This window comes from Falco biarmicus, chromosome 7, assembly GCF_023638135.1.
Source record: "Falco biarmicus isolate bFalBia1 chromosome 7, bFalBia1.pri, whole genome shotgun sequence".
In the NCBI taxonomy this organism is placed as follows: domain Eukaryota; kingdom Metazoa; phylum Chordata; class Aves; order Falconiformes; family Falconidae; genus Falco; species Falco biarmicus.
This window is the reverse complement of record NC_079294.1, coordinates 59,541,618-59,685,077: the sequence shown is the minus strand read 5'-3', so window position 1 is coordinate 59,685,077 and position 143,460 is coordinate 59,541,618. Positions and strand designations below refer to the sequence as shown.

Here is a 143,460-nt window from a genome sequence, read left to right as displayed (position 1 = left end):
GCACCATTTCTCTTCATTTGCAGTTTTGCAGCGTGCAGCACATTCCTTAGATTTTGAGGCTGAAAAATTGGAGTTTGTCTTTCATGCCGCCTGAATACTTTGGCCTTGGAGAGAGCTCTAGACAAGGACAGGAGGAAACAAAGTAGAGATTTGCTTCAGAAATAGAATTCTGCTGCCCTTGTTGCCATTTGCCCATGAAACTGCTTCCTGCCAACTCTGTGTCTGACGCACAATTTCTATCGGAAGCAGAATTGGTTGGGGCAAGTTTGTGATTGTAGCTGGCATTTCTGTCATGCCTCATGCTGAATGCGCAGCCTCTCCCTGCGTCCTGGGTGTCTGAACACATTAGGAACACTGCGGGGAGGAGGGCCTTGGAAGTGAATGCCAGAGGAGGAGAGCCACAGGGCAGACGACTGCACAGACAGTGAACAGAGTTCACTGCCACTGTTCTTGGGTGATCAGAAAAGGTGGAGGACAGTCTGAGACACCATTTACTAATATGATCTGTGAACAAAATCTAGCTACTAATGTGAGATTTCTGTAAAGCTAGGAAAGGCTTTTTTTCTAAATTGTTCTGGCATGCTACATGCAAATGTATCATTAAAAACACCCATCAAACTTAACAGAGGAAACTGAAATCACTGGGTTAATTTGCAGTGGGGGGACTATATTAATTGTTCAAATAACATTTAACTGAATAATTACCCTGTTAGTAGTGCTGTGTTTTGTTTCTTAATCTAATCACTTTATGACTGTACTTTAAGCCTTCTTTCTTCTCTATGCTTAACATGCAATTAAAGTGAAACTTCCCTGCATTATTACTGCAAACAACATGAAAGTAAGCAAAGCACATGCTTTTCAAATGTCAATGCTTTGCTCACTCCTATCAATTAAACTGTATTGGTCTGATAATTTAGTTGGCTACATTTGACTTATGCGGGCCCATAACTTGTCCCCTTACTAGTAGAATAAGTAATGTTCAGTAATGACTAGGTACAATTTTGTCTCTGATGTAAAGGTGGGGTTCGCTCTTGATTTAAATAGCTGTGCAGATCTCTTACTGCATCCACTGAAGAAGACACAAATGGGCATGTGGAAGCTGCTAAGCTACAAAAATCTGTCCTTTTGGAAGATCTCTGCTTTCTTCCACATTTATTTCTCAATATTAAACATAATGTGTAATATAAAAGTCCAAATGAATTGGACAAAAGAAATACACTTTCAAACCAAGATATTTCATCACTTAATTTGAATTAAGTGATTAATTCCAACTTTTCACTGAAACTTTCTAATATCATGCTACCAAAACATTCAGTTTTGACTTAAGTTTCACTAAAACTTCCGATTCATAAAGGTTTTGATACTTCTCTGAGCTACTTTAGAAACTTATTAAAAACTCTGACTGGATTCTGTTGCTCCTGAAGTTTGAACAAATAACAGTAGCTGGATCCTAGGCAGGCCGTACTACCAAAGCGTATATATTTCTTCTCAGCCCGATAAGCCATGACTTGGACCTCAGTGGGCTTTGAATCAGACTTTTATGTGTGTTAATTCAGTGCAGCAATGCCTTTGTTAAGCTATGAGTGGGATTCTTTAAAGATAATTGTTACACTCTGAACTTGTTACACAGCCAGATGCTGTGATTTTTGTGATGAAGGTAAATACCCAGTAGAAATTAAGGTGAATTAGTCAAACAACCTTTATACACTTGCCAAGCTCTCAAACGTAAAAGACGGCCACTAAGCCAACAAGACCCTTACCACAAGCAGCACCATGCTACTGACTGCAGTGGGAGGTGTCTCTTAATAACTATATTACCAGTGCAGAGTTGCTTAATGACTTCATAGGCAAATAGATAATTAAACCATTAAATACTATAGAACTGAAAATCGTGTCCCCAGCGAACTTGAAAGTTGTCGGTCTCCTTAATGGACTGTGAAACCCAAGCCTGGGTCTGAATTACTGATGATGTGAAGCAGAAAGGAGCATAGGAGAATATGGATTTAGATTTGCAGCTTGTGCCATTCTTCTGATCAGTTTTTCTGAGTTATCTACTTTGTAAACATACATGTAGATGTTTACACGAGAACAACAAAGTTCTAACAAGTCTTGAACTATAAGGGGTTTCTGTGTATACAGTGATTTTTTTAATCTTGTCTCATGGGAGAATAATATGGAGCTCAATAGGAAGGTGCTATGAGAGATGTAATTCTAGTAGAGTTCTATCTTTGGATTTATGTGCACAAGATTTCTAATACTGCAGATTTTTTGCAGCATTTATGTTAGGTGCGTTTGTATCCTGAGATAAGACAGAAACTATATTCTGAAACTGGCCCATTTCCTCACTGGAAGGGAAGAGGGGGATGTCTGTGTGTGTGTAATGCTTTAGGCTAAAATTAAGAGGTTTGGTGCTTTAGTGAGGTCTCCAGTACTCCATGGAACTTCAGGCATACATCTTACTTTTTCATCTTGAAAATTTAAAGAACACAAATAGCAAAAAGAATGGCAAATACCTTAGATCTCAGATGGCAAGATCTGCAGTAGTAGGGGTTTTTTAAGAAGACAAGAAGCCACAGATTTTGTCAGTAAATGCTATGCCATAGGAACATGTATAATTTAATGTATATTTCTGTTCTAGTATATGCATGCATCTTTTTTTTTTAGGCTAAAATTAAGCATTTGATACAGAGCTAAAGCAGACTGAACTGTTTGTAAGAAGAGGTCATCAGGCCACAGGGCGTCTTCAGTTTCACCTTCTGAAAATAGGTGAACATATTAAAAAGCTATGGTAGAGTTTTTGAAAGTGAGTAAATCTGATTTCCATAACAAGACTTCTATTTCTTGTCACCAGTCTGTTTTTATTAGATTTTTCAGTTTTCAAATAACATTAAAAAAAAAAAAATAAAGTAAGCCCTCTGAAGAGGACCCTTGCCTGTAGCAGGAAGCATAATCTCCCTGCTTCTCTCTTTCTCTCTCTTCTTCTCTCTCTCTCTCATTATATGCTGGCATGAACACTCTGACATTGCTAATTGCCTCCACATTACACTGGCTGAATTCCAACAGTAGTGGCATAAAAATTAATGAACAAGACAGAGCTCACACATAAGGAACATATGGTGCAATAGCGGTCAATTGCATTCTAGTTTAAAATAATGTCTTGAGAGAGTCATGATCAAAGCAGTTTCACAAAATGAAAAGGGCCAGATTCTACTTGCAGTATATATCTATACTACCTCACTGTCCTCAGTGAGAGTGCGTATGTGAACAAGGATATTCCTCAAATTGTAAATAGAGAATGCCAAAAAGTTGTTTTCTTTTTCAAATATAATAGGAATTTCCTCCATCGTCCTTACTGTGAAAAATACTGTTAGTTTTCCTCTGTAAAACAAGGCTAGGGAAGAAATGTTCTCAGAAATCAAGAGAATTCTTCAAAGATTTTTATCATTTTCTGTTAACAGTCCCTTCATAGGGCAAGCTATGCAGTTTACAGAAGAGTGACACATGATTATTTCCCATTATCCTAAAATGTACGATTTGAAGTTAACATGGGTTGGTTTTATCTGTGTATATGCTTCATGCAAAATCCAGATTTCAGAGCAATTAAGATAGTGTTAATAGAAGGTACTCTCAAGATTATTTCAAGTTGAAAGCTTGCTTAAGATTAATGTTAAAATTCAGGTTTTATTCTCTTTCCAAAGTACATTCTAGGTAACCTCTTGTTAACATTAATGGGTGTTAAATATTTACACTCGGAGGAAAATAGACCCTAGTCATGATACAAACTATGGTTATATTATGTAATATAAATAAACATTGCTTCTTGAATAACTTTTACTGCTTCATTATGGAACAAACTGTTACAATAGTGTTGCAAGGACTTATGATATGAAGTATTGATTTTTATTTTGCTGGTGATTTCCTATCATTAAGAATGTATAAATGAGGTGTTCTTTACCTCATGAGATTTGAACACTAACTTTAACTTATAGGGATCAAGTCCCTCAGCAGTTTAATGAACAACCCAGATAAATCACTGAATCAGTACAATACTTCATATACAAGGAAGGGTGCTTCATATCACTTCGGTATCTGTAGCCTCAGCCAGATGAGGTACTTCAGTCCATACACCAGGTTAGAGCAGCCTGGGTGTTGCCCAAACTGAAATGTGGCTGCAAATGACCCCACTAGGTCATTACAGCCACTGGAGAAAGTTGGAATGCAGAAATGCTGAAGCCACATCCCCAGCATGCTTCCTGCTTCTCTGCAGGAGTTTCCTTGGGGCTAACTCACACTGGCTCACAGCCTTTTCTGCTTTAACTCCTAGCAGGATGAAGCGTAGGTAGGACAGCTTATTGGGGCAGTGGGAATGAATGGTAGATGGTTCTTTACCTATTTGGATAAGAGTCTTATTTATATTTAAATTTTTTGTATCTACTTGAAGTAAGGTTTTCTCAAAGCATTACTGAAAGGATGTTTCAGTAGTAGTAATCCTGAATTAGTAAATTCTGAAGTAGTAAATGTTTCTTATCTGGATTTTCTGTATATGATAAAATATTGACTTCAGTTGAGCTTTTTATGTACTTACTTTAAAGTTAAATAAAATACTTGATTTTTAGTTTTGGACAGTTTTGATTTTTGCATAAGCCATTACAAATGTATGATTTTTCCTTTAAAATATAAACAGCTGCGAGCTGAGGTCAATGCAGTACAGTGGCTTCCGCATAACCCTTTCCATTTACAGTGCAATTAGATGCTATTCTCCTGCAATTAATGGGCTAAATGACATTCCCAGTTACTATAATAGGCTTCCTGATATAAATCTGAGATAACTCTGATACTGGGACACATGGAAATGACTGTGTTCTACAGAGATGCAACTGGGAGAGGAAAGCCAGCAGCTGAGTTGCTGTTTCTGCTACTTTTACCAAGTGCTGGTCTTGGCCCACTGTGTCTTGGTCTATATATGAGGAAGCAGCCTCTCTCTCTTTTCTCCCTTTTCATAAAAAGAAGGCAAAGGGTACCAGATGGCATGCGTTACTGAGCTTTTCCTTCTAGCATAGAATTTATTTCCAAGATGTAGAATTGTGAGGATTCCTTCAGTCATCCCCCCAGAGTCACAGGTTTGGTATCTCGCCAATGGCATGTAATACACTTCCTGGCATGCTGTAAGAGAAGTAAAATTAGTTCAGAACTTCACTTTACGGTTGAGGCTTTTTTTTTTTTTTTTACTGTGTTATTTGAACATGCCTGGAAAAGGATCAGTGTTTAAGATTTATTAACCATTTCATTTCCAAGTTAGCCATAGCCTCCCACTGTGGTTGTAGGTTTGGACAATTGTCAAAATATGTGAACGCTTTGAGTCTTCTTGCTTAATGCTAAATGCAAGTATCATTCATGCTTTGTTCTGTTTCCTTGGTATGGAATAAAGCATTGGGAGGGAACTAGAAGAGTTATTAAGAAAAATATTTCATCTGTGTAGCTCTTCTTACAAAAAAGTATTACTGGTAAAATTTATTTTTCAGGAGTTGGGGCTTCCAAGTGTAGTTTCACAGTTGCTTTTGCAGACAGAAAAGAAAGAAAACAAACTAGAAAATTCAAGTGAGTAGTAATTGTAGGCTGTTTCCCTTAGTAAGGTTTTTCAAGTAAATTTAAATCCATGTGAAAAAAATCCTCATGAAACAGTTACTACAACCCGGTGATAAATACATAAAAATAGATATTTATCTGGTTTGCAGATTTGGGTGCAACAAGTTGAGTGTCAAAAGAAGGTTTATCTCAAGGGGCTTCAGCAAAAACTTTGTTTAGCTACTAAGACATGACAATGAAATTCTTTTATAGCATTTGCCTCTTAAAGGCATACTTTTTTTTTTTATCCTAAACAAGAACTCTTAGTGGTATTACATGGGTGTAAGTATTTGTTTAGTATTACGAGGAAAAACTTCCTGGTTTGGGTTTTTTGGGGGGGTTGGTTGGGGGTTTTTTCCTATATCTTTCATACATTCCCTTGCCATTTTATGGGGTGCTGCACTGTTATCTAAAGAACAATACAGATCACACTGTATGCATGTAGTTGAGTGCATGTTTATATGAAAAAGGAGGTTGTTTCTGTCTTGCTATAATCCATGTTTGTACAATTCTTTCAATGTCTTTAATTGTTTTGAACTCTAAAATGAAATGACTTCTAGATAAAATGAGCTTTCAGCTCTCTCCTTTTGTGACAGATTCCAGAGCATCTCTACCTCAAGGCACGTTTGGTCACCATTTTGCCTTTGTGACCCTTCCTAACCTGTACCACTCAGCAGGCTAGCACTAATGTCAGTACTGTTTACTTGGGCAAGACTGATAGCATCCAGGTGGAGTTTCCAGTCCTCTTTTTTTCTTTTTCTTTTTTTTTTTTTTTTTCTCCTTCTCTTTATGCAGCCATGGAATGCATACCCTAACCGAAAAGTCAAGCAGCAGACCATTTTGCAGATCTGCTAGGTCTTTTTCCCAAACTAGTTAACATTGTCATTTTCTTTTACATAAACACAGGACAAAACCTCAAGTCGGTGGGAAATGGCACAGTTTAACTGACCTCAGTGGTCTTATGCACTGTGATGTATACTAAGGATGTGGCTTGCAAATTTTATTTTTTTCCCCTTTATTTGACCTTTTCCAAATACAGTTTCCTTACACTTTGTGGTAAGCTTGTAGTCCTCACTTCTCGCCAAAATACTAACAGCAGCACATCTTTATTTCATTGATTTAATCACTTGTATGCTGGTTTAGGGATACCAACTTACTGAAAAGCCCTTCCCCTGTTTTTCTTTCATTATTTACAGATTTCACCTAGATGAACAGGGTTGTGCAAATTAGTATAAATCAGCCCACTTACAACTTCTGACGCTTATGATTTAAGTACTGAATTACTGTTCTTGACAGCTGAAAGCTGCACAGTTTCTCTGCCTTCTGAATTTAAGACTGGAATGTAATTCTTAGCAATTAATAATAGATCATTATAAATACTGTGGAAGGATCCACAATTGAACTGTAAAAGCAGTGTGACTCCTCAGAATCCTACAGAGTACTGCAGCAGCGCCTAACAGAGAAAGAATATTTAACAGCAAGTGCTTGCCTGCCTCTGCTGCACCGGCTCCTCCAGCCAGTGTAAAAGCAAGGTAGGACAAGTCCCCAGTCATGTCTTTGGGGACAACCTTTGCAAAGAGCTTAAATACCACATTAGCGTGGCAGACTGTGCTGGGTACTTCTCATAGTCAAGTACAGGAAGTCCAGTATAACCCCACTGCTCAGCTGAGGTTACATTTATTTAATGCATAGAGAGCAGGAGTCTGCCACTGAAATGCAGTATGAGTCTCCATCCTTTGGCTCCAGTTGTAGAGCTCATGCTCTTACCTCATTTCCAGATAACAGCTAATGCGATAGCTGTTTTCCAAACCTTTAACCGTAGCTTAATGCTGATACCTGTGTAGGTTCCTTGAGCAAATGAACAGATGCAGTCCGCTGAATTTTAGAGACATAGCTGAATAAATTATTTGCCCATTCAGAAAAGATGTGTTTTGTCAGCAGGTGAAAATATCTAGGGATGAGGGATTTAAATCATATTTTGCCTCCTCCCATTGGTGAGTGCGTGATTTCACATTGAAAGTGGTGATTTCTTTTTTCCCGATTGTGGTGTGAAGGACTCCATTATTCTGTGCTCACCTAGTTAGCACTGCAGCATCTTTGTAACTGCCACTGAGGATTTGTGCACTGATGACCTAATGCCAAGATGATAAAACTAAACTATCTACCCCAAAAATAATTATTTCCCTTAAGTTTAAAGCTGGAAAACAGTAAAATGTCAGTGTCTTTGTTTCTGATTAGAATTACAGAGCTGTTTTAAACATAAGCAAGTCCTTCATTGTCTGTTATATATTAGTTTGGTGTTCTGTCTGTTTGGAAGCTGAAGTTCCCTGCAATAAGATGAAAACCTGTTTATTGTGCCTTTTTTTTTTTTTCTTTTTTTTTTTTGGTGAAAACCAGTCACAGATGGTTTTGTTATATTTATGGAAGGTGATGGAAATATTGAGCAAGAACTTATCTTTGAGAAGGTTTATAGATCGCATTTGTGGCCTTGTTATAAAATGCACATCCAAGAAAACAGTCAAGATATTTAAGTCTCAAACTAAAATTCATTTACTATAGAATATCAAAGTGTCTTGTTAATATTTACTGTATCTTTGTGTGGGAATACAGTCACTGTTGCTGCTTTTAACACTGATAACATACTGGGATCTAATTTTAAGTATGCTTTAAAGGGAATTTAAACTAAGAAATCTGTAGTTTTATGACATTACCTTGATTTGGTAGTTTTCTTCAATATGTTTGGAGGCAAGAGAGAGGGAAGGGAGGAAAGATGATGCCTAGTGAATCTAATCTTCCTAGGCTCCAGGTATCAACATTTCTGCAGAGGACTGTGCAGAGCTATGCAGAATATCTGCATTAGGCTCCTGTTTTGAAACACCCACAGAAGGAGCCTTTCCCTCTGCGCTGAAGATAAAGGAAGCCTGGAGAGAATAATCTTTTAGAATAACCTCTACTGACACATCCTAATTATCAGAGAAGCCAGGAAACTGTTGTGCTAAAAGTCAGTTTACTCAAGTTTCATTCTTTTGAACATAGAGTTTTCAAAGATTTACAAGAGGTTAATTAATGGAACAAAGCACTGGACTATCTGGTTCTGAAACAGCCCTTAGCAGTGCAGCCCAAGGTACTCTACTGACAGGGCAAACACCGTTGCACAGGCAATAGGGAGGAGAGAGAAATGGAATCACCTGCCTGTAGTTGCACAGTCATCTAGCAGAAGGTTGGAAATACAGTCCAGGTCTCTCAAGTCCAAAGTCAGCATTTAGCCCATGGTGCCAAATTCCCTGGAAAACTGTATAATACATGTATATAAGCCCAAAGGTATTTGAGCTTAAACCTGCATCGTAAAGTCTTGCTTTGTTATATAAAGAACAATTTAAAAACTTTTGTTGTTGAATGCTGCTGAGTGAATAACCTTTTTTACACGTAAGATTGATTCAGACAGTGTTTCTGCAAAAGTTACATGGTTACTTGCAAAGCTAAAATGGACACTTTCTCCAAAGACAAGAAATGTCTGGCTTCGTTGCTACCTCAGGAATTAAAAAAAAAAATACACCAATAAAAAGGTCTTGCATCATGCCTAAGGTCATTAGCATCTGGCTTTGGGAAGCTGCCAAAGGGAATGCATTTCAAAGGCTGAGACTATTAGTTGAGAGCCTGCCAGTCCCAGGAGATCTTACCTCAGTTTTAGAGCAAGCGCTTCCTGGCAGATCTAAATAGCTGTGACAGTACTTTCAGTGTGAGGATATCACTTATGATTGAGTCTAGAACTACACAGGACTTGAAAGAAAATTTTCTAGCACAGTGAATGGCTCCAGGAAGTCACCTGAACCCAGTGAACGGCCTGCGTGCAGGTGTTGCCTGCTCACAGAGGTTCTCTCTGCTCTGGGGGAAAACAGATGCTTTTCTGCACCTGCTCAACTTTCAGCCCAGCTAAGAAGAATGCACTGCATTAATCTTGTACAGAGGTGACCAAGGCAAGGTGAATCTGCATGGTCTCTTCCCCAGCCATAAAGAGGCAGCTCTCTAGACGAGCACTGTTGTATATAAACCTTGTAAGCCAAGAATAGTCAGTGCATATGCAGAGCAGGCAGTGCTTTTTACTCAGTCCTCCAAATACTTCTCCAGCCAAAAAAACCCATCTCTTCCAGATAATCTGAAATGAGTCACAGTCAGATTGTTTCATAAAGTCCCCTGTCTGTCAAGCACTGAGAAACAGATCTATGGTTGAATGTTATCTACCTGTTAATGTGACACTGCCGATTGAAATAGGTGCCCGTGCCTTTTAGCAGCCTTTACAGTCACAGTAGTGAGGACAGAAGAATGCAGAATTTTCTGGGGTACAAACAGCTGCCCAGGAGTATGCTTTGGAGCACATCCATTCGTTTTTAAAGGAGAAGTGGGGTGGGTGGAGAGAGGGAGAGTGTTTTAGCACGTAAGTAAAACCAAAGAACTTTGGCTAAGAAGCATGCAGGAAGTGAACTTCCAAAACAAACCTAATAAATAAAGCAAACCTGCAAGTCAAATACATCACTGGTGTAATTCTTTTTCTTCAGTGCTTTGTGTCCCTCTTCCAGTGTATTTTTTGTAGTTACTGTCAGTTATTGTCTGCAGATATCAAAAAGCTGGTGTCCTTGCCTTATTACTGATGGAAATGTGAAATGCAGTGATTACAGAGGATAGAGGTCCTTGGTTTCTTTTACAGATGGTAAAATAAGTGAGCATAAGCACAAAGGTATTTAATGGTTCACCAAAACCTGCCTTGCTTCACTTTCAAGTTCACCCTCCTGTTGTTCTCACCTGTTCTTAATAGATCATTGGTAATCCAGGTGTAATTGAAAAAAGTGCCTAAAGTCACTTGCACAGCTATGCAAGTGGACAAGGAAAAGTGTGATATTTCTTCCAATAGTGTATCGGTGTTGCTATGCATAAAGAGATGAAATATATCATCTACAAATAAAAAACATCATTGTCCCACAGAGATAAAATGTTGGCATTTAAGACTCAACCTGTGGCTCATCACTCTTCTGCATGAGATCATTGCACAGCAGACTGAATTTCACAAAACATAGTACAGATAGCTTTAAAACTGGGTGGATTACTTCTTGCTTTAACCTCAATAATGATGACTGGAAACTGTTCCACCATGTAGAAGTGAAAGTTGATAAGTCTCAGTTCGGTTCCCATATGGATTCAGTTTAGCTCTCACATGGGAAGGTGTATGCATTGCTGAAACTACCATCTTTTCTTCTGTTCTTCCCCTGCCTCCCCCATCCCCCGGTAAATGAGATCATATTCAGCAGGATCAGGGAAAGCAAGGATTTGAGTGAGCTGTGAAAAATGATGATGTTTTTCTGGAGCTGGTCTCTCCAGAGCTAGATTTGGGTGGTATGTGGGACAGGACAGGAGTGTTTACACACCTAGTTGCTCTCTGCAGGCCCTCAAATGTCTATTTGATGCCTTTCCTCAACAGCTAAAATAAGGCATAATTTCAAATATCTGCTTGCACTATCGTGAGGCCTGTAAATTTTGTTGTCTGAGGAGCCACAGAATTTTTTGCAAGAGTACAGAAAACCTTTCTCTCATGTGGTTGAAGTTAGTTCATTTGGTTTTTAATTGCAGGTTCAGTGACATCCTTTGGGCAGTTTCATTTGTAGGATGGAAATTTAAAAGTAACACACAAGTCAGTTAGGATTGTTAATGTTTTGAAAATAATTATTATGCTTAAATTTAACCTTAAAAAAAAACCCATTTGAATCTGAAATAAAATATTTTTTACATAGTTTAAGCGATTTGACCCAAATAAAATTATGAAGAGCTGCCAAACTATTTTTTTCCAAGTTGGAAAATAACTTGACAATCTTTTTACTATTAGTATTAAGCAAAATTCAAGTTCATTGTTTTTAAAAATGCAATTATTATAAATTAAGAAAAATCATAAATACTTATAGGAAAGTTAAAAGGAGATCAGTACAGATGTCATTCCTGCTAAGCAGCCCTGCTTGGTGTGAGGTACTGGGATTGGTAATTGGGTGTATTTTTGCCTAAAACATCACAGCAGGGTGCTGGACCTGGTGTTCCCTCTGTGTTCCCTAGGTGTATGCTTGAGTGATACTTGTGCTTCCTGGTAACGAACTGTATAATTTTAGGGAGGAGGAGCAAATGCTCTTTACTATGAATGTCTGTCTTTTCAACCAAGATTACTGTTATTTTATCCGCTCATTTACTTGTCAGCTACATTTCAAAGTTAGCTGAGTGTTCAGAGCTCAGTAGAGATGGTAAGAGCCCAGTCGATAATTTCCAGTCCTGGATAGAGTTGTTAGTCAGCTGAGGTTTGCAAACTGCAGGTCTTTGATAAACACTCGTTGTTTCAAACTGCGCTTATTTACTAGAGAGATAATAAAGTAGGTATCTGCTGTGCTTCTGATCACAACTGTTGTTTACTTATGCTCATTGTGCCAGTTTTTCTAATTATGACTGCTAGGTGAGATGCAACACTTTAATTGGTAAGTAAAATAAGCAGTGTGTTCCACTGCTAATGGCTGAGCTCTGTAGAGCAGTTTCTAATTAGACTAAAGAAGCACCAAATACTGGCATTGTCACAAACTGGCTTTCCAACAGCTTATTTACATGACAAAATCTGTATATAGAAGTAGCTTGCATCCCTCCTCCCCTGTAAACACATGTTTCACATTCTGTGAGGGTGATGCTTCACAATGAATGCCATCGAGATAATGTAGTTTGGAGTATGGAGAAAGCATCTTGATAAACAGAATACACAATTTCTATGGCTAGAAATGAGTTTTTAGAGCTTTCTAAAGAAGCCAATTTTTTTTAATAGATGTATTGCAAAGGCTCTGCTATTTCTCTTTACTAGCCAGTATAATATGATGGTTCTGCACAAAGAAGTCTTTTTCTAAGTCTATAGAAGAAGAGTTTGTAAAGACAGGGATTGTACCTATACTCTGCTATTTTTATAAACAGCAATTGTCACTCACTTGCTAAAATGAAGGTCAGGAGAAAGTGCTATTCTTCAGAGGAGGATGAAGCCACAGAACTACCTGAATGACAGACTGGCTCTGTCACAGGTTTATTATATAACTGGGTAAATCACAAATTTACCCGTTTGTAAAAGGGAGATAATGCTAAGCTTACAGTCAGGGTTGTGATGTTTTATTGGTGTTTTTTTAATAAAATGCATTGAAATTACTTGGAAAGAATGGCCTCAGAGGTATATGGAATTTATTACAGATCTCGTATAAATTGCATTTCTTGGAACTAAACTGATTTATACCAACGAGGATTTGAATATATTCAGAGTACAAAAAGGCATTTCCTTCTTAGTAGTCCCTCTTTACTATGGGGAAAATTAAAGATCACACCAAGTATTTAATTTCTATTTAAAATTGCAACAGTTTTTTTAATAAAGATTGTGCCAACAATATCATGGCCTCGTTTTAGTGTGAATGTTTCGAAAGAAGATAGCACTAAACGCTTATGTTGAGTTTAGTGCTTTGTCCCTGTTCAGGTTTTTGTCTGATCAATGTAGAGGTTTAGTGCTCCTTTACTAGAGAGTCATAGAGGTTTGGATGCCCGCTGCATCTCCTGCTTGTAGAAGAGACAGTTCAAAACCAATATTCTCTTGATAATCTGTTGGACAAGCTGCATATGGTAGAGCCATATCTGGGTGAAGAGTTTAATGCAGAAAAAATTTATGGCAAGCCAGGGGCTTTGGAACAAGGCATGTGGACGGACTAATAAAAATGTCTCACAGTTACTGCTAGAGGGCTTGATCCTACTTCCCTTGAAGCGAGCAGCACAAGTCACATTGGCTGTGCAAAGGAAGGATAAAGTCCTTTAGCTTGTGGAGACCCTCAGCAGGAGGGGACACCTGTCCAAGCCATTGAAAAAGGCATCAAAAGTAATCCTGAACTCCTATTAACCTCATGCTGCTCCAATATAGTCTGTTGCAGTATAGTCGTCTTTACATCCTATAGGGCAACAACCATTCAGCTCTTCTCTACAGGAGCCTCAGGCTCCTTCTTACCACCACTATATGGTTTATTTTAACATTAGGACAACATAAAAGAGAAAAGGGGGTTTGTGAAAAGTCACACAAACCGTGTGTGTGTTTAGTATACCTGAAGGCTCGTTACTTCCTTGTGGTAATCCTGCCAGGCCTCCTCCTTCAATCACTTCTGTGTCGGTCTGGCAGTCAGCTTCCTGCAGATATTATACCCCAAACCACTGCTCCATAAGAGACTTCTGTTTTACACCTGCCATCCTTCTTTTAATTGTATGATTTCGCACCGTGTTCTAGGCCTGGCACACCTCCAAGCAATTCCCAAGCATCCACTAAAAAGTGGTTGGTCTTGAAGCACTTTTCTTTTTCCACTTTTCACGCTATGCATATTCCCCTATTATTTTAAACCAGGGTATAAATGGAGGGAAAGCCCTGGTAACCAGTACAGTGCTTCAAAATTATTGATGGGGCAGTTCTGGTCTCACCCTAGAATAGGCTCATGCTTGTTCAAGTGCATTTCAAGCAGCACGGATGCTAAAATTTAAGGGACTCAGTAGCCAACACAACACTTATTCATAGCAACTTTGTGTTGCTTGTTGCAACATTCAAACATTCCCACAAGTTATTTAGTTCCCAAAGTTGGTAGCTGTCTAAATAAGCATCCTAGCCACTTTACCCAAGTCTAGTGTCCAGATCACCCAGTTAGATACAGCTTGATCTGACAAGGAAATTTAGTTCCAGTCTGAGCACACTGAAGCTAATAATTTCCAGTATAAAAGTCTGTTATTAATGCTGCCCAAAAAATACCAGGTAGCAGAAAGATTCTGATTTTTCTGTATAAGCAGTCTCCTGTCAGAAAACTCAGTGGGACAGGGATTGGCAGATGGAGGAAAAGGGCTGGAAAGCCTGGGTGTCTAAAAGGGGAGAAAGGCTCTGTGCTCGAAGGCTGCTCTGTATCCTGGGTTCAGGGGAAGGCAAAGTGGTGAGAGGATGAGGGGAGGGGAACTGTGGAGACCACCTGGGCAATGGGGCAAGGCAGCATTCGAAAATAAATGAGAGCTCATGGCAGATGCTGATTCCTCAGCCAGCTATTCTTGGCAATGAATAAAAAGGTTAAAGCAAGGAAGAGTTATATTTATTTATATATGTGTGTGTATGTATATGTACATATGTATTTTATTTTTAAAAGGTTGCTTTTATTTCCAGGTTTTCAATTATTTCAAAGGTTGCCTGTATTGGAGGTGCCACAATAACTCAAAGCTTCACAGAGACAAATCTATTATTGCTTATATCACAGGAATGCCCAGAGGCCTCTTGTAGGGACAAAGCCCCATTGTGTCAGATGTTATGGAAACATCATGTAAATCTTTGATTCATAGCACATTTTGAATCACCCTTAATAGTTTAATACTTTTTTCCCCATCAGTTAATTTCAGTTTTCAAGCTCTGAAAGGGGCTTTTACACAGCATTTGTAGGTTCTGGCAAAAATTTCTACAGATCACTACAGCCACCTCTGCATACCATTTCTATACACCACCATTGGCAAATACCAACAGCAGGCAATAAAACTAGATATAAGTGATTCTGAGAATGTATCACAGTAGTAGATTCAAACATTAAGTGAAAAAAAGTGTAGGAAAACCAGAGTTCGTTTTGGGTTTTTGTGAAGTAATCTTAGAATTGAAACATCCCTTTACTAACAAAGTATTTAAACATCCTGTGACCGAAATGAGAGAGAGAGTAAGGTAATGAAAACAATGAAGGATCATTTGGGAAAATTCAGTATAATATTTTTAGTAAAGTATTGTTAGTTTTAGTTTTTTCCCCAAGAACTGTAAGATCTGTCCTAGCTACAGATAGACTGCTTTTTTTGGATAAGACAATAGAACAGCCTCTAGGTTCACTCTACAGTGTAAAGTTGTCCTATTGAGCAGACAAATAGTGGGATAGTTGCTCACACCATTTAGCAGCACACTCTGCAAATAATCTTTGGAAGCCACTGAGACTATTAATGTATTTTAAACAAGTGCTTCTGTAAAGTTCCGGCTTTGCTCAGGAATGATAAATTTATTCATTATGTGAATGTGGCAACTTTGAATTTGTTCAGCTTAATAAAATAGCATCCGTTATGCACAAATGTTGGAAGACATTTGGACTATGGCTGCACAAATTCCAGAACTCCCAACACTTTTGTTAATGCTGCTCACATCATCAAGGTATATCCAAAGCCTACCACCAACCAGTCAGACAGCTTTTACTGCAAGTTTTTCACATATTATCCTTCTGCAGTCCATTTCTAAAGTCTTACTTCCTTTGTCCATAGCCAAAAGCTACTAACTTGGAACAAAGTTCAATCAAGACCCAAACATAATGAAGAAGGAGAAATCACAAAAGATGGAGTTAATGGCTGCAGCTACCACTGTGGATCCTTTTGCCACAGGCTCTGAAAGTCTGGAAAATTAATCAAAGTTCAATCAAGGATGTATGATATTGCGGCTGCTGCAGCAGCAGTGTCTGGTGTCACCTGGGAGCTGTCCATTAAAAACAGCTCACTGCAAACCATCCTGGTATCGATGTGCTATCCCAGTTGAAGGGGGTAGTCAGATGCTACTCCAGGACATTGCTATACATTTGGTTTTCACTCCTGGGTAAACTTCAAAAGTTCAACATGTATTTTTAGACATTAAAAAAAACCCAGGCACGTGCCTGGGGTAAGTTCATAAAAGAGGCAGTTTTAAAGGAATCTACCTACTAAGTAGAGGACGGGTGACCCTTTCAAGGAAGTTTTCTTGGAATGTCACTGTAAAATAGGAATTGGAATTTCTTCCTCCCAATCAATAAGAAGGGGCTGTAGACAGGAAAAGGCAACGGTGAAGAGAAGTTTTGGCTAAAGCATAAAGTTGTAAAAAAGCCTTCAGCAGAGTGGGAGAACCGGTAAATAAGCCTCCATAATAAACATTGATTGTCCTAGTAGTAACAGTACTATAGGCATGGTTGTTAAACTCAACCATTGGGTGAGAAATTTGTAGCTTATGAGCTTGGAAAAAAAAATCTTCCGCAGATACTATGGTAATTTTTTAGCAATAATCCTTCATACAAGAATTCCTTAACAACATATAGAACATTTGCTTTTATTTCACTGCCTGGGAAAAAGTGTCCTTTAGCCTGTGTGATGTTTATGATTAAAACTTGACAACACTTGTAGGCAGGGAAAATTCATCTTTCATTTTATCAGTCTGCCATTGAGACATGTCCTAGTCATCCCTCTAATACTCCAACACTCCCATGAAACAAAGCAAAATTGCCACCACTGGTATTACTGCTACGTTACTCATCAGTTATTATATGCCATAGTTTAAACGTTTGAAAACCACTACTTGGTATTAAAGAACAAGAAGGACAGGGAGAAAGAAAGAAAGAAAAAAAAAAACCAACCAAAAGGAAGGAAAATGCTGGAGGCTGTGAAAATAAACATGAAGCTCCATACTGTAGGTGAAGTGTCTCCTGTATTGGTGTAGGACTTGATTGTCTTTGGGGGGGGGGAAAAAACCCAACAGCATTACTGGTTTAGGTATCATATTGCCAACTCTCCTTTTCTTTAACCATGTGAATATGAGTGGCTACCAGTTTTATGGCAGGCATTTTATTCTGACTTTGACACACCTCTGGCCCAATGTCACACCCTTTGGCCCTGGGGGCACAAACGTGGTTCCTGACTATTACGCTTATGACAACACAAAGTCTCTGGAATTCTGTCTCAGCCCTTTCAATCAGATATCGTAAACATGCCTGTCTCCCCATTGTATTTCTGCCTGGTTCATCAGTATATCTTAACTGAAATTACTGGTATTCTTTTGATAAGCCATTAGTGTTAGGAAGGGGGTTGAATTTTTTTGTTAATTACTAAATCTTGGTGACAGACAGAATCTGCCTGTTAAAACTTGTGTTGTAATTTGAGGATTAAATGCTGCACCTCTGAGAAACATCAGTATCAAAACTCATTTGCTCTAAGAGACTTAACGTTGTTAGGAGTTGCAGTTTGACAAAGTAGATTCCTTAATAATAGTTAGCAATTAAATGTTTTAAACTCTTCACAGGACTTGCAAGATGAGGGGCCAGATGGTAGAATTGTTCAGAAAGGGAAATGTGTAGCCAATACAGCTCCCCTCTTAATCCCTGACAGCAAAAGACTTCAGCTGCCATTATTGTTTGGTTATTAGACAATATTTGAGAATTGCATTTCACTTGATAAGACCTTTATTGTCTAGCCCAAAGGTTTGCAGGTTCATATTCTCTGCTAGCATACTCATGCAAGCCCACCCCAAACTAGACAGACCATGGAAAGAAAGATGGGCAGAGCTGCCAAGAACACTCGGGTACCCCATCCTTGCTGCAGCATTCCCATCTCCCTCTTCAGAGTGGTATCTCTAGTTGGGTAGTTATCTTGTACATATGACATTCATGTATGACCAACTGATGCAGTCTTTTGCCATCCATTTAGATGGAAGCTGCATACTTCATTGTAGTTTAAAAAAAAAAATTAGAAAGGTAGAGAACAGCGCCAATGAGTAAGCCAGTTTTCTTTCTCACAGCCCAGGGTGAGGGGGAGTAGGAGGAGGAAGCAAAGAAAGTCCTTCAGTATATGTCTAAAACTGTTTTGATTCAGCAAGTCACTTTAAATATGCTTACTTTGGATAGCGATGTATTGTGATTCATATTTTTGTAACAACTTTTCCAATCTTGATATTCACTGCATATATATATATATACACAAAACATTTCTATTTCTGTGGGTTTAAGTAAATATATTTTTAGGGGTTAGACAACTTCAAAGTGCTTTTTTGGCCTATTTGCAAGCTTTAGTTACGAATACAGGGTTGGATTGTGAAGCCCTTTTCTCCTTGAAATTTGGATTTTTGTGCAGGTTGATCTGCTTTACAAAACATTTTAAAAATTATAATGTGTACTATGTAAGCTCTCTATAATTTCTTGTATTCTTTGGTTGTGCATATTGAAATTCAAGCATAAAAAGCTACTAAGCAAGAAGGTTAAAGGTAATTTATTTACTTTAACATTATAAACTGGCAAAAAGACAGAGAACAAACAATAGGAAAAACCAACAAGTTTGTAAATGGCTAATAGTTTAGCTGGGTGCTCCAGGCTCCACATTGGGTCAGATGGTGTTTATTAAAAACTGGGGAGGGTGGAGAGAGCACAGAAGGAATGCTGCTTGCAGAAAAGATACGTGTTTTAGACTCATTAAGACTGAATTGTAAGGTGCTTTGAAAGGATCTAATAAACCTACCTAAAGAACAGATAAAACTGTTGAAAAATGCAAAGTAGAGCATGCTAGAAAGAAGTAATTTGAAGTTTTTGTAAATGCTGTCAGGTCCTGGAATGAAATTGTAAGCATTCAACAGAAAGGCCCAGTTATCACAAAACTGGATGAACTCACCAGTATGGCATATATGAACAATGGATTAACTCTATTGCTTTCATTAGGAGAGAGAAAATGCTGTATTTATCTGTTTATCATCAAGTATATGCTAAAAGTTGTGTGTCTCTTTTGCTTAGTACAAAACAGCATTAAAGGGAGGAAACTAAAATGCTAGAAAGTAAGAGTGGAATAGAGTAATATTTAAAGTACATTAATGCTGTCAAAAAGTCAAGTGGGGCAGTGTATCTCTTCTGGTGACACTAAGAAATCTCAAAAAAGATTTAAGCAAAGAATGAAGAATGAAATTTAGAGAATCTAAATACACAATTATAGAAATCATTGGAAGCAGGGAAGGCTTTGGTAGGAGGATCACCAACAGGACCGCTTAAATTAGCAAAGAGATTAATAGATATGACATGAACAAATGTAGGGATTAGCACAGAGAGGTCAAACCAAGTCCTTTGCTTTATTCTGTTTCACATTTTAAAGCAACATGTTTTAAACCAGTATATTAAAAAGCTTTAACTTTGCAGTGCATAATTAAGCTATGTTGTATAAATATAGTACCATTCCTGATGAGAAATTGGCCTTGAAAAAGGATGTAACTTAAAAAACCAAATTATATTAGATGGCAAACTGTTATGGAATCAATTTTTTCAAAGATGAATACATTTTAGCATAAACAACAATTAAAAACTGGTAAAAAGAAATTTACTATTCAGTCAGGTCTTTTCAATAACTGTTAATTGCAGGGTTTCTTGATCGTAGTGACTGTTTCAGTGGAGAGGCACTGTTTCACAGGGATGGATCAGCAGTACGATCTGGTATTGGTGATGCCTTTCTGGGTCTGCCATAAGCACGACTTTAAAAATTGGCATTTTGTAATGCCAAATACTCACTTAACTTCACTGCTGTTTTGAGCTGCAGAAGAAACGTAATGCAGTGAACAGTGAGGTGAAGATCAGTGCTGAAGCAGGGGTGTGAATGCCGGTAGTATTAAATATACTTTGTATTCTTGTTGGGTTCTTTTTGTCGAATTTCACTAAAGAGGATGTAAATAGCAAGACAGGGATCAACACTTGAACTCTGGTTAAACTGTTAGTGGAAAACAGTTTTGGACAGCTTAGTATTATCTCCTTGGGCCACCTTACAAAATCAGCCTACCTGGAAATACTGAACAAGAGATTTGGGTTTCTCTGTTGCTTAGATGAGAACTGGCGTGCCCTACCTGACCTTCCACAGATCTTAAGAAATTTTATCAAGTACTTTATGGCTTTAGCAGGCCTATTTTTAGTTTGACTAGTGCTCAAAACCTATGCTGCAGCACACTAAGTTTAAAACTATTTTCATCTTCATGTGCACAGGTTTGTTAAATTAAAAAAAAAACATTGGCCTTGGAAGTTGTTTGAAATCCACAGCTGCCTTTATCTTTTGCTGACAGGACTTCAGTTCTCCTCATTTTTCAAGGTCTGTTTCCTCTTTCCCCTCCTACCTCCCCAAAATCTTGTGTTCCTTCAGTCCTGGACAGCAGTTCCTGCTCCTGTTGGCTTTTCTCCCTGAAAGGTGACCCGGTGCCCATCTGCATGATCATGGGCCTGACCATTGCTTCACATGTCTTCTGAGAGGTGAAATGTTTAATCCACACATACCTCCAAGGCGATAAGCGAGCAGAGCATTAAATTAGTGCTAAGATCTTTGCCAGCACTGATTTAAGTAAGAGGGACATAGTGTATTATGTGTTTGGAATTTAGGCCAAGCAGGCAGGACACGAAGGTTAATACCGTTTCGCAGCTAACTCTGGTAGCAACAGTGTGAAGCAGGCAGCGTGTGGCTGGGGAAGTTATGTGTCTGTTTGCCTACAGAATGCAGCAGCAGAGACCAAACCTACTCCTAACATTTAGTCGGTGCTTGATTAGTTTCTTAATATTCTTTTTAGAATTATTACTTTTTTCTTTTTTGCAATCAAACACCAAAATTTAAATCATGATTGAAATTTAAAAGTCAGGTGAAATCTTTTCTTGGGGATTGTATTGTGCTTTTGTGCTGTATCACACTGGCTCCCCTGCAGTGATTCCCTAGGATTAATATCCATTTTTTAAGTATCCTAGACAATAAAATCAGGTAAGAGCAGCAGCTTTTTGTTTATAGGCATTTCCATGTGTTGGAGCTCTTCTCAAAACTATGAATACTCTTGTATTTGGTTAAGTAGGTTTAGCACTTCACATTCTGCCCTACATCCCTTTATGTTTATGCTGCTCTGAACACACAGGCTGAGACATGGAGAAGAAGAAACAGGCTGGGGCAGGTGGGAGGAGAAAGCAGCTTTCCTTGGGCTGTGTTGTCACACCGTGATTCTAGGTATTTACATTATGACTTACATGGATTTCAGACCTGGGGACCCCTTTCCTTTGCTCTCAGCACTGTGCCTGAGAACACAGTAAGATGCTATGGTTTCCTCAAGGAGCTTACAATTCTAATAGTTTAAAAACAAATAATAATGCAGAAGCAAGGAAGTAAAAATCAGAATTGAAATAACTTGCCCAAGGTCAAATAGCAACTCAGTGGCAGAGCCCCAGATTAAGCCCAGGACCTCTGGCTCAAGCCTGCTGCCCTGTCCTGATGTCTCTTTCTTTCCACAAGAAGCTGGTTTTCCATTACATTTTACTGCTGGAAGAGTAAACCCTCTGGTCATCCTTTGGTTTCCATTTTGGTCATTCTGCAAGAGACGTTGTGGTAACTGTTCTGTCCAAGAAAGCTTGAACTACAAATCAACTGAAATTACTGAAAACGTTGTTGATGTGCCAGTATTTCTTTAAAAGTTGACCTGTAGATACAAACTGTGCCTTGCATGTGTCATGTTATGCTAGAGATCATCAGATGTTTACTAAAAGGTGCACAGATAGTAAAACACAGAAAAATTGCTAATCAGTAATAGTGAATAGTTTAAAAAGAGCAAAGCATAAATATGTTCCCATAAAATATTCATTGAAAAAGCTTGAATAATGAAAATAATGCTTAAAATAAAAGACTGTTAGTAGATAATTAATTAAGAAAAAAATAAATTGGTTTTAAATTGTTTGCTATGGATAGTTAGCCCATTTAATCAGAATTATCATCTTCCAGGCAAATGGCAGACAGCTAGTAAACATTTTTTTCCTGGGAACTGGCTAGAGGGGAGAACAGCTCTCCACGCATCTAAGTTTTAGACACTTATCATTTTGAAGTCAATTCAGAGCTTCTGGCGGTTTATGTAATCTTAAGGCACTCTTCCCACTTTTGTTGCAGAATTCTCAATCAGGTAGAGTCCTTTTTAGTTACATTACTGCTTGTTTCATTAAGAAGGGAATATGATTTTAGTAACAAGGTGTGCCCTTGGCTATAAGTGATCATCATGAGAGAGCAGTTAGGTTTTGCCCTCATCACAGAACATACGCTTTTAAAACACGGCTGTTAAGAATCACCTCAAACAGCATGATGTTGGCTATGACTCCTCAGGCCCTTTTTCCTACAGTTTACAGGACCGCTGACAGTCTGTGTGTAACTGTCCTGGGTCCCCAAGAGAGAAGTGCCCAGGCATGTTTCAGGGGGCAGAGGTGGCACTGGAGCCCCGTGTAGAGTTCTGCTGGGGAAGAACCAAGCCACCACCTGTGGTTGGCTCTTCTCATACGTCAGTGTTTTTTGATAGAAGTATCTGGTAGCCCATACTATGAAACTAAATCTCCCTCTCTGTTTTTCCATCTTGTTCAATAGCTCAAGGGGAGAAATAAGGTATAGGATGGAGAAAACCAGGGATTTAGGGAAAGCATCTGCTTCATGTCGTGCTCTATGGGACCAGATTCTGGTATCACATTGGCTTTATTCTGGCCTGGTTCCAGCTACTGCCCTGGAGTTAACATTAACTGTAGTCCAGTATTTAGTAAACTATAAATTAGGTTGTCTCCTTAAGCATTGTGCATATATCTAGCAAACAGTAAATAGGATTAGAAGAAGACAACAAATTAACCAACAATAATAATATGTTAGCTGTCTTCTCCCTACAGCCATCTTATTTCCTGCTGTCTTTCCTATGGGATTACAGGTATTCATGTGGTCCAGTATTGTCCTGGTATGTTCCTACAAGGATTCCCACTGAGTTCAATGTGACTATCTCTGAGTATAGTACGGTGTATTCCTGGGTTAGAGGAGTGTCAAGAAATTATCTACAAGAATCAAGAGTAGAGAGGAGGCGAGAAGCATTCTGTTTGGGATTTTATTTTGTGTTTTTTTTTAAACAGGTGAGAAATGACTATGACAAAAATCCTGCTCTAACTCATGAATGCAACCCAACACCTGAATAACTGAAACCAGATTTTGGCCCAATTACTAGAAAGTAATTCTTCTCCTGTCTTTATGACCTGTACTTCTGTTAATAGGAAGCTTCAACTTCATAAAAAAAAATAAAACTCAACCCTAACTCAAAAGTAAGTTGATAGGGGGGAATGTTTTAAGTTTAAAAAACACACGCCCCACTCAGTGAACCTCTGAAACCTGCAAATGTTTAAAAAGAAGAAAGAAAAAAAAACACCACAGCAGCTGCAATTTGAAAAACAACACTCTGACGCTCAAAATAAGTAATTTTAATAAGTACCTCATAGCTTATTTGCAGATAGTTGTACAGTCTGAGAAGAAGAAAAAAAAAAAAACTGTAATAGGCCTTAGGTCAGCTGCATTGATTTAATGCATTACTTAGGCTGCCAGAGCAGAGGTAGAATCTCCTCGCACTGCATTAGGAGCGCCTCAAGCCTCCGTGACTCCTTTTGATCAAATCTCTGTGAAAGATGAGTGTCATGCCCTCTTCAAGCCAGCTGTGAGGGGACTGCCCTGCGACTGGAGGAGCACGCTGGAGCACACCACTCCGGGGCAGCGAGGTGAGAGCTGGCTGCAGAGGTGAGAGGCAGACACAACTTCGTACTGTAGGTCTGGAGAACACCAAGGGGGAGGATCTTATTTCACTCCCCTGTGCACAGCCTGAGCATACATCAGACCTTGAGGTGCTCAGAGTCAGACAAGAGTAAAGAGGCGTGTGATGGTTCTGCCTTAGTACTTGTACAGGCAGGAGTGTTTCCAGTACTTCTTTGTACAACTCACTGAGGGAATGGGAAACTGTTTTATAGCTCTGGAAACATAAGCACAGTAAGAATGTCTGAGGTAAGGAAAGTTCTTTGCAGTTCTATATGAATGTGTATTTTTACTGTGCAACTTTTATTTGTGGTTATGCACTGTGGAGATATAAAAAATCTTGCGATGGTGTTGTTTTGGGTAATGAACAATGGAGATGAGAGCTGTAGGGAGCTGTACTCTCCTTTTCTTAATCACAAAAAGATACTCTGAAAGTAGAAAACTAGTTTATGTAAAAAATCCTGTTTTTCTTTCTGCTGTGCACTAACAACTGAATGACTTTTCTGTTCTACAGTAAGTAATGCAGAATTGCAGGCTGATTATAATAAGCAGAGCCATCACTTGTGTAATTGTTTTCCAATCGAAGTAGTAGCATGCAAATCATAAATACTTGACAATGTTTAATTGTACAAGTCCTCAATATACATTAATAGCAATAAATTCTATGATTTGTGACTCAGATGTGTTCTGAGTCAAGTGCTTTAAGCAGATACATTATCATTATCGTGACGTATAAATGCACTGGAGAGCAGACAACAATGTAATTTCACTACGAAGTTCTTTAGAAATTACCACTAAAGTGGAGTCTAATGTTTGTCCTTTATATACAATTTATTGTTGACTATTTAGCTTCCAGAAAATAAGGCCGGTAATTCTTTTCTTAGGATCAGTCTGTTCGTATTTGGGGGGGGGGGTAGGGGGTAGGGGGTGGAGCAGGGGGGAGAGAATGAGTCTGTCTGTCTGTGTATGGGGAGAGTCAGTCAGTTTCTTAAAATATATTGCGCTAATTAAGAGGTTAAATGCATCAGAATAAAAGACACTTTGATTTATTTTGATTGTTTTTTTCAACACATAGCAAAAAATAAACATGGTTTAATTGTCAGCTCATACATAATGAGGTTTTGTTAGTTGTGTTTAAGACAGAGCATTTTACTTTCTGATTTATTAATTAGCCAAATACTTCTAGTCCTCTGTGTAACGAATCCTGAGTTTAAAAATGAGGAGAGGGCAGATCGCTAACCCAGGGGAGGACTACTGATATACACAGGCTGTGGTTTATCCTTCTGTAAAATCCTATGGATAAAAAGTGACACTACTTATTTTTTTTCCCTCTCTTTTTTTTTTCTTCCCCCCATCTCTTTTTTTTTTGAATATTTTTCAGTTGAATAACCTGTGAGGCAGGCAACAGTTTGATATTTTGGGGATGTGGGAGAGAAAAAATGAAATAAACTGGTTATGTTTTAATTTAAAACAAACCATTGTTTGAAAGGCATTTAGCAGTCAATTTCCACAGCTGATCTGAAGTTGGAGTTTATTGTGCTCATTTAGTTGAGATTGTTGTTCAAGCGATTTCTATATAATTTTTTGTAATTCATGTAACTACTTGGCTTCTTGAACCTAGGAGCTGATTGTTTGTCTTATCTTTTGGTGAGCTAACTCTGCGTTATGTTGCAAAACCTTGAGGCATGTTGTGTTTCTTCGTGTTCCTGCAGTCTGCAAGTGAAGTCAGCTTCATTAGTTTCATGATGGCACATCAGTGCATGGCTGGTGTTGCCGTTTCCTTCAAGCTACTCCCGGAGCATGATCTGGGCTGCCTTGGTTTGGATAAGCTTGTAAGGATTTGTCAGCCAGATGTGACAAGATTGTCAAGAGGCAAGTAAAGAAGGAGATCTGATATTAATCAGTGCATAGCTTGGAGCCAAACTTTCTCAAATGCAGTGTAGTAACATGTTCTTCTCATTTACTGCTGCTCTTTGTGGCTATAGAACTGCCACTGTCTGAGTTTGACGGTTAAAAGGGATGCCAGCTAATAGTCTTTAATTGTAAGGATACAATTCTAGGTGGGAAAAGATCATATGCTTCTATTTTTAACATCCTTTTGGAAAATACAGTTCTGTTTGCTGCAGTTTGCTGAAAAAATATGCAAGCGTTATGTTAGACAAGTCTCTGTTTCTGTACTTTGGTTTTAAAATACTGAAATTGTGGCTTAGCTCTTAGTGCTGGAGGAGTGGGAGGTGGGGAGCCTCACTCCACTTCAGGTCATGGTGCAAAGTAGGACTAGCATTATTTTTAACTACTAACAACAGTGGCCGTTGGTTTTCTTTGTTCTAGTGATTAGAACAATATACATTGAAGAATACCTTTCTAATTGCTTCTTTTACAGAAAAGGGAAAAAATATGGACTTTCAAAGAAAGTATCGTGTTATCCCTTAGATTTATTTATCATTATGTTTATAATGCCAGTAAGTTTTCCTTATAATCAGTATAATTGTGCATTTCTGTTTGAAATAAACTCAAGTTTTTAGTAGTTTGCAGCTTAATCAGCTTTTATTTTAATAATAAGTGAACATTTAAAAAGTAACTAATCTTATGTTATGGAAAATATATTTTTGTTCCTCTTAATATATATGGATTTTTGCTTGATTGATTTTTAAAAAGTAATTGTTCTGTTTATTCTTTGAACTACCAAACCATCTACAACCTATTCAGAACTGTAAAACTTACAGTATCTGCAAATATATCCAAACCTGAAGGAGAGCTAAGTAGTCCCAGAAACAGGAAAAATTATTACAAGTGTTGGGCCATTTCATGGGCTTTTACTATAGCCAAGATGAAATTCTGCCTACTTAGGCTGCAGTAAGGTTTGGCCTTTTGATACCGAGTTTCTTGACTTCCAGCTTCTGTGTCTGTTCATGATATTGTTAAAAAATCTGTTCATACAACATTAAGCATGTCATTCCATTTCCAATCAAACAAGCCAGCGATTTATTTTGTTTTCAGTAATAAAGACTTCATTACAATAATATTAAATAGACCTCTGATAAGAACAGAAAAGTTCTCGTTTTATCTTAGATTACAAGTCTTGCTACATATGCATGTTTTAAGAGCACTTTTTGTATGATTTGGCATTTATTAAAACATTTTTCATGCAGATTTAAGCTAAAATTCAGGTATGGATCTTGAATTCATTATTTCAGCAAAACATCCACCAAATGCAGGGAAGAAAAAAGTTTTGGCCCTCTGGGTCATCCCCTGCCCTTCCTGGCTTCAGTGGTGCAGGAACTCTTACAGTTCCTATGTGCTGGGCAGCCAGCCGTTTTGATCCTAGCAGATGCTACAGCTGAAGTTTTACAGCAATTGTCATCACCTTTCTTCTTTTTAGTTTTTATTTCTTATTATTTTGTTGCTAGTTGCTATCTAAAAGTTCTGCTTAGGGACTGAAATTTCAATATTCAGGCTAAAAAATAAAATTATTAAGGGAATGAGGAAAAGTGACAATTTCAGACTTCAGTCATTTTAGAATAAAGAATAATGATATTTTCATTCCACACTTTAAAACCATGGTAAAATAGTTTCTTTAAACAAATAGCAAAAAAAAAAAAAAAAAAAGAGCAAACTTTTGAATTCAAATTTCAAACATAGCTGATTATCAGTGAGAAATGCATATTTTTTTTCATTTGAAAATAGCCAATTTCTGTCTGAAAGCCACTTAAAAATTTCCTCACCTGTGTTCAATAAAAAGGAATTCTAAGTTTTAAATTGTGAAATAACCAATGGAGCTACACTGTTGCATAAAATATTGCATAACTGTAGCACCATAGATAGTATCATGTGTATATGTACAAATACTGTTTGGGTTTAAAACTTATGAAGTTGCATTAAATGAAATTGTGTAACATTAAATATTTCAGAGAACTTTTATTTTTTCTTTTATCCTTTAATCTATGTCTTCGCTCTGTGACATGAAAAAAGAAAAAAATTTAGGCATGCATATTTTATGGCTTTGAGACTTAAGCAGTGGTATGAGGACCTGAAAAAGTTAGGATTGTCTGAAACATTAACTCACCCACATTGCGCCCATATAATATTTTATAAACTAGGTAAAGAGTTAAAGACATATTTTAAAGGGCTTGCAGTTGATTTATACTAATATTCTTCATTTCTCTGATACTTGTGATTTTGTGTTTATAACATTTATTTCTTGCTAATGTAGGGCTTGGAATTAAATATTTAATTAAACTTTGGTTCATGGATAGGTCTGTAAGTTTCAGCATTTAATATGATATGCATACATGTCAATATGGGTAAATAGTACATGTGCAATTTATTTGCTGGATTAAATAGCATCTAGTGCTTTATCATAAGAAATTTCATGCCATTTCTATTCGGTGACTTACCTTTACCCCTAAAGCCTGACCAATTTTTCTCACAGTATGGAGCAATATGTTACTCATTTTTGAAATGCACTAATAAGAGAGATTTTTCCTGTAAATTTATTAAAAAGGGAATTTACTTCAATATCTTGTGGTAGGCACTACTTAATACTCAGCGAAGTGCTCCTGACCCATGCAGGCTAGGGAAGGTATGCCATGGGAACTGTAGCATTGTAGTCTGTTTCAGAATCAAAAGTAAACAACAACTGTAAGATAATAATATTATGTGACATTTTTCATTCCTCAGTTTGTATTTCTTGTTTATTTGCTTTTCCAAACCAAACAATAAAAGAGGATCTAAATATGTTCCTGGGCTTGACCAAGCTGTCTGTCAGCACACACCTGTTGTTAACAAGTAAGATAAATTGCAGCATAAGCCAATGTATCTACAAGCACGTTGCTGAACAGCAAAATTAAGTTTTACTGTCCAGTGCTTTTTGTTTGAAGAGTAGCAGTCTGAGTGTGTGTGCTCACACGCACACGCACATTCTTTTCTCTTTATAATTATTTTGACAGTGCCATTAATAAGAGCTGCCCTAAGGGGCCCTTTAGGGTAAGTGACATGCATGAGGAGTGATTTTCATCCCACAAGTTACGCTGTGATTAAAGTTTGGCCTTATAGCATGCTGCCTTTCTCAGAAATGGCTGCCTTTGGCTTCCTCGCCCAGCTGCGTTGCCCGAGACTGCCCAGAGCTCCTCTCTGTTAGCCGTGAAAGCTGCCGCTGAGCCCAAATTGGCTGTAGGGTTGTGAGTCTGTATTTAGCTTAGTCTCTTATCTCCGCTCCTCGCTCTTAGAACTGTTCACAGTTCAAAAAACTTGTTAACAAAGTGGTGACGAGGACCTTGTGGCCCGCAATTCAGTAGCCAGCTAAAACTGTCTTTTAAATCCACAACTATGGTTGATTTGATGCGGTGTTGCTGTTGTGTGAAGGTATTACCTAATTTCAAATCTTACCGAGCTTTTTTACTTCCCTCCTTCATTTTTTTGGCTATTTTGCGGGGTGCTTTAGTCAGTTATTGCAAGGAAAAATAAGCATTTTCAGCTCAAGATGCTCGACTGCACCCACAAGAGGGAGATCCAGTCAAATCCCAGGCCAAAACTGGCTTTGTTCAGCCCCACTGAGGGAGAGGATAATGGGGCAATGCAACATGCTGCAGGATCTGGGTTGTAAATACTCTGTTTACGTGTATTCTTAGGCTGTGGCTGTTTAAAAGGAGGTCAGGTTTTGGTATCTGAGCCCAAATAAACAATATGAATATATACATAAGGATCCAGATAATTAATGGGATGTATTCTGTGGTCTTATCTAGAAAATGTATTCAACTTGTGGCCTTTGTGTTCTTTTAGGAGTAAAAATCACAACATATTTTCCCCACAGAGAAGGGGTAAGTGGGAGTTGAGTGGTATCAGCACCAGCCAAAATTTTCAGCACAGTAGGTGTTAAGTTCAACTCCTAAATTCATGTTTGGCCTCTGAAACAAAAGCTTTGTGTCTGAGTTTTTCAAAGGTTCTTGCACCTCCTCAGCTTGGTAGGTGTGTACACGATCAATGTGTATGAAAACCAGCCTAGTTACTGAGGAGCAGTTGTGGATTTAGGAACTGAGTTGTGAGTGTAACTTTGTGTTCAGTGGCACTGTAAAAGGCAAGTTGTGGCTCATCTCCATCTTTCCCATCTCTCTCCTAGCTGGTCTCTTAAGCAGGAGGCAAGAATTTTGCTAAATTATTTTGTTAATAAGCAGTTTGTCAAATGAATCATCTAGGGCGCTAGCATTTTAAATATGTCTGTAATGGAGAAGGTTGGAGCTCTTGGTCAGTGCTGTTTACTCTCTCACATCCATGTGCAACTTTTCTCTATTTAATTAAAAGCTCAAAACATGGAAGATACCAGACTCTTGTCTGGATATAACAAACTGTAAGACTTGTTTGCTTCTTATGGAAGATACTTGTTACTTATTATGTTTATTAAATAACAGTATTAACAGCAACTGTTACTTTGTAAGAAACATTTTTTTGTGAGGTAACATTGGAAATGTGTGCAACATTCAGCCCGTTGCAATTAGAAATCTTATAAGGACCTTTTCCTTGTTCTAATAATTTTATGTAATTATTTTAGTCTTCAAGATTTTTAAACTTCAGTATAGAAACAGCAGAACTTGCAACAACCAAATGCCCTTGAGAAGGCATAAATGTACAGGAGTGGAAATCCCTTTGTTTCAAGGGCTGAAGCTGTTAAAGGCGGGCAGTGTATGTATACTATTGGTGACATGTAACTTACCAGTATAGCTTTAACCACAGCCATAACTGAGAACCTTAAACACATGACAGAAGAAAACACCACAATACTGAGCTGAACATGTTCGGGTTGCAGCATGGGCCAAGTCTACTTTATGCAGAGTAACTCTCAAATTGGCCCTGCCATCACACAAGACCAGTACTTGCAGTATGTTTCAGTGCATTTCAGTGCACTATTACTTGGTGAGGGTCCCCCTTTTCCCCGTTCCCTGTGTGTCCTCCCAGCTCTACTTACAGGCAGCGAAGGATTTCCATATTCTGTCCATCCTCCAGGCAACCCATTTCCTCTTTGAGGTGAGCATGTCGGGAAGAAGATGGCCCAGAGCTTTTCCCTGAAGATGCTGCAGGGGCCCTCCTAATGTTCTCTACAGGCAGGTGGGATTCATAGCCTTGCTAAACTTGGAATACGTTGAAACTTCCAAGGAACAACAGAGATGTAAGATGCTTAATCTAAACTCTAACAGATAGAATATCAACATGTAGTTTAGGCTTAATTGTTGGGCTAGGTCTTCAACAAATATTTGCACCATCTGGAGCAGCCCAACACCATTTGTGATTGTACTTGAAATACACTGGGATATATTTTAGTTCCAGTAAACCGCAGGGAGCTCAACAGAGTATCAAAACCTGAAACTGTGTTTAGGAAGAACATGCACAAGGGCTAAATATGTACTATAGAGTGGACAGAATGGATACAAAGACATGTGGGATAGATGAAACCAGATATTATTAGTTTCATACAGATAAGCACAGCTGGGTTGTGATACAGTGAAAGAAAGGTGGACAAAATGTAAATTGAAAATTTGTTTTAAAACATGAAAAAACTGACAGTTGGTATAATTTATCAGTGGAATATATCCCTAGGGGAAGCGGCAAAAGTTGCCTGACAAAAAATGGACAGAGCAAAGCTTTTCTCATTATAATATGTGGAAAAGTACAGCATTGAAGAAGATGCTCAAGATAAGGTTTTTTAAATTTGTCTCTGCTTTCAGTGGTTGCTCGAAGGATTCAAATGCTGAACTAATCAAATGTAACTGGGTGATGAAAAGGGAAGACTTATTTAAACTTTGCAACCACAAGAAACTTGGTGGATAACAGTAAAAACAGGAAAGAAAACAAATTGGACAGGAAGGCAACTTCACACTCATGTATAGTTACTGTTTTCTTTACTAAAAGATGCATGTGGATTTGCATTTGGCCTTTGATTTAGCTGTTGACTGTACTTCTAAATTAAGAGATGGTAAATGTATCCATCCTTTTACTCCTTTTGCAAATCTTTTACAAGGTGTAAGCAAGAAAATATTTCCTAATAACCAGACATATGTACCATGCTTAATTTTGTTTCTACAATCCAAAAAGAGAGCTTAATTTCCATGGATTATTCTTAATATGTGAGAAAATTGTTACCTGTACTCTAAGAAGTAAAAAGGCTTTCATGTTTTAGCTGATTGAGAGATAAGAAAAATTCTAATGCTTTACTAATTGATCTTCTTCCCCCCTTATAAAGTTTGTCTCTTCTTCCACAAGTGTTCTCACTGTGGAGCCACTGCAAGTTTATTCTGCAGAAATGGGACCTGTCCCACTTCTTTCCTTTCTCAGAGGGTTACTTTTTCTGGGATAGGAGACATGGCCTCATGGATTGAATACCTCAGTAAAGGACATGAAAAGCGATACCTGCTGTATCTCACCTAATGAAAGTTTCTCACACACATTTCTTTCATGTAACTCCTATTTCTTCTTCAAACTTATGTTTTAAACTGATAGGAATTTGTAACCCCTGCTTTCAGAAGATGTTCCTGTAACACAACATCAACAACACCATTTTGTCAGCAATCCTTATAGCAGAGCAGCAAAGCTCTCATGCTCTTCATGTGATGGCAGCAGCTTAAAAAAAGCAGTTTCTAAGTGAGGGTAGCTTTATGCAAAGAAGACAAAGGTTTTTCTTGGATGCCAGAAACAAGCAAGGGTGCTGTCCTGTGCATTACTGACATTGAATACTACCAGGATAATCTGGGACTTGCTTTTCCATTTTACTGGAGTCTGCACTTGGAGCTCTCACTACATGCAGAGAGTCAGACTGACTTTCTAGCGTGAGCAGAGATCTCTAATTCGGTCCTGACAGGGTCTTCAGTATTTGCTGACTTTTTATTTCCCAAGCCAAAGTGCTGTCAAACCAGAACACACTTACACAGTGAATGAAATTTGGTACAGTCATACTGCCCTTCTCTTGCTGCATTTTTTTACACCTGCTGTTAGTATGTTGCGAGTGAACATAGGTCCCAAAAGACTTCAGGAGACCACAGATGATCTCAAACTTGCTTTATAAAACGAAGCCTGATTATAAACTCAGAATCAAAATGAATTTGTTCCGTTAGCTTGTATTTTTGTTTAGCTGTGAAGGCTGCAAGTGAGTTGTAAAGAAATGTTGAGTAACTTTTAAAGCATAATCGAAGCCACATCAATATCTGGCAAAAAAGATGTCAGCAGTCATGACTTTCAGGCAACAGATATTAAGATTTCTTTTTCAGTGATTAGTAGTTAAATGTTTTTCAGTAGCCAGTTTAATGGTTAATCTGTCTCTCCTCATGAGGAATCATTTGTATTAAAAATCTGATGTTCAGATTCCCACAGCCATGCTGCTAAAACCACAGAAAATTTTGATCAGAATTTTCAACTCTATTTTTTTAAAAATGAAGTGTTTCTGATAATGGATTTGGAAAGATCCATTTGTGAGGAAAAGAGTGACTGGAAAGCAGTAACAAGATCCTTGATGATAGCATAAGATTTATTTTTAAATATTTGCCTTAAGTTTCTGGAAAATGAAACTAAAAAATCGACCTGAATGAAAGTATTGCACTTAAAAGAATTTCCACTTTAATTTCCATCTGCATTTCCAATCCTTTAATTGCGATTTTTAAGCTTTACATATATGCAATCTAGAAAGTTATTCCTTTGTTCTGTAGAATGAAACTGTGTGTACATTTCACTTGTTGGGAAAATAATGCTCATTAAATGACTTGATGTAATTACAGTACCTTAGAATAGGCGTATTAAGGATAGTAGGATTAACAGGCAAAAGGCAAGTGTATTAATCTCATGAAGTTTTGCTAAATTTCTCTTCATTAAAGTGATATAAGTTAATTTGGGAGATAATCAAAGTGCCTCTTTTACAAGTGCTTTTTTAAGTCGAACAATGAATGGAGATTTAAAATTGTGAGTCACTGATGATTTAAAAGTCAATTTTGCCATGTTATATACTCTCTGTGACTATATTAACACAAATGTTGCTAGAAAAGTTTTAGGAGACAGAATCTGACAAGCACAAATGAAGGGAAATTATACCAATCTGAAAATCACGCTTCTTTCTTCTCAGGGATTCTTACAAGTAATTTTTTAAGTCAGCAACAGATCCCTGATTTGAGGGTGTACCTTTGATATGTTAGCAGTATGCAACCTAACTACATCTAAGACTGGATGTCCAGAAGCAGCAATGTATTGACTTGAGCGGGGATCAATTCCATATTTAGAATAAAAGGGGAGCTGGACTCTTTTTTTTTTTTTTTTAATAACCACTTTCATATATGTAAAACAAAATGTCTTCCTTTTACTTTTTCTGGGTTTTGCATGTGCAGTCTTCTACACATATACAGGAAAACAAAATAAAAGATGTAGCATATAGAGGAAAGATCTTACACAAAGCTATGAAATGCAAGATCTTGTGATCTTGTGCGGTATATCTTTCTTGTCTAAGTACACAAATTAAGAAGAAAAAATAGAAAAAGGGTCAGTGGTTTGTGGAACAGGTCCAAAGGAAAAGGAATGAAAAAAATTTTGAAATCTTAATTAACTTATCATCATGACAGCTTTTTTCATTGTGAATATTTCTGTTACTTCTTGCAGAAAAAGGAAGTACTCTTGTAATTTTGTCTGGAGGGACTGCAAAAGATGCATTCATGGAATGCTTACCAAACCTAGCACAGTTGCCTATGGAAGGGGCTCAGTCTGTGCAAGTTAGAAAATGTTATATATGTACAGAGGTAGAAGGCTTGAAATGTATTATTGTTTGATATCATATTATTTGCTATTGTTTGGTAGAACTGAATTAGCAGCCACCTATAACCTTTTTGTCCAACTTTTCCATAAGAAATTTGTGGCTTTTTATTGTTATATGAAAGTATTTTAGCATCTAAGTGAAAATATATCATCCATTAAAGTGAAGTAATTCAGACTGCGTAGGGTACTGATGTGTATTTTACGACTTTATGGGGAGCACAGAGCTTTTCTCAAGAATTCAGTATTTTGTAATGGCTCCTTTAAAAAACTAAAGGCAGAGTGATTCAGAGATTTCAGTAGCCTTGTTGCCGCTTGTTCTGATCCTTCAAATAACGATGAATCTCAGAATCAAGTCACTGCAGTTTGGAGATGTACATGTAAGCTAACTCCTTGGTAAGCCAGCTGCTGAGATTTTAAAATCTCAGTCCAAATCCAATCATGTAAAGCACTAGGCACCCAAATGTCCTGCATATTCTTGTTCACAGTAGACTGTTTTATGTAGTGTCCTCTTCTGCCCCAAGTCAGTCAAAATCTTCAAGCCTAAAGAAATGCCTGTTGCAAATCTAAGTTAAATTACCTTTCTCTCATGTCCTTTTCATTTAAAACATTTCCTGCATCAATCTTTCTTAGCCTGGTGGTCCAAAAACTTGCTGCTTTGTATGTTTCCCAAAAGTGCCAATGGGGGCATGCCTGAAAAGACATTACTTTTTCCTTTGAGTCTTGTCTTTCTTTTCTATGGCTGTTAATAAGTAGTGGAAGTTGCCGTTTTGCATAAGACCCTAGGAGCAGGAGTAGCAGCCCATAGTGGGCATACCTTTGCCTTACTTCATACTTGCCTCTCTGTACTTTAAAATGTGAAAAGTTTTGGTTTAAAAACAGAAAAATGCAGTCATATTACAACTTCATAATCTAACTTTTTTTTTTTTGTATTCCAGTGCAGACCTCCTACATGTTAATTTCTTCACTTTTCCTTCTTTAATAAATATTCCATTTGTGCAGGAACTATTCCTAGTATCAGATCTAAGCAATACAGAAGCTTACAAATGTTTTGCTCTATAGCAACCCCTACGGAGCTTTAACTAGGACCTCAGAGTTGTCTGCCTGCCTTCTGCAGCAGATGGGCACATACAGAAGGAAGCATATATTCCAGGAAGCAAGTTCATATCACCCTGTTGATCAGGAACATCTGAATACTAATTTGATTTGCATTATAGATGACCTTGGTGAGAGTAAAGTAATGCACAAATTGAACTGTGCAACTGGTTGCTGTCTGTTTCTGTGCTCTGTTTGGCCTATTATCTTTCAAACATTTCCCTTACAAAATGTGACTGCTATAGTCTTTGAGGCGTTGGAGTACTTTTTGGTGAGCTTTGTTACTGAGAAGTGTTAGTGAACTCCGGTATCTTTGACAGGTTACATATATTCTATGTGGATGCTGCTGTACGTAAGGGATGGCATCTATGCAGAGCTAACATATTGCTTGTTAGAACTTCCTATACTGCAGCATGGAGCTCCAGCAAAACTTGAAGAGAGCGGGACTTTCATCTGTATGTCTTTGTTTTCAAACCTTCCTGAACAAAGTGATCTTACATGAAGATCATAGCTTAGATGAATGCGAAACAACACTTCTGTATTGTTATAAATGCACTTCAACCTAAATAAATTCACAGAAGTGTTGCTTTGTATGTTATTAAATATTTTGCCTCCATAATATTCCAGTGCTCTAGCTGGTGACCGATTCTCTTTAAAGCAGAGGTGGTCTTGCAAAACTCAGGTTTTGCCTGGATGATCTATATGCATGTTGGTAGGTATGTGCTGCTATGTTAACTCTGTCCATTCATATGGATTTTATGGGTGTATTGTATATGTATAATCTGCATGCTCTAGATGGTGCTTATATATTACCTATTATCCTTTCTATTGATTTCCAGGCTATCCGATGCACTCTGGTGAACTGTAGTTGTCAGTGTTTCAAACCTGGGAAAATAAATCAGCGACAATGTGACCAATGCCGGCATGGATGGGTAGCACATGGTAATATTTGTTCTTACGATCTATATAAAACCTTTTAGGATCTTCCTCACTAAAGCATGCATTTGATGTCACCCCTCATCCCCACACACACCTCCAATATGAGTTACATTCAATCTTATCTGCCTCTTGTGACTCAAGTTTATTTATATTTTGTGATTTTATTTTCAGCTCTGAGCAAATTAAGGATTCCCAACCTCTACCCATCAAGCCAGGTAGAAATAGTTCAATCCAATGTTGTGTTTGATATCAGTAGCCTCATGTTGTATGGAACCCAAGCCATTCCCGTGCGCCTTAAAATTCTGCTAGATCGGCTTTTCAGTGTTCTGAAGCAGGAAGAGGTGATACAGATTCTGCATGCTCTGGATTGGACACTACAGGATTATATACGTGGATATGTGCTACAGGTATTTAGAGGGGCTTTTTTATATAAATATGATAGCTAAGTAGTATTTCATAATGTTTTCTAGCTCAGTCTTATCAGTGGTTCACAATGCATTAACAGTGTGGTACATCTGATAGGCAGTAATAGACTTGTACAAGCTCAGTGCCAGAAAAGAAAGTGTGGATTTTTGGTCGTTGTTTTCCTCTTAGGCAGGCTTAACTGAAATCTTCCTACTTTGCTCAAATCTATCAACAAAAGTAAGCCAAGATAAAAAGAACAAATTACTGGGAATGTATCAAAGTAAAGGCTTCAGAATTTACTCTAGTATTACTTGAACAGTGAGTTTACTTTTATACAGCAGAATAATACATTGACAAATAAACTCACCATCACTTTAAACACCAGGGACAATATCCATCTCTCGTGTAGTGCTGCTGACCTTACTGGAGCTACATCAAGGATGAATTTGGCCCTATGTGCTTACATTGATGTTAGTCTTTGCCACTGTGGAATTTACCTTTTATGTAAAGTAACATTATGATCTTACATTATGACACGAATCAATATTTAATGTTCTTGATAATCTTGCTTTTTAGTGTTAGGATTAAAAATATGGAATCAATTACCTTGAACCTCTACCACATGAAAAATTTATAATGTTACGTTCTTCATCATCTTAGAAACTCTTACATGCACTGTGAAAAATCTCAGTAGGCCATCAAATACATGTTCTGTGATAAAATATTTATTGTAGTTATTGGGAAAAGTTAGGCATAGCTAGAGTTTGAAAGAACTCCAACACTCTAGTGTAATTACAGCTGTGCTCTGTGAACACTGGCAATAGATCAATACAGGTTCATTTGTTCTCTGATCTTAGTTGCTTGGAAGATTATTAAACTTGCAATGAAAGAATACTTGACTTAAATGAGGAGCTAAATCTTGGTCTGATTGCTTCATCTCTGCTGTCTGTACTTACATGATACTAACTGTTGTTCAAATGATGCATCTTAATTTTTGTGGGAAAAAATAGTTTATTGGAAAGTATTACCGTCCGTTCAGAAAGAAATTATATCACCAATGTGGTAAAATTTGGAAGAAAGTACCACCAGATTGCATTAATCTCTCGCTAAATAGAATGATGTTATCATTTCACTAGAGAAGACTTTTTAGTCCCTAAAAAAATGTGAGATTTGGGGGGAGGGTTTTTTTGTTTGCCTTAACTAATGTCCGATTCATTTAAATATTTTTGGCTTTAGGATGCTTCGGGAAAGGTGCTGGATCACTGGAGCATAATGACCACTGAAGAAGAACTGGCTACTTTGCAGCAGTTTCTTCGTTTTGGAGAAACTAAGTCCATTGTAGAGTTAATGGCAATTCAAGAGAAAGAAGGGCAATCGATTATAATACCACCACCGACTGCCAATTTGGATATTAGGGCATTCATTGAGAGCTGCAATCAACACAGTCCTAATTTTTCTGCTTCCTTGGACAAAATGAGTCCCACCAACATTCATCCCTTTGAGAATATTGTAAATAACATGGCTTTCATGCTGCCGTTTCAGTTTTTCAGCCCAGTGCCTCCACCTTTGATAGGTTCACCACCAGAAAGACATTTGATTGAGCAAGGTCAAGACCATAGCAATGAAACTAAACAAGATGTTCAGATACCATTTTCTGAAAGCAGCTTCTTAACTTCTAGTTCTGCGCCATTTCAACTTGAAAATGAGAGGAGCATAAATGGTCCAGATATCACCACTAAAACAGAAGATGATGCCCTTTTAAGTGATTCCAGTTCACATAATACAGCAGCAAAGCTTGAAATGACAGCACTATCTCCAGAAAACAAAATTAAATCTGTGGAAAAAAATGGCGCCGGGCCAAGGAAAGGGCGTGTTTTCTGCACTGCTTGTGAAAAGACATTTTATGACAAAGGTACTTTGAAGATACATTACAATGCTGTTCATCTGAAGATAAAGCACAAATGCACAATTGAGGGCTGCAATATGGTATTTAGCTCTTTGCGTAGTCGAAATCGTCATAGTGCAAATCCTAACCCCAGACTCCATATGCCAATGAATAGAAATAACAGGGATAAAGATCTAAGAAATGGTTTGACCATTGCTGGACCTGGAGATAGTAAAAGGACAGAATTTACAATTTTAACTCCAGATAGCAGAACTATTACTAGCTATGCCAACTCTTGTACAGATTCAAAGGGTCAGGCTGGATTTCCCAGTATTGGACAGAACGGTGTCCTCTTTCCAAACCTGAAGACGGTACAGCCTGTTCTTCCTTTTTATCGAAGTCCAGTCACACCAGCTGAGCTTGCTAATACTCCAGGTACTCTTCCTTCTCTGCCTCTTGTTTCTTCCTCAATACCAGAGCAGCTTGTTTCAAATGAATTGCCATTTGACATGCTACCCAAGAAGAAATCTCGTAAATCAAGCATGCCTATTAAGATAGAGAAAGAAGCTGTTGAGGCACCTAATGAAAGCAGTGATATTGCCAGTTCTGAAGATGATACACGTCTGCAAGTGGTAAGCGATGGAGAGCTTGAGACCTGTGAGCATAAGATAGAGAAGCGGGTGACCGACAGGGTGGAAAAGCACCCCCATTCAGGTAATTCATGGAAATCTGTCTCTGGGGTAGAGGGCCCAAAGTATTTTGAATCTGTCTTTACGCCAAATAACAAATACATCAAGGATATCTCTGAGAATGAATTGCATCACTGTGAGAAAGAGGTTAAACCAGAAGAAAATCAACCACTAAAAATAGTTTCCCATGAGATTATATATGAAGATCCAAAACACCACCACAATGATGTTATAAAACCAGTGACTGAACCCCCCATGTATATTAAAGAGCAGTCAAAGCGCAGGATTCCTAAAAATGACTGCCCTGAATTGCAACACCACTTGCTGACCGGGGGCTTTTTCAGCACTTTGTCAAACAGGGGTGCTGCCATTCCTTGTTTTGAAGACTCTAAAGATATGGATCATGTCAGTCAACATGCACTAGGGATTCAGAAGGAAGAAAGCCGCTTTCATTGTGACATCTGTAAGAAGACTTTTAAAAACCCTTACAGTGTAAAAATGCATTTTAAAAATGTACATCTCAAAGAAATGCATATTTGCACAGTTGAGGGCTGTAATGCTGCTTTCCCTTCTCGTAGAAGTCGAGACAGGTAAGAAAATTATAAACAAAATTGTATTTATTTTACCATCACAATGGAGCCTAATTTGAAATTAAAATGAGTGTTTGAGGAATGGAGCCTGCAAAGATTTTCTGTGTATCCTCGTATAACAGGTACGATAACTTATCAGAACATTCATGAAATGAAAATCCATTGAAAGAAACATTTCCTTTCCACTAGACTACAAGGTATTAAATAAAGCCATGAAAATTTCATAACTGATAAAGCCTGCAATAGTTGAAAGAATACTTTAGAACGTAAAGGGAAAGCCACAAGGGTATGAATTCAGCAATGTTCCAGTAGATGCATGTGTGGACTTACATGTTTAATATGTACTTTCATGTGTATTTTAATGTATACAGTGTTCTTCAATGAAAAAGCAATGAGATCAGTTCAGGAAATCTTCACTTGCTCTTGTCCTTGCTTCACTCAAGGATTTTGACAGAACAGACTGGTGGGGAAAAGCTCATAAGAAAAGCGAGATTACTCTGTGTCAGTACAAAAGTAGCATTAGTTCAAGTAGCACTGAGTAATGTTATCTGGTGTACATCCGCATTGGTAGTGCTTTTTGGTGAGATTGTGTACTGATTCCTAAACTGTATCATGAGCTTGATTCAGTTTACTGTTAGCTGCAGTATTGTGTTGCTGTAAATCATTTTATTTCAGCCTGTTATGCGCATAGGCTGAGAAACAAGAACTGAAGCTTTATCATTGACCATCAGTTATGCATCTGAATTGATAAGTGATGGATAACAAACCTGTGAAAGCGTGACGAAGTGTTGTTAGGTTTTCTAACTCCCCTGTAACAGTGTTGCAGCAGCTTTTGGCTGCAGGAAGCGTGCCTGGATAGTAGTTCAGGGTGACACAAGGTTTAGATTGTCTGTAATCTGCTAGGAGTCCTGGAGCCAGCTGATGCAGTCCAGAGAGAGGATGAGTCTCTGAGGACTGGCTGCTGCATCTGAGATGCACAGATTCGTCTGCTGCTGGCAGGGCTTCATACCCTGATCTGCTGCCTGCGTCTTCCCAGATGTGAATTCCTCTCCACTGTAATTGTGATATGGGCCACAGGAAAGAAGGCCAGCAGTAAGATTTGCATTCACATGCCACAAATTCCTTCCCACACCAATGTATTCAGTTCAGTTTTAACATAGGTGCTTTTGGAAGATGGTTTATTTAAAAAAAAAAAAAAAGTCAACCCACAAGAAAGTTCATGAGCTTTGTGGAATACATTATTTATTTGCAACAACTTTGCAGAAGTTTCTAGACTTTAACATAGAGTGCTGTGACTGCAAGTGTAAAATATTTCTGTGCCCTTTTGAACAGTTCATGGTTTGATTAAAGCATGATGGCAAGGGGAAAAATTAATGTTTTCCCTGTCTTGAAATAAACCGAATCTTCTAGCCAGGGCCTAGAACTTCTTCCCAGTAAGCTGATTGATATTATTCAATGAGGAGCAGTGATTTTATATCTTTTGGTGGTTTTAAAATGGATCTGGAGATGCCCATTCAAAACCTGCAAGTTGCATAAAATGCAATATTCCTTTCTCCAAGGAAAAGCTCTGTACTGATACGTACAGCTGTATCCCGGCACACAGTTACAGTACTTAAGATCAATATTTTTTGCAGACTCAGGTGTCACTCCTTTCCTGTTTTGTCCATTGGGAAAGGATCTTTTTTTCTTCCCCTGCTCAGTCCATTCTCTGATCTCAGTTCAATATACAGGTTTTCAGTCTGTCCCCCAACTCTTTTAGGCCCAGCACTTGATCTAGTGGAGCAGACAGCTATCCACAATGCAGGAGAAAATCTGAAACATTGATTTCTGTAGAGTTATTTCTGGTGTATGCCAGTGCCAGCAAGTTCAGATATCCAGTCACGTGTGAATCATCCATGTGCACTCTGTGTGGCAGTGGGTCAAATTAGAAGTATACAGTGCATGCATGCTACTAAATATTGGGGTTTTTTCTTTGTTAATGATCATTATGAAACAGCTGTTAAGTGGGGCAAAACACTTTCTTGCTAAGCTTGTCTTTGTTCTTCTAGACATAGTTCAAACCTAAATCTTCATCATAAGCTTCTGACTAAAGATACACTGGAATTCAACAACCATTTCAATGCAACATACCTCTTGAAAGACATGGCTAAGGAGTTTTGCCAAGATGTGTCTTTAAAACAACATGTTGGACATACTTCTGTAATCTTCAAAGGAATGAACAGAACAGGCAGCTTCGTTTTTCCAATGAGCAAAATTAGAGAACCCTGTTCTGAGAGTTATGGATACGATCCATTGAATGATGGAGCTGTTCTGGATCTAAGCACTACTTCCAGCATTAAATCTGAGAGCAGTGCTCATTCTTCTTGGGATTCTGACGGAGGAAGTGAAATATGCACCATGCCCTTGGATGATAGTGATGAAAGCTGTGAAGGACCCAGCCTAATGCCCAATGATGAACTCTACCAAGACTGTACTTTAATTGAGAAAGCTAATCAAAACTTTACAAATTTACCTTCCAGTTTGCCAATAACTTGTCATATATGTCAAAAAACTTACAGTAATAAAGGAACTTTCAGGGCCCATTACAAAACTGTGCATCTCCGCCAGCTCCACAAATGTAAAGTCCCGGGTTGCAACACAATGTTTTCATCTGTTCGCAGTCGGAACAGGCACAGTCAAAACCCTAATCTGCACAAAAGTCTGGCTGCGTCACCAACTAGCCTACAGTAAGATCATGCTGATCTTAATTTATTTCTGCTAAGAATTAATCATTTCAATTAAGGAATGTGTTAACATTAGTTTTATTTAAACTCATTTGACTTCTAGCCCACTCAACAACCACCGTCACATTCTTTTCTCCTGTGTGTGCTCGCCAGCAGTTTCATTTAGCAAAGCTTGGTGCTGTAGTTTTTGTGCAATTGTTTGATTTGTTGTTAAATAGCTAAAGCTTCTGTAAGGAAATGAAAGCATCTTAGAAATGGGGGAAATAGGGAGACATTAACTAAAGTATTTCTGATACCTGTGAAGTATTACTTGCCAACAATAGGAGCTTCAAATGAGAACCATCATCCCTTGTGTTTACATGTTAAATGAGTTGTTGTGTCGTGTAAGAAATTAGTAAGGGTTGGGGTGAGTTTCCTCTGGTTGCATTGAGAGTTTTGGGGCTACCATTTCGTTCCTGAGGCCATAGTCTGAACACAGTCTGAAGCTGACTTGCAGTATTAGTTGAACATAATATTTGCAGTTTACTATATCCCAAAATCCAAAAGATAAAATACAAATTTTGGAAGACTTTGCATACAGTCCAAATCTTCTGAAAATCCTGCAGTCCTTACTCTTTAAATTGACATTTCACTTGAGTAAAAATTGCAGTATTTTGGCTTTCTTGGAATTTAATACCATTTGCTTTGCAAAAGGAGGGGCTCCCTAACTTGGGAGGGTTGCCTGAATAAATCTGAGACATTCTGATAAATTGTAGTGATAGAAAGAATGAATAGGTTAAGCTAAAACTTCTAAAGCACAGCAAATGCATCCATAAAATGGGGGGGGGGAAGTAAATCCTTTAATTTAATATGCACTTTCTGAGTTCCACTTTCAGGAAAATAAAAGTTTTTGTTAAAAATGGGAAAAAAGAAAAATGGGGGGAAAAAAAACCCCAACCAAATACCCAAACTGCTTAAGAGTCTGAAGGAGCAATTCTAAGCCTTTGAGAGACAGCGATAAAATGGATGCAGTAGGTATCTTTCATGATTCAGCAGTTATTGTTTCTCTTACTGGTGGGGGAAAAAACACATTGATCTTTGTAACAATAGAAGAATGCTTATTCTCATTCACACCTCTTTTTTTTTTTTTATGAGAACATTGTCCGGTATCTTAAAATGTTTAATATCTTTGTACTTGTCCCTGTAATTAACAGTATTCTGCATTATGTTCTATGCACTTAAGAAGACTGTTCTTGCATTGTATTTAAAAAACACTTTAATATTTAATTTGTAGTCACATCATACAAATGCTCTGTGTGTGCTTGTGGTGCATCTTCTTTGACTGAATCATTTCCAAAAAGAAAAAGAACTAAGAAAGCAAGTCTTACAGTACCTTTTATTTTTTACTTTAATTCACCAGTTGAAATCTGTTGATCAATTCTAGTATGCAAGCATGATATCGACAGCACAATCTGTACATATTATACCAAAGCGCTTACAGTATTTGTGGTTTCTAGAACTAGTCTAGTGTTCCAGTATAACTGGATTTTAGTCTTTTTTCATTTTTTGTGACTGAATAAAAATAGACCAAATTTCTGGATTTCATATGTATGTAGAAATAATAGTACAATGCTATTGCCATATGTCTTGATGTTTAACTTATTCTAAAAAATACTATGGTATTGTAACCATTTCATATTGTATAAAAGAAACAAAAGTGGACTGAATATTTCGCTAATTCTTTTGAAAACTGGTTTGTGTGTGAGTATGGGTTATGCAAGGAAAAAACATGACACAGTTGTAAATGTTTGTGCTCACTAGAAATGGTTTCCATGCATTGTGAAAAGTAATCTTCTATTTTTTTAATTTACAGTAGGTTTATGTGATATTTAAAATAATCCATTTGTGCTTGAAGCTGTCAGGAAAAAATATTAGCCTGAGGAAAGTTGTGCCATTGCTTTGAGTTTTTGTGTTTGGAGGAGGGTTGGTGTTCTGTGTTATTTTGGGGGGAGTTGGGTGGGGTGTGTTTGGTTGTGTTTTTTGAATGGGAACTCATATCAGTGGAAATCATGGTTTGAAAGCTAAGGACACAATCATAGGAAACACAATTGCTCCCAGCCTTTTGATAGTATAAATCAATGATTTGTTATCCAGCTATTTCAAGCTCTTTTTTATATAGGTAGATAGATTTAAAACCCTATTTGTTTAATCATAAACGGTGGTTTTTTTTGAAACAGTGTGATGTAAACGAATGCTGTAATGCCCGTTAATTCAACTTTCACTGTGTCCAAAAAGGAAACACATTTGTATACCCTAATAATTTTGTATGTGTTAATAAAAACAAATAATAATGCCTCTGGTTGATTCAGAAAAGTAGGCTTTTGTGATTGAAAAAAATACTACTCTTCATTTTTATTTTTTACAAAATAATTCTGACAACACATTCCATCTGTAGAGAGCACTGTTTTGACAATGGTGCTAACTTATTCTATAATAAGGAAGTGTCATTATTTTAACGAGCTATTAGAAATAAAGTAATAAATCTTGTCAGATATTTTATTGAAGGGTGGGTTTTTTTCTTTTCTTCGTGCAGTAGGCAAGGGTAGAGATTAGTTTAAATGCCATCAGCTAAACAGAAGGCAAATATCATTGAGAACTGTGCTACAAGACAGATATTTCGGGCCCTATTTATACTTTGTATTTTGGAAAGGGTTTTTTGTTTTTTCTCAAAAATCTGGACAGAATGGGAGATTTATCAGAATAGGCTAAGCCGTTAGTACCCCTAGTACAGCATATGTATCTCATGAAGCATTTGTGTAGCTCCCTCCTCCTAATGACCACAATGTGGCTGGACCAAGCCTCAACATCTCCTGTTAGTTTTAAATATGTGTGATGCTTATAGCAGCCTGTATCACATATTCTCCACAGATGTTGAAGGAAGCAACCTCACTTCAGAATAGTAGTACCATTATTTTTTGAGCTTTTCAGGGTCAGTCTGGAAAGCTGAAGCAGCTTCCACTGACTGAGGCTCAGTTCCAGAGATATTTACCTCTGTGATGCTGTATGTACAGTTGGAGGCTCAGATCTTTATGTGAGATTTGAGCTGGGCCTGGATGTGCCCACCCTTGCTGCTCAAGTATGTTGCTCCATTTTATTTGTTGTTTTCTTTTTTTTCCCCCATTAGAAAACAAGAGCCTCAAAAACTAGATCCTGTCATCTTTCTGTGAAGAAGGCACAGATGCACGCTGCGGGGTAGCCACTCTGTACGTTTGAGCATCCAATTTCTCAGAATAAGGTATTTTTGCATAGTTCTGGGTTGCAAGCCTATATCACTCTGGAACAATGAGTGTCCTAGTGCTTACAGCAGTATTTGCAGAAATCCATCTTGAATGGAGCGTAAAGGGATCTGTTTTTATAGCTCCAGTTTTCTAAGTATTTTGAAAAGAATTGCGGCAAAACCAGAGGTTATTGTTTCTGGTGAATCTTAGTGAAGTTTTACAGTGTATGATCCAGCAAAGTGGAGAAACAAGTTCTGAAAATACCTGTCTGATGCTCTGCATTGAATAGGGAAGCCTAAAAAACAGCTAGACTACTTGGACTTCATCCAAGGATTTTTAAATAGGGTGCCAGGTCCTCCTTGAAAAGGGTTCAAAAGCAGCTTCTGATTAATCAGCAAGCATAGGTTTAAGAAACGCAGCTAAACTAAAAATACCTTTAGAGCTTGTGATATAGCCCATAAGGATTCCATTCAGCCTGCAAGTGAGCATTCATTTCCAAACTGAAATGAGAGTTTGACTCTGAATTGGGAAGGAGACAACAATGCAATAAGAGAAGGAAGGTTGGATCAAAGAGGTTTTGTAAAGAAAGCCTGGCTACAGGTTTTGTTCAGAGCAGCATTTACTGCCAGTCCCCCCATTTGAGGGGAGGGCAAGTCAATATATAAAAGGGTAAGGGTTGAAGTTGGATTAAGTATGCATAGCATGATCAAGTCAGCTTTGAATTACTCGGAAAACTTTTGGAAAACTCTTCTCTTCTGAACAGTTTGCTGGCTGGTGAGATTTCCACGTGGCCTTAGCAAACATGTTTCTGAAGGTAGACTGGTTTTTAATTTCCCCTTGCCTTTACCCCCCACCCCCCGGCTCCCGTGTCTTTTGGCACTCTTTGGATTACATGAAGTTACTAACTTGCAAATGTACTGTTGAAACATCACCCTGTTAAGCTGTAGCCCTGATAGCTTGGTTCCCTGTGAGCACCCTTCAGCTTTCATGTCTGTACTATAAAAGGGTAAAAGAAAGGTAATGCCATGAAGTGATAGTTCCTCTCTGGTGAGCACTTCATCTGATTCTACACCAATTTAGAGCTTCATAGAAGCATTTGTAGCCCTTTCTATTGTGTCTTTGTAGCTCCTATCCTAAACTGGTAAAAATGACTGTGAATTACTTGCCATTATTGCCGTAGATGCATTTGTTTAAAAAGCAGAAAAGTTGCTTTTAACTCCCGAGTGCAGTACTAAAAGAATTTGTCAAATTTGTGCTTGCCATAGTCTAGCAAAACTCTCATAAGTTTGAACTGTAAGGAGTACCATATATCAGCATCCTTTTAAAATTTTTTGGATCTTTTTTCTTTTCAATAAATTAAGGCCAATTCAAACATGTCTTAAGTGTGAGCTGCGTCTTTGCTTCAGTCTTTTAAATCTTTGGTCACTAATCTTGTTCTATAGTTTCTGCTCATTCAGCATAGGGATTTCCATAATGTGTCCTCTTATTACTGTTATCGTTAGTTCCCACCTCTACCACTCTTTTGAAGCTTAGGATAACAAGCTTCTTAATATTAAGAATTCTTCTTAATAATTCCAGAAGATTTTTGAATCTTGCTTACAAATTTAAGTAGAGGCAATCATTGAAGACTGTACACTTAGCAGGTAGTTGCAGGTCCAAGAAACTGTCAGGGATGGACTGTAGAAATTAGTTACCACTTTCTGGGAAAGCATGTTGATATGCTGCTTGAAAAAAGGTTCTAGAAGTCCCATGTACTAGAAAAAGCCCAAGCCTTCCCTGTCATATTATGAGTGAGAGAATTCAGTACCTGTGAAGCTTTCCTGTTGATTTTTTGAGATTTTGAGCCAGACTCAAGTTTTTTAAGCTGTGTAACATGTTTCCTACTCATTCCCTGTCTGCACATCTCCTACCACAGACTAGCATTTCTCAGGTCCGGAAGCCCAGCCTGCCCTTCTCCCTGAAGCCTAAAGCCATAAAACCAGCTACCAGTGAAATGACTATCAGGGATGAACTGAACCAATCCGGATTTTTTTTTCACCTCCTCTTTGTATCCATTCAAATTTAGAAACAACCAGTCCTAACATTTGTTCAGTCACAATGATAAACTGCAATGGCTTTCTAATTAAAAAAAAAAAAAAAAAAAAAAAAATCCTTGAGCTGCAAGTAACACGTTATTGTTAAGATCCGTACTGAGCAACTTGCACTGCAGCAAAACTGAGCAGGCAAAAAGATTTCAATCAGAATTCTCATTTTAATTCCAAAATTATTATTTTTAATTATAGTCATCACACAAGCCCTTTTCTAGAAAAATATTTATTTTATCTGAATCTGCTGATTTATAAGAACAACAGTATGTGCACTCCATGCATAGGTAATCTATGCACACATATATCAATACATAGCATAATTGCATATGCATAGGGCTGCATATTCATGTTAAACCTAATTCCACTCTCGTTTATGGTAGTGTAAGTTGGGAGTAATTTCAATTAATTCAGTAGAACAGGGCATATAATACTGGAGTCACGTCTCAACAAGGACCATAAGTCACATGTGTGAGTACCTAGGCTCATGCTGGCTGCTTATACTGCTCTGTAATTGCTAGCTTACTGAGGCAGGTCAAAATATAACACTTTGAGAGAACAAACAAGTTTTACTAATTTCTATGCCCCCATTTCCACTATAAATTACTATAGTTTGCAGCTATTTTTCTACATGACCAATGTAACAACTGTACTATGAAAAGTGTTACCTTTGCTGGTAAGGTAGCATGAGACAGATCCTGTGTAGAAGTAAAACACTCACTCTGGAGTGAGCTCTGCCAGTTTAGGCAAGTTCAAAATCTGGACAGATATATCTTATAACATTCAGAGAGTTTTCAGTCAAAAATTCTCAAAGGGAACAGAATGTGTGATTGTATGGCGTATAGAGATGTGGAAGAACCAGGAGCAGCCAGAGTGACTTCAGAGGAGATGCTAGGAAAACAACATAACTTACTAGAAAGGAGACACGTTATTGCTGCCCTGGGAAGCCGACATCTGCACCTCTGTGTGGGATGATATAAACCTTACGTTGGATTCCTGAGCACAGAGAGGCCATGTGCAAGTCAGAGGTATACGCAGGCTTCTCAGGCTGCAAACAGCTTGAATAGAGTGTGCTTGGGACTAACAACTTGCCTGATGCTATCATATGCACGATAATGTAGGGCTTGTTAATAATATGAGGGCTTATCTCTCTTCAGAAAGTCACTCTGTAGAGCTTCCAGCCTTCCCTGATGTCCTATAGACTGTAAGTCTCTCTGCCTTCCTAGGCATATGCAGGAAAAACTTATCTGAGTGAAATCATCTACTTCACTTGCTTTCCCAGCACTCTGCCTCCCCCTGCTTTAGCAAAAAAACATGCCTTTACCCTCTGTATACAAAGGATGGATAACTAGAGCTCCTGCAGTGCCCATCCTTACCCTTCAGCTATTTCTTCATCTCCTTCCTTTCCAAGGGGGGGTGGGGGGGTGGTTGGGGGGTTGGGGGTGTGCGCACACCTGAGGTTCTCTCATTGCTGTGGAGTTTGACAAAATTCTCCAGACTCCAGACCCTTTTGCTTTTTGTCAGCCTTATCTTGCACAAACAAGAATGAAGAAAAACAGAAACCGGGAATGAAACTGGGGGGCTTTAATTTGGAAAGCAACCACAGGACTGCATGGAGCACATAGTTACTAATGAGGCTGATGTTTGTGTACTTTTGTGAGTTATCACCATTCACAGAGAGAGGATCTTTTGTGAGGAGTTCCTTCTAGAGTATTATTTGTGGCAAAAAGGGAGGAGATCTTTGTTGAGGGAAACAGGAACTGAATGGAGGAGAACCCATTTTGGAAGCTGTGTGGGCATGAACGGCTGCTGCCAGTGAGCGGGTGATGATATTGTGGGAGATGAAGCAGGAATGGAGAAAGATCTGCCTGTTGAAGATGCAAAGAAAAATGTCTGTATTCTGTGATTCGCTTTCTCTGATCCTGCTCTTCTCCCTGTTGTATTTGAGAAGGCTACTCTCTCTTCTTTCTCCTGTATTCTGTCACGATAGAAGAAAAAACTCTGGTAAGGGGACAGTTAGAAAGCAGTCACAATTTCTCAACCATATCTGTGCAACACTTTATGGTAGAGGAACGAGGGTTTTCCCCTCACTCAGACCATGCAGTTCAGCTGTAAGGAAAATAAAACCAGTGCCTCCTCTCACACCGAGCTGCCAGCACTGCATTACACACTCCTTGCTCTCTTGCTAGTGCCCTTGAGCAGATGTAACGTGAGTCTGGTACGTGCTCGGAGGAGGCATTCTTCATGCGGAGGAGGGGAAGGGCTATCTACAGGTAACTGAGCTGGTTTGGAGCGCAGGAGACCTGCATGAGAACTCCAGCCATAATTCCACTTTCTGTTTAATTTTAAGCAAAGATCTGCAAAGGCATTTTATGCCTCAGTCAGAACAGTAGTTTCTGACCTCATAAGAAGATTGTGAGAGTAACTGAGCTAATAAAGGCTTGGACGTATGCTGTGATATTGCAGAACATGTAAGAATCCAGTTCTATGAAACCCTTTTTGTGTCCCTATGGAAGATTATTGCAAATGTAGTTTTTGGATGACATTATCCTCCCCCACCCTTTAATTCCTTATTTTTAAAAAAATCTTCAGTATTCATAATCTATCATTTCCTCCATCACCAGTCTTTTTGTTTACAGCAAAATGGCAATAAAAAGTAAATTACTCTGTTTTCAGAGCTAAGGAGCAATAGGCACTGTTTGATGTCAACTCCCATCTCCTATTACCCTTTTGTATGACTGAAAGAAATCAATTTGTTGTTAAACTGGCATTTATTTTGTTTTACACATCAGGCTATTATTGCAGGGGGTGGGTGATATTATTTTTTTCTTTTTCTTTTTTCTTTTGGCGATTTTCTGAGCTTGTCCTGTGAGGACTTGTTCAGCATGGGTATATACTGCTGCACTCTTCTGGATGGAATTAGAACTGGTCAGACCAGCCTTTTTTATTGCTGACAATGGGAGGTGATTCTGGTTCCACCACATGGTAGATGCCTGTGTAAAATCTACACCGGCCTGCTTTAGAAAAATAAAATTGTAAGTTTTCTTTCCTCTTTTTTCAAGAGGTTCATAGCAGTAAAATCCCAGGCAATACCTAACTTGATACAGATTCCTTAGAACACACTGTATTTTGCCTTATGAGGCCTGTTGGTCATTGTAACAGACAAAGATCACGAAATGTGCAGCACAAACCAATTGTTCAAACTTTGAGATAATAAATACACACAATCATGTTAAGTAATGGAAATATATCAAGTGTTGCACATCTGGTTTCAGGGATGCATATAACCCAGACAAAAACAATAGTCAAAGAGAGAAAGTAGAAAAATTTCCAGGTCAGTAATAATAACTGTTCACACAACACTCAGGGGAAATCAAGCATGCGTATTTGCATTCAGATATGTACTGTAAACTCGAGAAGTCTGCATACCCTTCTACAAAAGCATGCCAAAGTTTCTTTGAAAAGTTGTGTTTTTCATCACATTAATTACATGTTGGATTTGGGTAGAAGACCACCATCATTACATTACATCAACAACTTTTGCACTAATATAAATACCACAAAGAATCCTGCAAACTGAGTGCACTCTGTCCCAGAAACCTCTGCAGAACATGGTTTAGCAGAGCAGACCAGGAATATCACCCTACTTGGTGCCCTGCTGCTGAAATTTAGAATAGCTCATGAAGCGGTCATGTTCTTCTAGAAAGTGAGAAGTTATCTTATTTCCAGTTTCTCCTTTTGTATTTATAGTTTCTATCTATCTGTTAAATCACAGTTGTTTCTTAGATGTATTTCTGTGCTTTAACATGAATGTAAGTGGAAAACTAACACAGTGCCTTTGAAAATCCCCAAATTGCACAAATTCTGGGAACAGCAAAGAGTGAACCCCTTTCCTGTCTCAACATCAAAGGAGAGTCTCAGGGCATTTCAAATGAAGATAAAAATGTTTAATTCTATGTACAGAAATTGAAACACACATTGGAAAGAGAAAGCTCCCTCCCCAGTGTTTTGGCCTTGCAGCCTCTCTGAGGTCCCAGGACAGACTGAGTCACAAGTAGAATCTGAATGCTATATTTGCTGTTGTTCTGGTCTAAAATAATTGTATGCTGCCATGTTAGTGGAGGAAGGTTACTGTATGGAAGAAATAGCTAGGGGCAGTTAGATATTCAAGGCAGTTTTATGCTTTATAGAAGCTATGTCTAGGCTGGAGGATAGTCCAAGTTTCTGGATCCAGGTGCATGATCCTGTGTCCAAGCTGGTGCAACAGTCAACTTAGAGCCTTCTTGTGTCTTAAAGACTAGTGTCCTAAGGCATACAAGGGCATGCACCTAGGGTTATTTGCGTTGCAAACTGCATGGCTTAAAATGTGTCAGAATAGTATAGTGGTGTTGGGTGTGCTCTGACGTTTCTTCTTTGCTACACAATGACTCACACTTTCATCCCAATTTTCCGGCCTAGGGTCCTGCCACCAAGTGATACACTCTACTTAGTTGCTATGTGGCTCCTTTGCACCAATGCAAAACTTAAGAAATATAACCTGTTTTAATGAGGAGAAAAAACCAAACCTATTTTTATTTGCAGTCCTGAGAATTCTTAAAGAATCTAAAGCTAAGTGGGAATTAGAAAGGTAAGAAAAAGGACCCAAATATACAGCAATTAGTGCCACTGGCATGCCACCGTCAATGTGGTTTGGGAACACTCAAATATTTAGCATTATATTCCTCCAGCCACCTAGCCCAAAAGGTAATACATTATAATTCCAAGGTTAATATTCCATTTTTATCTCTTGTTTACAGTGTAAAAACCAAGCCCAGTGTTGCATCCTTACTCAAGGACTATGATGTGAGATCTTTCTTATGTGGACAGCGATATAAGGAAAGATTATTCACATGATCAAATCATAGCCTTCCTACATATTTCTTCAGGCCTTTTGCCCTGAAAAGATGACTCATTTTAAAAGTGCTAACTTTGAGAAGCAGTACACAGAAGTGTATTATTTTTTAATTTTAAAAAATTAATGCTGTCTGTGCAACTTTATCATGCATGAAATTGACCGTGGCAGTTGGAATTATACTATCTAATCTGCTGAAAGCCTTGAATTCACACCTGCAGGTAACTAAATTAATAGCACTCAGTTTTGTAAAACAGCTAAATAATGGCAGTGTTATGCCGAATATCTGACAGGTGGAATATATGTGAGTTTTCTTCAGCAAGTATTGAAATATTGCTGAGATCTTAATGTTCATGGCTCCAAAAACAGAGTATGGTAACCTTATTACTTGCTCCTTTGTCCACATTGTTCAGCAATGTTTTTTCTGTTGTTGAACTCTTTTTCTGTTGTGTTCTTGCACTGTGTTAAAAGTTGGACCACATTCCAAGTTTTAAAGTGAGGATCTTGTATAATTTGTGCACTTCTGTTTCTATTATTCCCATTTTCTGCTCTCACATAACAAATGTGTATCTCAGCTGAAGGCAATATGTAGCAGGGAAAATTATTTTTTTTTCCAGGTCAATGCTGAGCTTTCTCAATAGAAGGACACCTTTCCATGTTTTGCTGTAGCAGGTGTAAAGCAGAAGGATAGGTGCTGGAGGAAGATGTGTGGTAAAATGGCTCTGAATTTCTCTGCTAGAATTTTTCTACAAAGAACACATGCTAAGAAAAAAGACACACAAACCCACTACTGGTTGGATTATTCATCAGCTTCTACTGGGTTCATGGTCTGTTCTTACCCTATTTTCATTTCTTGAAGGTAGCTATAGCCTACTGAAAGGCCTTAAATTTTGGAGCAGCAAGAAAGTAGGAACCTAACTCTTGTTTAGGGACCTAAACAAGGATAGAAAGTTCCTCAGTCTCTCTGCTTCTTTCACATGAAGTGAACACAAGAGCCACTTTTGGACACAAAACAGGGCCAATGCATCTTTTTCTCTGCTTTCTCTATTTCTTGTCTTTTCTTGATACTTTTCTTCTACATCCTCGTCCCTTATACGGTTTAAAATCCAGTTAATAGAAGAGCTCAAGGCAGACCTTTAGTCTGTGATATTCTGATGAGCTTTACATCAAATAGACTCACTTTGAGCTTCTTCAGGGGCAAAGCATGATAAACATGCCTCTGAACTTGTAGCCGAAGTTCATTTTCCTTGCCATTTGTTTGATTTCTTCCTAATGTAAGCTTTTTGAATGGTCTTGGTCAGAAGGTGTTGGCTCATGGAAACATTTTGGAACAATATTGAATGTTTATGGAAAACTAAGAAAAAAAGCAGTAAGAAGGAGGGCTATGGTCAATTGTACTTACTGTTCCAGACCACAGTGATACATGTGTGGTAGCTCCAGAGCTTCAGAGGTGTTAATGAAATGGTCTTTGTCATTCTTGGGATAAAGGAGAATACGGCTATCCTTTGCTTTAGAGAAGGGAAAGGACAGTCTCCTCAGACAGTCTCTAACATTGTGATGACTTTTGGGTAATTTTCAGAGGTTCTGAACGTCCATAAATCCATATTAAATCTTTGTGTTGTTCCCAAACAATCCTGCCTCCCATTGTAGCTTCTTCAAGGGTCTTTCAGTTATAAGACTCTCTGGCAGGGTAGAAAGAGGAAGCGGTTTTATCCACAGTGTCATCCAGCCTTCCAGGAGCTCTGTGGGAGGAAAGCATCTAACTGAAAAGTACCAGAACTGGAACTGAACACTGCTATCCAGAGGTTAAGCAGGTCTGCCTCTCATCTCCCCATTATTATAATCACAATACACTTTTTCAGCTAAATGCAAGGTAGCAAGACAGATTGGATTATGGTGAGTTCCCCAAAAAGTCTACATACCATCTTAAATCAGAGACAATACTAACAAAACAAGGATCAGCTTTATCTGGAATGCAGGTGTTTGCTGGGAAAGAGGGAGTGAAACATGAATCAAATTCCATCCAGAGTTTGCAAATCAAAGAACTAGTGAGCTGCAAGTGAGTGTTTTCAAAGAACTGCAAGAATATCTACTGGAGTACCAAGGGACTTCTGTCTCATGGTGAATTATAAGCAGAAGACGGGTGCAGACATGGATTTGACTAAAACATTCAGTTTGAGACACAGTGGAACTTTTTGCTGTTTGATTAGAATTCCCTGGGCTAAACCCACATGCAGTTCCTCTCTTTCACTTTGTCCCAAAGCACTTGCTGTAGCCGGGGACACTGAGCAAGTGAGCACGTTACCAGTCTGTTCATCCACTATATACACCTTCTGCTAGCTGTGCATGAACAGGAGGGACTGAATCAAAGAGTGATGATACTGTAGGAATTTAGCCTGCAATCACATCCATATAATGCCACCTTAACTCCAGTATGGTTACACTGGTGTAGATCGGAGTAAATCGTGCTCCTGTGCTAAGGTAAACGTAGATCTTGTGCTATGTGCTGCCAAGAGCATAATACCTTTTCTCATTTTGCAATTGTTGCTTGTTACGTTTTAAGGATAAATTTGTTTTCAGTATTGTTCTCAGTGCTATACGTGCAGCTTCCAGTATGCCTCAATGCCCCAACTTGTAATATTTTGTGGAAATGAAGTGAGTGTGAGCATCTATGTATGTAGAGTTACCATCTCATAATGCTAGATTTTATGACATGAGTAAAAGCTATTAAGAAATTGGCTTGTGATTCTTCAGGCATTCCTCACAAAACCAACTGCTGTGAGCTCCCCCACCGAGACCGGCAGGCAAATCCAGTGGTATTTGCCCAGTGGTCTTCCCTTTACCAAAGCTGGTGGTTGTGACACAGATGTGCTGGATTGGTCACTGACCTTGTTTCGATTTGAAATACGGAACTGTGATTTTTGGAAAGCTGGAGATTAAGGGAATGTGCACCTTTCACATCCCAGCTGAAAGACTACACCAGGATATTTATCGAGAAACTTTCAGGGTGAACAGCCATTAGTAGTATTTTGTTGTTGTACCACTGTTATTTTAATGTTCGCACACAAGAAGGTGTTGCAACCGTAGTATGAGCTGGGGAAATCACAGCGATTGTGCTGCAATAGTCTCACGTCACACTGTTCTCTGCCATAACAAAATGTACACACCAGCAGACGGCTTGGCACAGAGGAGGGTAAAGTTCTTTCCTGAGGAAGGGAGCTTGCTCCACCCTGATGACACTGAGCTTCAAAAAAGTCTCTGTTTGAGACTTCCAAAAGTCTCTTGGTAAACTGAAATGCTGCACAGAGCAACTAGCACCCAGACCTAAAGGTAGAAATTATTAATCTTTTTTTTTTTAGCACCTTGCATTTTATAAGTGCATCCCACTCAGTGAAGTAGATTAGTAAATAAAATTAAAGACACGGCAATGTAGGCATAAAAATAAATCACTTCCTCATAAGCAGACAGTACACTTGTATTAGAGCCAGATGAGAAGCAAAGAGATCGTAGCCTGAAAGCTAAATGTCCCTTGGAGCAGTTGCCCTTGACCATAGTTAAATCTCAACTTAAGGATCACAGCACACCCTGAGAAGAAAGAAGTTTCTTTTCTTTGCTTGAAACGAACTTGTCTGTTTTGCATCCAGAAAAAAAGTGTGATATCTACAGTTTAATAAATCTCTGATGTATTTAACCAGAAGGAGCTCTTAGTTCTTTACTTCTTTGAAATGTGTTGGGTTTCCATATAGGCTACATGTGCTGTGCAAACCTCAACAGAGTGACTCAAAATATCTTACCTAAGGAAACCTTTCTTGAGAAGCTCTGTGTATGTAATCAATAGACGGGCATTACTGCCCTATGAAGTAGACGAAGATTTCTCAGGCATTTAGATTCATGAAGTCTTGATTTTGGTTCTTAATCCTGCGGAGGGACAAAGCCTAACAATGATTGTTGAACCCTGTGGTGCCTGAGCAGCCCAGCCAAACTTTAATTATTAGTGGGCAGAGACCTCTGCTGGAAATTGTTCAGTACTTCAGGGAAACACAGTTTTCTATTAACGGTTAGAACAAAGCTTGAAAACCCTCCTGGTGAGAAAGGTCAGAGGCCTGAGAAGGACTACATTAACGGCAGCATAGATATTCTTGATGGGGCTTTTCTCTCTGTCTTTTCTGTGAGAGCTGAACAGCTCTCTTTAAAGAAAAAAAATGACCTAACTTGGATCTGTACACCAGTACAACAATGGCAACACTTTGGGATGGCCTCTGGGAAAAAGCAGCCCGTTTGACCCGGCAGTGTCTTGGCAGACAGCTGTATGTCCATGGCACTGGCAGGAGCCATGCAGGAGATGTGCGGGATTCCCAGGGAGAAGAGAAAGCCCAGCTGGACAAGTCTTTCTGGCAACTACACACCATAGTAGTAGCACCAGCATGTGCTAAGTAGCTTCAGAGAGAGATGCTAACTGCATCGGCAGAATGCTGAAGCCACAACCCCTGTGCTAGTCTGTCCTGCAGAAGCTTCCTTATCGATATTTTCTTTTATTAATAATTGCAGTGCTTTGGGAAGTGACGGTACAGCTAGCACTACGCTGCCAGCTTCTCATCTCAGCGCAGGTTGTACAAAACCGAAGGGAGACATGAGCCAATCGTTTTTCCCAGGAGGCAGCTGTCAGAAACATTGGATTTCCATTTCTGAAAGAAACTGGTTTTGCCCTGAGACAGCACCTGAAGCAGCAAACCACCAAAGCTCCTGAGGTTCAATGAGTGTCCATGAGGCAGAATTCTGAGGAGTCCCAAGTTTGTCTCCTGACAATAGGATTCAAGCTCAAAAATAATAGAACATTTCTCATGGAAATTGCAACTCATAAGCATGTGATGTTTTGGGGTTTTTTTCCAAATCCATAAAAAGGCACAATAAAATGTCTAGAAGCATCTGGATTCTTTGGAGTTGATCAGTCAGTCCATTGGTCTAGCATGGTACAGAGTTACAAACAGTACAATCGATGCAATTTTGAGTAAATTTTGCTATAGAATGGCCCTCATGTGAAGTTTATTAGTTAATGGAAAGACTCCTACTGTTACCAAAAATTGTAACCAGGAAAACTCTCCAAACCAAATGATAGTTCAGAAAGCTGACATTGGTTTATTGCAGTGCTGGGTGCATGGGGGATTCTTCCTCCTGATTTGCACACCAAGTTACTTGAGGATACACATTATATACAAGAGTACTTGCATATTCACAGTATATTATATATTCATTTTCATTCACGCACAGGACTGGTTACCAGTTTCTCGCTTCTAATGCAAACTGGTACGCATCCTCTGATAACACTACTGAAGCTTTTTACTAACTACGAATGCTCCCCAAGCGGGGTTTGCCCTCTGGGGGGGCACTATTTGAGTCAGAGGTCAGGATCTCCCACTCCCACAATTACCTTTGTCCTACTTTCAACTGATTTCTGTGGACTGCAACACCTTATCAGCTTGTCTCCTCTTGCGGCCAAAACTTTCTCACTTGGAGGCTTCTTTCTGCATAATTTAGATAACAGTGTTCTTTTCACAATCTGTTCTTTGTTTCCCAAGGTTGACTCCCTTGATTAGAAGTCCTTTCATTCATCAGTTTTGACGACTTTGGAGGGTCAGCTTGATCTAAACTTTGTGCACAGATTTGTTTAATATATGGTTAAACACTAAATCAAGAGTTCAGCAATTCGGGAGTTTAGACAACGCTTCAAGTTTTTGATTGAGCTCAGACAGAGCATCTCCACCAGCTACATAATATGCATATATAGTAGGTCACATTTTAACAGTTTCCCTAGCCATTTACAACTGCAGCTTTCTCTGTTTTAAACTAAGCAGAGTGTAGCTGGTGGCCATGTGTACAAGGAATGGTAGTAAAGTTTTCAGTGTGAGTGACATTCTGACAGACTTCTTGCAGGGGGGGTTGGGATATTAACTTTTAAACTAAAGCTTCCCAGTGGACTTCTCATTTTTCTTAGAAAAATTTGCCCAAACTTTCTTGGTTTATTCTCAGACCAAAGCCCACTTTAGAAATCCTAGCTTTGTAGTATTTTATGGTTCTGTCTGCTAAAGTTTCTTTCAGTTATTTTCATACAAACACATTCCTGCTCCTATTGGCCCGAATAGCCAATATTGAATACTTGTGGACTAGTTCAGATCACACACATCTTTATGTGAAAGAACATCCAGAGTCACAGATTTTCTGATTAAAGAAGAAATCAGATAATCTTGGCCTGAAGCTCTTTCATCCGGCACCCCACCCCAACGTCCAGCCTCTATACGAAACTGCTTGTTCAAAATTCCTTCTCAGTGAGTTTTCATGTTCTGCCTCTTCTTATTCAGCCCTGTCTCTCTTCCTCTGACAAACCACTTCTCACACCAATTAGATGTATCTTAGGAATTCCTGAGCTGCTTGGCTTTTGGTTTTTAGAAGAAACCATGTCTTACCACCTTTGTCTTGCACAAATAGCCCACTGACCTACCCATTTCAGTGATGTTTAAGAGGCAGATGATCCTCTGATACCTCCTTCCTAACACATTGTTTCACTCTTCTTTGATCTACACTAACAACATCATTTTTCTATAGTAAAAAGAATATGTGGTCTTGGAATATTTAAAATATACAGAACATACTATCTTAAATACGGAGTTGCATTCATACAGATTATCTTCCCTGACATGCCAGAACAAATCACTCAAATAAATTTTACATTATTTACTACTGATCATAAATAAAATAACCCTTGCTATGATATTGGGCCTGCATGTTGTTCATTTCTCCAGACACAGGAAGTTTTCATAACCTGTGTCTAGTTTTTGTAACAAAGATTTGTCACAGACATAGGCTCTACTGGGCTAGGTGCTAGATATGAGCAGGGCAACGAGAAAGTTTCTGATTTTTCTATGCACTCCACCATAACATTTCCAAACACTGTGCCTGGCCTTGGTTTTGTATTGCTCAGCCCTGTGAGCATGCCAATCTGCACTGACATTTCAGGTTATTTAAGCACTTTGGTGGCCATTTTAGTGTCAAAGGAGGAAAATGAATACAAATAAGTTGTTCTGAGTGCTTGGCTGCCATGTCATCCTCCAAAATATTCTGAGGTCTAGTGATACAAACTGAAAAAAAATTGAACAGGTTTTGATAGAAGTTGACAGTACAAGCAATGTTCATAAAGAAACACATGGCCAGCTTAGGATCGTCAGCACAAAGCTTCAAAATGACTCCATTATTTCACAGAGGATCAAACACTAGGCAAAAGTTTTCTTACATTATCGTGGTCAACTCTGATGAAGTAATTGAGACTGCAGCTGGAACATGTAGCCCATCGAATCCTTTAAAATTTCCATTGCTTTTATTAGTATTTTTACCTGTTTATGCACATCACTACCATTGTAAGGAAAGCAAGAGCCATACCACCTGTATTTCTGAAAGCAAGCTAATTTTAGAGAAAGCCAACGTTATCATCCTTTTACACTAGAAATAAGATGATTAGAAGTACAACAGAAAGCAAGAGTGTTTAGAAAGTCTCCTTTGGAGGCCACTTTAAAAGCATTTGTATGTTATAAATGATCGCAGAAATGACTACGAAAAAATGCATAGATTAATTCTGAAATTTTAGAGTTTTTGGCAAGCAAGTGAGAAGCCCTTTTCTCAGTGTCATCTGTTTTTACTTTTACTCTAAAACAGCCCTGCGGTATCCTTTTAAATAATAGTGCAGGAGCCCCCAGCTGGGCCTCCCTGACTTCTAGTGCAAAACCCACCAAAATGTTGGAAAAAAGCTTTCCCTCTAAATAGCAAGAGCCATGCGTCAAGAGTGAGTGTGTGTATGTGATAATATAGAACCAAGTTGGGTGATTTGTGTAGATTTTACGGATTAGAAGTGAAACCATTTTTGTCCCCAGATTGACACCTTCTCCTAGATGAAGAATTCAGACCAACCAGAAAACAAAAGCCCAGCATTGGGACTAATCAGCCTTAAAGATGGAATAGATTAACATTTTAAAAGCAAATCCATTCCCAGCAGATTTGTTAGCCAAGAAAAGGAAGGCTCCACTGAATCCAGTAGAGGTTCAGCTGTTGGCATTGCACAGGCATATTCCAATGCATGGTGACACAACGTCAAGAGCTAACATCTTCAGTCTTTTCAAGTAAGAATTTTTAGTTTGCCTCTGTAGGATTTTTCATATGGAGGTGTCCCTACTAAAACAGCCATTCCATTCAGTCACTATTCTTGGAGTTTTCTGCAGGAGACCTGACTGATTCAGCCAGTATATGGATAGACAGTAGCAATAAAGCTCCGGGCCTTTAGGAACATCACAACATAACCCAGATTCCCATCGGTTGCCGTAATAACGGCTGTACATGTTCTGACTTGGCTCGTTACTGCGGCAGCATCTCCGAATGCTGCTGCCCATTCAGTGGAAGACTGGAGCTGAGCATGCTGCGTGGTGGGGCAACAGCCTTTGACACATCTGGCAAAGAACTACACGCCACAAACCTAAGGACAAACATTTAGGTGCTCAGAGCCCTGGTTTTTAAGTGTTTGAAGCACAAACTTCAAATAAAGGAGCTTGCAGGGGCACTTCACTAAGAAAAAATGAGAGAAATGGAGCATTTGTCCTTAATCCAAACCAGAGTTGTTACTGACAGAAGAAGGACGCTGAGACAATCAAAGCTGTCACCAAAAAAAAAAGTGTTAGTTAAAAGAGAGGGTGCAGCAGTGTCCTTATTCCTACAGATACTTCCCCCTCTGCAAAACGCCGAGAGAGACTGCACATAAACATTTTTATTATCATGTCACATGATGGTGCTGCATTGACGGTGATAGATTTCCTGGCAAATGTTTGTGTAGAAAGGCAAACATATGGCAGAGTGATCTACTATGAAACGGCTATTTGGACCTCCGCCCAGCCCTTCAGGGATTCTCTGGATCAGTGAGAACCAGTAGGTTCGTTATAGTATGTGTGTGTGTGTGTGTGTGTATGAGAACGTGTGTGAGAGAGAGAACGAGTTCATATTCAATGAAATAAAGGAATGTGTATGACATTCCTGATGTCTGAAGGTTTACATCAGCTTTGTGTGTGCATCCTTCACTGAATACATTTCTATATAATGTATGTATACAGTTTAAGTAACATTTAGTATAAATTTAATCTTCTGATTTTTCATTAGTGGTGTGTAAGTGTGCAGAACTACACAGTATTTATAAGACTGAAATTCTGTCTGGAGAACTCAAATGCAGAATCTTGCTGGTTGTGCAAGTGGGCAGTCAGAATTAATAGGAGTTTACACTCGGCAGGCTTGTGTGAGTGTGCTCCCTTTCATTGCCTTGTGCAGCAGAGGACTGGGTACACCAGGTATACACTGGCCAAATTATTCCTTCTATTGGTGTCAGCAGAGCTGCACCAAAAGCATTTGGCCTTTTGGTCAAATAGACCCTCGTTGCAATTATTGCAAATTACATTTTTGCTGAGAAATTAATTCCTTGCTTTAATTCATATACCTGTTGTCACTTTATTAACTTTGGAAAATGAGCACAAAATGGAACCATCTTCTGCCTGTCAGTCCCATTGCTGAAACAAACAGACAAACAAATTGCACAAAGTCTATATAATGGCCAGTACTAGATGTAAAACAGCTTATGGTTTTCAGTTATAAATAATAGCCTGCTGTTACTGGTTTATATTACTGTCCTGAATCTCAATTGTTCATATCCCTCGTTAACAATGTTCATTTTATGTTACGCAGGCATTACTGATAAATAGTTTATATTGGTTTGAATCCTTCTGTGTTGGATGTTGAAGTCTACATGCTATGAGTTCCCAAAGCTACCACTGTAAACCAAAAACTATCCTGGAAGGCTGGCAGCAGGCAGAGGAGGACAAAGCACGGGAAAGCAAACTGCAGCTCATTTCAATTTCATGCCACTGCTGCCCGAGGTTTGTCCTTCACACAGATGTATGGAAAAGGGGATCTTTTCCTGTTGGCGGGGTCCAAAATGACACATAGGTCCAGAACTAGACCTCAGTTTAAGGGCAGCACAATTTAACTAAAGGCCTGTGGTGCCTAACCAGATGTACTAATTCTTGCCTTTCCACTACTCCTCTGCTAGCTATGCTCCAGAAATTCACTGTTGTTCACTGGATGACAAAAAGCAGCTGCGAGTGTTCAGACTTTCCCCTCTCTGGGCACCATGGGCCACATGGCAACACAGACTGACTTTTATCTTCATAGGGCCAGCATCTGCCCAGTACGGCAGGCTGTCAGACCCTATGAAGTTGCAGAGGGCAGATGTAATACAAGTAATTAATACAGGCACCATAGAATGGACAGAAGATTTGGGTATCACTGTCGGTCCCAAAGTCCCTGCTCATTTCTAGACAGGCAATATGCCCTTTGAAAGTTTCAGTGGGAGGTTTGCCTGAGTAAGAGAGGAGCATCATGTCCAGTGGGAGTACCAGTCTATAAATACCTGTCCATTATAAGGCTATCATTGCCAATTCTGTTTGGCTGCTTCATCTCATAATATTCTCTTTGACTTTCTTAATACTAACCAGCCTAAATATTTTATGCTTGTCTTCCAGCAATATACTAAGCCCCTTGCTGTTATTCAGTGAAGATAGGTATCATTTTTCTGTTTATTCTGAAACATTGTAGTTCTCTGAACTACAGTGGGGAGGTTTGAACTAGTGCTTATGTTCGATAAGATAGCATCCACTTAAACATAAGTGACAGCTAAAGAAGAAAATAAGTGGCCAGAAACAGGCCACTTCCTTACCAATCACTATGTTCTAATTAAAGAGCGATGTTGTCACTTCTCTACAAATATGTACATTTCCTAACTCATAATAATTCCTCTGAAAATCTGTTAAGATGTGTATTATTTTGTAATATTTATATTGTCTTTGTATCTTACTGAGATTTTACATTTTAGCAACTCAGTTTCTCAGTGAAATGAATCAGGAGCAACTTCATTGTATCCAAAGCAAAGTGGCATAAACAGCAGCAGAAACATACTCTTTGACTTCTAAGAGACCTAGTGCGCATTGGCTGTTTGCTAGCAGGTGCAGTAGCCCTGATTTATTATTATTCTATTTATTATTTATAAACATGTAACTTTCCAAACTCAGAAGAAGAAAACCATGCCGCCTTTGAAGATGGCAATGTTGAGGAAAACAAAGTCAGACTATGGGGAAAGGGATACATTATACAACAAAGGGATGACTGAAATGCCAGGCAAGGTGATGTTAATTGCAAGTTATAATCTTAATTGTTATTAAGCATGCTAACTTCCTTCCTCCTCCACATCCTACTCGTGATCTTTTCTTCCCATCCTATATACCACTTTAATTCCAGGCTCTTTACATTCCTATGCTAACCCTCGCTCATTAGAGATGTGGTAGACCTAATCAGCTGTCCTGGGTGTCTGGGAGGGATGGAGTTTTGGGCAAGGAATTCAAAAGAAATGAGGCTGTGATTCTTGAGAAGCAGGATATGAAGGACATGTCACGAGCAGGGAGTATAGGCTGGAGATATCCGAGAGACAAATAGGTGAGCAGGATATTAGGTTTGGCATGGTTAATGGGGAAACAATCAACATGTGGCTGCCACATGACAGAATGTAAAGTAGGAAGGGGCAGTCTTGCAGGCCATCACCAGAAACATGATCTGGAGGTAGTGGGTATGTGGAATGTGTGAAGAAATGTGCTTTTAAGAAGTTCTCACGGGAGCCAGCTGGAACCAGTTCTTGCATTGTGCAGGGTGGTGTGCTGAACTTTCAGAGTATACCAGAAGGCTTAAGCGATAGCATTTCAGGCCAAGTGTGGTGGTGGTGGATTCGGCAGCTTCAGCCCCTCCCTTCCAGCTCCCCGTCACTCCCTGGAGGAGAAAGTAGCAGCCGCCCAGAGAGCGGGGGCCTTCTTTGTTGCAAATGAGGGAGGGAAAGAAAATAACTTGCCCCATTTCTGCCTGGTCAGTGATGACTGACTTCCCCTGCAACCCACCAGGCGCAGTATCATCCGTATCTACTTCCCCAAGCACTTCCTCATGCTCATTTTCATCCTGGCACCCATCAGGGTCACCACACTCAGCATCACCACAGCCACACAGCCTGAGGGCTCTCCTGACTGCCTAATGCCTTCAACTTCATGGTACAAAACAGCCACAACTTCAAGAAGGTGCACGCTAGCCACATTATTTCTCACTGTTCCTCAGCTTCTGACACTGTCATTCAGGTGACACAAAAATGAAGTTACAAAGCTCCTTAAATAAATATGTTCTGTTGTCCATGTTGGGATGTAATTATTCATTAAGTCCCATTCCAAAAGGCACTTTGATGAATGTAGCAGAGGGCATGTGAGAGAAATCTTTTTCTCCGGTATTTATGAGAGGAAACTACGATGGGGTAAGTGTCATGAATCTGGCACTAAATTTACTGTTCCTGTCAACTCTCAACATATTTCTCACCCAATAAATCTCTGAGGCTTTAGATGACACATTTAAAATATTTCACCAGAGGAGAAATGTCTGTTGCAGGTTTTCCTTCCTAGGTATTATGGCTTTATAGCTTTAGAGATGGAGTTTCTCACCTGGCCATTTGAAGAGGCATTTTATAGATTAGTATATCAAATGGAGCTGAGAAGTCATTAGTTTCATTGTAATGAATGATGTCTCTACCAAACACTAAAATTATGGGAACAGAGAAGTAGACTGTGCAACTTCTGTCCAAATAGATAATCTTCATATCACATGTAATGTTTACTGCACATTAATGGAAGTACTAGATTTTGATGAGTGTTTCTCAACAAACGGCTGCTGAAGCATCTCACATGCCACAAAAGAAAATTCAAAGAACAGTGAAGTTGCAAAGTCAGGGAGTCAAATGTTGGGAAATACTGGGGCTCAGGTTGCTGGTGCAACCTTAATTCTGCTGTCTTCTTGGGCGGTTTGTGATACAATCTTTAATAATCTCTTTCTGGGTTGGTTGGTTGTTTTTTCCCCCCCATAGAGAATCTCAGGCTGGTTACCACTGAAGAGTTTCTAGTAGGTCACAGAGTCCAATACCTTTGAATGCAGCGTCAAGATTTCCACATAGGCTGATGAGTTAACTGGCAGCATAGTAAGAGATCTTAGTCTTTAGATGAAGGAGTAACTGCCAGAGAATGAGGTGTACTGGGCCACAGAATTTTGTTAGATAAAGTGTGGGGTTTTTTGATGTATTCTAAGATATTTGGAAATCTTTGTCTTCTTACCCTTGTGGCTGCTTTGCTTTTACCTCTGTCTCCTAATCCCTTTCTGCTTTTCTCACATCCTTCCCATGCTTTAGCTCCTGCTCCCCTTCCAGCTTTTCCCAGTTCTCTCTCTGCATGCACATCTGGTCACTCCACCCCGGTATACTGGCTAGGTACTCGGAGGGAGACAGCCATTTTTTCCTCTCACGAGCTTTGCTTCCAGTCATCTCCCATCATGAGCTGAATCACATTCACTTTAGCCTGGAGCATGTTTAGTCCAGACAGACCATCTGAGACTTGTTTACCAACCCCTATTGAGTGCATATGAACGCTTTTCAGACTCTCACAACTTGGCTACATTTGTATGGTACCTGGCAATCTGGTAATTTTACAATTATTTCTTCTACTGTCATTCTCAGAAGAGTTTTGATTTTTAGCCACACTATGGTCATGGAAAATTTCAATTCTAATGGTTAAACGATAAAAAGTAATCAAGGAACTGAAAACAAAGGTTTGAATCAGAACTTGTTAAGCAGCATTGACGGTAGGCATCTTTTGTCTGGTGTAGCTTTAGCTGAAATGCCTGTGGAGAACAAGGAATGGCAGCAATGCGTACTTGCTGATAACATTTCCATCCCATACAAACCTTTTCAGCTCATAGCAGCAAGTTCCCAACCAGAGAAGAAGTTAATTTTAACTGAAGTGCTCTGGTCTTTTCTGCCTCTGGGGTACATGCTCACACCTCTGCAACATGTAAAGCAATCACCTTAAAGATTGTCTAATTTAACATGATTAGGAGATTGCTCCAGTGTATAACATAAGATTCACGAAACTGAGTATAGATAACTTGCTCCAGCTATGATACACACCCTTCTCCCTTCTACCATTATTACAGAGAAGGCTTGAGATCACCCGGTGAGCTTCTTATCTCAGCAATTAAGAATATCTTAATGGGCATGGTAAGTGCCTTTCTGTGCATGTTGGGATGGACATATAACATCATGGCCTCTGTTTGCCTGACATGAAGTAGCTCTGTAATTTCAGACAGCGCTCTCAGACATGTCTTGCACCAGGGAATGGCTCAGTTGTGACTCAGAACAATTTCTTATTAAAATATTTAACAGACAAGCGCTAGCTTACTGTGGACATAGGCAAAATACTAATCATCACTGACATATTTTTGCATGCAGGGAAAGGAAATACAGAAGACAAGAACATGATATCAGCTATAGACGGATAAGTAAAAAGAAATAATTTTATTTCAGTATCTTACAGTAAAGTTGATTATACAAGTGGCCATCCTGCAGAGCATTTATAGCTTGATCTCAGAAGGGATGTGAGTGGGGAAAGCAAAAATTTTAAGGTGGCCAGGGACAGAATTACAGAGTTAAATATAATAATCTGTGTGGCTTCTATGGACACAATACAGACAGCATCTCACAAAACAGCAAGTGTGAGATGGCAGCATTAATAGGGTCCACATACAAGACAGCTGACATAAATATATGTGTGCAAAACTATGATCATGGAGTATTTCATGTAAAACAACGTATGTTTAAAATTTTTTTCATTACTTTGGAGGGTTCTTTTGAAATTAGACCTTTTCTGTCCACATGCTCTTTTCTTAAAGATTGCTCCACACTTTTCCCCAATCAATGGAATTGTTTCTCTATGAAAATTTTCAACCAGGAATGTAGCTATTTTTCTCCTCATATGAATAGGGACTAGCTTCAAGCTTCTCAAGAGCTTAAGAACACTGTTTCCTGGAATTGTTGGGAAAGCAAAATTCAGTAGTATAGTAGTGGCTTCAAAACAGTCCGTCCTGGGTCTCACGGTTTCACTACTGACCACACCCCTGGCGCTGCCACCTCTCTGTATGGTCCTGCTGGGCCCCCGGCTTTACTCCCTTCACCTGCTCGCACTTGCATATACTGCCCTGGGCTGGAAACACAACCTGTCTGGCAGGATGAGAAGTGAGAGGGAACCTGGTCTTAATGTTTTGGGGAGCTTCGGGGGAAGGAGAGAGCCATCCCTGCTGCAGGTCTCCCTTGCTCAGTAAGAACGTGGTGTTGCTGCCTCTGTGACCTGCTGATCTTTGTCTGAGCACAAAGCAGACACAGCTGTTGACTTCTGCAGACTTGGGACCTGGCCTATACACATGTAGCATATATATATTAGCAAGCCTCTGCATCCCTCCATTCACAGTCATGATGTGAAACTGCTCTTGAAGTGTTTGGAAGAAACTCTCTTCGCTTCTCTGTTGCCACTTCTGTGTAGAAGGGGCAGATGAACTCCCCTTTGTAACAGAAGAGAAAGGAACAGAATACAAGTGACATAGCAGGAGATCTCAGGCTTTGTATGCTGTGCTGAGAGGCTGATGGGGTTATGCACACTAAGAAACTCTTTTGCCGTTTGTACTGAAGTGGTTTTCTGTGCTGTTAATGTGTGGAACATTTAGTTTGGCTTTTCATTTATCAGCAGGGAAATTTGCTTCTTCTTCTCCATTCTTTCCCAGCACCTTAAACCATGGCTTGATGGAGGAACTGTCTGCAAAGTGTGTTTAAGAGTTTTAAGCTGGCCAAACCTGAGCAGAGTTCTTACCTTGGCAACTCATTTATGCTTTGCAGTCTATAGACAAGAGGAAAAGAGCGCTGCACCCTTGCATGTCCATGGGATGGGTTTTCTTTGGAGCTCTGGCGTGTGATTATCTTCACTGCAGACCAGAAACGCTATTCATTCACTGCGTTCTCTGCAGACACCAATGCTGGGACTAAAGGAAGTAAAAAAGCAGGCAGTTCAACAAGATGTTTGGGTTCAGTAACACTTTGGATTTCGCTATTCTGACATCAGCAATACATTGTTGCATGGATGTGTATGTAAGGTGTACTGTCTCCTTTTGGAAGAAATTGGCATACATCCCACTTCTTTCTGATTTAAGGTCACTAAATAAGTTACTAGAAAGAGCTATTCATATCTGACATGAGAAGCAAATAATATATTTTTTTAAAAAAAGAGGTGGCTCCACCTCTCCAGTAAGTATTCTGGAGGTAAGGCTGGCCTGGGGAGATAATAGAGGTATGGGAGGCAAGACACAGCACATTGGAGCGTTCTGGACAAACTCAGATCAGGGTTCCCAGCTCCTATACTCAGAGATCTTGTATTACATTTTTCTGAAGGGAATTTGAACCGAAATAAGGTATCAATTTAAAAGGATGCAACATCCTAACCGATGTGAAAGTGAAAGTGAGCTGTTTGGCCACATGTCTATACAGAAGGTGGCTGCGTTGGCAACCCCATTACTGATCTCAGTACTTCAGAAACAGATAACAGCATCGAGCACAGTGCAGGCTAATCATCTAAATGTTTATCCAGCTTCTTGGATTTGTTCCCCCCCATTGTTAGTCTGCTACCGATACCTGAGCTAATGATTTTACGGCAGTGCTTCCCCCGGTAAAGAAGTGCTTATTCTATTTTATGTCCCAGAGTGACAAACTTTATTGACTCGTACTACCAACAGCAGCATTTGGGTACCAGAGCCACATCTGGGGACACCATAAGCAGTAAGTCTTCTTGGTTCTGTTCCAGCCCAGGAACAGATAGATGCCAGAAGCGCTTCTTTCTCCTCTTTCTCTGCCGTTACCGGCCCTCACAGAGTGCTAGTGCTCTCTATGGTCCCCTCATGGACCCCGCAGCCTTCAGCCTCCCGTTCCCTTCTTCATCGGCAGGGACTGCCTGTGGCCAGCTGCTTTCCGGGGGGGCTCAGTGAGGCACCCTGCCAGAGCTGCCTCCCTAAACCCACGGGGGTATTTGCCATCTTGCCTGTGGGAACAGTTGGGAAACCCACTGCCAGGGGTCTCAGCCAACCCCTGCCGCAAAACCCTTCCTAAGCTTTCGTGCCTGCGGCCCAGCTCACAGGTGCCTTCCTAGTTTTGCTCCTCTAGGCAATACTCTGGTATAATAAATATCAATAATAATTGATTTCTGAGCATTACAACTTAAGTGGTAACATTATGGTGAAAACATCTGGGTTTGTTTTTTTTTCTGGGGGTTGGGATTTGTAAGCTCCCAGCATTTGGCTCCCGCAGCGGTGTGTTGGTGACCACCGGTGTCCCGGGTGAGAGCCCAGCCCCAAAGGCCTGGGGGGGAACCCCCGCGGCTTCAGGCAGCCCCCAGGCCCAGGCCTCTGTGGTTGAGGGGGCAGGGGTGGGTTTGCGGAGGCTGATGAGGAAGGCGGAGAGGCTGCCGGTGGGGAAGGGGCTGGCTGCGGCCCCTGCGAGGCGCGGTGCCAGAGCCAGGCCTGGGCCGGGGCCGGGCTGCCCCGGGCTGCCGGGGGGCAGGCAGGGCGCTGCGGGCACGGCCCTGCGGCACCCCGGGGCGGGCGGCGCCGGGGCAGGGAGGCCTGCTGAGGGGGTGCGCCAGCCGCGCCGGGGGCCGCCGAGCCCCGGAACCGGCCTTCGCTGTGGCCCGGGGCGCACGGCACCCCCAAGCCCCAGGGCTGGCAGCCTCTGGGCAGGGGAATTCGGGGGCCCCGCTGCAAAAGTCAGCCGGGCTCGGCAGGCTTCCCCTGGCCGCCCAGCCTCCATGTCGGGCGCGCATAAAGAACCGTGTCATGCTTCAGCTGGGAAGGAAGGGCCGGGAGGGACTGGAGCCGCTCTCTGCTCTCCTATTTTCATAGAAACCGATCTGTGTACCTAGAAAATAACAGGAAGGGAAAGCGCGGGGGGGGGAGGCGCGGGGTGGGGGGTGGGGGGGGATAAGAAGATCCTGTTTTCGGTCGCTGCCCGAGGAGTAATTCGGAGGAGACGGCTCCATATTCCCGCGGCCGCGGCGGCTGCGGCGGGGATGGAGCGGGCGGCGCGGGCGGCGTAGCCAGCTCGCACGGGGGGGGCCGCGGGCAGCGCCGCGCCCGCCCGCCGCCGCGGGGTGAGGGCTCCCCGGCCGCCCCCGCCCGGCCAGGCGCCCCGCCGCCAGCCGGCTCCCTGGTACCGGGGGCTGCTGGGGTTGTGTCCAAGGCCTCCCCCTCCCCCGCGTACACACTCACACACACTCGCACACTCACACACGCACACCCCATCTCCTCCTGCCGCCGCCGCCGCCGGAGAGAGCGGGGATTGCCCGCGGCCCGGCCCCGCTCCCGGCTGCGCCCCGTGCCCGGGCGCATCGCACCCCACGGGGGCTCGCCCGGCTGCCCCCGGGGCGGCGTGTGCGGGGCGGGGGGTGTGGGCGGGCGGGGGGACACACGGCGGCTCCCGCGGCGGCTCCCGATGGCTCGTCCGCGGCCCCGAGAATACAAGGCTGGAGACCTGGTGTTCGCCAAAATGAAGGGGTACCCGCACTGGCCGGCCCGGGTGAGTACCGCGGCGGGGGCGCCCGGCCCCGGCCCCGCGCCGCCGCCGCCGCCCCCCTCGCCCTCCCGCCGGGCGGAGAGCGGCCGGGCCGCGGCGAGCCTCCGCCAGAGGCCCCGGCCCCGGCCCCGCCGGACGGGGGGCCGCCGTGCGCGCCCACCCCGTTATTATTGTGCATCTTTTCTTTGATCTGCAGATTTCTCCCCGGCCCCCCGGGAGGAGGAGGAGGAGGAGGAGGAGGAGGAGGAGGGAGCGAGGGAGGGAGGGAGGGGGGCGAGCGCGGGCTGTACCTGGGTTGTTATCGCGGGGAGGAGGCTTGGGGAGCCGGCAGCCCTGCCCGCATGACAGCGATGCTGTTTATTATACGCCCTCCCTCGCCCCGGCCCCCGGCTCCCCCGTGGGGCAGAGGGGCCCCCACCCCCCGCCGCGGCCGGCGCAGGGGCAGGGCAGGGCAGGGCAGGGCGGCCGCCTCCCGCGGGCCCAGCGCGGCCCAGCGCCCGGGCCGGGCACCGGGCTTCGGGCCGGGCCTGCGGACCCGTGCGGGGCAGGGGCAGGGCCGGGGGGCCGTGCGGGGAGGCGGCGAGGCCCGGCGGCGGCGGCGGGGTTGGGTGAGGTGAGGCGCGGCCCGGCCCCGAGGTGCGGCGGGGTCCCCGCGGGGGCCGGCACCCTGCGGCCCCCTGCGCACGCAGGCTCTGCGTTCTGCCTGGTTCTGCCGTGTACCGTGTTGACCGTCTTTCACAGTCCTTTGTCATTTTCCGTTTGACGCTGCCATGATACACCCGAGGTGGAGAGGCACCGTGGGCGCTGGGCGGCCAGAGAAGCGCCCCATTGTACTTACAGACCCGCTTGCGGGGCCGCTGCCATAACGCGGAGCAGCGCGTTCCGCAGGGCTTACACGGCCTGACCCAGCCCTCCGGTTCCCTCGCCGTGGTGTAAACCGGCTGCGTAACACGTGTTGCCTTAACTCCTCGGCAGGCACCAGCCAGCGGGCGCCTCAAGTTCCTGGGCTTCTCCAGCCTTACTGGGACTGCTGGGCAGCGCATCACACCATCGCCTTCTAGTCAAGGGAAGTTGCCGGTCTTTATCGGCCGTCCGGAGCGTGAGGCGTTGCGTGCAACAATAGATGGGCAGGGTAAAGCTGGGCTGACACCAAGCATCCCCCTTGGCGAGAGTGCCCTGGAGGAGGCTGCTGTAGTGGTGGAAGGGTGCCCGAGTGTTGCTGCGGAGGCAGGAGGAGTGGGACGCGACAGCAGGCACACCATCCGAGGAGGGATGGCCAACACCGCAGGCTTAAGCAAAGGTTGGTGAAGAAAAAATAGTGAGAGGGTGCTAAATATCTAGAAGCATGTAAATAAGGTAGTGCATTCAATTATTTTGGCAGAGCAGGCTAAAATTAGCATGCAGAAGGCCAAACTTAATCAACGCTGGGTTGCAGTTTTGTTATTCTGTGATTATACAGGTTAGTGGCTGTACTACCTAAAAAATGGCAATTTATGTCAGCAGAACAGCACGAGTCACTGAAAATTGACTTCGTTTCCTACCTCTGTCATGGTTTAATTTACTGTGAAAATTTTAATGTGAACAGTTGAGACCATTACCACGTCGAAGCATGTTAATTCCTTTCCTTTTTGAGCCTTTGTAAAACTCCCATTTGTTTACCCAGAAGCAGAACAGGGCCTTTTGTTTTAATGGTATTTTCTTTCCTTTAAAAAAATCATTATATGCTATGCAGCTGGTCATAGCCTTTGCCTGGATGTCTAAATAGGTATCTGAATGGCGATAATATCCAACGGAGTACATCGTCACTAGGAAAAATAGGTGTGCTGTTAACATAACATACTTCCTTTGTGCAGACTAACAGGATGTAAAGTTCAAGTGAAGACAAAGCAGTCTCTGCTTTTAACATGACTTAGCAAGCGGAGGTAGAAACTGTAGAGAGTCCAGAGTCTGTCATCGGGTAGGAAGAGAGCAGTCGGGCTAGGGGAGCATTAGCACTGGGGTTTAGTTCACCTGAGTTTCCAGAGGCAGAGAATGTGGTCCCGTAACCCGTGATGGAGTTACATACAACTTCATGTTAGGTCAGGCTGATGTCTGCCTGAACCTAATGTGTTGCTTGTGAAAAACACAGTTCATACCATCTTTACTAGGGCTTCTCTTCGTCTTGGCTGCCAAGTTTTGCCTGATGCACACTTCCTTTAAGTGAAGGAAAAACCTAGTGAGGACACAAGTCTTTATTGTGTTTCCCAGAAAACACTGCTATATACAAATAAGAAGAAAAGAAGTATTTGAGCTGAGAAGGCAACTCGGATACTCTGATTAACTGGATGCTGTGTAACCAGGGGATTCGCTTGTTTCTAGATCCTTGAGTGTTTGCTACCTACTTCTTTATTCATTGTGCAATTAGTGTGTTTGACTTTGTATTCTCATGTAAAAACTTAGATATTTCATGCTAATATCCTAGTTTAATAATACCACTAGCAATGCATTTACATGACAGTGCTGCTGCCCCTACCAAGTGGTGTTTTGCATCTCTGAGACCTTTGGCATGAATTTCCTGTCTAGGGACAAACTTCTTAAACTGTGTTTAATAAACCTGAGAAGCGTTAAAGCAGAACAGAAGGACTTTGCTGACCCTTTAATGAACACGCAGACATAATTGGCCTGGCTCAGAACCAGCCCTATACTTTTGTGTGCATGGGTGGTGTCACACAGAAAATCTAACTCTGTTCCCAGAAGCAGGCCAGCTGCGGTAGTGCCGATCTGCACCTAGCTCCGTTACTCTTGTCTCTTGTTAGGCGTAATGCTTGTGGGCTCGGCCAGCTCCATGTGGCACAGCACAGCAGATATAGCCAGCGTAGGCAGCAATCTTTAGTCCTGGACCATTAGCTTTCCACCCCCTCTCTTTGGAAGTTCGTTGATGTAGTGATCAGCAAGAGCAAGACCAGCAAGCCTGACTTTCTTCACTGTGAATGAAGGAAACCGTGAAGAAAGTGGTCAGATAGTGATGATATGCCCAGGGACCATCGAAAAATTTTGTCTAAATTTGGTCTAGAATTAATATGAAAAGGACCGAACTTGCCACACTTAGCCAAAATGGTAATGGACAGTAAATCTTATCTTTACATACCCAGTTAAAATAGAATTGGTGAATAAAACCACTCTCTTCAAAAGATGCTTTTAGATACTTGGTGTCTGAAAGATGTCACATAGGTCTTGTTGCCTGGAAGGGCTGCTTTGCATTTTGATACCATGTTTTCTTGGGCAAAGCCAAGATTTCCTTTAGCTTAACTGGAGGACAGTGAATGGATTTAGGGTTTAGGCCCCAAGAATTGTATTGAAACTTAATAGTAACAGTAGATAAAATACCAGCAGCAGTTTGGTCTAACACAGTTTTTATGGTAGCCTATGATGTCAGTTGTCTTCAGATGCTCATCAAAAATGCAGAACAAGTACCAGCTGGCCAGGTCATCAGTTGCTGTAATCCAGTAAATAAGCAATTGTGTGTCCAAGGTGTGCGCAGAAATTGAGGGAAGATGCTGTTGTGGTAAAATATAGGAAATAAGGATTCAATTTATTCTACATTCCATGAGTGGTCTTTGCCTTTGAAGAACTGAATACCTCTATGTCTTAGTTCCCCGTTTGTAAAAGGCAGTTAACAACACTTTTCCCTTTAAAAAGGTGTTGTAGAGACAAAATCGGTAACATTTATGAGTTGCTTGGCTACTGCCTTGATAGGAGCTGCATTAGCACACACAGACAGAAAAATCTCTTTCTTCAGATACCCTAGTTTATCTAGGATAGATGTCCTGGTTTACTGAGAAATTGCCCCTTGAATAGTCACTCAGATGAGATAAAAGGGAAAAACTAGTGTTAGATTCAGAAAGATCAATAATGGTGTTCGCTTTATGAGTGACCCTGAAGAAACAATAAGCACTTAGTTGCTGAAATTAGCTGCTGATTTAAAAATAGGAAGGAAGCTGTTAATGCAACTGTAGAGAGCGGAGGGAAAAAGTCTGGAATGACCTCAATAAAATTAGAGTGTACCCAAGTAAATGGGTGATGCCATTACTGAACAGAAATCTAGGGTCATACATCTGGGGAGACAAGAACTGTATTTGGTTAAACACAGGTAGTTTGTGTAGGGATGGTAAAGTGGATCTGGGACAATACAAGAGAGGTCCAAGCAGGTAAGGCAATGTATTTTAGTGTAAAACACGTGGATGTTTAGAGCTGTTCAGAATATTCTGTGTAGGGAGGTGAACACAGCCGTTAAAGTAACAGTGTCACACTAACTAGTATGAAGGTGTATTATTTACTGTCTTGTGAAGGTGAATTTTCTGTTTTCTGAACTCCTGTTTGTCTTGTCCAGTTCCTTTATTGCTACTCTGAATTAACACCTACTTGAACTCCAAATTTGCTGGTTAGCTGACAGTCCTCATCTGAATATCACTATTGAAAAGCATCTGACAATAGCAATGGCAAAATAGTATTTGGGGCACTTTAACGTATTAGAGTTGCAAATGGGTCTGAAATTGTCAGTATATTGCTTAGAGTAATACATAGTAAATGCTGTCATTTTAATGGGAACTGGTGTCTGTGGCAGGCTGAGCATCATAAATGTAACGATTACATGATAGTTTTAAGCTGAGTGGGTTTTTTCAGTATCGTTGAGTATGTCCCCCATTCAGCAAGTAAGGCACCTTAAAGTATGAGGTACAGTAATCCAAGGAGAGGGCTTAAAGGTAAGCTTATGCTTAAAGACTTTGTTAGACTACAGCCTAAAAAGATAAGGCTAATAACACTATAGTATTATAGTGTAATATAGTATTAGAGACTATTAAAAGAAATTACGACTAAAAAGTGTCAGAACTCCAGAAGATTTTCAGTATCAGTAAAATAAATTTAAAATGTATTTTGGACACCTCTACGCAGGCATTATAGTAAATGAACGTCCCGCTCCCAGTTCAGTGAAGTATGGATGGAGCTAGTGGGTTGATTGTGTTGAAGCTCTCAGTGAGCACCTAGACCAATGTTCTGACATAGTTTGGTAAAATACAAGATACTTAACCAGGAACAACTTCGGTCGGTTATAATTGCAACTGTGACAGCTTGGAAATATCAAGCTCTCAGACACATCATAGAAGAAAGATTCTACATTTTAAGTGTTTGATATTTAAAACAGATCATTTGTTTTCTTATTATTGTAAGGCTATGGGAAGGTAGGCTTTCCCTGGCAGGGTTTATCTTTTTTGGCAAAGAATGACAGACAAAAATCAGATTAGATCCAGAAAACTTCAAAGCATCCATCAGAAATGGACAACAGATCTTTCTCTGTGTTTTTCTGCCAAAACTCAGTCTGCAGTCTTTTGAGCTTTTCTCTTCGGCCATTTGGGGCCTGTCCAGTCCTTCACTGTGTGCTTTTCTCCTTTTTCCCCTTTTGGTTGCTCTGGTTTATGACCTCACTTCTGCTGTGTTACTAAATATGAGTCTCCTGTGACTTCTTTACCAACTCAGAGCTTCTTCCGTCTCTCTCCCTCTTTAATTATGTACCTCGCTCGTACATCACTCCTTGGAGATCTGCAAGCAATTTTTCATGGCAGGTCTCTGTTTGTTCCTTTCCGAGATGAGACGTGATTTGCTGATCACTGCAAAGGTCTCTCTTAACCTAGGGACTAATGGTGAAGTTGTGGCTTCTTCGGGCAGCACTCCCAGGACTTCTGCTCTGGTGCATCTAAAGAGCCCATTTAAGGCAGTGAGTCCTTTACGGAATTGGGTTTTTACTTTCTGAACCTTCTGCACCAGGTTAGCACATGTTGCTTAGACAGCATTTAAACTTTTATTCGCAGATATCTGGTCGTATTTAGAGTAGGTGTGAGTGCCTTTTCAGTGACTTCATCGGCTCATCGAGTACCGTTTCCTTCACTTCCTAAAGCAAAAATAACAAGGAGTGAAGTGTGAATTCTCCTAGTGTTTGGAAGGTAAGGAACCTCAGCAGCTGATGGCCTGTCTCCATGCTCCTGCATTCTGCTTTAAGTGTGACTTAAAAACAGATTTCATCTGAGGATTGTAGCGTAAAATGGAGTAATTTTTATACGTAAAGTTGAACCATAGCCTACAGTAAAACCTTTCCAGTTGCTCTTGTTTGGCAAATGAATTATTTTGGGACCAAGATGTTCTACGGTTTTTGTTAGCACAGCAGGGATATTTTGGAAAACTTTAAAATTCAGTTCTTTAAATCTCTCTCTTTTGTTTTGGTTGTTGGGTTTTTTTCTTTAATTAGTTTAAATAACTAGCCCCAAATGTGCAGGTCTGATCTCTTTGTGTAAATGACAATAGATGAATACATTTTCTCCTGCAGTGTTACGATTTTAAGTCCAAATGAAGCTAATGCAGAATGAAGACGGTTGTCTCAGAAGTTTTGAGGCAAAAAGCAATCAAAGTTTTTCATACCCATACTCTACAGACTTTTTTGTTAGATATTTTTCCTTCTCATTTTTGAAGCTACTGAATAATTTTCGTCAACTAATGTCTTGGAAATCATTGGATGTATGTTTTGTCTGAAGGAAGGTTGCCCCTTTCAGTGAAATCTGTAGCCTGTCAAGTCAATTGGTACGTTCTTGCTGCAAAAAGGTATGAGAAATGTTAGTTTCCATTACATTAATTGACAGATCTCTTTTTATTATTGTGTAAAGAACCTTTTAGGACCCCCAACTGGAATGATTTTTTTGTAAGCATGGGCAGCAAAATGAAGGCTGAGTTTTCAGTCTTAACTCTTCATTTCCTGATCTCCCCATCATAACAATGCATTAACAAGTCTTCCTGCATTTAGGGTAATAAAAATCTTGTAAGCAAGTGATTGCTGACAGTAAGTATATACAATTGTCATTTGAGGATAGATGAAAGAATTTCCTGATAATGTTGGAAAAGTGATGACAATGTAGAGAGCTTGGACATTTCAACTGTTTGAAATGGTGGTGTCTGAGCAGTGAAGACCTTTCCACTGTATGCTTGAGAGGCATAAAGGAGAAGGAGAAGTGATTAAATACAGCAACAAACACTGGAAAGTAGCCTGTGTGGAGCAGGCAGGCAGAGGTTGTGGACCCAGCTTTTTAAAGGTGTTAGGAATTAGCTGAGCATCAGTACTTTGCCATGTCTTTAGGTGCCTCGGTACTTTTCACATCTGCCCTGCATCATCTGTATCTCTGATCTCTACATAGCATGGATATGTGTGTGTGTACACGCACATACCTGTTCTGTGCGTAGGTATACACACTCCCACAGGAAAGATAGGTGCTTGAAACATAGGTGTAGCACATGACTGTGCAGCACATCACTTGGCTCTGGACTCCAACAGAGGAAGCATCAACAGAGAAGGGCCCAGTAGTTTGGCCGAAGCACAATAGGAGTGACTAGAACGAACAGTTGTTTGAAAGATTCCAAGAAATATCTGGCAAACAAGTGAGTATCATGAGTTAAAGCTTCTAAAACTTAAAGAAGGAAACAGATCCTTGTGTCTTCCTCTTGGGAAGTCTTTGCATTACTGGCTTTGCACACCTGAGGTGGTTTCATTCATTTGTGTAACAGCCAGTTCTAAACCTGATACAGAAACTGGAAATAAACTGCAGGTATATTTCCAGTTTTCCTTTCTTCTCCTCATTGATACGACAGTCTTGGTAATACTTACTTTTACTTGAAGGGTATATGAGACCTGGCTTTAGGGTTGGGTTTTGTTGTTTGTTTGTTTATATCAATTTTTTGTTCTAGAAAACAGAAAGCAGGTAAGAAATTTGAGTAAATACTACAGCATCGTAACAAAACAATGAACTTCCCATGTTATGATGTAGTTCTTATCGCCCCATTCTGAAGTTCCCCATCCTTCAGATGGTCTCAGGTCAATGCAGATATTATACTTGGCATCGTTACTGCTCCAGAAAGGCACATAATGTTCTTAAATTTCAGAAGGATTTAATTTCTATCTCCTGGTCTTTTTTTGAAGACCTGCTGAAATCTGAAAATGCCTTCAGAGTCAACATAAAGGGAGGAGATGAGATCGTGCTGTGCTCTGGGCAGCACTAAGCCCAGCCTTAGAAAGGACAGGTGTCCATTGACTTTGGTCTCTGCCTTAGAAAAGTACATTTAAATCTCTTTCAGGTTTCCATTAGCAGGCTGAAAGGATAATTAGCATACATCTGTAGCCCCAAAAATGCAAACTGGAAACAACTGTTTATTTTGCCTTGCAGCAACATGTAAAAAACCTAGAGAGAGGCTGTTTGCCAGCTCCAGTTTGGCTGCTCGAATAGAAGACATCATGTAACAAAAGAGGAAAAACAGGGCAAAGAATATCATACACCAAATAATTTCTTTGAGACCATCAGTTAACAAAGCATCCTACGTACAGCACAGTGAGTAGGGCCAGGGAGAAAGTGAAAAATTCCAGACTGTAGGGACATCACAGGTATCAATGTGGTGTCACCAAAGTCAACTAGGAAACAGTGTGTCAGTCTTTAAAGTCAGTAACTTTATACTCCTTGGGCTTGGAAAGCACCTACCTGTGAAACCCCTTGTAACACAGAAAGTAAAACCACGCTGAGGCAGTGAGTAGAAGAAACTTTAAGTCTGGGAGAGCTTGAGACACTATTACACAATAACACATACTATTTCTGGGAATCAGTCCCATATCAGACTAGATTACTAAATGTAGTAAATAGAAGTACATATTGAAACTTAATAATAACATGAGGAGTGACCTTACAGAGCTATGTAGCATCAGTCTGGAGATGCAGTCCCAGGGGGGAGAACCAGGAAAGTAGAGAGCAGCAAATGCTAGAGTTGCAAAGAACATTCTAGAGTTGCTTCCCTTGAAAGTTTATGTGTTTTGCATAAAAAGTCATTGGATACAGGCAATGCTTTTTTTTTTTTTTTTGCAAGTTTTTCTTTGGGTCCTCAAATCTTATGTTCAAACCTCTATGAAAGAGGGGTATTGTGAACCCCTTCTTTTAATTCCTGAAGGATGGGGTATCTTCCTGAGCTGGAGTCTCCTCCACATGAAGAAAACAGGAATCCAGGTCTCCATTCCTGGCTGTTACCCTAGTTCCTAACCTATTGTTTGGTAACTAGAAGGCAGTTCCTCCAGCTCCTCCACGATCCTTTGGGAAAATTTTAGTTGTAAGGCACACTTACGGTTCACCTTTTGTATTGCACATACCAGTATTTTCCTGTTGCAGCAGCTGTGGGATGGGGGAAAGGGAGGAAGGCACTGGTGGAGTGGCGTTTAGATTAGCATGTACCATGGGCTGACCGTCCTGACAAAGCAGCATAAGATGATACCGGAAAGCAGAGCACCGTGCCTCAAGAGGTGGTTTGTGAACTCTCAGGTTTTGCCGTTCTCTTTCCTACTGCTTGTGCAGGGACCACCCAAGTACCAAGGGTGAGGGGGGCTCCAGGGCCAGCAGGCGTGGGGAGGGTGATTTGCACCCCATGTAGGAAGTGAGGCTATCCATGCGTGGCCTGCCCTCCTTCCTTGGGAGATAATTTATTATTCATCGCTGTATGTAAAGTAATCTCAGGCCCCATTGATTGCTTTTTGGTGTGTGCTTGACATAAATATCTCTGTATTTTTCTTTAGCTTCCTCCAGCTCGTTACCAGCCTGTACGGCCATGTCCTGCACGGGGCTGAAATAATTTTCCTGGGTGCGGTTGCACCACGTGAGGCTTGTCTGCCAGCTCTCTGGCAGGATGTGTGTTTGCATATGGGGATTTCTGCATATTGCCTTGACCTTTGCAGCACATCGGTTGTTCCAATGTAACTTGTGGTCCACTATTGGCTTCCTGTAGTATTGCTGCTTCCAGCTTTCTCTCTCTTACGTTGCCAATCCTTTTTCCCAGATGTGTTAGCTTTTTCCTTTTGCAAACTGAATTTCGGTTTACTTGCAGCTCATATTTCTCACAGACCCAGGGCTCTGTGAGTCAGTTGTCACATTGGTTTTACCATTACTGAGTGTAGTGAAGTGACTGCATGTTTATACATACATACATAGGAGCATAAGAGACTATCTTTCTCCTAATATTTGCAAAGGCTCCCAGCTTGCTGCCCCAGGCGCCTCTCCCAGAATGTGGAATAAGGTGTTAAGTGGGGTGCATCCTGGCAAGGAATACACCTAAGCAAGGCATCTCATGCCAGGGGCACTGTGCCCTACCGTAGTAGCATTTTTGTCATCTTGTTCTTAAGCTAATTAGTTGCTAGTTGGTTTTCAGCCCAGATGTCACAGTTTCCATCTGAGCCAGTGTAAATTTGTATTTCTGTAAAGATTTCTTCAGACACTACTATCTGGAATCCAATTAGGTAGTGTTCATTCAGGATTAATCACATGTGGAAGTGTTTGCAGAATTGAGATTCCTGTGTTCTTAGCAGCATACTGTTACCACTGTGTTTCATTATCCTCCAGGCACCAGCTTGGGCATTTCATGTGTTGTAGGAGTAGCCCCGCACAGATCCAGCGCAGGGCTGGAGCTTGCTGTCCTGGTTGTTACGGAATAGTGGAAGGAAGGGGATACCTATCCCATTAGTTTGCCCTTTGAAGACCGTGTCCCAAAGGCAGCAAATGAGCTCAACTGCATAAAGATTCCTTGATTTCAATGAAACTTCTTACATGTGTGCTGCCGTGCCTGTAGAAACATAAAGTAGGACCACAACCTAAGGGAGAAGGCAGATATTCCTGTTAAAAAAGGAGGGGGTGGGGGGGAAGATGACATTCCTTACTGCAGTGCCTCTCTACATACCAGGGCTTTTGAAAGATAGTGGTGTAGCAAACGCAACAGGTAATTCTTTTCGTATGGTGTCTGGATCAGGTGACTCACATATGTTCACATTTTCAGGTGCGCCTTTTGCTGCTTTTTATCAAGAGTTCTTTTTCAAAATCTTCCTCTTGTGCAAAGTTTATTTTTCTTTGTCAAAGTCAGTATTTCTATCACAGCTTTTAGAAGAAGGTAGCATAAAGTTATCAAGCCTTGTGGTTAGAATTTTCATGTCTGCTAAGATACATATCACCAGTAAGAAGCTTGTTCTATCTGTTAATATTTTGTTTTCTTAGCCTTTATTTGAAAGACTCTGCTTTGGAGCTTTTTATTGCTGTTAAGGGAGTCGGTCAGTTTTCTGAGCAGTGTTTTTGAATTGGTACTTCTGGTAAAATGACAAGAATTCCTCGTTAAAAGATGAGAACAGATTAGAGAAGACACATTCAGCAGACAGGGCTCTTCAGCATTAAAATGCTGTGAATGTTTTCTCCTTATCTTTTGGAAGATGTTTTATGCCATCTCCTGCCTTACAAATGAATGGATTCACCTGCATATATAATTGCCTGTGTTATTGTGCTGGATGGGATCTGATCATACAAAGACAATGGCTTTGTTTATGCTGCCAAACTGTATGCCCAGCTGTGCTTGCAGGATCAAGCCTCTAGCTGTTAAGTTTTTAGAAGCCCATAATAATAAAGATTTTAGTGGCAGTATGTCAAGAAGAAACACCAACAACTTTAGCAGATGTGGGAGCAAGGGGAACAATATTTTTATGAGATGCTTACACTTTTTCTGAAGCATTTGCTGCTAGATGAAGGTGCTCGTTTACTTGTTTGTCGGATGTCAGCGGTACAGTTGCCCTGGTGTAGCAGCAGGGGTGTCTCCAGTGCTGCAGGTAAGACTGAACTGGGGATCTTGACACTTAAAAGCAGTGTGAGCTAAAACTCTTTGGTTGTGGAGCACGGTTTGGACACATCATGTGTCATCACCAGTGTGTTAGGAAGTAAAGGCAAGTGACACTTCGAATTAAAATTTGGAATGCTGACTGAAAGGCGCTTGATTGGATTTTGTTGATTTGTATGAGGTGTATCTGCATCCCAGGACAAATTCATATGTGCAGTGTTCCCTAACGTCCTTCCCTAGTTGCAGATATGTCTCCACTAACCAAGTTCTCTTTTATGTGTAATTGCCTTTTCCCAGTTATTTGCACAATATGAGTCAGAATAATATGCTGTTTCTTTACAGCTGCTTTTTAAAACAAAATGGTAACCGGATTTTAAACATGTTTTTTTTTACTGAGCTGCTGGGGGAGAGTGCTAAGCTCCTGTGCTTAGTATGGATGCCATTCCTGATTCAGAGGTAACGAGTGTTTTAAAAAATTAATATTAATGTATGCAGGAAAACAGCTATTACAATTCCACACATGCAATTTGTCTCTTGACAGCCTGTATCATTTTTAAATCACCATTCCTTTAAAATTAATCTTCTGATTACCCCTCCAAGTGCAGTATGGAAATGAGAGAGAGTGATGGCCAAAAGCCCTTGGTCTTGTTCAGAGAAGGAAAGTCAAAGAAAATCAGAGACTTTTGGAAGAAAGCAGATTCTGGAGTAAACTTTGTGTCTTCTGTAACATAACTGGAGCTGAGTCACTAGGTTTTGTAGATAACTAATGGTCATGGAAACACCATATTCTGAGAGGTTATTTGAAAATAATTCAAAATACTTACACATTGCTCATTGGACAGAAAGAAAAGATGTTATAATCTGCAGTCCTACAAGTATGTAAACATGTAGGCAACTTCAAGCCCATGAGTAGAGTACTCACATGCTTAAAACTCATATTTAGTGTTTGTGATATAAAATATATATTTTTAGAATAATGGGCATGCCACCCTAGCAAGTCTGGTCACTACCATATTGACCATCTTCCTCTCGGACATTAATGCCACTTAAATCTCTAAAAATATATCTTTTCATCTTTCATGTTTTTACTATTTCATTTAAGTAATTTTTTTCTAACATGATTTAGTAATTAGGATGCAAGTTCATAGGTCTGCATGTACATAATGGCGTGCTTTGTATATTTTTATATAAAAAGTTTCATTCCTGTAAGCTGCTGCTTAAGATTTTTATTGTTATTATCATTACTTTTAGGAAAATGTTAATCTTTTAGGGACTATCTAAGTAGATTTCAGCAACATACATTTTGGTCAAAACTCAATGAAAACTCTCATCCTGAGGTTTTGGAAACAGAAAAACAGGCAGGTGGGGAGAGTATGACTTGGCTTGGAAAAAATGGTTCCTGAGTCTATTTAGGCAGACAGATTAAAATTCCTAAGAGTTTAACCTAGACTGGGGGACTTTGCAAAGAAGGTATTTGACACCGTAATGACAGCTCCTGGAAATCTGAGCAGAGATTGAAAGCAAACCCAGTAAAAATACCAAAGCTGGGTCCAAGTGCTGCACAGAGACCACTGTGACTGCATGAATCTCTTCTCATTCCATGGTTTTAGCAACTCAGCCGACACAGGCAAAAGCTTCATCTTAGCAAAATAGTATGCCAGTTTAATTGGGTGTTTTGTATCATAGGTGGTGGCTAAGGCTGCAGGAGTAATAGAAACAATTATTTACAGACAGTTGCAAGGTTTATAGCCACCCTAGGCTTTCTACAGGCTCTGAGCTCTTCTGCAGGTACAAGTTTGCAGTTTGTCAGCCGAGTAAACAGGAAAACCTGCCTTTGAAAAATTATTGCAAATCACTCCATTCATGGGCTTTGCAATTAGATTTCATTGCTGCTTATTCCCCCCAGACTGTGCACACGTCATTGTACGTGTTATTTGCATCACAACAAAATAATTGGCCTGTGAGCCGGTGGTGATGCTTGGTGATTATACTTACCCCCTAGCCCCAAAATCTGGACTGAGGCATCTCCCCTGCGGAAGGGTCCCAGGCCACCACCTGCATGTGAGCACCCTCAGTGCTGCGATTTGGTGCTGGGAGCGTGGATGTGCTCCTGCAGTCCTCAGCGCCAGGGTGTGGGATCTGTTCAGGGGCCTTCACCATACCTGGTGCTGCAGAAGCTCCCTGTTGGTGCTGCAGAAGCTCCCTGTTGGTGCTGTGTACGCAGCCCAGCTGGTGCAGGCTGTCTGTGCCTGCAGAACGGTGGGTAGGTAATAGGTAAATTCCTTGTTTATGGTACTGTGAAACAGAAGTTTATGTTTTGAAGTTGTTGCTTTAAATCCTGCAAATAGATGTTCTGGTGTGAACACGTACACTCAGGTATTTAAGACCAGGAGTCTTTATGGTCTGTGGGTCCACGGAGAGCAACTTAATGAAGACAAATACGTGCTTAGCTGTGTCTCCATTCCCTCTGCAGCACTGATCAGAACACTCACGTAGTCTCATCTCTACTGCTGCACCCAAACCTCAGAGGGGTGCAGGACACCAAAAATGTTCTGCGCTTTTAAGGGACAAAGATTTTGTGTTCTTTCCCCATGTAAACAGTATTTTTTCTGTGCAGGCACTTGTTCTGTGACAAGGAATGCTTCGGTCCCCTGGTATTATACTCCTTAGCTGCAACTGGTGGTAGCAAAACAAGTCACAGAGGAGACAAGCAGGAAGGTTTTCTGTACCCAAAGGCCGAGATGATAGTTGCAACCTCCAGTGTCAAGCTTGAGTCCTCCCTAGCAGGGGCCTGTGGGCTGCAGCAAGTGAAGCAGATTGTTCCCTTTGTCTCTAGTATGATTGTGTCCACCCTGACGCAGGCTGGAGGCTCGTGTCTGGGACCTGCAGTCTCCATCGATCACGTATCCTTACTCAAAACGATTTTAACTGCAAACTGTAGTATCAACAGGGTCTTGTGTACTTTGTGGGAAGCCCGACCAAATATTGCACAGGAGCGCTTGGTATTCTTCAGCCTGGAAATACGGTGCCAATCCAATTTTTTTAACTGACTTTTTTAGGAAGTAGATTACATTGGAAAAGAAATAGTAAATTAAGCCAGCCAAGTCTAGGAGACTGCAATCTTCCAGAAATTTGCTTACCTTTTGGCTTTAAGTGTGCCAATAGAGTATAAGGACTAGCAACACTTCTTTTAACAAAAGCTTGGACAGTGGAATATGGAGCCTGGGATATGTGGAACAGATGAGCCTCAAGTATAAAATTTGGTTGTGTATATTTGACCAAATGTCAATGCTCTAGGCAGGCTGTATCTGACTGAAAAGTTTTTGATCAAGTTGACTGGCCAAAAAATCCTATCTCATGAATATAACATTTTTCCTTAAATCAAACAAAATCAATGAAATAGTAAAATTCAAGTGTAAATATTGGAAGGCCAGAAAATATTCCTCAGTCTAATAGAGTTCTTACTCCATTCATCCATTCTTTCTAGCAGATGCGATATGGAAGGTGGCAGGGTTTATCTGAGCCTGCTTTGAGGCTTTTGGGGAGAAGATATGACTTTTCATGTCCCTTTGGCTTATGAGAAGACAGTGGCAGGAGAGAAATAGTGTTTGTGAGTGTGTAGTCCCCAAAATTTCTCTTTTGTTGATGTCTTGATTGGTTAATTAGTGTTTATTTGCTGCATGTCTTCCAAACACATTTTTGTATGTGCACTTCTTGCACACTTTTGTATTTCAAGACAAAAATATTTGTAGTAAGATGATAAAGTAAGATAACCAGATTTGTCATCAGAAACTGTTTTCAGTTGGTGTTAGCGGGCTGAGAATGGTTTGCTCAGGTGGATGGACATCGCAAACAGTATTTTGATATCTGAGGAATAATTCAGACAAAGAACTATGCTTAAAGGGAAGAAAAATAAACACAAAATGCCTCAAAGCTGGCAATCTCTGTTGGAAATGAACAACCTCTCACCATCCACCCACAAATAAAAAGTAATTTTGTGAGCCATGAAACTTAAGCTTATTTTTCTCTGGCTTGTTTTTATGTGGATTCCCTGTTGCCTGATGTTTTGGTTAAGCCTGCATTGCAAGCTGTCTCTTAGCGCATGGACTACTTATCTGTCCATCTTCTGATGGACAGCCTATTTATCACAAAACATGGGGAAACTAGTACCTCTTTGGCCTTTCTCCTTCTGCCTGGTTTGGCAAAATTGTCTGACATGTCCCTGAGTTATTGCAGGTAAAAGACTGAAAATACTGTGAGCACATCCTTTCCTTTCCTTAGGGACAGACTGGAGGGGGGGAAAATCCCAGTGGTAGCACCATTGCTTCGCTCACAGTGGCAGGGAAGCACTTCACTTGGAAAAGGTGGAGCATTTTTGCAGCAGTCTAACTTTGGGGTGTGCTCACTGGGAGGATTACAGTTTGGTAACCTGGAATCCTTCTCTGACAGAGCTGGAAGTACTTGCTACTAGTTGCACCTAGCTACTGTTTTAGCAGTGGACCTCGAGTGCTTTATGGGGATCAGTACCCCATTTGTACCAGTACAGTGAGACTGAAGGCGGTGCAGTGATGTGGCCAAGGTCATCCCAGAGGCTAGCGGCCGATATAGGAGATAGGACCAGTCTCTGTAGCCCCAGAGTCTCCTCCTGTGACAGTCTTCTGCCCACCAGCCGTGAAAGCTCACAGAGGAATCACATGAATAGATCTGTTATCTCCAAAGTCATGCATATAGATACCAGTCATGCAGAACTAAGCTTTGGCCCCATTTCCATCTTGAAGATTAAAGCAGCTCTGCAGAAAGTATATTTCAACTTTGTCTTAAAAATATGCTGCTAATTAGGGATGTAAAGGGGCTGAACTCAGCTGCAAGACTGCTGATCTTTCCTAGTGAGACGCTGCCTGCCAGCATTGTTTGGACTCCCAACTAACCCTTCATTGTCTTCTATCTCGTTGAGGTCCTGAGCATGCACAGAAAAAAAGGAGGATTGATGTCTTTATATTGTCATTTCTGGCTGTCTGCAGGATACCCTTCAGCCATTTTCAGCAGTGCTCAAAAGTATGCTCTGCTGTTTTTAATCTTGTTTTGCTTTTTGTTTTTGCTGGTGGCACTCTTCTATGCCCAGAGACTTTTAATTTTTACTTTTGTAGCTGTGCAGTTCCACCTTATTAAGTTGGATTCTGCTTCTAGTCTCACCCTTCGCAAGGTTATCTTTTCTAATGGGTGAAAAAGTGCATATGCCAGCATTCCACACTAGGAGTTCTAGTATGTGATGTACATCGGGGAAGGAGTTGAGCTGTGCTTCAAATATCATATAGTCCTGATAAATGAGAGAAAAATTCTGCAGTCTCCGATCAGCTTTACTTGGATTGCTGTTCAATTTAAGGACTACAGAATTTGAGTCATAGTTTTTAGCTTGAGGGAGGTTGGTTATTTTTTTTTCTTTTTTTTTTTTTTTTTTTATTTCCCCTCTACATTTTAGGAACCTCTGGGGGAAGAAAAGAATTAATATTTTACATTTTACAGAACAGTATTTTAAATAATGGTTTAGAAAAGATACTGCCATACTGCTGACTCTGGGTAGCATTAGCTATTAAAAAGCATATTAAATCCATCTGAATAAAAATGTTGTAGAAAAGCAAAATACCCTATTTTAATAATGGATTTTGAAGAGTATTGCTTTTATCCATCTAGAGTTTTGCTAATAAGCTAACTGCAAAAGATCAAGCTGTTTGCCTGTGTTGGGCAATAATAAGCAACTTGAACCACTTTCCAGCAAAAATACTACAGGCCTTTGCTCGACTGCTGTGCAGTGACTCCGGGGATTTCAGTGGGAGATACTGATCTCTGCAATGCTTCTGTGTGCTTTTGCCAATCAAAGGCATTTACAGTGTGTCAAAACAACCAGTGATTTACTGCTCTGCAGTTTTAATGCCCTCTTTTTGCAAAATAAAAGGACATGTTCTTGTGGTTTCAAGGCCTGCATAAGCATCTCCACATGCTGAAGGAAAGCTTTCTTGTCTGTAAATGTGGACCTGATAGGTATTTTTGCAGAGTACCTGTTTTTTCGCAGTGTCAAATTCCGCTGGAATATAACGGAACAGGATCTGGGCCGAAAGCCACCCGGACAGCCTGAAATTCCTGCTTCTGAGCAGCAGCTTAGCCACAGCAGAGAGATTTTGTGATAGCCATACGAGGTGACACCTGCTGTCCCTCCAAGTGGAAGGAGACACATCTGGGCTGCCCTTCCGCCTTGATGGGCAGGACTGCCCCTTTCTTGACTGCTGCAGTAACATAAACCTCCACAGAAAGCTGCTCTGCGTAGACAAGCAGAGAGACAAAGCTTGCCGTTTTCCCAGTGTCTCCGAGCCGGTTTCCCATTTTGCAGGGAACGTGGAGCTCTCTGGAGCAGAACACCCAGGAGGGGGTGCAGCTTCCTCTGGTTCTGCACCAGCCCTCCCAGGGAGCTCCTCTGCCTGTCTGGAATATGCCACCTTATCCCACAGGCAGGCACGGGGATGATTTGTGCTTCTGAGAGCCACCTCGGTGCTCCTTGCAGGGCTCCGGCTCTGCAGCTCCAGTGCGACCCCAGCCAGCGCCCCCCTCCCCAGGGTCCCTGACCTCACGGCAACTGGGAAGGCAGCGGTGCAGCACCAGTACTGCTAAACCCAGCCTGTGAGAACCAGACTACCTGGGAACTCACCAATTGCTCAGCACCACTGAGAGCAAAATACTCGGGCTGCATATACATCCTAGCCTATAAACTACAACGCAAGGAGACAGATTTCTTGCTTACACATTGGTAGTCCCTAGCAACACCATTTGATAAAGCCCTGCTCTGGTTTGAGAGGGCCAGGCTGAATTTTTTTTTTCAGTGTTCCTGACCCTAGAAGCCTGGCATTTGTTTACCGGAGGGGTGGGGGGAAAAGCACAGTTACATCTTTAAAGCTGTGCTGCTTGGTTGGCAAACAAATGCTGGGCAGCGCAGCGCTGCTGAGGTTGTGCGAAGAGAAAGCAATTGTTATTCATTAAGCAGATGACAGCAACGGGAGCAAGGGGGATAAAACTTGAAATTTGAAACCACCTGCTTTAATTTTAGCCATAATTGAAGCGGCTGCCCATGATGTTGCTGATGCACGTATCAGATTCGTGCGCCATGCACAGCTCTCGGTGATTTCTGTGGCAGCAAGCTCCAGCCCACTGTGTGCTCTGGTTGGGGAGAGGATAGATCTCCTGTTTGATTGCAGGTTATAACGGGTACTTCAGAATCTGTTTGTTTCCTTCCAGAAGCAAAATGCAATCGCAGTCTGGCTCCCTGATAGATGCTTTAATCATTAGTGAGGTTTCTGTGACTACAACACTGTGCCCTAGTATGGGTGCACTTGCCTCTTTTGTTCCTGGTTCGAAGCAGTGATGCTTTTCTCGCTCATGTGCTCACGCGCTTGCTCTTTCTCTCCCTCCCTCCCTCTCTCCCTCCCTCTCTGTCTTTGAGCTTGCTGATATGGCGAAAAATATCAGATCCAAATCTTTGGCATATTTAACCAAAACATCTTGTAGGATGGGAATAAATTGCGACTGAGTGCAGCAGCAGGGGGCTGCAGTATGGTTGCTCGTACCGCTTGCTTTCTGTTGCTACAGAACAGCGGCAATCATCAGGGAGTGCTGGGGTTGTTCTGCAGCTAAATAAGCACTTGGGGGCTCAGCATGCATAAAGGGCTACGGTGCTTTTGCTGGGAATGGCTGGACTGTGCAAAGCTCTCCTCATAAGGTCTGTAATGCAGGGATTCGCATGAAACAGGTAAAAAGGGAAGAGATATTCCTTATTGGCAGAGAGGGTCTCGTCCTTCGCTAAATTCTGTGGAGTTTTTGCTGCGGAGTTAAACGGCCATAAGATAGCACTGTCACTTCATATTCAGCCTCGTTACAGTACTGGTGACATAAGCCTGAGAGCTGGGGAGCTCACAGCAAAATCGGTGAAGGCAGGAGAAGTCTTGACCTCAGCTGCACAGTGAAATGGTAGAGTGGGAGCATTAACCGTCTATCCTTGAGCTGTTTAGTGCAGATTTATATTGCGTGTGTTTGTATGTGTATGCCAGCTTTCAAAAGCTATGAAAAGCTTTTTTATGGTTTCCTGTGATGATACACAGTCAGAGGGGATACTCAGATGGATAAAGAAATATGCCACGAAATGGGGAGCAGGTGAGCTGCGTGACAGATGTGTGTGCTGTCCTTTGTCAGTTTGGTGCTGCTCCTTAGCTAACAGTATGAAGTGCTGGGAATGTGACATGAGGCTTAACTCCACTTGGGATGTTGCTTAGAAGATCCTCACTGCATTGGAGCATAGCACATTGTTGATGTAAGGTCCTCGTTCCCTTCTGATCAGCATTCCCTGCTAAGCATGTCTTCATTCCTTCACTTTACTGATTGTTTACAGCTGTTTGCTTTATTTCATGAGAAATTCTTAAAGGGCTGAGGCAGTAACTGGACTGCAGTGCTCTGTAATGCAGCCCAGAGCTGGTGCCGCCTTTCAAGTGGCCAGATGAGGTTCACACTCACGTCCCAGCAGACATTGTTTGTCTCAGGCACAGAGGCCCACATTTTTCTGGGGTCTGGTATCTCTCTGGACATCTTCCTTGTCACGATAAAGAGGAAGATGGCTATGGCATCCACAGTTGAGGTACCCTGTACTTGGCAAACTGCCAGCGCAGCACTTTTTTGGTCTGATGCGTAGATACTTCCATCTTTAAGGAAGCATGAAATGTGTTGCAGAGTGGGACACGCTATCTCCCCGACTTGCTATCAGTTTGTGAAGTGAGTTATGAGTTATTCCCCTGCAGTCTTTTTATCACTGTTACAGTCTAACACCTGTATTTAAATGATGAATTAGTGAGAAAGTAACCACATTATGGGCACTTACTTAAGAACAAATAGTTAATGTCAGAAAATAACGAGTTCTGAAAAAATATCTTTGGCAGTCTTTCCTCTGTGTATTCCTGATGATGAAGAGAACACCAAACAGCCTGTCATGTCGTTTCAGCTCCTTCTTAAACATAGCTGAACTAAAAGGGAATGCATGCTTCCATCTTCCAACAGCATCTGTCTTCCTTCTATGTGCATTCAAATAATAGATTCACCTCTTATTTATCAATTCATTAGCTTTGTTGAATAGAAAAAGGTGGGTAATTGCTGTGCCCACGAGGTGTGTGACACCTCTGACTATCACGGATTGTCTCCTGCAGACGGTGCTGGGTTGTAGGTGACACGTGGCCCAGTGTGCCAGAGCCCCACCATCCGCACCCCTGGGTTGTGCCGCAGAGAAGAGACAGGGGATGCTTTGGGAGTGCTCTTCTATCCCCTGATTTTGGCATAGCTTCAGAGAGTGCTCTGCTTAGACCTAAAAGATAGGCATCCAGTTCTTTTGCAGAAAGGAGTCCTGTGACATTACAGCTCCACATGTGGCTCTGGTTTCTCTGTCCCCAACGGGTGTCCTTGCAGAAAGACCAAAAGTACTTGAATTCTTACAAAGACTTGTACTCCTTTGAGAGCTACATAGCCAGCAGATGCTTTACAGTGAAAGAGAACATCCTTTGAAAACAATCTGGTGTTTATTAATCAACAAGAATTCAGTGTTTGGGGTCCTTCGGCAGGAAAAGAGAAGGAAAGCACATGTGGGCCTGGCCTCCTGAGTGAAAACATGCAGGTTCCATCCCCATGCTCTGCTGAGGAGCAGATTTCGTGTAGCATTGGTATGTCAGCACTTTGCTCTCAGTTCCAGTGACATTTGGCAGGATTCAATATGCTTATGTTGAGATGAGTTCCCTCAGACCCAGGCAGCAAGCCATTCACCTGCTCTCTGGTGTTGCCCTATAGATGATACTTACATTCATTAGGCTCCCTCTTAGCTGGAGAGTTCTCTGGACGCTTAATTTTAGACACCGACATATGCTCAGAAGTGCCATTTCTGTCAAGGCGGGCACTTAGATCTTATTCAAAGCTGTGCTGATGTTCTGGTTGATGTGGGGAGGCACCTGGACCCTATTTCTCTTGCAGAGGACTGAAAAACTCCATACAGACAAGACTTAGTTATGACCCTGACCTCCAGCCTCGCCGCCAGGCTCTCAGCACTGGGAGATGGGGTCTGGGCACCGCTTAGCCTGGGGGCTTCATCCCAGTCCCAGCTATATCTCAGGAGAGCCCCCTCCCCATCCCTCCCTTAGCAGCTCTGCAGCTCTATCTTGAGAAATATGAGGCCAGGGGTAAAATGTGAAAGAAGCAGTGGAGTACAGAGGGGAGTGGTGACCCAAACCTCTGGAGGAAGGCGAGTCCCAGGCCCTCCTCCCTGGTGTGCGTTACGCATTGTACGCCGCATCCGACCATCGCCACCAGGAAGCACCGATGGAGGTTGTCTGGTTTTCCGGCTGCAGAGGTGCCATCTGTTCTCCATTTGTGGCAGAAGTTATTTAGGTGGCTGTGTGAGACAGACAGGATTACCCTCTGGGCTTTGGTGCCTTTGATGAGGCGGCATCTGAAGTTAACACTTAAATTAAGCAGACTTGATTTTATTGCCTTTGTGTGTTATAATGCCCATGAAATCATGACAACTTTTTGTCTGCTCCTTGCTCTTCTGTCGTGTCCCTGCAGTGTTTCTGTCATGCGCTGACGGCGTGTGACCTGCCTGCCTGACAGATCGGCAGCTGTCACCCCTTCCCCGTGCCAGCACACCGTGGGAACGTCCCAGGGCTGCGGCATACCTGCGCTACGGCTCCCACGGCTTGGTGGGGATTCTTGGATGAGGGACACCACATTTGGGAGTAATCCTTTTTCCATTTCTGTCTCACAGATTGATGAACTCCCTGAAGGAGCCGTGAAGCCTCCAGCAAATAAATACCCCATCTTCTTTTTCGGGACTCATGAAACGTAAGTGAATGAACATGGTCTTTTCCTTTGAAAACATCTTCTTCCACTGCAGCTAACTTCATCTCCACTGATTTTATTGGAACAAATCCTGACTGAAGCCATTGGGAGCCTAGAGATAGGTCCTATGAGCCCAACTCATTTGTACCAACACGTGAAAGCAGATGGGAACACTGCTGCCTGGATGGTGTGTTATGGGCTAAGCATAAATAACAAGTAGTGCCTGTGTTTCCCGTAAAGAAAAGTGTTGGCACGTATTTATTAAAGAGTCATCTGACGTCAGATGCATGGGCAAAAATTTGTTACTTGGATGTACATGGTAGCAGAGATCAAGCTGCTGTATTCAGACACGTTTGGGTTCCTGTCCTGTGTGAGAAATCACTTGGTAGTTTGTAAAATGAAAGGAAGCAGAGCCCGGAGTCTCACACAGTCCTCACACAGCTTTAAAATAACGTGCGTTCCTGTGAGATCTGTGCTGGGGGCACTGTAGGATGGACTTCTCGGAAGTAATAGAACAGAGTTGGCAGAGCTTATAGGGAAAGAAAGGAATCAGAACAGAAAGAGTAAGTTAGGTCTTACAGTAATTGCTACAAAGTACAGAGCTTCAAAATTATAATGTACGTGTCTCTATTTTAAACTGAGGTAGTTCAAAAAAATAAATCACAGGTTCTATTTTGCATTAAATGTTTACATTTTAAAACTTTTCCTTCCCCACTTGTGGGGAACATGTTTTCTAGCATTCCTAGGAAATAGAAAAAGGAAAAAAATGAAATTCTGATGACATTTTAAATTTAATTTTAGACATTTGAAGCTTTATTAGAAATTCTTGTTTGTTTTTGAATTTTAACATTATTCCAGAACATAATAAACCCCATAGCTAATACGTCACATTTTACTTCAAAAATCTTTAAAGGCAGTTTGTGCTTAATAAAGATCAAAGCAGCCTCTTTAGTTAAAATATTTCTTCCTATTACTTTGATATATTGTGATCTACTATTACTGTCACAAATTAATCTAAAAAGAATTAAGTTCAAGTAAACTTACGATGCTTTAAAATCAGAGCACAAAATATAATTTATTTTTTTTAATGGAAACATTTTTCTCAAGAAACATTTTGAGAAAAAAACCTCTGACCACTTTTATTCTGAATTGAATGAATCCCACACTGCTAACCTCTTTTGGTTTGGGTTTTGTCAGCCCACAATCTGACTGTAGCACCTGAAACAGGAAGAACGTTTGTAGTTACTACCTTAATAATTTAAAAAGCATACCTGCTAAAAATGAACTGTAGATTGCAGCTCCTTAGTTTGATAGCAGAGCAGTGGAAACTGTTATACTCTCCCGGTGGCAACAGATGTATTTCAAACAAGGATGTACACCATTTTTCAGTGTTGACTGTACATAAAAGGCTGTAGAAACATTTCCATACATTACTTTTGTGCAAAATTAAGGTAGCCCGTGGTAAGTTTCATTCAGTTTTCCTTTGTTATTTGTGTTAGAACTGTTTGTATGTATTTTTGGCAACAAGGAGACATCTAGTATTAGCAAAAGCATTCATAAAACAATTTATTCAGATCCCTTGCTCTATTGTAGCCTTTAATATTAACAAGACATTTGTTAGTTTGGAAATCGCTGTTTGGCTTTCAGGTAGAAATGCATTCTTGGCTTTGTAATTATATAATTGAGATACTTCTCAATGAGACGACTGCGTGTGGATACCGTTCTGTCTCCTGCGTAGTTCAAAGGAAGTTCCTTCCCCAGAGACTTGGCATTTGCTGCTGCCTTTAGCCACCCTGGCAAACTTCTTGGCCAGTGGGATCACTTAAGTGAATGAAATTTTGCACGTTTGTAAGTGCTGGGAAGAATCAGGGCACAAATTGGGCATTAATCTGAAGTACTGTTTACAGCAAGGAAGAACTGTGACCCTGTGATTAAGGTATAGGACTGAGACTGGAGAGAATTGGGTTTTCCTCTGTGCTCTTTTATCAGTTTGAGTTTGACCTTGGGCAGATCTCTGTGCCTCAGAAGCCCATCTGCAAAAAAGGGCAACTTCCCAACCTCATGGTGATGTTGCAAGTATAAATGTGTTGTAAATGGTGGAGCTCCATGATCCCATGGTAATGGGTACCATAGAGTTAACGTTAATTGCAAAGATCATCAGGAAAGTAGGACAGTGATTATAGTGAAGGACACTGCGACTTGCTCAGCTCCAGTTGTTGGTGACATAGAATCTTCCACGTGGGAACGAAAGGGGGTTTTTGCCTTCACTGTTTTTAATTTAACTTACCATTAGCCATCCCAGTACTGTGATACAGAGCAAAGTAAACACAATGGATATAGATACCCAATGAAAAAGAACTGATGCTTTCTTCAGTTTTATATAAGAAGTCAGAGTTTTATTGAAAGTAAAAAAAAAAAAAAAAAAAAAAGGGTATGTAGAAAAAGCAGGATAAATCACCACTCTTCTTTTTTTTGTAATTATTTTTTCTGCCTTGTGGTGTCTGTGCCTGAAATTAGTTGGCCCAGTGCATAGCTGACTTATGCAGCAGCAGCAGAGCACAAAATCCCTGCTTTGCTGTGCTGTCTAAAACACAATTTGGCCACAAGCACCATGTGTCTCATTGTTTCCTTGTATTACTCATCTGCCTATATTCACCCATTGTTTCTTGGCTTATATGAAATTATAAGATTTTGGGGAAAGAGCATTTTTATTGTGTTTGCACAAAATCTAGCATGTGAGGGTCTTATTCCAAGAAAGAGGGTCCCAGGCATACCAGCAGTATAGATACTGGTAAATGCCACTGCTTTTTCTGTCCCGCGGTACGAGGGGTAAGTTCTGGCTTGTGGGTTCTAGGCACTCCTTAAATGCTTTAACTTTCTGTATGGTATTTTTAGGCCTTTCTGGATTTGTAACACACAGGACTGGAAGTTTGGTCCCTTGCTATCGCAGGCAATTACGTCATATAATCCCTTTCATAAACTGTTCAAGTGCCAGTTCCCAGCAGTAGTTAATATAACAAATGAGACTTGTTTTAGTTGTTTCTAGAGAGACCCAGCATGATTTTGCAACTTCAGACATAAGGATGGTGAGCCAATGCCATTAAATCAGACTCACAGCAGTAACTCAGTGTTAAATAAATAAATAAACAAGCAAACAAAACTGAGAAAGAAATGATGGAATGAGCAGAAGAATAGGGAAGACATTTGCACTGTTAATGGTTTGGGGTTTTTTTGAAGAGGAGGAATTTAAGTCCTTTTTTGAATGTCACCTTTGTTAAAATGCAGTGCATTCCTGGGGCCCAAAGACCTTTTCCCATATAAAGAATATAAAGATAAGTTTGGGAAGTCGAACAAGCGAAAAGGATTTAATGAAGGCCTGTGGGAAATAGAAAACAACCCTGGAGTAAAGTTTACTGGATATCAGGTAAATTACTTTCACTTCTATTCCTCCTTACCTTTCTTGCTTTCCTCTTTGAAGACTTCTTGTCAATGTAAAAATTGTTGAGTGGTGTGGAAGGTCCTGGGTTTGGTGGAGCTGTAAAGTTTCACAGCTCTTGTAACTGTGTAATGTAAAGACAACTGTGGTCTTGCACTCTGTGACAAATTGAACTTTAATCATACTGCAGAGCCCTTAGCTTTCTGCGATATTCTGGGGTGGTGAAATGGAAAAACCTGCAGCAGATTTAGTTGAATTAAAAATGGAAGGTTTTATTTACTCCAGTATAAACATGAATAATTTCTGACTTCTTCTTTCTGTTGTTTATTTTTATGTCCGGTTCAGTGTATTTTACACAGACCTTAAGGTCACTGCACTTTTGATTTTTACATTGGTAATGTACAACACATAGGACACCGCTGCCAAAGTTGTGAGGGGTGAGAAGGTGGAGGTTTACGCTGCCGTTACGAGATAGTAGCTGCTGTACAACAGCTCTCCCTGTTGGATGTCCGGAGCAAAAAGTCAGGGAAGCTGGAGGGGGAGAGGAGTAGTTGGTGGGCTGTATAAAGCCAAAGAACTTTTCTCGTTAAAAAAATGTGGTCCTTTGAAGGTAGAAATCACCTCCAAAAGAAGGCAAACACCTATTACATTATTAGCACAAAACCTTACAAACCAGCGATGCGGACCACCTGCAGACAAGCTGCTGCCCCTCTCGGTTCCTGTTTCATATTTTCAGCTCTACAGATGTTTTGCATGCACTTGGGGATTTAAAAAAATCTAGTGAATAGTCTGTGGGAGATGGACTGTCAAAGAGCTCTCAGCCTTCTGGTCAGCGTTTGCTTTTTTCCTAACAAGGAGCTCCTGCCCTGTGAAGGGGTGTGGGGTGTGTGTGTGTGTGTGTGTAACAGCCATCTTCTCTCCTGAATAGGTCTCTCCTATTGCAGCCGAAGTCTAGAATTTTCCACAGTATTGCCCAGAGTAGAACACGCCAGGTCTGTCCGCTAAGCAGCCCTTAGTTCTCCAGCAAACACATTTTTGTTATCGGATCTTCTGTTTCTGTGTAAACCGTTCAGAACGTGCTATCCCAGAATCTGCGTCTGATAACTGTTTTCAAGTGGTGACTGAGAAAATTGCCTCTGCAGCCCTTTTTCTTGATAATTGCAAGAATAACATGAGCTCTTCCTGACTGTAGAGACTAAAGTGTAAGCTGTTTGTTACCAGTATTCCTATCTTCAATACAGAGCAAAAAATAAGTACTAGGTTTTAGTGATATTTTTGTTGTTTATATATTATTACTGTTATTGTTATTTTAAAGGCAATTCAGCAACAGAGCTCCTCAGAAACTGAAGGAGAAGGAGGAAATACAGCAGATGCCAGCAGTGAGGAGGAAGGTGATCGGGTAGAAGAGGATGGAAAAGGAAAAAGAAAGAATGAAAAAGCAGGCTCAAAACGGAAAAAATCCTACACTTCAAAGGTTGTCTTCAGTTTTTCCATTGTTACCCATATGCATTTATAATTAGTGTTCAGTTTTTGGCAATCTGTTCTTCCTTCTTTAGCGTTTTGAACCCAGTACCATAACGATGCTGTTGAAACAGGCAAGGGGAAGTGCTCTTGCTTTTGTGGACAGCCTTGGTGAGACAGCAGCTGAAATACTCTGCCCTGTTCTGGTGCCCACACTTTGAGAAGGAGGTGAAAGAATGGGAAGGAGTTGAGAAGGGCTGGAAGGAAAATCCATGCAAAGATGGATTGATAGGTTTGGTCATCTTAGATTCTCCATGAAGAGCGAAAAAAAAGCCTTAGGAGCGTGCCTCCTTAGGAGTACTGTGTCTCAGACTGCCTGGTAATGGCTGTTGAATGTAATCACCTGCGTAGTGACTTTGGGTTCAGCTGTACTTCTCACCCGGGTGAAAGGGAGCAGCGTTATAGTCACTTCCTCCAGTTCTGTGTGTGCCTCCAGGTCTGTACTTGGCTCAAAAAATTGTGGGAAGCGTGGCAGAGTCATGTGCACTCACATTCGTGTGACTCTTCTCTGTAAGTGAAAACTAAATTAAATGAGAAGAAGCAAGCAAACAATCTGATCCAGGTACAATTTGGGGGAGAGCAGGGATTTCTATGGTTCATCAACTGAACAAAACGTACTAAGTAATTTCACCCCCTTTATGTGTTTTACATTACAAATTCAGGTCTGGTCTACCATCTTCTTTCCAGAAGACTCTGGGCAAACAGAGGATTAGGAAAATGGTGGCTTAATGCCACAATTTATCCTTTTGTACTGTAGAATTGCATAACATAAAGGGAGCAGAAAAGATATATTGGTTCCACATGGCTTTAATGTTAATATATTAAAGCTGACAGCACTAAAAAAAGTATGGAAAGCAGCTCTGCTAATGTTATTCTCATTTTACATCTCTGTGTTTAATCAAAACTTTTGTCAAGCTGGCACCATCTGTTTCATTAACTAACAAAACCTACAGGTGACCCAACACTAATACCCATCTCCTGTTACTGTGTCTGTCTTACAGTCAGTTGTGCTGCCAACCTGTGTCAAACACCCAATTTCGCCTTTTGCTTCACTGATGGCAGTAACTCCAACTGCTTCACCTGAAAAATGCTTCTCACCCCACACATCCTCCCCAGTATTCACCTTGGACAGGGAACCGCATGATCAGACAGCATTCCACATATGTTTCAAAAGTGCCTTTCTGTGACTGAAGCTCAGTTTTTACTTTTTCACTTTGTTGTTGTTCGTTTTAGAAATCCTCCAAGCAGTCACGGAAATCTCCTGGAGATGAAGATGATAAGGACTGCAAAGAGGAAGAAAATAAGAGCAGCTCTGATGCTGGGGACGCAGGCAATGACACAAGAAACACTTCTTCAGATTTGCAGAAAACCAGTGAAGGGGTAATCTTCTGTTAATACCATTCACTTCCCACGCTGTTTGCTACCGGGGGGCTTTGGAGCTCTGGGTGAAAGGCGTTGCATTGCAGTGACCTGTGCATACCCCACGCGATCTTTTTACATTGCGTTTCAGTGCTCAGAATGTGTCTAGAACAGAAACGTGAGACCGGTCCCTGCACTGGTATCAGTTTTGCTCTAGAGAAATGACTGAATGAGAAAAGATGCTATAAGCATTATTTTCATTCCAGCACTTGCATGGATGTCAGCTGAGAGGAACTACTGAAAACCATGAGCTGGAATGATGCAAAATTGATGCGAGAGCAGAATCAGACTGTTTGCATCATGCATTTTGGCTTACTAAACAGGGGGAACCTGCTTATCCTTTCACACTTGTTTAAAATTTGTGCAGTCCCACTGACTTCTTTGGAGTTCATGAGGGTTCATGTGCACATTACAGACTCGGCACACTGTGGGTTTCAGGGCAGATCCTGCCTTGGGATATGACCTTCCAAGGAGGGAAAGTACCGTCTGCTCCAGAGCAGCTTCATACAGTCTCCTTGTATGTTTGTGTCAGTTGTGTGTTCATATCAATATTATTTTGTTGTGACCACAACGACAGAAAGGAAGGCTGCTGAGCAGGGGAATTAGCACAGAGACTGGTTAATCGTCAGCCACCGTTAACAACCACTTCTATTTCTGAGCCTTTCGAGTAGCACTGGCCTCCCTGCTCCAGCATTTACAGCTCCGGCTCAGAACCAGTTCTCGTGCAGGTTCTGTGCCAAGGCTCTGCCACATGGCCAGCAGCTGGGCTGGGCTGTCACAGGAGCTGCTGAGTGACACGAATCCCCAGGTGTGACAGGAAGCCAGCCAGCACAGGCTCTCATCTGACACTGCCGAGGTGCCTCAGCACCCAGCTGCGTGCTCAGCCTCAACCCTTTCTCACAAAGCACAACCTCTGGGGAGCTGCTGTCGGCTTCTGCTTCAAGACTTCTCCCAGAGCTTCCTCTCCCCTTCTCTCTCTGCCGTGCAGTTTATGTGTTTCGTGGCTCTTCACCTTATAAAGACTTTGATATGTGGCTCATGGGGTCAGGAATGTGCCCTGAGCCTCTGCGTTCACTCTGAACAAGCCGCTGCCTTGAGCCAGAGACTGACACAGGGAGTTGGTATGCCCGGGGGTGCCTTCCCAGCACCTCACCCACAGACTCAGAGGGTCTGGGGCTGATAAGTGTGGTGTGTGTAGCGCACGTGTTGCCCATGTTCTGGCTAGTTAACCCTGTGATGCTTTCATGTCTTCAAAGAGGTGTTTGAGTGAGAAGACTGGCCATAAGGTCCATCTGAGGTGGCAAGAAGTTCAGGGGGCCTGCTTTGTTTCCCACGTTTGTAGCAGTGGCAAGGGATATGCCCATGAGCTTCAGGCACGTTCTCCGTGTAAGGACCAAATTCTTTCTGGGTTAGGTCAGTCGCAGACTAAGTGGCTAAAAAGTCCCATAGGGTGTTGGCTGGCTGGCGGGTGACACTCATACAGCTCTTCCTTCTGGGGGTAGAGTCCAGCGTGCTCCAACATCATGGTCCTCTTCAGTGTTCTCAGGGTTGTGGGTATTTTAGCTTTTGTGCTGAAATCTCAACAGTTTGTCCTTCCTGCCAGCACCAGCTCCACAGAAATACAGTCACCACTGCCATACCCATGTGAGGAGCTGGCTCTGCTTCGACCTCTGCAACCCCAGCACTGGGGCTTGACCGCTGTTTAACTAGACTAGATCTTGGAAGCATTATGGGAAAGGCGGAGTTTTAGTAGCATGTACCAAGGAGAGATGGACAGATGGTTTTCAGAGCACTTTGAGATAAAAGCACTGATAAGTTTGGAGAAATTCACATCCTGATCCAGAGATTTCATCTGGATTTGTGCTGCAGAATCAGCGTTTCACATGTAAACCCTCTTCCCCGTTTCCTTTGGGCTGTTGTCGATGGTGCAATTCTCTCCTAGGACCAGGAGGGGACACTGCATGTCCTCGGAGCCAGACTAGGTGTCATTTTAGAAGGTACCATCCCTTGTCAGACACAAGGCACTCGGGGAAAGAGTGATGGGAATTTTTTTCCCAGTTGGAGTTACACAGCCGGTCACACACCGGTTACACAGTGTGCCTGGACTGACCCGCTGGGGTACTGGGCCACGCTCTGCCGGGCATCCAGACCGGGAGTCTGAAGGGGGGCAGCGAGCTCCTCCAGCCCACCCGCCTGGGCTTCTCTTCTATGGAAAGGAAGGTCGAAAAAGACCAACACGTGCCTGCAGAGCTGGGATATGGTCCTCTTGTTCATGTGCATGAATTCAGAAGAATGTCTAGGTCTGCTCAAAGGCACGGTTATAGACGAGATTATGGTCTCTTTTGAAATCATTTGGCTTGTGAGAAGAGCATTGGAGCCACAACACGCAGCCTGCTGTGGGCTTCCTCCTCCCCAGCATGCAGCACAGGAGCTGCATAGTCACCGCTCCACAGCGAGCGCTGGGGTGCAAACCTGCTCCCTCCCCCAAGGTAGGGGGCTGGGGGCTGCCTGAGACTCACACCAGGAAAGTTTGTGCCGCAGTAACTTGTAGAAAGGTACCGCGAAGGCAAAGAGACAAGAAAAGCAGGAGTTCAGAGCTCTCATCTCAAATACAGGCTGTTCAGTTGCCCTGGTCTTGCCACTGTGACCAGCTGTTTGAAGGCCCCCGGCAGCAGGGGCTGGGAAGAGCTGGGGCAGGCGGGTGGGCAGGCGGCTGGGGGCTCAGCTGTCCTGCAGGTAGTGCTCCCCACCGGTGTGTCCTGGGGAGCCTCTGCCTCCTGTGCTCTGCACCTTCCAGGGTCTGACCATGCAAGATTGCCTAAAGGACACAAGCAACTTTCCTCATAATGATGCTAATAATAATGAGGTAGCAGTTACGTTCTGTAATGCCTGGACCGCAGGCTGAAGACACATCTACTCTCCAGATCAGAGGGAACCGTACCTTTTATGCACACCCTTACCCTTCACATTACAGGGATCTTCTCAAAGGGTTAACAGCTCAAGTCAAATGATTGCAGGAGTGTCTTCACCTATACTTTTTAATGAAATTTCTAACCTCCAGGTGGTAGCGGAAAGCTTGAAAATGTGAAGTGATGGCTTCCTAAAGACTGAAGCCCAGAGCAAATAAAAGTACTTCCAAAGCTATGATATTTTTTCAGCCAATTTCATACTGTTCAAGGGCTCGACTTGTGATATTTATTTTTTTCATCCCTGGGGTTGACAAAGCTGCTTTCTTTTCTTATCTCCATCCCTTAATTTCTCAACTGTTCTTGAGGACTGCAGGCACTCTCCACAGAAGAGACATTCGCTTCCTCAGACTCAGCCACACTTTATAATCGCATCCTGCCACTACCTGTCCTCAGGCTGCTGTTCTTCGGCTGATTCTTTCCCCAGAAAGATGCAAAACCTGAACCTCAGGGGTTTATTGTCTAATATTTATTAATTAATAACATGACAGCTAAGACAGCCTATCTTGGAGTTTGCTCAAGTCAAAAGTCACAGCACACTGCCCCCCTGCGCCATGACAGTCCTGGGCTGTTAAATACTAAATTGTTTTGGCTTTCTCAAAACACCACGTCAACAGACTATTCCAGTAGAAGGGTATTCATGGCTCTGTGTTGTTTACTTTCTGTAGTCCAAAATTAGCTCATAAATCAGTGAATTCATGGCAGCAGATTTACATTCCACATTTAAATCTCTGGTGACTTGTGTGTTTGGTTCTTGGGTGGCATAACTCGGAATCTTTATAACCAAACACCGAAGTCGCGTTTTACTTTTACTCTCCGGCCAGGCGTGTAACGACGCTGGAAAGCTGGCGGTAGTCCCTGCCCTGTTAGAGAGTGTTTGGATGTTAAGGTCAGCACTCAAGAGTATGTGGCAAGTTTTTCTTTTGGTATTATATTGGTTACAGTCCAGACATTGTGTTGGTAAACAAGGCATTCTCTTTGTGTACAGACGCATGTGGTTGCCTTTCAGGAGGTGAATGGTTTTACTGAGTCTTTGAAAAATAATAGATTCGTTGGAAATTAAATACATTATTTTGCTCCTGGTACAGCCCAAATATTAAAGTGGGTTAAAGGACTGTGATCTTTTTACTCACACTGACAATCAGTTACTAACATGGGAGTCAGTGGATCTATTTGTGGAGGCAACTGCTTGCCAGCATGAATAAGGGGATCAAGATCTGGTCCAAAATTACTGCCATCGGATACTATTGCCATTGGGAGAACATATTTAAAATGCCCTGTGTCCAGGACATATTTTTTTGTTGTTATGTTCTTGTGGGGAAGCAACAATTCCAGTTACTGCTGTGAAAGACAAGTGTTAAGGCCAAACTGGCCAGAGAAACACAGGTTCACCGTGGCCTTCTGATGTGGTTTTGACATGTTCGGTTCCTTCACTCTTTCTTTACATCTCAAGAATAACATTGGTTAGGTGGCATAATAGGTTTGGGGGTTTACCAACATTCATTTAGGGCTCTATTCAAGGTAAAAGCATGTATGTGGGCATTTTTCCAGAAAATGAAAACAGAGTATGTATTTTTGTCCGATCTTTTTTTCCTGCAATTTGAGTAAGTTAAAATCTACCCCTCCAAAAAAAGACAGCATTTGCGAAAATATGTTTAACTGTTGCACAGTAAAAAGTTCCATGTAAAAATCAAAATAGTGGCACACACTCTGGTGCAAAGAGGTGTGTTGTCTGCTGCCTTCCTATAGCTCAGGACAACAGCACAACAGCACTGCTCAGTAAGGCAATGGGACATAACTCAGGAGAAACATCGATGTCTGGGTGCAAGTTGAGATTAAAGCAGCCAGTGTAGATGAAATATGCTCTTTGCATCTCTGTGTACATTGAATCCTGCAGCCATTTTGACCCCAAACCAACATGGAATAACGATGATCATATAGAGCAAGTAAATAATTGTCCTTCTGTCCATCCATCAAGAGCTTTTAAAGTACAGAACGGCTGAGTCAGTTGCAGAACAAATTTTCAGTGCCAGAAAAAACAAAGCCATTTGTGGATTTACTTTTATTCCCTGCTTTCTGTGTTCTCTGGCCTTCAATTTTGCCGATGACTGCGATGTTTCACTCCAGTCAGATTGTGTGCTGTTTCTTTTGTGTGCAGTAGCACTGGTCAGTGCGGCACAGGGACCGTATCTTACAGTACAGCTGAGAGACTTGTTCAAACAAAGATGACGAGGGTTGGTCCGTGTCTGAAGGGACGTGAAACCATGGAGACCATGGAAACCGCTCAGCTCTGCCGCATCCTTGTTCAGCGGCTGCTGCCATCCTTGTTCCATGGGTGCTGCGGGGGCCGGCAGCGCTGCCTGGGTGGGGGAAGGTCCCCGCTGGCCCCGGGGCTGCCGGCAGCTGGGGACAAGAGAGCTGCTGGCCTCTGGGGCACCTGGGACTGCTCTGGGGGACAAAGTGTGCAGAGTGGGTACTGGTAAAGGTGAAAATCCTAGTGGATGATGTGCACACCCGGCTCTTTGTTGTCCCTCCTGTGCCACGCTGTGGCCCGATGGATGCGTCTCTGCACAGCCAGTGGGGAGTGGAAGGGTGAATATTCCCAGCGCCCAGGCAAGAATGGCGCCCACCAGTCTCCTGGCCTTAGTCCAGCAGGGAATGGTTGTTAGTAAGTGCAAAGGTTTCACACTCCAAAAGGACAGCTTTCCTGGCTGGATCGGAGAGTGGCACTGTAGGGACCCACCGTTTCACCACCCACGCTGCCCGTCAGCGCTGGGTAGCAGCTGTCAGTCATTATGAACTTCAGCATCAGGCATGTTGTGATCCACTAATCCTTTGTAGTTGTTTCGATGGGTGCCTGCGTGTCCCTCTGAAGGGAAACAGCAGCAAACCCCTGCCAGCCACATCTCCAAAGCACCTGGAAGTATCATCTCACCGACGCGGAGGAGAGAGGCCGGTGGAAGTGCGGCTGTGGGTGAGCCACGCAGTCACACCTTCTGGGGGAGGCAGGGCTCAGGCAGCGCCTGTCAGCCGTCCTTACAGGCATGAGCATTTTATAATTACTCCTTGTCAAGTGTCGGCCGTCAGGATGTACCAAGACCTCCCACACGGAATGTGCAGGTTTCCATTACTCACTTTGTAAAGCCCTTGTCGTGGGGGAGAACCACCACGCTGGACAAACGCAGCCCGTAGCTCAGAGGTGCAGTAGCCAGGCTGGCACCCCAGGCCGCTCCGCGGGCCCTCGTATGCTCTTGTCCTCGGGGACAGGGAAGCACAGTCTGCTGTAGCCGTGGCATCGCACACAGCAGGTATGATGGGCCAGAGCGGGAGAGAGCTCAGGCAGCAAACTCCTAGTGCAGGGATGTTAAAATAAGCCATCTTTTCGTATTCTCTTCTGGGTCTTGTGTAAAGTGAGAATTCCATCATCCTCAGTGGATTTAACCTGTACACCACCACCACCACCACCACCACCACCACTCAATGTTGATTTTTTTCTTGGATGATCACACCAAATACAGTACTGATTCCTTCACACTGCTTGTGTGTCGTGTTTCTTTCCGTCCGTGGGGGTGTGGGTGGACAAGCTTTCACACTCTGAATTCTTTACGAAGGAGCAGGGGTGCCTCGCTCAGGGTTAGGTAGTCATGTAGCACTGCATGTCGTCGTGTTGCTGGACAAAAGTAGCGTGTCCTTGTGCCTGTAGGTGAGATTTGCTGTTTCTGTTTAATATGAAGAAACTGAGTTGGAGACACTTGGCATGATCACGTGAGGACAGTCTGATCCTGTTCACCCTAATACCAGTGGGAGCAAGAGCTGACCTTGACTCAGCCACGAAGTGGGAGTTTCTTCCTTTTCTGTCATCACCTTACAGTGAACTCTGAGCCAAACTGTTTCCTTTTCACAAGCAAAATCAGATATGTTAGCTATGAGAACTGTTTGTCCTTCTTTGGGCTTGCTAAGTGTTTGCGTGTTGGAAGAGCAGGGCGTTCTCGCCGCAAGGCGTCCAGGAGCACAGCAGTGCCGGAGCTTTTGCGTGAAGCCTGTCAGCGATGTAGTGTAGTGGAAAAATGCAAAATTTGGTTGCGTGAAGTATGCTATAAGTGATTCATAATTAAGTGATTGGGGAAAAGAAAAAACCAACCCACACACGTGACTGGAGCTGCTTATTTGAATAAAGCCCTAAATGTTTACTTCTAAAATATGTTCTTTAGTATTTTATAGGGGTATGTTTAGTTGATGTAACATAAGTCGTTTTCTCTAGAAAAAAATTTGTTCGAACAGACCAGGCGGTTACTTGTACCTGTGACTTTGAAGTGTGGGAATAAGGCATTAATTATATCAAGTTTGTTACAACATGCTTTTTCTTACATTAAATGTGATTATTTTTTTTCCTCTCTCTCTCTTTCAGACTTAACCAACATAATGACTGCTGAATATTAAGGGAAAATACAAGAAGGTTACATGTTTGGTTGTCTAATATTCTTGGATTTGATATGAGTCACCACATCTGTTCATTACTATCATCAACAGCATCCCAGTTTGTATGCACATTATTCACATTCCTATCTGTTGTGTTTGCAGAAATGACATTTTACCCTTTTTTCTAAGGGTTACTTTTTGATTTTCATATTATTTGGTTGCATGAAGTTGCCCTTTACCAGTGGCTGAGGTTTATGAAGATATCGCATACTTGAACATGATTTAGATTCCTTTTCTAGATAGAAAAGGTGTAACTCCAAATTATATCATTCTAAATCAGCAATTTTTAAGAACAAGTAAATCTTAGAAATGAGTCCCCTCCATACAATACTACAATATCTTCCACGTACAAACATGATTTTAGATTTCCCTATATCCATACTTTGATTTTTGATCAGTTTACAACACAAAAGAAAAATTCTTCTTCAGTTGAGATCACCACCAAGTTCAATAATGTAATAAAATACCTTTCCTTATTAGAAGTACCTAGCTAGTTATACTCTTAATACTTCTCAAAATCATGATGTAATGTACACTATCTGACTTAGTTCCTATATGTGAAGTTAGTGAAAGTCTTTTTGTGTTTCTTTAGATTAATACAAGGATTTTTTCCAATGCCAACTCAATTTGAAATCATTCATTTGGATGCTTTCCATTTTTAAGCTTACTGTGATATAGAACCCTATGGGAAACCAAAAGAAAACATCAATTTTAAATAATGAAAGGCTTAAAAAAGGATGCTGTCATTCTGGCTTTTTTTTTTCCTTTTGGAAATAGAACTAGACTAGTAAGTAAGCATTCCAAATCCATTATTCTGTGTACATTATTGTTGCTATTGTGATAATAGAGATTTTTATTTATTTTTATGCCAGCTTTTATTGTGAAAACATATTTAGTCTGGTTTTACCAATCCTTGTTATGCTTGTCCTTGGAACATCTTTTGCGTATTCAAGGTTTGTAGTTGATGAGTTTACTGTAAAAAACTAAAAAAAAACCACAACAAAAAAAACAACAAAAAAAACCAAAACAAAAAGAAACAAAAAAATGTATTGTTTTTACAGAATAAATTTATTGGAATGTGTATTGGGAGTAAGGTTTGAGGTTGTAAGCAACTAAGTTAGCGTCATATTTGGCTTCATACGTGTAATAATGTGAGGTATTAATGTAAGTCAAGTATTAAAGCAAAACATTCTGTTAACATGAGTTGACCATAATAGATACAAGTGCAGGTGAGATCTTTATTTTTTCTGTACTTTGCCTTTTCTGGATAACAGGAGGTTATTAAATTCACCTTGAATGTATTCACAGTTTCTTTAAAAACATTAGAAGTAACATCGGAGGCTCAAATGGTTGTGAGCCAGCACGTCCTATTGCAGCCCCACAGCTCTGGGCTTGTTTTCTTGGGAAGATGTACTGGGATGGAGCTATCCCGAATTCTAGCGTACACAGAAGGAGCCCACACCAGGGAGGCTGGGTGCTGGAGGAAGCTATCCCTAAATTCCTTGTCGCCAAGAAACATTAATGAGATGCCTTGTGGTGAGTTTGGACCTGCCCCCTTGGCTGGAGGTGTAAACCCGTGGGTTCTCTCCTGAGCACTGCTGTGAGCTGCACCTCAGTGTTCAGTGGGAACGTTAAAGCATCAGTTTCTTGCTGCTCTGCTGGTGCAGGGTGCAACACACATGCGCATGAGCTGATGCTTTCTTGTTACTGATTAGGTTTAAAAAGAAAATTAAAATTCTCTAAATCAAAATGCCCGAAAGTCAAGATCCCAAAATAACGTCTTTCCAGTTACTATGGATCAGCCAATTCCATCTGTGAGAAAGGTGCAAAGTGCACCGCTTTTAATATAAATACACATAGAAGGCATAGAAATAGTTGCCATTGCAAACAGAAACATAAATTACACAAACCAAGGTAACTGTATTTGCTGCTACTTGTTTATGACCCAGCAGCATTAGCAAAAGTAGCTGCGAAGAATGTGGCCCAAACCCCCTCCTCTCCAAAAATGCATGCTACGGTGTGAGGCGCCGCTGCTCACGGCAACGAGCCCTCCGTGCCCAGCTCAGGAGTGCTACTAAGCACGTGCTTAACTTCAAGCAGGTGAGCAGTCCTTGCGGAAGTGAATCCTTAAAGGAATTAACAAAACTATGACTTGCTGATCATATATGGAGTTGATTGCTTCTTAAAAGATTTCTTGGGATTTTTAACAAGGCTGACCCACAAGACATACTTTTTGACAAATAAAACATGTGCATGTGACAGAGTTATGTATGTTAATTTTTCACACTTCAGAATGTTGACCTTCACGTTCTACAGTAGCTCTGTATAGGGACTGCTGGCACTGATGTTCCTCAGTGTGTGGAGGCTAAACACTGACATCATTATTATTATTTAACTTCATGCAGTATTTCTAAAACTGTCAAAGCAGCTTACTTAAAAATAGCTCCGTGAACTAGCAGCTCCACTGCAGCACAAAGTCAAAATGTTGCGAAGTGGTACTGAAGGCAGTCATCTTTATTTTCCCTTTTTGAGTAGGATAAACAAAACAGACCGTGCAACATTACACAATTTTACACACCTTACACGCTTCATTTGGGTTTCATTTGAGCAGTTCAGTTACATCCCAGCCCAATTATATACATAGCCAAAAAGAGGAGCTCAAAACAGTTGTGCTATTCTGTTTTTTCTTCTTGTTTTGTTTTCATAAAAAACTCTGGCTTGTTGACACACCTGTAAGCCAGCAGCTGGGGAAGAATCCCATACATTATGTTCAATATCAGGAAAAACTGTTTTGCTTCTTCAGGGACTCTGTAGATGTAAGGAGTTCGAGCATGAAGAGAAGCACCGATATGGGAAAATTGAGCCTGTGGTGTGTACATAATGTATATATTAAAAAAAGGTAAAGTTGATGTGTATTTTGGAAAGATGGCATAATCTGCATGCAAGTATGCATCTCCAGTGACATTTTCCAAGCCAGCCCTTTTATTTCAGGTATTTCCATCATACTTTTGCACCTCAGTATAAAAATACAGTTTGAACAAAGATCATTAATATCTTGGCATAAGAGGCATAAACGGAACCAGCAGTGGCATGGTAGGAGGTTCACTTTATGCATGTGGTGGCACTGATCTTTACATCAGATAGAGGACTTCACCCTTGGCTTCTGAGTGATTAGTCATGCAACAGGGTCCACGATCCTTCCCCAGGCAAACGGCCGCTGAAGTGTGCATCACCGTAAAGGTCGGCACTCCTGAACTGCAGCACAGCAGTGGGGGCAGGACCTGCACCCACCTACCTAGGAATGTTGTCCTTGCCATCAACGGGAAGCAGACAGACACTCCCTCGGAATAAAGTTAGAAAAAAAAATCTTGGAAGCTGTGTTAGCTCTGGGTTTGGTTGGTTTTTTTAAATCTTAATCCCAGTCTTCCAGATTCTGATCCCAGAACTCGTGATTTCAGAAACTGTCTGCAATATTTGGCTTTTGGGTATAGGTTAAGTTTAGAGTGAAGGTTATAAGCAAAGACAAGCCTGCTGGGCTGAAGCATATTTTTAGCATAAACAAACATTTAAAGATAGAAGCGTCAGGATAGTCGCTGTCTTTTGTCTCCATCTGTTACCTGCTATTTCAAGCCACAGCTCATTCACATTAACTATTGTGTGTCCATTATTTATTTATTTTTTTTATGATTATTTAGCTAGTTAGCAGTGGAGGAGGTCCAAGAAGATAAAAATCATTTTGATCTTAAGCAGAGCAGGAGAAAGGGACACCAGGAATTTAGTAATGCAGGGGAGTACACTATGGCCAAATCACGTCCTCTGTTCTGGCTTCAGCAGGAGTTATTTTGGACTCACGAAGAACACAGTTCTGTTCACAGTTAGCACAGTAGAAAGTGAAATACAGCGCAGGTGTTTTAACACACCCCCCTCTAGCAAAAGGTTAGGCTGAGACCATACATCAAAACAGAAAAGGAAATCAAGTTTCCAGGTGATTCTAATCACCTCCACTGAATAGGGAGAGCTGATCTAGCAAGCTGGAGTCAGGAAAGGGAGTAATCAAAGAAATCAAACACAAACACACTTCAGCAGAGTGCCACTTAGCATGTTGCTGTAAATAGGTATTACAGAGTAAACAGATGTTCAGGGGGATGCTATCAGCAGCCTTTTTATATCAGCCTCATCATTCAGCCTGTCTCTTGCAGCCCTTTTGTCCTTACCTGTCTCAGGCAGGAGCTGCCTTTGGCACCTGGGTGGTTCCTGCTCAGACCCCTGCTACCTTCCCTCGCCTTGGCAGCCACCTCAGCCCAGGCAGCCAGAGTATGAGTGCTCAGCACCAAAGCCCTCTTGCTACATGAGGCAGCAGTTTCCTCAGCAGCCAGCCAGCCACCATCAGGCTTCAGATAGGAGGTCTGGGTCTGCCTGAAGTTTTCCTACATGCTAACAGCCTCCTGGTAGTATTTTAGAGCCTCTTCCGGGATGAACAAGATGCTCAGCTATGTACTTCTCTGTGGAAGACTGCAAGGCCTGCCTGTCTCCAAGAATGGCCAGCTGTGCATCATAGTAAGTTGATAGTAAATTCATCATAAGTTCATAGTAAGCCTTGTCAGAAAAAGCAGTAAGGGGCTGCTTCTGAGAGACCCAGAGCTCCTGCAGCCTCCTAGCTGCCTTTGAAGATCTAAGCCTTACTGTGTGGTCTTGTCTCTTACAAGAGTTGTGACACATTAGTGAGCTTTGCGCCTTATAAAAAGAAAAAGCAGAAACATTTTGTTCTATTTGTAGCCAATGAAGATTTTTACTAGCTAATAGTGCACCATATAATGAAGTTACTGTTTATGTGACTTGTTTTTTCAGTATAACACAATTGCTTTTTTTCCTTTCATTACCAAGGAGGATATGTAGGTCTGTTAAATTATTTTATTATTATTATTTCATTTGCCTCTGTGGATATTGTGTTATGTTTTTAATCTCATGTGTTTGCTTTCTATGACAGTACTCTGCCATTTTTTTTTTCTCCCTCCCTTGGGGCAGGGTGTGTGTCTTACAAGCAGGTCTGCCACTCACCAGTAGCCCAGTCCTGCTCTTGCTAAGTACCAGGCAGACTTGCACCAAATCCATAGTTTTAAGCAGCAAGACCAGAGCTGTCAGTTCCTGCAGCGCTCTCTGCCTGTTGAGCAATAAACGGGCTGGCATTGCGGTGAGAGCAACCTTGAGTCTGTTCTGTTACTCACTGTAATCAGGTTCTCTTAGCAAATCAGCCATGCCTTGGTGCTTTCTGTTATTGAACCCTCTCTTAATTAGAGAATTTTAAAGATCAGACACCTAAACCCTGGCTGAGAAACTGGCCAAATGAGATGCTGCAGGTAAACTTCTAAGGTAGCCTTAATGTTTTAACATGCAGCCTTTCTGAACCTCGAAGCCTCCGTCGGCCTTCTGCTCAGGCCATCCCACACAAACTGGAAGCTGCCTGGTGCCAGACGTGGTGCAGCTCAACTGGAATTTGTGTATGCCTGCTACTCATTAAGCTTCTTGTCTGTATGAAATAGTTTGGGTTTGGATTATTTTTTTTTACAGTGTTTTTTGCCTGTAGCCTAATCATAGGCAAAACTTCAAATATTTCTTACCCTGCAGTCCAGAAAGCCTCCAGCTAGGGGCAGAGAAGGGCCCGGAAAAGGTTAGGAGTCATACTTCACTCTGCACCTTCTCTGTAAAGCAACTAAAGTCAGGCAAGGACTCCAACTTATTTTGGAGGGGTTTGGACCAGGTCTTGTGAGCCTAAAGAAACCATCAAATAGAGTGGGGAGGCAGTAACCTAGAAAGCATGTTCCTTGGGTTTAGGTTCACTTGTAGACAAGAGGCACTGCAGAAGCTAGCCACCAAAAACTGCAAGATTAAGGAAAACACTTGGATGGAGAAGTAGAGGGAAAACTTTCTATGTCTGAGAGAATAGGGAAGCAGACTATGCAGAGCTGGTGAAACAGAATAGTTTTGGATAGCAGGGTTATGGCTCTTCATCCCTTCTCATGTAGCTCACTTGCATAGGGAAATAGCAATTTAATCAAGTTCAGAGGCTATTCCAGCCCTTTTGTGTAATCAAAGCTCCTGGTACTTTAGCCGTGTGACATTTAAAGAGCTCTTCCTGAAGCTCCTCAAGTCTAATAAGGGTCACAACCTGGTTTTGGAGTCTGAATGTTAGTAACAGAATAATACAAGCTGAGACCTGCATGTAATTCTGAAAAACAGTAAATATTTCTCTGTGTGTGAAAGGCTAGGCACTTTTAGAGGTTCTTAGTTTAGATGCATCACATGGTATTTTGACACCTGGTTTTTGTAAAAAAAAAAAAAGTTAATACTTCATAATGATAGAAATAAAAATACTTAAAATCTCACAGTCTCCATCTGTAGGAGCAGTGTTCATGCCAGGGTAGCAATGCTCACTGTTTTGTTGTTAGGTATTTACCTGTATCGGACCTTTGTGCATAATAGAAGAAAAAATGTGTTTCAGTAAACTACATATGCTTTAATCATGAATTACAATGTTTTAACTTGAGAAAACAGTAGACAAACCTGGAAATGTGTTTTCTGTCTCAAAGTGACCAAAACCAAAAATAACATGAGTCATCAATTCACTGTCTCACACATTCTTCATCCCAGGTTGCTCACAGTTCACCAAATCAAATTAAATCATCTTCAGTTGTGGGATGACTGAAGTTCATTCTGCAGTGCATTAAAGTAAACTCCAAACAAAACCCTCCCAAATGTAAAGAAACTTTTTTTGAATCAGGATAAAATGTGCAGAGTGTACAGCAATGTACAGTTCTTTAAATCAGTTTTTGTCAGCCCATGGTTTTCACTTGTGTCTAGGACAAGCTTTAGAGAGTAAAATGGGGAATTTTGAGTGTTAGCTTTGGGTTTCCAGTAGCTTTTCTTCTCATTGTCTAATGTGTAAATTGGCATTCTCCTGAAGCCAAACCAAATGGACAACAGAGAGGGTTTAGACTTCAGCAACAAAATGTTGCATGTATTAATCATACAAAAGGCACAAAGGCAGAATGTGCCATTAAAGAAAAAAGTGAGTGTTTGTTATGGGAAATATTTAAGGGGGGCGGGGCAGGGCACGAGCACCCAACAACAAACCAAAACCCAACCAACCAAGAATCACCTCCGATCTGGGATGCTGAGCTTTTAGTTAAGTTTGCAAGATTGTGATAGCACACTCTTGACTTCTGGGTAACTTTTCCTTGTGCTAAATAGTCTTTGAAGGAGCGGTTTCTTTCCTGACTGACTGGGGAATTCATGAAACCTGAGTAATCTGTCAGAGAGAGTTTCCTGATACTGGCTTGTGCTTTTTTTTTAGATTAGATTTAGGCTAAACACAGTTGTATAATATTTGTGATACCTTTTGAGCATCTAAACCTCCTTGTTTGCCAGATTCTGTTTTGACATCATTTGGTAATTCAAGGTTCTCTATAAACTCTTTAGAAAAAAAAGTCATATTCTCCATTACTGCTCACAAACAGAAAATGAAATGGCACTCCCCCCCTCCTTACTGGGCAGTTAAGCTGGATTGTGGTTGGTATCCACGGATTGTTATCTCAGGCCTGAGGAATAAAGCACTGCTCTGTGTTTGTGTAATAGCGGTATTTAGATTACACTTACTGCCGTGTCCCTACATTTGCATTATTGTTGCAGTATTATGTGCGTATTTTCTGCACTGTCTGGATGATCAGAGCATGTTTCATTTCCTACATACAGCACAAATCAATTGTCCCTCTATCTCAGCTGTTCAGTGGTCATCTACATGTCATAAGTCATTTACTAGTTGCTGTTGAATTTTTTTTTTTGTTTCAGTCAGTCTTCTCGTAAGTGTCAGCACCATCTAGTAATTAACTACAGTTGTTCGTTAAGAGACTGAGAAGAAAATGCGTTGAGAATGCATGATCATTGGTCTGCCTCTGGCAACACAAACATGTCTTAGTGTTGCTGTGGTTTGTGGCCCAGGAGGTTCCCCGTGTTCTATCAACATAATTGCCCATTTTCTGTGACTAGTGAATACTTTTTCCATTTATATTTTTCAAACTACCTAGATTGCCAACACATATTATGGAAACAATGCATTGTACTGTTTTGCTGTGCTTGGTGCTTTTTTACATGGTTGACTGTTACAGCTTTAAGACAATCCTCCTTCATGGTCTCAGCTAAAGAGTGCATTGTGCTTAATAAGGTTTAAATGAGCGCAATAAAAAGATTCTGCAGGAGAGAAGTCTCCTAAAGCAAGAACGCAGTCATTAGAGACAAGTAATAGGTTTGATTCTCCACTCCCTTAAATTAGTTTGGTTTTTTTTTTTATAGATACAAAAGGTGATCTGAGTTACAATGGCATAAAACCTGCATGGGAAGATCAGGCCCTGGGCCCCATATTTATTCCATAGATCTCTACTTATTAACTTGTAATTCAAGAGTGAACATTTTACAAAGAAATACCTGAGCTAGTCCTCCAGCATGTATAAGGGTTAAATCAGGCATCCAGGAACAACCAGGCACCAGTAGGCCATACAGAGCAATCACATAGTATGGCACAGAGTAGAACATGTATGCCAGCATCTGCATTTTAAACAGAAGTATTAGTTGCTTTGTAGTGTGAGGGAGATGCGTTTCAAAATTAGCCAACTGCTGACTGAGGACTTGTGACTATTCAAAGCTACACTCCTGGCAGCGATGATTCCCAGGCCTTTATGCAGCTATAACTTCTTTGAGAAAACAATTTCATACCTGGATGCTGTTGACTGGATCCAGATACCCTAAGGCCTCCGCTAATACTGATGCCTGTTTCTCTTTCCCACATCCAAATCCACTTCATCCTAGGACATGTTTCACTAACCTTTGCCATCTTGAGACCATGCCAATAAGCGTGGCTTGACCTAACTCAACACGAGCGTCCATTTCTCAAGCTCCATGGCACTTTCAGTTGGGAAGTATGAGATATACCCAAGCCACCCCTTCATTCCCAGAAAGAACAGGTCAAACAGAGATATATTTGGTTTCTGCTCATTGCCTCACTCGTGAATCCTCTTACTGCTTCAGGCCCTGCCCCCATGTAGCAGCCAAAGTTGCAGAAGAATAGCAACCTTGCAAGTGCTACAAAACTAAAGCAACAGCATTCTCTCCTCTGCAACGCTTGTGTAAATAGGGTTTGTAGAAAGTGCTATGTTTCAAGGAGTGTCACTGGTGACAGAAGCGTAACATCAGCTTAAGGAATCTAGTCCTACTACACCCCTTTTTGGTCCATTATTCCAGACTGAAAGTCTACTTTGCCCTTCTAAGGAAGGAGAATGATGATAAAAAGCATGCAGCTGTGTTTCATGGACTATATTAAAAGAAGCCTGAGTAACTGGGATGTGTAACTCTTAAGTAACTGATTTGAATCTGAGTTTATCACAAGAGTTGGTACCTTGTAATGGCTGTAGTACGAAATATGAAATACTGTTTAACTTGCTGTGAACAAATAATTCCCTTATTGATCTTGTCACCTGTGAAACCCATAGCTTCATATTTGTACCAGTTAACAAGTCACTTAACACTCTATGCTCCACAGTCAATGCTTTACCTGAAGCTTAGGATAGGCAGCAGGATCTTTTATATAAGGCTCGTGAAGTTGAATATATAGCCGGCAGAGTTCAGCAGGGCAATCCAGAGCAATCTAAGAAGAATTTTTAAAACTTCCCGTGAACAACGAATTTGTTCGAAAAACGAGCTAACCTGTTACCAGCCCTAGATACTTACTCAGTGGCCTGCAGTACTGCTAGCCTGGAGGCTTGCTAGAAGTCCACTACAAAGGTGATCCACTTGATCACCAAATACAAAACTGAAATACAGCCTCCTCTCAGCTCCTACTCAGAGGGTTTGTGAGGAAATACTGACAGCCTGCTTTAAAGATTTTGACTGAAGAGAATTCAGTCAGTTGGCTATGCTGCAATAAAAGTATAATTGCTATTGATTTGCTCTGAAAAACAGACTTTAATCCCAGCAAGTGAACTTTCCAATGGAAAATTGCTCAAATGGGAAACTTCAGGTTAAGCATCCAATTTTAGGATAGCAAGCTATGGATGTAGTACAAGAAGAGAGTTGCTTTGTGGCAAGGTAGCGGTGGAGAGCAATGCAGAGAGACGGGTGTTACTCGCAATAATAATAATTTTTAAAAGAGAGTAGCAAAGGAGAAATTATTGGATTTTACATTCCTATAGAAAGAATAAAATCCCCAAAAAAATGGACTCAATTGCAAAAGTAGTTCCTTTCCATAGTAGCCCTTAAAACAAAAAATACTATTCTGAGTTAGCAATCCATGTCAACAGCTGTCACTCTAAGTGTTCTATGGCGAAGCACCGTAAATGCCTAAGTTACAGGACTGAACAGTTAAGTTTTGCACGACTTAATTTCATGCGTATTCATTGTGTGACTTTGAGTGGGAAATAAAAAGGTTTACAAACAGTGGATATTCCTCCCTGTTCTTTTCCAACATGGGCATCCAAGAAGCAGGTCTGAGTGGACTATAATGGATTATGTTTTATTAGCTTTATCACAAAATCACAGTTACTGCAGCTTACACAGAGATGTTCCATTGATCTCTGCATGTAAGTAAGGCCAGTAAACAGTTCCCATTTGGTAAAGGAAATAATGACCACACTCTCAAAATCAACAAAAAAAAAATCCTCTGAGAAATTAAGAAGTGGGACTGCAAACCAAGTGAGCATGAGATTAACATTGCCCACAGTGAAATTACAGGTAAACCAGCTGATTAACCTGCATCAGTGGTGCTCTGAAGGAGCATGATCTATAAGAAATAAAGCAGTCTGTGACAAGTTAGAAGAAAAAAATGTTGTTGACAAGCAAGTTTTCAGAGAAACAGCAGAAGATGACAGAATAATGTGAGCAGCAGAACTATAAAAGGACAGTCTGCACTAGGTAAATAAAATGTTGCTTGGGTACTTTTCATCACCTCTTAGAATTATTCTAGACAGGATCAGATCTACAAATCAAGCATGCAAGTGGTGGTCTAAGACACCTGAACGTTTGAGCTCTGTTCACTGAATGATACACAACTTCCCTTCTGCTTTAAGACAGAAAATGCTTTAGAGCTGACAAAGGACTAGATTTACCTACTACTGGCTTTATCCACTTCAAGCATTTTCAGTATTGATCCATTCCCCCAGAATTTTTAATTCAACCAACTATGCTTAAAAGCAAACATTTTTTAAAAAATCAGCTCTTGGTAATAGAAACAACATGTGTTTTTCAGGTAAGGTGGACATATTTTTTTTCAGGTGGAAATGTTGTCCTGTATCTCATGCAATATAAATTAACTTGGTTTCCTATATACTTTTAACTATGCATCTGTTTAGAAAAACATGAATACAGATTTAATTTAGTTGGTTTGTCTCAGTGTTCCTGGCCATAAATGTAACACCAGGCCAATGAAAACAGTTTTAAGTCATGTTGATCTGCACTTGGGATGCTACTTATACTTGTGATTGTGCACCTCCTTCTGAAAAACACACTTTAGAGAGGACAAAATTAAGAAGCAAAGCACCACTAATTATCATAAATAATCAATTTGTCCTTTTTATATCTAAGGCCTATTCCAACCTTGAAAGTTACAGGATTTCCCTTAACCAAAATGTACATACTTTTTCACACAGCCACAATGATTTCAAATTTAAACATCTGACTTGAAAATTAGAGGCCAGAATATTAAAATATCTTCAACTTACCATGCCCCTAAATATGCAAAACCCCGTTGCTAGAATGAGGTACGCAGCTAACATTAAATCTATTGGTCGTCTTAGGAGTCCTTTCTTCTGGACTTCCTGAACTACCTGCAACACAGAACATGTGCAGTGAGTACATCCCAGTTCCACATGACATGTTTAACTCCAGATCAGTCACTACAAGAAGGGATAAGTGGTGAAAAATTATGATAGACAGAGTTAATTCTCAGTTACGTTACCCTATTTATCCACTGATTTCAGAGAGACACAGATTTCCGCATTTAGAAAAGGTGACTTCAGACTTTATAGGATGTAGTGAGGAAAATTAATCTGAATAAACCCTAGAAATGGATGGATCTAACTAAAGCCATTTCAATACAGATTAGTTTACTTTCAAAGCAACCTAAATCAAGCGAATACTAACTGCAATCACATAAGGCTTTATAACGCCTTCAGAGTTGTGGGTTTTTTAATGGGAATGAATTAATTTCCCTGAATGTCCCTATGTAGAAAAGCTTTGGAAATGTAGGATTGTCTCAAACATTTGGAGTTGAATCTAATACACTTTGTAAAAGGACTGTCTGGAGGGACAGCAAAAAAAGGATCTATCTTATTACTGATAGTGATTTTCAAAGCAACCTAAATCAAATGAACGCTAACTCTGCAATCACATAAGGCTTTAGAGCAGCATAACTAACTTCTTCAAAGTTGTGTCTTTTGTTAATGGGAATGAATTAATTTCCCTGAATGTCCCTTTGTAGAAAAGCTTTGGAAATGTAGGTTTGTATCAAACATTTGGAGTTGAATCTAATACGCTTTGTAAAAGGACTGTTTGGAGGGACAGCAAAAAAAGGGTCTATCTTATTACTGATAGCGAATGGTGGTTTTCAGCAGGCTGTGACAGGTATTGAAATTAATGGCGTATCATTGGCACAAAATAAAAGCTTTTCTGTGGGTAGCTGAGTTCTCTGCTGAGTTCAGTGAGCAAATAATGTATCTTAATATGTAATGCAGAAATAGAGAATGAAATATGTGTGTGCATGTATGGAACACATGGAAAACCCTCCTTTAATTCATTACTGTATGCTATGGACTCCTCTGATGGGCACCGAAGCACTTCTTGGCATCTGGATCTGATCTGTTCTGTACCTCCTTTCCTCAGCCTCAGAACAGGAATCTCCTTGCTGCACTGCACAGGCAGACGTGAGGGGCTCACATTCTACAGTAGCAAAGGCCACATAGGTATCTAACAAGGAAGATAGCTTGGAAAAACCAAAGTAATCTCTTTGCTCACGTGGTAAAACTTAAAAAGACTCATGGAAATAGTTTGAGGTACATTTTCATCACTATGTAGTCACAGACAAAATTATAAGAATGCCAAAGTATCTTTCTGTAGTTCAGAGGGAAAACTTCCCCATTTATATGTTACTCATTTCCCCTTCCTTTTTATTAGCCATGTGTTGTCATGCAGACAGCAAAAGAAAAACCTGATTTCCTTCCTGTTACACACTTGTGGAATTGTCTCCAAAGCACAAAACAATAATTAGGATGTAGAGGCATAGTTAAAAGCACTCAGGATCAAGATACTCACAATAAAGTTATTGAAACAGGAGAACCAATCTTGCAAGCACAATTCCTGAGTAAGAACTGCAAGATCTGAATTGTAGTTTAACAAAAATAAGGCTGTTTTACACAGAGGCCATGTCCTTTCATAAAACGCTTTTTTTTTTTTTCTTTTAAAGGTTCTTTTTCAGAAAAAGAAAGTGACACCTTTGCTTTTTTATTTTTCAAACACAAATAACAGGTCTGTTTTGGCAGTATGGTGTCACTTCACAGTATTTACAGTACCAGTGTAGGAACGTTCACAGTATTACTTGCAAAGAATGTCTATATTCTAGTATTTAGTCCCATGAAGGACAAAGGCCTCCCATGGCTGCCGAGTTGCAAGTCATTTTCAGATGCAGACTACCTAAGGATAATGGAAAATTGAAGGGTTGATATATTTTCTTTCCACTTTGTCTAAGTATGAAGCTTATATAGATGTATGTCACTCCTCGTTTCAAAAGGTATGTTAAATGAATGTGCATGTTTACTGTAATCAGAAAGCAACAATAAAATTTTGTACTTGGAGGTTTTTGAGACAAAGCCACTATTAGTGGAAACAACCTTTGGTGCAGTATGAGTTTGTGAAATTGCCAAGGTACAGAAAAGCTGCACCTTTTTTCTCTATGCATATATATATATGCATTTTTACAAGTAAAATGAAAATGAAAAGCTTAAAAGCAGAAGCAAGAATTTGAAAGAGTGTGCACTTCGCTGTCAGACCTCAGCTACGCAGCAATTTTGCCTTGCCTTTCTTTTACACAGCAAAGTCACATCAATACATGCTAAAATTAATTACATGTTAAGTACTCTGGCTGAGTGGAGATGACCTGCTACAGGTTGCCCATTTATTGCAAACACTGAACTCTGCACAGATCTCACCAACCCTGCTGTTTCTTTTGTGTAGCAAGGAAGTGTGTAGGCACGCTTTGCAATTTCACTTCCAGGAAAAAGCTGTTTTCCATAACCTCTGTGAGACTGTTTTAGGGAACAAGAATAATCTGTCCACAGAAGTCAGTCCCTTCAGAATTCATGTGCAAATCTGAATTTATATGTATTAATTCTGAATTGTAAATTACATTAAACTTTTCTGAGCTGATATACTTGTAGATAAAGCTACTGGGCTTTGTAAATACTGCAGCACAGCTTGGTTTGATTCTAAATGAGGGTGTAACTCCATTTCTCTCCCATGCAGCCATCTCTACTAGAAAACACCCAAAAGTTCATTAACTGTCTCCACAGCGATTTTTTTTTTTTTTTAAAAAACTGGGTTATAATAATATTATAGCAATGAATCCCTTGCTTCCACTGCTTTCATGTAAGTATTTTTCCATATACTTGCACTATCATGTTTAAAAGCATTATTACATATTCTTCCTAAACCTTTTAATACCAACTCTGAATAATGATAGCTAAAAAAAGTTAAAGTTCACAGCTAATTGCAAGTGATCTATTGAAAGAACTAAATATTTTCAGGACTTACAATGATTAGCTAACTGATAGTAGCATTAGACACAATTATTTCCTGAAAACAATACTTCATTTAGGACTGAGGGAGTTGTATAAAAAATAAGAAAAATTCAGAAGTAGTCATGTTAAGATTTAAAGGCATTTTAAGGTATACAGTTATTGGACCCAGGTATTCATGCTCGGATATGGAGCATAAATTAGCTGAGAAGATAAAATATGACTTCTAAAAAAGAAACAACTTAGGAAGGGTAGAAGGCCCCAGTGAAAGGCATCAAGGCTTTTTCTATGACCTTCCGAGCAACAAAGTTGAAGTTTACAAGAAAGGACTCACTAAGAAGTGCAATGTTAAATTCTCAGATCACCAGCTCTTTCTGCACTCTCTTTTTGAAACAGAGTTTAAAAACTAGGTTTCTCTGCAAATATATACCAAAGTAAATACCAAAACTAGGTAAGCAATTTAGCTCCTGATAAGCATAGGAGACGTGGCTATATTTCAGCAAATAAGCAGTCTATCACATATTTTCTATGCTAGCAATTGCTGTGGTGTTCGCAGTACTATGAAAACAAACTGAAATCTTCATTCGTCCTTCATGCAAAGGATGTTCTCACTAATACATGGCCATCACTACCTTCAACTACACTTAACTTCTCTACCCTGATGACTCTAAAGAATGTGTTTCTGGCCAGAATTAGTGATGCCTTTAAGTAAATCAGCTCAAACTGCTTTGGGATGGGACACACTGTTTCCCGTAAGCCTACACAGGAAGGTAGAAGAGTGTTTGGCACTCGAAGTGTCCCCCAATTTGCCTTTCATAATTTGCCTTTCAAAGAGATTTTCCCTGTAAGTGGTGATTCTGTAGTGGTTCTTCATACTTCAGGAGATATGAACATCTGTCTATACCTCTTTCCTACTGAAAAATCACAGATGGATGACTGAATGTTACCTTTCATACATTTCTGGGAAAATGTCAGTGCATCATCTGCTGTTATTCTATGCCGTAGGCTACACCACTTGCACACTGGCTGTTTATTAGCTATGGAATGGGAACTAACTCCTTCATCTGTGTCTGTGTTTTCAGTTACAGAATGAACCTGACTGAGACTCAGGAGCTCTTGTGATGCAAAACTATTAATTGATTATATTACCTAAAACTGATATGGTGTGCTGTGGCAATAAACTGTCTTGCTTATAGCAACAAAGAGTTAAGAGATCTGTTCTGTGCTTTGTACTGCAGGGATTTTTTTAAAATATGAAACAGTTCATAAACTTATTGCATTTTTTGATTGCTCAGTTAATCTCATTACAGCCCAACTACTAAATTCAAAGGCAAAGATCTAAGGAGTTTTAAGTAAATATTTTTACAGATTTTAATAAGTATGTAAATAATTCTCATATCAATTAATGTACAATGTCTTACCTGTAAAATCTAATATTGCAGAATGAACATACAAAAAATTATTACATGAAATCTGTAAGTTGTCTGCAGAATACTTTCCTGCAGAGCTTCTACAAGGATTTTGTGGTGCTTTATGAAGCTGGCATATTTTCATATTTTCATCAGTATTTTCATCAGCTAAGAAACTGAAACAGTCAGAAACTGAGTAGAGGGTAGTAACACAATTACACCTAGAAATGGGTTCTTTATTCTAAACATAAGATTCTTTTGCTTTTTCTTTACCCCACCATAATGAAATGATCCTGCAGTATAGGTATTTTTACAGTGTCTACACAGCCAAGAAGCAATTGTCGTAACAGTGAACATTTACAGTACATTCCATGCTCACAGAGGGACCTATAAAACTCAGCAGAAACAGCAAGCATATTTCAGTTTTCCTAACAATAGCCAACCTTAAATACAACAACATTACCTTGACTGGAGTGTCGTGAGTCACCGAAGGTTGGTTATAAATTCGGAACCCAGCCCATATGGGAAGGCAAATATATGGTACACTTAAGAAGAAAGCAGGACATACTTTTGTTCCGTATTTGCCTATTAAAAAATAATTATAAGATGTTTGAGAATTTGTAAGCTGTGTTGCAGAAAAGCTAAAACATATATGTAATACCAAACCTGAAGCAGCTCTGGTAATGCAAACATAAAGTGTTAGAAATCGCTGTTAAAGCGACACACTGATCTTGTTGAAAATCATGGGCTCAGGATAGTCGTAGAGTCACAGGTGACAGAGAGGCAATAGACCAGAAGCCATTTTAGAAATTAGGGGGGTTTTGCAGGGACGGCAAACCACCTTTGTCACTCTGCACTAGGTAATCCTATAATGTGGGACAGCTTTGAAATCTCTTAATGGAACCTGCTTCAAATAGAGACATCACTCTTTAAAAAATGGAAAAAATTAACGTATCCATTTTTTAAGATCTAATATTGCATTTGTTTTCCAAAGTCTTGATTTCTCCTACAGACCTGTACTAATATTTGAGGACAAAGCATAAATTCAGAGAGCTATACTCAGCCCAGGTAAATCAGGAAAATCTGTGTCTTTTACACTGGCTACTCTCTATGTCAGAAAGGAAGGCAGAAGGCATGCTCTTGAGAACAATTCTCTCAAATTTCCCTAGAGGGAAGAGGAAGAGGTATTGTCACATTAAATCTGCTGTTTTCTCTGTGGTGCATATCTACAAAGGAGGGAACTGGACTGGCCCAAGGCTGCACCATGAATATTCCTCCCCTATCATAAAAAGGAGGGCCAGAGTAAGCTTTTATAAAGCTGACTACAGGATTCAAACACATGAATATTTTTCTCAGTTGAACACCTATCAACTTTGCATCAATTTAAGCTTTGCTAAAAAGGAAATCTTTAATTGAGGGGAGTGGCACTCTTAAAGGACCACCTACCTAATAATGATGTAAAATTATTTTATTAAAATTCTCAACCTCTAGGAGCACAGCTATGAGCTGATTTTTGTCAGAAATCTAGGAATGTTATATTCTTTTTTGAAAATAGAATAATTTCCAGATTTCACTTTTATAGGTGATTTGGATGTCTCTCGTAAGCTGCTTGAAAGTCAGACTACTAAGTAAATTGGAAATTTCATATAAAATAAAATTTATATTTTCATGATACTAAGACATGGTTATCGTCTCATTGCTTAAATTAAACCTAGTTTGGATGAAAGCCATATGGGTGTAACAAAAGACTATTTTTTTTCCTCGAGAGCAATGTCAATTGAAAGGATTTTTTTTCCTGGTCTCCATCTTTCCTTCCTCATATTTAAATTTCAAAATATCTTCCATCTCTCTACTGATATTCCTAAAATTCCTCTTTCATATTATTACAGAAAGGAACCAATGCTGCAGTAAAATATAGATAACCTAATGCTAAATTTAGAAAACGTTTCACAGGAAGAAGTTAGTCATATAAATTATGTCCTTACCCACAATGTTTCCAGGCATAAAGACAATGATGCTCATGATAATGGAACCTAGCCAGTAGAGGCCGATGGTTCTATAGCTTTGTCTGTTTAAAAAAGGAAATAAGAAATAATTATTGCACCATCCCTAAAAATCCCCTACCCCAAATCACCCTCAAATATTATACTAATATCCATGGTTCTATCCAAGTAAGTAAAGGTTTTAAAATCTGTACCATAAGTCAACAGTGGATTCTTGCCTCTGAGAGGGGGATGTGGAGAAATCCTACATTCATGTGTGAGAAAGTTATCACATGAACAGTACAGCATTAGTGCATACTCAGTTATTTGCTGTTATGTTTCATTCATCTGAAGACTGACTGCATGATTTTGCACATCACAGGCTGTACAAAACTATAAAAGAATTAATAATGAATTATTAATTTCATTTTTTTAATGCTTCTATTACCAGCAGGTGCATTCACTTCTGGAATTTAAGTACATATTTTCTCAAACTCTTTATTCAACAGCAAGAAACATAAGAATATCTAGAAATTGTGTCTGACACTGACGAGAGATCATCATCATGCTAAGCAAGACACTATTCCTATCATAAATATGTTATCTGGAAAAAAAAAAAGAGTTTTCACACATGGTTTTAACATGCATCATCTTTAAGCTTTCCTTTTAACTAGCACAAAGCATGCAGATGGGCTATGATCTCTGCTGCAGAGTGAGGAAGACTCACTACAACTCAATGCATTTGCTAGGCTTACTCAGCTGAGAGAACAAATAAGTTAGCAAGGGTACAATTCCTGAAAGCAATGACACTTCAGTAGTGTTGCTTTGGCCTAAGACATTAAACAGTCCTGAAAGAAAAATCTAAATACTGCAAAGAAAGCCCTTTGTAGGTTGCACAAGAACGCAAGCAAAACAGTACACAAATCAAAATTACTTACTCCCATGCAATAGCTGCCACCATCAACAGATACATCAGATAATGAACAGAGCCATCCCAATAGCAGATCACATGGCCATACGCAGTGTTCAGATACGGTTCACCCTAGAGAGTATTTATTTTTAAGTAGATAAAGCGATCAGAGGAAGAATAACAAATAATTAATGAACAGCAAGAAACAATTTCAGAAAAGTGATGTTCTTTCAATCTGGAGGTACAGTTTTTGAGTGACAATACACATTTCCAAGCACAAACCTGATTTAGGTAGGATCAGGTACAATTAAATCACTTCTACAGTTGCAAAATGGGGTGCAAGATGGAAGGGAAAACGTCTATGCATGACTGTCAGCATTGTTCTGCTGTATTATGGAAATACTACTTTTCCGTATTTTAGTGATAAAAGCTACAAAATAAAGATAAATTTAACATGGAACAAATAAAGATATATTTAGCAACCTAGAGATCTACAATGGTATTGCATATATTGATGACAATGTATAACCTTGTAAGGTCCAACTCATTTCACGCTAGAGTTCATGGAATCTTTTCAATTACTTCAGTGACTTTTGTATCAAGCACTTACTGAGCTATTTTTGGTGGATGTTGATATTCAGCAGCAAACAGATTCTGCTGACTAGGTATCTGGCATCATGGAGTTTTAACTCTAATTCCTTTTAGTAAAGTGATTAGGCAAAAATAAAGGAGCAGTTTTTGTTTCCGTCTTGGTAACACGTTTAGGTACTGCAGTACTCATCCTCTCCTGAGTGCTAGCTATGGCTTTCTGAGAACATGTACAGTTTATTCAGTTCCCACAGAACTTAATACAGAATGGTATTACCTAAACTAAGTGAAATAACACTGAAACTTGAAAGGTATGACATTTCTCCCAAATTAGTCAAGTGATTTCAAGTCAGTGGAGGTTTTGTCCATAACAATAATGACAGGTCAATGGCCAAATCCAGGAAGACCCTGAATGTGTAAGTGGCTATTTTTCTGTGACAAATACTATACCAAGTTATTTATAGCAAAGATTTTATTTACATTTGTAAGCCAAACAATTGTTTACCTCTCTCAAGTAATGAGTCATGAATCCATCAATAATTCCATCCTGTTCCAGTCCAATTATTAGATTCACTACACTGGTAAAGGCAAATACGGCATAAACTGCAATAAGATAAAGGGGGGGGAGGGGCGGGGATAAAGACTTGGGATCAGCAGTTGCTTCACAGTCCAATAAATTCAGTCAGGCAGAGATCTGTTGAACTAGATGCACGTAGTTTGAGGTCACAGATATTTAACATACAATACGACTTTCCCACATAGCTTAGTATTTTTTAGTTAGTGGTTAGTCAACAAAGTTCTTGGGAAACTCAGGAACGTCAGTTCTGTAGAACTGTAGGCACAGCCTCCATGGAAAGCCAGTGTCTGCAGCAAGGACTATGTAGTCTTTCAAAAATCTTGGTCACACAAAGTATGCAACCTTGACTGTAGTCACCTCTTGGAAAGGAGAAAGGACAACAGAAAGGAAGTGGAGAATGTGAACTGCCATTTTTGGAGGTGAGCAAGGCAAACTGATATAGCCACAGCAGTCCAGAGGACCTATCACGCAAGTTAGCGAGACACTCCTTTGAGACAGGAAATTTATTTGCAGAAAGTTTATGTTATTTATTTCCTTTTATTTCAGTGTGAACTGAGAGTTCCCAGCCTCGTGTAGGACACTGGGGACAGATGCCTGTGAGTTGTAATGAGGAGGAAGACAGAGGGCAAATACAGGTGGTTTGTACACTGCTTTGCCTGTGGGCCCATCTTGTAAAACTTCAGAAAATAGCAGTGTTTTTTTTCTTCTAGATTTTTGCTATAAAGTAATCTAGAGTTAAGGTTTCCTTTTAAAAGGTAATCAGTATCTCTATTCTTTTATGGCAAAGTATCAATATAGAAATGTTTGCCCAAGTCTGCAGACAACCCAAGCAAGGAGTTGGGGTGGTTTGAACTTTCTTACGTGTCACAAAGGTGAATTAACACAGAAGCCTAATGAAAACGGGAGAATTAAGGAATTAAATCACAGGAAGAACCAAGCCATGGAGGCCAAAGGTCCAAAAATCCCAAATGAGTCAACTCATGAGAGGTCTACTGTGGTGCCAAAGTCCTGCTACAAGGAAGATCTCAACAAAGTGGGTATGACAGCATTTCAACAGTTTCACAGCCCAACTCGAGTGTTATTCTTTTCAAACAGGAGGTCTGTCTTGTCCCTAAGCTGGATCTCCTATTTGAGAAGAGTAAAAAGGCACAAAAGAAGCATGCTTTCTCCTCCTCTTTCCCCAGTCTGTCTTTCCTGGCTCCTTAGCACCTCACCAGACTGGATTCTGAAGCCATCTCTTAAACATTTAATTTGAAACAACCATCATATATTATAATTTATATAAATTAACACTTTCTGAATTTAGATTTCTTGTTACCAAGACATACCATAAAACAGCGGGTCTTTTGGTGGTTTTCTTTTGACAAGAACACGAGCCAACAGAGCAATAAAAACCATAACCAGCAGTCCAACTGCAACAATTGCCCAGGAACTGCAACAGTATTAAAAAGAAAAAGAATTCATAAGACAGGGAAAGAGACAGAGCTGTTTTCTTCAGCTTTTCCTACCATCTATTCTCAAATGCAAATACTACTCTTGAAGTAACTTTTAATACTTTAAAAGGCTGTTTTTAAAGTCCATTGCACAGTCTGTCATAGTATTCATTTTATAGTTTTGCAGAATTTATGTGCCTGTCTTTTCACACGTGATCATCTAAAAAAAGAAAATACAAAAATAGCTAGATAAATAACATATGCCGGAGTCTAGATTTGTTCAACTAAAATCAGTTTTCATATTGGTATCTGCAAAAATAAACAAAAATGATGGAAAACTTAAAGGCCAACAAGAGGTGAAAGTCAGAAACAGAGATTTCACAGATGAAAAGGATCATTAGGGACATTTAGTCTAACCTCAGCAATAAATTATCTACTCAGGAAATTACATATTCACAAAGAAAACACATCAGTCCTGTGGAATGGGAGTAGCAGTGTGGAGTGCCTATGATGGATCTAGGTTTAACTTCCAGTTTTGGAAGTGCTACCGAAGGTCTCTCCAGCTCTATAAGGCAGGATTGCTTGGGGGGTTGGGGTGTCTGTAATTAATGCAAGCGGGCTCAGCGGAAAAGACCTTTGCTCTGAAGATGGGACTATAACGTTAGCGCATGTAAAGTGGCAGTGGAGAAAAGCACAAAAAAGTTGGGCACAAAGCAGATTTGTCTCCTTCCCCAAGAAAATGCCAGCTAAGAAAATCAGTTTGATATTGGCTTACAGCTCGGAGTGCGTAAATTGTATTTAGTTCTCTGAAGACTTTATTTCTCCGTCTTCACTTTTGTGCTCATGCAGGGGGAAAAAAAGGAGGGGAAAGTCAGGTAAAGTCCACAAGTATAAGCTAAAAATATTTGGTACGTGATTTCATACACAGTACCACTCTGTGTGTCAAGAAAACAAACTGTGTACAAACAAGTATTACTATGACAATTTCAGCCTTCGTGAAATGTGACTTAAAAGTTACTGCAAAAAATTTGCAAGATCAAATATTTCAGAATATATACACAAAGACTTTTGAGTCAGGCTCAGCAGTACTAGCTTATTGATTTATTTTACTGTTTGAACCTTTTGCTAGTCTGTTTTCCCTGTGATTAATTTCTTCATACCATTACAGCTCTTAATACTGCAGTGACTTTTCACCGCGGTCCATCAATTTGAAATAAACATTGGCAATGAATCAAGTAAGTCAGCGTGCGTTATTCGGCATTTCTCTAGCAATGAGAAACAACAACAAAAAAAAAAGTTATCGGCCAGAAGGAGGAAAATGAGGAAGGAACAGATGTGGCAAAGCCTTAGAAACACGAAGCAAATACTTATGCAGTAAAGTCGCAGAACACCCCGGGCTGTGGGATCACAAAATACCACACAGACCTGTGAGCACACTGTTTTTTTTCCATGAAGAAAGACCTTCCTTTCCCAGACCTGCGGTCTATCCCGGGATCCTATTTTTTTGGCAGAACGAAGGCACATGGACATTTTCAGTTAAAACTCGCACGTCTTACGGGGTGCCTGGAGCGTGCGGCTCGGAGCCTCCCGAGGCCGGTGAGTTCTTCCATGCGTTCTCCAGCAGCACTGGACGCCGTTGGCGGACGCCTTGCAGGGCAGGCGGCGGGAGGCCGCGCCGCCCCGGGCCTCAGGGCGCTGCGGGGGCCGCGGGCCCGGCGATGCCGCCCGGGCGGGTTTGTCCTTTCGGCGCTGCCAGCCAGCCCCGGCGGTGACCCGAGCTCCGGGGACGCCGGGACAGGCTCCAGGTGATGCGAAACCGGCAGTTCTGAGGGTCCCGGGGTGGGCGGCCAGGCGGGGGCCCTCGAGGCAGGAGCCCCTCGCGTCTCCCCGGCCGCATCCCGGCACGGCTCCCGTTAGGGGACGCGGGCGGGACCCGGGAGCGGGGTCCGTCTCCCGCCCGAGCCGCTGCCCGCGGCGAGGCCCGACGCCGCTCCGCCTCCCGCCCCGTCCCGCTCAGCGCCGCGGCCGCAGCTGCCCTCTCCCTGCGCCGCCGCTAAAAATACCCGCCGGGGCCGCCCGCACCTCCCTCACCGCCGCCGCCCGCCCGCTGCCCTCCCCGCAGGGCGGCCTCGCCCGCCTCACCTGCCGCTGGCCGCCAGGCAGTTGAAGAGGTACGTGACGGGGATGGCGGTGAGGGAGAGGACGAAGACGCCGGTGGCCGCCGAGGCGCTCATCCCCGCGGCGGGAGGCGGCGGCCGCCCTCTGCGCCCCCCGCCGTGCCCCCGCCGTGCGCCGCGCCTTGCCCCAGGCGCCGCCTCGCCTCAGCCCTTCACGCCCCGCGCAGGGGGCGCCCGCCCGCGCGCGCTCCGCCGGCCCGTGCCCGCCGCCCGCCCCACCGCCGGCGCGCGCCCCGCGGCGGCCGCCCCCTCCCGCCCGCGCGGGAAAGGTTAAATCCGCCGCAGAAACCGGAGCCGCCCGGCACCCCGCCGGCGGCACGGGGAGGGCCGCGCAGCCTCCCGCCTGCCCCGGGGCTCGCCGCGCTCCCCTCGCCCTGCCCCGGGGGCGCGGGGCGACGGTGCGGCGGAGGCCGCGGTCCGGGCGGGGGCAGCCCCGCCGGTAACCGGCAGCAGCGGCGGCGGCCCGCTGCCGAGCGATGCTGCAACAGTTGAACTGAGCGTTGCGAAAGAGGCGTCGCAGGTTAATTAGTGACCGGTGGCCCTGCAGGGGGCCGCGGGCGGAGCGGCCGTGTGCGCGGTGCCCGGCGGAGGCCGCCTGCTCTCACGGGAGGTGGCGGTGGGTGAGGGGTCGCCTTGCTCCGGCCAGTGCAGGAGGCCAAGAAACCAGTGAAAAAACGTCTGCATCTCTTTTTGCATCAGAATTTAGCAGGATTATTAAGAACAGGGGCATTCACCTTCTAAAAATGTTGTAATTGTGAACTCGCCTTTTCCATTTAAATGTCAAAAAAATAACAACAGTTAGGCATATGTTTGAATTTCTCCATCAGCGTTTTATTTCTGGCTTCAAACTTTGTTTATACTTGAGTGTCAACACTATAAACTGCCATTGTGCAAAGGTGGAAGGCAAACAAATGCAAACCGCTCTTCCTGGAAGTTACTGAGCATTTAAATCCATTGGCAAGAGAAAAATGATCATCCTGTGTTGCCCGGGGAAAAACAGCAAATGCATTTCTAGCGTGCCAGGCAAGCGCGTTCTGGTAGAGATCAGGACGTATTAATGCTGTTGTAGAAGGACCATCTGCAGTAGTGGCCACGATTCCGATTCCCTCGTGTTGAAATGATACAAAGGAGTGCTAAGGTGGCTGGGGAAACGGGGCACCTGTCCATCAGGAACAGGCTGAAGAGCTTGGCACGCTAGTGCTCTCCATAAATACTTGAGGAGTTAACACCAGGGAGAGGAAAGAACTCTCTAATTTGAAGGGCAAAATTGTGAAGATACTTTAAGTCGGTTTTGGAAACCGATTTTTAGCTATGTGCAGTAAAGGGTCTTCTAAGTCTTTTACAATAGGAGTAGTGAATTAAAAAAAAAAAAGTCCAGTTTTAAGGTGTGATTTGGTAAGTTAAAGCAATGCATTAATTAATGTGATTGCCTCTGACAGAAGATAATGTGGTCACCCAGAACCTATATATTATATACAAATTCTTGCATAGTTATTTCGAGTGAGAAAGGTCAAGAATCTGGCCACAGGTATATGAATGGGTTAAACCATGCTCAATCAAACTATCTGGTAAAAACATGATGCAACTCCTAAAAGTAATTTAGTCCACCCAAGTGTCAAAATTGCCATTGAATGAGTCAGGGCTAAATTTACCACGTCCAAATGCCTACCTTTCAATGCACAGCCGGTTTACTTCTCAAGCTTTCAAATGTATAGGCTGCTTATTTGTATGCAGCTGCCACAGTGCAGTCTCAAGATTCATGTCTCAGGCTTCGCTGCTTAGTTCCTGTGTCCGTAAAGTCAAATGCTACATGGGAAGCTTCGTCCTTACCACTCTGTTGGCGTTAACTGCAGCACAGATTTGCACTGGGCTTGTCGACCAAGTCCCATTTCAGCTTCTGAGTAGAAACTGTCAGGGCACAGCGTGTGGTAGGCACAGAGCAACTCACCTGTACGGGGTGCAGTGTTTGAGTCTATTGTGTTGAGATCTATCAATTTCTGATTAAAAAAATAATAATGAGCATCTGGTAGCAGAAAAGACCCCTCAAATGGAATGTTTGAAGTGTTTGTTCAAAGGGGCCTGTTTTTTCCTTTCATTTTCATCTCTCACCCTGTGACAGAAGCACTAGTGAGCCTTCTAGCTCCTTTGTTCCTTACGTTTCCCGACAGAGGAGGCCCCCAAGCCCACCCATGACAGTGCTGATCACGTGGATTCTGGTATCCCACGCTTTCCATATCGGAAAACTTTATTCCTAGTAGCGACAGATCCTTCTGATTCCAACCTTCCTTCTCTGTGCCAAAATATCCTGGCTTCTATTTCAGTTTTATGAAGAAAATAATATCCCCAGCATTCTTGTTGACTTTATTTGTATAGTTGACAACAATTCTAGAGAAAAAGGGAAAACTTGCTTAGTTAGCACAGCCCAAAACCACTGACCGACTTCCCCAATGGCAAATAGTTCAAAATTTGGCTTTGAGTCAGAAATTAAGTCAAACAACAAGCTGTCTTACTGATCAAACAACACCCTCAGTTTAAAAGCAGGAGTCCTCAAAAACTAACACATGTATTTCTTGAAAGCTCTAGGCGGTCTTGTGGTGGAGGAAGGGGAAAGAAGAACTTTGAATTCAACTGTATGTAACACCACCCTCTGTTCACATGTACCAGAACAGCAATACAAAAATGATGGTAGGAATAGGGTGTCTAACAACTTAATTACTAATCAAGATGTTACATGAAAGTGGTGTTGATAACCTGCCATCACCAGAATAAGCAGAACCTCTCAGCTTCCTGTCACATGCTCTATTATATTCATTTCTTAATGTTGCAATATCATTTTTTCGTGCTTTTTCCTGGATTTTATAAATGGTAACATCATCACGAGGCACGTAGATGCCATCACTTGTAGAAAATCATACAACTATTCAACTATTTAGCAATATTATATGTCAGGATAAGATTGAGAAATGCATATATCCTACGTAAGCTGCAGTGAAGCTTAGGAAAGCAAAATGGAGTAATGAAAACAAGAAAATTAAGACTTCTTCCCACACAGAAATTGTCAGAGGATCATATTTATTGACAACATGAGATTCCTAGAGTTTGGATCTTATGTTTCATCTGAAAAACAATCCCTTCAGCAGCACCATGTCAAAACCAATGATCCTTCAGCACCCTGTAACATTCCTGTGTCAGAAACGGCATGATTTCTGTCTAAATGGTCATTTTAAAATAGGTAGTCCAACTATCTCTGAAATGGTAAGCCAGCCTTACGCCACATGACAGATTCCTCACTGGGAATCCTGATCGCAGCAAGAAACCAGGCCCACTTGTGTGGCCCCTCGGCTGGCAGTACTCAACCTGCAAGCAATGTGCTTGGGCTGTGTTTATCAGCTTTTCGATTAGAGCATTACTGGATCAACAATCTGTATTTATAATGTGGAAGATGTTTCTCTTCAGGCTCTCTACTAAATGGTGCCAGATCAATCATGATTGTCAGGACTAAGGAGGCATTTGTAAGTGTGCCGGAAAAAGAATACCATGGAGGACGTAAAAATGCTTATTTATTAATGGTCAGCTTCAAAGTGGGAGACTAACTGGTCAGTAGGTCTTTGTTTCTACTTTTAGTCTGGGAAAGAGCGCTTATCTTTAATAACTGCCTGTTAAATCACGGCAAATTGTAGGGTTTAACATTACACTGAGACATAGCTGATTTTATTTTAAATCAAAGAAATGACATTAATTCATACAAATATAGGTAGGTGAACCTTAAACAAGCACAGGAAGATCAATGCAAGGATTAAGAGACGCTATTTATAGCTCATGGAAGCATTGCTCATGTGTTCACATATGGCTCTGCCAAGCAGCACACTTTATTGCATTATTATGCCAGCTACAAAATACCATGCTGGTACAAAACAACTCGTGTCATTCAATTTTTATTAACTAAGCTGATACATTCTTGGGAGTGTACTTCCTGTATTTGCAAGTGAGTTTTTAAGTCAAGAGAAGTCAGTAACCAATAGTCCAGATAAAGATGGATTACAGGGTGAATTTAAAGATGAATTAAAAGCTTCATGTTTGAGAGTTTTGTTAACTTGTTAATTTGCTGAGGGAGCAGCTTAGACCATGTGTGACTGCAATCCTCCAACAGCCTTAAAGCCAATCTATTCTGTTTCTGAATTTCTTGTTAGTTGAGGGTCTAAGTCCTAATAAATGATGCTGTATGGTAGACCACAGGCTGCATGGTGCACCAGAGGCAATATAATGTACTTCATATGGTATGCACTGGGGGTCAGGAGGCCACGTACAATGAACTGCTGAGGATTTGAGGGGATTCTCCAGCAGCAATCATAGCACCAAAGAATCACGCAGAAAGGAGTAAGTGATCAGTGTTCATTCCACTTACAAAACTGAGGATCAGTACCTCAGAAGTTAAGCTGCTTTTTCTGCTACAGCCCACCTGTTCACCAACAATTAATCTTAAGAGGGGAAGAGACATGTCAGAGTAAAATTAACAGACATTATGGTAAAAGGGAGTATGTCAATTGTGCTCTTTAAACTGTAAATGGCAAAGGTGGCTTCTCAGTAAGAATCTTGTTAATTGTGTGGAAATTTAACTGCTAGCTAAATACCCTGGTGGAAATGAAGGAAGTGTGTGCTCTGTCTGGAATTCTGCTGTGCCTCAACACATTTAGCAGGGATTGACGAGTAAATAGCGTGACAAAACAGTCACTCCTCAATCATAAAAATATGCTGATAATAACTAATAACAGAATTTCCCCTTCTTTGCTTCTCCAGATATGCAGTAACAGAACATACTTAATGATTTAAAAAATATGTCAAAGTGTAAGATTTTTCATAAGCCAGTCATGTCAGTATTTGACATTATATGTAAAATAGGGGTGAGGTGAGTAGAATCTTCTACGACTTAAATAATTGGGTTTGGTTTGTAATTACTTTCAGAGAAGAGATGTGAAGAATGCTGCTGTTGCCCTTTGTTGTATATTGAAAGATACAAATGTGCAGAATGAAAAATGGAAAAGCTAGCTCCACAACTGGAGTGGTTAAAAATTTTCATGTGATGTTTGCATCAGTTGTACACATCTCTAAGTAGGATTCTGAAAATTTTCACAGAAATATTTTGATTAGCAGGAATGATCATTGCAAGAGTGTATTGTAAGCAATAATTACAATATATTGACATAAATTAATGTAGAAAAGTATTATCACTAAAAATCAGAAAAGTGTATCAATATAATTGAAGGCACAAGAGAGACATAAGAACTTAATACTCCAGGACAACTAATCAGGACAGCTGAAATGCACAGTAAAGTGCTCACATACGAGAATTACTTGTAGAAATGATAGAGCAAAGAATTATGAATTTTAAAAATTCCAAGGTGGTTGCACAGTTACTATGGTCAGTTTTAGATTGCAGTTGAATTTATAACACAGAAAAAATAACAATTGCTCTTATTATGGCTTCTTTATCAACATTATGTAGGCACTTTACAAGACATAAGAGAAAACCATAAACTCTTCCCTTAGTGTTTCTCAAATCTAAGACTCTGAATTTGTTTTCTGTGCATGCATAGATACAGTGCTCCGAAACCTGCAAGGTTACGCTGCCTGCAGACCCCACATCACAATAGTACAAGTTAATGCAAACTAGAGATAAGTTAATAATAACCATAATTAAAAGCCCAAGGAGATAACAGTAATACTGATACTAATAATAAAATAATTGTTGTTGTTATTATTAAGCATGGTTATTACATATTTCCACATTTGAGTAATGTTAATGCTACTAGTAATTCAGTGACAGGAATGGTAATATGCACGCCTGTCATTCACAGCCACAGCACAGGTCCGATGTAGGGGATTTTAATAATCTAATGGAGCACAAAAAGGAAGAGATGTCATCATATGGCCCCAACCAGGAAGTTTAATCAGAAACAAATCTGTGAGGTACTTTGAATTATTCTCTTCCCCCCTGAAGCAGAGAAAGGATGCTAACCGTTCATGAGAACAATTGTTAATCGCTGTAAAAATATGTGCCAGCTCAAAAACTCTGATCATAACAACAAACAGCTCCTTAGAACATACACAAAGCGGAGTTCATGTGGGGAAAAGAAGGAAAGGGAGGAGAATTTAAATAATTTCAGGAACAAATTATTGAATACAATATGCTTTGTAACCCAAACCCTTTTGATGGCTCTCACAGAACTGGGCAGGCATTAGTGTGGCTCTGGGACACCCCTGGCATCAGAAGTATCCCAGAACTCCCTGCAGTTTGATCATGATGTTCTCTGGTTCTTCTTTCCTCCCTCTCCCTGCTGACGGGTAAAGGAACCTCAGAACTTGGAGAGTACCTCCTTCATGAATTTCCACAGAAAAAAGGCACCAGGTCAGCACGAGCTTGCTCAGGCCATTATGCAGACCTTGAAAATGAGTTGTTCTGAAGTGTAGACACTCCCTGACCACCTGCTTTGCTGGCTAGTGATCAGGAAAACCTTCACAGCTATAGAATATAATACTGTTGAACTTTTGTCTGTAGCCCTTGATTTACAGCCATTCTGTTACGTGAGATGAAACAAAGAGTTCTTCTTGAGCCAATTTGCACAGCTTATGTTATGTAAATACTTTTCTCTGTATTAATTTCTGCTGTATGTCCTAGACAAAAACTGAGCATGCTAAGAAAGCAAACAACAGAGCAGCATTTTAGTGACATTCATGTGTAGCCCCTTTTGGGAAAAGCATTGTGTATTCTTTCTTATTTGGACCAGTGAATACAATCTATGACGTCATATTTAAAAATGGCTGTGATCCACCTACTGATAATGCCAAAGAAAAACTGGCTGAATTTTTTTTAGGAAGGAAGCTGGCATGAAGATTACAAGGTGAAACAAATGTCTGAGGCTTATTGTCTACATGCAGAAATGCCCAGTTTCAAAAGGAAATCTGTCAATATTTTCTTAGCTCTTACTTCCAAAACTGTTTAGATTAGTACATTTGGCTTTTAGTTGATCAGATCTGATGGGCATCCAGGTCACATTTCTCCTTTTCTTTGCCTCCTTTCCTGTTTTTCTTTTTTCAAACTTTTCATTTCTTTCATACTATTTTTATTTCTGTTTCTTTCCCTTCCTTTTCTCTCTCAGCTTGCTTTCTCAGCCCATCTTGTAGGTCTTTCCCATTTTTTCCATTTTGCATAGCTTTTTCTTCTGATTATTTCTCATCCCTGAAGCTATCTTACATACTCTGCCCCAGCCACCCTCCTTTTAGTTCTTTGGCGTACCTTTCCCTCTTTTTTTCTTAACCCTCTTCCATCCTTGTTGACTTCCTCTAGCCTGTTACTGGCAATATGCTCACTTTTTACAAACACGGCTCTCTGTAAGCAGAGCAGTTATGGCTGTTGGCTTACAGGCTAACCTGCGAGTGAACACAAAAAGGTAAAAGCAGAAAGATGGCAATGACAGAAACTCTCATTAATACCCAGATCATCCTGTGACTGAAAAAAATACCCCCAGAAAACTATTTTTTTGTATCCATGGTGTCACCATTTCTCTCATTATTTTTTTCATCTCCACCCCTAAGCTATTGGAGGGAATCTGGACTTCTCCAGTTTCCCTACTTTGCCAGCCTCAGGACAGGAAGAGCACAAAGGTGATACTTTCATTCTTCTAAGTCAGCAGTATGATTCTATTTTTAAATATAGCCTCTGCGCAAAGCTACTTGCTGCTTTCTGGTTGGTATACGATGCCTTCTTGTGCCCCTTTCCCACTATAATTTATCCTGCTGAAATTGCTTCCATCTTGCTTAAGTTTCTCTAAAACTTGTTCTGCGAAGCAGACCACATTTGCTCCGTCTCAGTTGTGTCCTAATTATAAACCTAAATGCAGAGTGGTGACCTATTCCATTCCTCTTTTAGCCATACACTTCCATAAACGCTGACAAGTCAGAAGCTATGATAAATAGCTTTCAGCTCCGTAATTTAAATCGCTGCTGCATTTACAGCAGAACTCCAGCAGATGGCAAAATGATCCACTTTATTTTTCAACTGACTGCGTCTGGTTTGACAGGACTATGAAAACGCAAAGATACTTTTTCTTTCCCAAAAGCCACCAAGATAGTACGCTAAAAATGATCCCGTTTTTCTAGTCCGAATTTGCCATATTAATTCACCACCCTACATGCCCTAGTCCAAGGAGGTTAAATTTGATGGCTACTGCGTTAGGCACAAACGCTGCCCCTCTGCTACACTCACTATTGCTAGTGTTGCTTTTTCTCCTCAGTTTAAAACACACCATGTCAAGACACATGGTGCATGGATTTCTTTTGTATAAGAGCTGTAAGGTATACGTGCCAACAGTCAATAATGTTTCAACAGTATTTCAGAAACAGTTGACATAGGTGACCAATCCTTCTTTTGGCTGTTATTGTCAGGACTCAGATATTTATAAAAACGAGTTTGTATGTCATGTGCCTAAACAGACAAGCTGCAAGATTGATTCATCCCCACATGTAACAACATGAATTTCTGTGACTCTCGCAGTGCTCTGCACGTCTGGTTTTTCCTCTTCGTGGCTCTGGAAGTGCCGCACATGCAGCTATCAGATACCCCCACAAAACTAATAAGTGATACCGACCCAAAACACAGCCTAGTGGACCCCGCCGGCCCCTGGGGGACCACGCTCCTGTCCTAAGGCCTCCAGTCACCTGCGCCGCCCCTCAGCTGCCCGCGCTGCCCCTCAGCTGCCCCTCAGCCGCCCCTCGCACTGCCCCTCAGCCACCCGCACTGCCCCTCAGCCGCCCCTCGGCCTCCCGCCCCGCCCCTCGGCCACCCGCCCCGCCCCTCGGCCGCCCGCCCCGCCCCTCGGCCGCCCCTCAGCCGCCCCTCGCACTGCCCCCCAGCCGCCCGCCCCGCCCCTCGGCCACCCGCACTGCCCCCCAGCCGCCCGCCCCGCCCCTCAGCCACCCGCACTGCCCCCCAGCCGCCCGCCCCGCCCCTCAGCCACCCGCACTGCCCCTCAGCCGCCCGCCCCGCCCCTCGGCCACCCGCACGGCTCCTCAGCCGCCCCTCAGCCGCCCGCCCCGCCCCTCAGCCGCCCGCCCCGCCCCTCGGCCGCCCCTCAGCCGCCCCTCGCACTGCCCCTCAGCCGCCCGCCCCGCCCCTCGGCCACCCCTCAGCCGCCCCTCAGCCGCCCGCCCCGCCCCTCAGCCGCCCCTCAGCCGCCCCTCAGCCGCCCGCCCCGCCCCTCGGCCGCCCCTCAGCCGCCCCTCAGCCGCCCCTCAGCCGCCCGCCGGGGCGGAGCAGCCGGGCAGCAACAGCCTTGCCGCCCGCCCGCTAGCCTGCGCGAGGCGGAGGCGCATGCGCGGCGCAGGGCCGGCGAGCGGCTGACGTCGGGGCGCGCGGCGGGGGTTCGCGTGCCGCCGGCGGACGGAGCGGCCCGGCCCGGCCCGGCCCGGCCCCGCAGGGCGGTGATGGCGGCCGCCGGGGGTGGTGCGGCTGCGCCCGCCGAGACGCCCGCCGAGACGCCCGCCGCCGCCGCCAGCGCTGCCGCCGCCGCCACTGCTGCCGCCGCCGCCGTGGAGGCTGGCGCGGTGCTGCAGCGGGAGCCGCTGTACAACTGGCAGGCCACCAAGGGCTCGCTGCGGGAGCGCTTCGCCTTCCTCTTCTCCAACGAGCTCCTCAGCGACGTGCACTTCGTGGTGGGCAAGGGCAGCCCCCGCGGCGGGGGTGGGGGGGCGCCCCCCGGGCCGGGCCAGCAGCGCATCCCCGCCCACCGCTTCGTCCTGGCGGCCGGCAGCGCCGTCTTCGACGCGATGTTCAACGGCGGCATGGCCACCACCTCGGCCGAGATCGAGCTGCCCGACGTGGAGCCCGCCGCCTTCTTGGCGCTGCTGAGGTCCGGCCGCGGCGGGGCGGGGGCGGCCCCGGGCGCGGTAGGGGCTGCGGGGCGGGCGGGCGGGCGGCCCCGGGCGCGGTGGGGGCTGCGGCGCGGGCGGGCGGCCCCGGGCGCGGTGGAGGCTGCGGGGCGGGCGCGTCCTCCCGCCGCCCTCGGCCGCCGGAGTCATCTCCCCGCTCGGCGCCGCCGGCTGCCCTCCCCGCGGAGCCCTGTCGTACCCCGGGCCGGTGGAGGGAGATGCCGCGCAAAGGCGCGGGCGCCCCGCGGGCTGGACCGCAAGGTCACGCCGCCCGCCAGCACCGCTTGGCTCCGTCTTGCTCTTCCCTCTGCATCCTCTTCCCGGGAGAAGTGACCGCATTCTAGGGCAGCGCGTTGTCCACTCAGAAAAGTTCTCTGCTGGTGGTAGGTGGCTGGTCTGGCTGTTTGATTCCTCTCTTTTTTTTTTTTTTTTTTTTTTTTTTTAAAGTAAGATGAAGGGAATCCGTGGTTCCTCTGAGTGTTGCAACTACCCATCCTTCGTCTGGTCATGGCTAAGAAGGGGCAGAGGCCGTCGTACCAACCTTTTCATTTCATTTGCTACTTACTTTGAAATCTTATTCATCCACTTTTCTTTTTCAGCGGTGGTAATAAATTGTTATATCTTTTCACTAGCATAATACCCGTTGTAATCACACTTATTTCAGATGCATTTGGGTGTAGAGGGGACAGTAGTAACTAACTGATTTCTAAACTCAAACCACCCAAGTGAGACCATGAGTGCAGTGATGGCAAAAAGCATGTAAAATAGGTTAGTGATTTCTAATTTGGGCAGAACAGGATCTGCCGATTCTCATGCTCACAGAACTGAGTTTATTTGCCATTTGCCAATTCTCTTGCTAACGGAACAGATGAGTTTATCTACCATTTCTTTTTATACGGTCTAGTAAATAAAATTTATGGTGTTCATGGAAACAATTACTGACAGTTTCTTTGTGCGTCAGGCTGTGGTGTGATAAATACAACTAAACTGCTTAACCTTAAGTTTTTTTCCCAAAGAAACTCTTCTGCTGGGTAAACCCTATATAAAATATACAAAACAGATTTCTTTAATGAACGTTTGGGAAGCAAGTAATAATGTTGCCTGGAAATATGTAGTGTCTCCAAGATTTCTGTAATGGAAAAAGCTCCAAAGTCTTAGCAACTTTCTCTTTGTTTTGAGGCCTAACAGGTAAGAACAGTGAGAGGAAGAGTCACATAGTCCTTTTAGTAATCATGGACACAGGAGCTGCAGCA

General features: G+C 41.4%; 5 protein-coding genes and 1 long non-coding RNA gene across 12 annotated transcripts in view; 3 read left to right on the top strand and 3 right to left on the bottom strand.

Moving 5' to 3' along the window:
- Positions 1-24,126: 24,126 nt before the first annotated feature.
- BNC1 (basonuclin 1) lies at positions 24,127-45,478 on the top strand. Its single transcript, XM_056347781.1, has 5 exons — positions 24,127-24,273; positions 36,735-36,837; positions 37,006-37,241; positions 38,476-40,403; positions 42,452-45,478. Exons 1-5 carry the CDS (start codon positions 24,265-24,267, stop codon positions 43,131-43,133), a joined length of 2,958 nt encoding a protein of 985 aa, XP_056203756.1. The 5' UTR covers positions 24,127-24,264; the 3' UTR covers positions 43,134-45,478.
- A 22,364-nt stretch (positions 45,479-67,842) lies between these two features.
- On the bottom strand, positions 67,843-74,079 carry LOC130153230 (translation initiation factor IF-2-like). Its single transcript, XM_056347779.1, has 2 exons — positions 72,241-74,079; positions 67,843-69,375 (listed from the first exon to the last, which is right to left on the bottom strand). The coding sequence occupies exons 1-2, from the start codon at positions 72,991-72,993 to the stop codon at positions 69,343-69,345; spliced, it is 786 nt and encodes a 261-aa protein (XP_056203754.1). The 5' UTR covers positions 72,994-74,079; the 3' UTR covers positions 67,843-69,342.
- HDGFL3 (HDGF like 3) lies at positions 71,371-109,680 on the top strand. The gene is made up of 6 exons (XM_056347780.1): positions 71,371-71,953; positions 94,485-94,561; positions 97,844-97,982; positions 99,310-99,468; positions 100,749-100,895; positions 108,309-109,680. The coding sequence occupies exons 1-6, from the start codon at positions 71,870-71,872 to the stop codon at positions 108,312-108,314; spliced, it is 612 nt and encodes a 203-aa protein (XP_056203755.1). The 5' UTR covers positions 71,371-71,869; the 3' UTR covers positions 108,315-109,680.
- Positions 94,576-99,303, bottom strand: LOC130153233 (uncharacterized). The gene is made up of 3 exons (XR_008823281.1): positions 98,014-99,303; positions 95,830-95,967; positions 94,576-95,087 (listed from the first exon to the last, which is right to left on the bottom strand). It is a non-coding gene; the product is annotated as an uncharacterized LOC130153233 (long non-coding RNA).
- A 1,195-nt stretch (positions 109,681-110,875) lies between the features above and the next one.
- Positions 110,876-132,508, bottom strand: TM6SF1 (transmembrane 6 superfamily member 1). Of its 7 annotated transcripts, none has more exons than XM_056347771.1 (10): positions 132,249-132,500; positions 130,002-130,105; positions 128,602-128,699; positions 127,537-127,640; positions 126,602-126,684; positions 125,080-125,201; positions 120,142-120,246; positions 117,981-118,073; positions 116,858-116,977; positions 110,876-111,720 (listed from the first exon to the last, which is right to left on the bottom strand). In XM_056347771.1, exons 1-10 carry the CDS (start codon positions 132,338-132,340, stop codon positions 111,511-111,513), a joined length of 1,131 nt encoding a protein of 376 aa, XP_056203746.1. In that variant the 5' UTR covers positions 132,341-132,500; the 3' UTR covers positions 110,876-111,510. The 7 variants fall into 7 exon arrangements, with proteins under 7 accessions (XP_056203746.1, XP_056203747.1, XP_056203750.1 ...); XM_056347772.1 differs by having other exon boundaries at positions 110,876-111,243; positions 132,249-132,495; XM_056347775.1 differs by lacking the exon at positions 132,249-132,500 and adding an exon at positions 131,663-132,160.
- Positions 132,509-141,591: 9,083 nt separating this feature from the next.
- BTBD1 (BTB domain containing 1) overlaps positions 141,592-143,460 on the top strand; it is a 17,451-nt gene continuing 15,582 nt past the window's right edge. The window contains exon 1 of the mRNA XM_056347037.1: positions 141,592-142,188. Within this exon, the coding sequence (XP_056203012.1) occupies positions 141,764-142,188 (425 nt within the window). The 5' untranslated portion in view covers positions 141,592-141,763. The remainder of the gene's footprint in view (positions 142,189-143,460) is intronic.

Excerpts from the sequence above, each read along its gene's own strand:
- BNC1 (XM_056347781.1), top strand. Across the intron at positions 36,838-37,005 it reads GCATGGATGGGTAGCACATG|CTCTGAGCAAATTAAGGATT; the intron begins GTAATATTTGTT and ends TTTTATTTTCAG. Across the intron at positions 40,404-42,451 it reads TCTCGTAGAAGTCGAGACAG|ACATAGTTCAAACCTAAATC; the intron begins GTAAGAAAATTA and ends TTGTTCTTCTAG.
- HDGFL3 (XM_056347780.1), top strand. The coding sequence starts at position 71,870 with ATGGCTCGTCCGCGGCCCCGAGAATACAAGGCTGGAGACCTGGTGTTC. Across the intron at positions 71,954-94,484 it reads ACCCGCACTGGCCGGCCCGG|ATTGATGAACTCCCTGAAGG; the intron begins GTGAGTACCGCG and ends TCTGTCTCACAG. Across the intron at positions 99,469-100,748 it reads AAAAATCCTACACTTCAAAG|AAATCCTCCAAGCAGTCACG; the intron begins GTTGTCTTCAGT and ends TGTTCGTTTTAG.
- LOC130153230 (XM_056347779.1), bottom strand. The coding sequence starts at position 72,993 with ATGCGCTGCCCAGCAGTCCCAGTAAGGCTGGAGAAGCCCAGGAACTTG. Across the intron at positions 69,376-72,240 it reads TCCCCGCGATAACAACCCAG|TCCCAGCATTGGTGTCTGCA; the intron begins GTACAGCCCGCG and ends TACTTCCTTTAG.
- TM6SF1 (XM_056347771.1), bottom strand. The coding sequence starts at position 132,340 with ATGAGCGCCTCGGCGGCCACCGGCGTCTTCGTCCTCTCCCTCACCGCC. Across the intron at positions 125,202-126,601 it reads TATGCCTGGAAACATTGTGG|GCAAATACGGAACAAAAGTA; the intron begins GTAAGGACATAA and ends ATTTTTTAATAG. Across the intron at positions 120,247-125,079 it reads CTCACGACACTCCAGTCAAG|GTAGTTCAGGAAGTCCAGAA; the intron begins GTAATGTTGTTG and ends TCTGTGTTGCAG.